The sequence below is a fragment of the Oryctolagus cuniculus genome, chromosome 7, assembly GCF_051225735.1.
Source record: "Oryctolagus cuniculus isolate XC-2025 breed Fujian yellow rabbit chromosome 7, ASM5122573v1, whole genome shotgun sequence".
In the NCBI taxonomy this organism is placed as follows: domain Eukaryota; kingdom Metazoa; phylum Chordata; class Mammalia; order Lagomorpha; family Leporidae; genus Oryctolagus; species Oryctolagus cuniculus.
The window spans coordinates 51,639,944-51,749,635 of NC_142873.1; the positions used below are offsets into that span (position 1 = coordinate 51,639,944).

A 109,692-nucleotide genomic window follows, 5' to 3' on the forward strand; every position below is an offset into this window, starting at 1 on the left:
TGGAGGCTGTTTTAGGATGAGGTTGTGAAGAGATGCAGGCTTTATACAGGTAGCCATGGAGTGCCTGTTGAACACTACAACTGCTTAGCTTTGGGGAGGATGAATGATGGATCATAACTGAGTAATCCGAACCTAGTAGTCTCCTGGAGAGCACGGGTAGTTCCACGAGCAGGAGAGAATGCCCAGATCTGCCATGATGGAGGAGATGGAGGGCACTGTGTCCCTCCTGGGGCCTGCTGTCCTGCCCTCACCTGGACATTCACATAACTTGAGGTACTCAGGTTGAATCATGGACTTTGAGTCTGAATCAAGTCCATCAGGGTTAAAGACCTACCTGACTCTTCCATGAGCAGGTTAATATTAACTGTGAGTTGCTTAAATCTGAAAACAAACCAGCCTTGGACAAAGCTAAGACAAAACGAGAGCAGTCTGCATCTTTATGCAGCCCCCAAGCCCCTCTGGGGTGGCTGCTCCATGGGCAGGACACTGTAAGGAGTGAGTCATGAGGAGCGATGGGGAGAAGGACCAGAGAGAAGCCTTTTGGAGGACTTGTTATTGGCCAGTGACTTTTGTCACGGGTTGTGTTGCTTGTCCTGTTTTTAGGGTTTGTCTGAGTCTTTACAGAAAGGTCATGTGTTCTTCTCTAGCAGAAATGGTTGAAGTTTCTGAACCTGGAGGCAAACTAGGTAGCCAGAACTGGGGCCGTGACTCTTCCCATGACCATGAAGAAAGTCAAGTGCTAGGTGCAGAGCTAGAGATCGGCATGCCAGGATCCCCTGGGTGCTGAGGTCACCAGCCACGGTTGTCCTCGTGTGAGGTGTTGTGGGGCCCACCATCAAGAGCCTGTTGACGTGAGAGTCAGCAGTGCCTCATAGATGCTTTGTAGTCTTGGAATGGTTTGTGCTGATCCAGGATCAAGCATCACTTATTTTTTTAAAAAAATAATTTTTTATTTTGAAATAGATTTAAGAAAGGTTACAAAGACAAGACAGAGTTTCCATATACCCCACACCCCCCTTTCCCTTATTATTTTTCCTAAGAAATCTTTTATTTAATGAGTACATATTTCATAAGTACAACTTTAGGTAAGCAGTGTGTCTTCCCACTATACTTGCCCTCTCACACCCACTGACACACCTCTACCTCCTCCCTCTCCCCTTCCCTGTCTCATTCTCCATTAAGATTCATTTTCAATTATCTTTATACATAGACCAACTCTATATTAAGTAAATCTTTCAACTATTTGCACACACAAGCACAAAAAGAAAATGGTTTTAGAACAAGTTTTTCAGTTAATTCTCACAGTACAACTCAGTCCTTCATGAGAAGTAAGTGCACAGTGACTCCTGTTGTTAATTTAACAATCAACACTCTTATGTATGATGTCAGTGACCACCCGAGGCTCTTGACATGAGCTGCCAAGGCAATGGAAACCTTTTGAGTCCACAGTCTCTGTCAGTATTTAGACAAGGCCGTAAGCAAAGTGGAAGTTATCTCCTCCCTTCAGAGAAAAGCACATCCTTCTTTGATGGCTTTTTTTTTTTTTTTGACAGGCAGAGTGGACAGTGAGAGAGAGAGACAGAGAGAAAGGTCTTCCTTTGCTGTTGGTTCACCCTCCAATGGCCGCCGCAGCCGGCACACCGCGCTGATCCTATAGCAGGAGCCAGGTGCTTTTCCTGGTCTCCCATGGGGTGCAGGGCCCAAGCACCTGGGCCATCCTCCACTGCACTCCCAGGCCACAGCAGAGAGCTGGCCTGGAAGAGGGGCAACCGGGACAGAATCCAGCGCCCCGACCGGGACTAGAACCCGGTGTGCCGGTGCCGCAAGGCGGAGGATTAGCCTAGTGAGCCACGGCGCCGGCTAGATGGCTCTTTCTTTCTCCTGGAGTCTCACTCACAGAAATCTTTCATGTAAGACTTTTTTTTGCCACAGTGTCTTGGCTTTCCATGCCTGAAATGTCAAGCATAACTTATATGTGAGTTAGATGGCAGGGGGTGGACAGCTGGAGCCAGAGACGCAGTTCTTTCTATTGAAGAAGCAGCAGTATGCTCCCTAAAGTCACCTAATATTGTACTACTGTATTCAGTATATACTGTATTCAGGCACTAAGGTGCTCACAGATGAGCAATGGTAAGGTGTGCAAAAGAGCCAGTGTTGTGCTAAGTACCAACAAACCCAAAGTAAATGGTGGGCGGTACCATCCTCAGTAAAAACAGGTAATAACATTTAAAGTGCATTTGCTATTTGTCAGGCATATTCTAGGAGCTTATCCCCCTTTTATAGATCAGGAAACTGAGGTGTACAAAGAATAAGTTGTCTAAGATATCATAGCTAATAAGTAGCAGAGCTGGAATCAAAAGCCAGGCACTCTGTCCTAACTATGTTTTCAAATAATACCAAGGAGAGTTGTTTATAGGACCCTGGAGGAGCGAGAGAGCATTTCTGGCTGGCATGGCTATGGAAGATGCCCAGATAAGCAGCTGATTCCCTGGCCTTTACCATAAATCAAACTCTATTGTCTACTCCCATGCCTGATCCTTCAGTCCACAGTCCTGTACCAACATGATCTGGGGTACAGGTGTTTCGCATAGGACTCAGACCTGTTGAGCTGAGGACCTACAAAGAGTGGGTAACCAGTGGCTGAGGTTGTGAGGAACACTTAGCAGCTGCCCATGTCTTCAGGAGAGGTCTAGTAGCTCACTGACTACATTATTTAATTTTATATTTCTATAATGGATACATGAGGCTGGGACAGGCATTTGGCACAATGGTTAAGACACTACTTGGAATAGCCACATTCCATATTGGAGTGCTTATGTTCAAGTACTGGCTCTAGTCCCAGTTTCAACTCCCAGCTGAGGCACACTCTGGTGGGCACAGCTGATGGTTGAAGTAATTGAAGCCTTGCCCATGTGGGAAGCCCAGATTGAATTCCCTTCTCCTAGCTCTGGCCTGGCCAATTTCCAAGATTGTAATCATTTGGGGAGTGAACCAGTGGTGGAAGATCTGTCTGCCTCTCTCTCTCTCTCTCTCTCTCTCTCTCTGCTCTTTAAACAAACAAACAAAAATTTTAAAAAGAAGATAGAGAAAAGAATAAAAACAATAACAAATGAAATACTTTAGGTTTGGTAATTTTATTAAAAAGGTTTATTTTATTTATTTGAAAGGCAGAGTGATGGAGAAGGTTGGAGAGAGACAGAGAGATAGAGAAAAAGATCTTTCCTCCACTGGTTCACTCTCCAAATGACTTCAATGACTGGGGCTGGGCCAGGCCAAAGCCAGGAGTTCCATCTGGTTCTCCCCCATGGGAGGTAAGGGCCCAAATTCCACTGTGTTCCCAGGCACATTTGCAGGGAGCTGGAGCAGAAGCAGAGCAGCCAGGACGTAAGCCAGCGCCTTGATACAGGATGCCAGTGCACCGTGCTGGGGAACTTAACCACGAAAGGAAGTTGATTTGGATTTATGGCTCTTGTTTAAGGTCAAGGGGCCATACCTGGTGATTCCCTTCTTGCTCATAGAGTCCCAAGGCATTGCAGGACATTACTTATCAAGAGCCAGGGATTGTCTATGTATGTCTTCCTGTCTGTCTTCCTTTTCTTACCCAGTGGTTGGAGCTCAGAGCTGATGATCTGATCTAAACCTAACTAGGAATCCCACCTCTAAACACTATAGTTGAATTGTTTCCACTCACTTAATATTCCATGATGGAGATTAAGTTTCAGCACACAAATCTTGGAGGTCACTCAAACCATACCAAAACCATATGATATGCTGAGTTTAGCCTCTGCTTGCATCAATATACTTCATTTTCAGGTCTCTGTGCCTTGTACCAGCTATTCTTTCTTCCTGGACTATTCTTATCACTTTACACATCCTACATATGCTTCAGGTTGAGTGGATGTGCCTTTTTGCCCATGAAGCCTTCCACGGTGCTGGGCACAGCTGGCTGTGTGTGTGAAGCCTGTCACACTGTATTTCAGTTGCTCTATTATGGTGGTGACTTTAGACACTGAGTTCCTTGAGGCTAGGAACTGTGTTTCATTCATTGTGTTTTTTTTAAAGATTATTTATTTTATTTGCAAGTCAGAGTTACACAGAGAGAAGGGAGAGAGAGAGAGAGAGAGAGAGAGAGAGAAAGAGAGAGAGAGAAAGAAGTCTTCCATCCAGTGGTTCACTCCCCAATTGGCCACAACAGCCAGAGCTTCGCCGATCCGAAGCCAGGAGCTTCTTCCATGACTCCCATGTGGGTGCAGGGCCCAGGGACTTGGGCCATCTTCTACTGCTTTCCCAGGTCGTAGCAGAGAGCTGGATCAGAAATGGAGCAGCCAGGTCTTGAACCGGTGCCCATATGGGATGTCGGCGCTTCAGGCCAGGGCGTTAACCTGCTGTGCCACAGCTCCGGCCCCTCATTCATCCTTGAATCCCACCACCCTGTGTCCCCTTATCAGCTGTTCTACTTCGGTGGGAAGTGCAGCAATCACTGATCATGCTTCAAGTCTATTTGATCCATAGGCTGCTTACTGCTTAATCCACATCCCAGAGTCATGGTTTGAGTATCGTCTTATGCATGAAGTTATAGCTGACATCATTGCCCCAAGCCCACTAAGGGGGAATGCATGGCTGTCGATCATCTAAGGCCTAAAGAACTAAAGAAGTAGAAGATAAGGCAGGAATAGAAATAGAACATAATTATGGTCTCCCAGTAGCATAAATGATTGTTAATTTCCCTTTTTAACTTGGCATATAACTTAAACACAAGAAAACAAGCCCATTTTTAATGTATAATTTGATGAGTTTTGACATTTTCATCAGTCCAGAAAATTTCCTTGTCTCTTTCCAGTCAATGCTCTCTCATATACAGGGTGATCACTATTCTGGTTTCCACCACCATAGCTTCGTTATGCCTGTTCTGAAACTTAAAATGATTGGAATCTGAAATATTTCTGTCTGGCTTCTTTCACTCAACAAAATGCTTTTGAGATTAAAAAGCATTCAGAAAATGTTTGTGGGAATAGTTCATTCTCTTTAATGCATACTACTAGTCCATTGTATAAATATAATATAACTTTGTTTATCCATTTGCCTGTTGCTGTGCATTTGGGTTATTTTCAGTTTAGGGGGTCTATTATTAATAAAACTACCATGAACATTCTTACACATATTTTCATTTCTCATGAATAAATGCCTAAAAGTAAAATCACTAACAGAGTAAGTATATTTTTTATTTTGTAAGAATAAATTCTCAACAGTCGTTGTGTTATTTTACACGCCCACTCTGCCACAGAGTACATGATCTTCAGTTATTTCATTTCACTTAGGTATTATTCTAATAGCTCATAGTCGCTAATTAGAGAGAACAGATCCCATAACCATAAAATTGTTCTTACAAACTGATTGCACGAGGTGTTCTGCCCCCAGGAGATGGTTTACATTGAACATCCTTGGCAGAAGAAGGATTTCTCCCTTGTTGGACCTTAAGCCCAGCATGCAAATTCAGGAAGGTTATTCCAGGAGCAACAAGGAAGGCAGGCAGAGCCCACCATGCAGGATCAAACCCAACAACAGTTTGATGACAGATCTTCAAGCCAGATCCCCGTCATACCTAAGAGTTACTTACCAAGTCGTTCTCCCATCCCTGAGAGTAATCAGTGAATTTATTTGCAGTCTGTTAGCTAATTGTTCCCATACTGAGTTCAGATCATACCTCAATGCCCTAAGTGACATTGAAATTTCTGGTCTCTATTATGAAACAGTTGATAAACTGCCTCACTCATATCCTGCCACTTGTGGTTAATTTAATTTTCTTAAGATTGTAGCTGATTTTGGAAGTCCATAAAAGAAAACATGAAGTAAACATCACAAGATATGATGTCAATTCTGAAAAGATAGGGACAGCACAGTCAGGAGGGACATTGCACACCAGCCGCTCAGCATTTGGTCCTTGGCCTCTGGTGATTCAAAGCCAAAGTGAGCAGGATGATTTCTCTTCCCATTCACAGGATGTGGGGGCATGAGATTCCAATGTGACAGAGTTGGGTTCAAATCCTGACTCTGCCACATGCTACCATGAGCTTGGCCAAATCTGGGTTTAACTTGCCACATCTGGATTTCCATCTTGGAGTGAAGATAATAATAGGTACCTTGCAGTGTTGTAAGAATTAAATTAGGTAATGCATATAAAGCCCATCACCATGAATGCTTGGAAATGAAAGGCTCTGTGTTGAGTAGTTTACTCAGTGGGTAGCCAACCTTTGAGGGATATGTACTACCTGCTGGGCACAGTTTATCCTGCTAATTAAGCTCACAGGGTGACAGCAACACTTTGTGGGCTACGATTTATAACCCGAGTGGCAGCCTCCCAGATGTCCCTGGGCCTCCAGTCACATGGGGCCATGCCTCTCTTCAATATTAAATGCCAATAAATGGATTCTAGCTCCCATCTCATATAGAGTGGGAAATTCCCATCCCTCCCTCCATCCCCATACATAGCTAGATTCTCAGAGGGCCTGCATTTCTTCTAGACACTCCTTAAGTTCCTGCTTCTGTTGGATTCCTGATTTAACTTTATGTCTTGCTCCCTGTGGCTGTTCTTGTTTCTCCACTTGCCACTGACCCAAATGTAAAACACATCATCCGGGGCCCAGCACTGTGTGTAGAGGGTAAAGCTGCACCCTGCAGTGCCAGCATCCCTTATGGGCACTGGTTTGAGTCCCGGCTGCTTCACTTCTGATCCAGCTCTCTGCTGTGGCCTGGGAAAGCGGTAGAAGATGGCCCAAGTCCTTGGGCCTCTGCACTCACATGGGAGACTCAGAAGAAGCTCCTGACTCCTGGCTGTGGATTGGTGCAGTCCAGCCGTTGCAGTCATCTGGGGAGTGAACCAGCGAGTGGAAGACTTCCCTCTCTGTCTTTGCCTCTACCTCTCTGTAACTCTGCCTTTCAAATAAATAGATAAATCTTAAAAAAAATGCACATAATTTCTCTTGCATGAAAGTTATTTCCTGTTACTTCTTATCACATTGAAATAATCAGGCTAGTATTATTATTTATTTGAATATAAGTTTTTATTCTAGTGTCTACAGTATTTTTTTATTTTCCTGAACTTTTTGTATAGATTAGCTTCTGATTTTCTTCTCTTTCATTCAAGCTTAATTGTTTTCTGTAGGTGCAAGCTTGTGGTTATGTGTTCTAGTCTGCTCATGTGCTCAATATGTACATATTGAAATACATTTATTTACCATATAATTCTATATTTCACCTTTCTATTACAGTGAGCATACTATATTGATTTGGGGGGCTTTTATTTTTTAGAAAGCTTATATTGATTTTTAAAGTAAAACATTAATTGATTTTAGGGTGGTACAGGAGCCATATCTAAATATATAAAAAGAAAGCATTGGGTCTGATCACACGGAGAAGCAGAGTTATAGTGTTGAGGGTGAACTGGGAAACATCTTCTCATTTCCGTGGTTTCTCTCTTTGCTGGCAACCACCCTTGCTGGAGCAGGAGGTGTCCAATGGGAGTCTGGCAGTGTGGAGCAAGGTCTGGCTGAGACCTCCCTTTTGTGAGCACCGAGCATTTGTGTGCCAGTCATTCCCCTGTCTCTACACTAGATGCCAGCAGTGGCCCAGGACACTCTCGGGTGTCTCTGTGGGAGTTCCAGCTACAGGCACACTGCAGCTCTGGAACCGGAGGGCTGCTGATAGCCTGTGCATCCTCGGGTCCCCACTCTCCTGGTTTCAGGGCAGCATGGTAAGGTTTAGGAACACAGCAACCTATCAGGTGAGATCCAGAGCATAACCAGGAGATCTTAGCTCTTGCACTCACCCACCTACTCACCCACCCACCCACAGAGTACATCTGCTGGAGGCTGACCGTAAATATTTACCTTTCATTAAACATGTCATCACTGTCATTCACTCAGTCCCAAGAGCGCCCACACAGAAGCCAAAGGCTGGAGCTCAGGCGACAAGGAAACAGTGAACCCGTGGTTTCTTCTAACTCCTGGAAAACAGCGCTTTCCAGCGCTGCCCCATCCAGAGACCCTGAGAAGCCTTGTCTGTGCTGAGGCTCTGCATCTCGGCTTCGTTAAACAGAGTTGAAACAGAACTAGCACTTTCTAGATGTAAAAATAGGTCTTCTCTGGGTTTCCGAGGATTTGACAATAATACAGAGATGCAGAAAATCACCACAAATAATATAGTACAGTGCTGCTTAATAAAACTTTAGTGAAGTTCCCAGGGAATATAAAAGCCACTAGCTGCACATGGCTACCAAAATGTGGCTAGTGTGGTTGATGAACTGAATTACAGATTTTATTTAAATGTAAATGTAATTAGCCGCAGGTGGCTGATGGTTACTCTGTTCAACAGACAAATGTAGAGTAGGAGAAAAAAAGCATCAATCAAGGTCCTCCAAGGTCAAGTGTTGGTGCTAGATGTAGATATGAGGGCATTTAAAGAGTCTGTGGAAAGAATTAAAAGCTAAATTTATTTTGGTGTAAACAGTTTTAAGTCTATGCATATGAGGGTTCTTTAAAAAGCTCATGAAAAATACAAATGGTGGAAATTTATGCATAGATTTCAAAAAAATTTTGCACCAAAATAAACATGTCTTTTGTTTTTATCTTTTTTTAAGATTTATTTTATTTATTTGACAGGCAGAGTTACAGAGAGAGGTAGAAACAGAGAGAGAGAGATCTTCCATCCACTGGTTCACTCCCCAGATGGCCGCAATGGCTGGAGTTGCACCGATCTGAAGCCAGGAGCCAGGAGCTTCTGCCAAGTCTCCCACATGGGTGCAGGGGCCCAAGGACTTGCGCTATCTTCTACTGCTTTCCCAGGCCATAGCAGAAAGCTGGATCAGAAGAGGAGTAGCCGGGACTCAAACCAGTGCCCATATGGGATGCTGGCGCTTCAGGCCAGGGCATTAACCTGCTGTGCCACAGAGCTGGCCCCTTATTTATTTCTTAAAAACTTAATTATTTATTAGAGAGGAAAAGAGAGAGAGAAAGAGAGAGATGGAGAGAGAGGACACAGAGAGAGAAAGAGATGGAGAGAGAGATATCTGCTGGTTCACTCACTAAAAGGTTGCAGTGGCTGGGGCCAGGCTAGGCTGGGGTTAGGTAGAGTCAAAGTTGGGAACCAGGAACTCAATCCGGGTCTCCCACATAGGTGAAAGAAACTACCACTTGAGGCACCACTGCTGCCTCCCCAGGTATACCTTTCAGGAAGCTGGACTCAGAAGCCAGAGCCCAGTATCAAATCCAAGCACTCCAGCGTGGGACAAGGGCGTCTTAACTGGTGCCTTAACCACTAAGCCAAACTCCTGCCCCTTCCTTGAAGGTTCATATCTCATGGGATGATTGCAGCCATTCCATTGCCAGCAGTTCTCTGCTACTCACTAGCTATGTGGCCCTCGCCAAATTACCCAAAGCCTCTGAGCCTTATGTCTTCATCTTTAATAGGAGAACAGAGGTTTGTTGAAGGATTTTGAAGACTAAGTAGGATCACGTGTGCAGGGTGTGGTGCTTGCCATGTAGCAGCCCTTCAGGCTGGCTCCCTCTTCCTGCCCTCTGCCCCAGATTTGACCCAGAGGCGCTCTTCAGCAGGACAAGGCATCATGCTTCCAATCTTTCCTAAGTGTTCTCCTTCCTCTCCTTATCAAAGCCTTTCTGAGCTGGGTCTCATCTCCTCACAGCTCTGTTCCCAGAACGGATGAAATGATCCAAGCTAGGGTGAGGTGAAATTCAACAAAAGCTTCTCCCCTGTACTACGTTACACACCCTGCTGCCGGCACTCGTGGCACTGGGGCACCAAATTCATCCCCGCCCTGTCCACTTCTTTCTTGCAAGCAGAGCTCTTTTGTTCAGAAGTCTCTCCTCTTGATGTGACCCAGTGCTTAGACAAGCCAGTCCCTTTACTCAGGGGAAAAGCTGATTGGTTTAATCCTGGGAAGCCCATTTTCCACACCAGTGCTTGGTCTAAGGTGGTCGTGTTCTTCTGTTGCAGTCAAGGAAGTTGAAGGGAGGTGTGCCTGGAGCTTCCATAGACGATTTCTCATTCTTACAAAGAGCTGCCACTGCACATGTGTAGGAAGGAGCAATCTTGTGACTGTGAGGAGAGCTGGCTCAGTCAAGAACAAACTGAGTATGGCAGAAGAAAAAATAGAGACCTGGGCCCTCTATGATGTCATTGAAGGGCTGTTAGGTGATCCTGGAGATGCTGTAAGTTGGGACTTTTTTTTAAATAAGAATTCTATTGAAGGAAATAGAGTCCTTTACATCTATTTGAGCCAGATTTTCTGTAGTGTAGCTAGATACCTCCTGGCTAATACAGGTTAGGTGTGAAACAGGTGGATATAACAGAAGATTGGTTCCCAGTGAGTATAAAATCTACTGTAAAAGATAGAGAATGCTTTTTAAAAACTCTGAGAAGGAGGTCAGTGGATTAAGCTGCCATCTGTTACACCAGCATCTCATATGAGTGTCATTTCTAGTCCCAGCTGCTCCACTTCTGACTTAGTTTTCTGCTAATGTGCCTGGGAAGGCAACGGTAGATAGCCTGAGTGCTTGGACCCTTACCACCCAAGTGGAAGACCCAGATGAGGTTCCAGGCTCCTGGCTTCAGCTTGGCCCAGCCCTGGCCATTGTGGGAGTGAAGTGGTAGATGGATGATCTCTGTGTCTCTCTCTGGGTCTCCCTCTAATGAGTCACTGTGCCTTTCAAATATATAAATAAATCTTTAAAAAAGATTTTGAGAAGTGTTGAAGTAAAAGGATGGAAAAGCAGAATGGGAGCAGACAGAGTTGAGGAGGATATAATTCAGTCACAGAAAGAACATGCAGACCCATCATCTTCCTTTCCAAAGAGAAAGCTTAGTGAACTTTCTTTTTTTTTAAGGTTTTTATTTAATGAATACAAATTTCATATGTACAGCTTTTAGGAATATAGTGTTTATTACCCCCATTCCTGTCCACCCATCCCCTCTCCTACTCCCTCTCCCATTCCATTTTTCATTAAGATTCATTTTTAATTGACTTTATATTCAGAAGACCAACTCTATATTAAGTAGAGATTTCAACAGTTTGCACACACACAGACACATAAAATATAAAATACAGTTTGAAGACAAGTTTTACTGTTAATTCTCATAGTACATACACTTCATTAAGGACAGAGCTCCAACATGGGGATTAAGTGCACAGTGACTCCTGCTGTTGATTTAACAATTAACACTCTTATTTTTGATGTCAGTGACCACCCAAGCCTCTTAACATAAGCTGCCAAGGCTATGGAAACCTTTTGAGTCCACAAACTCTGTCAGTGTTTAGACAATGCCAAAAGCAAAGTGGAAGTTATCGCCTCCCTTCAGAGAAAAGTACATCTTTCTTTGATGGCCCCTTCTTTCCACTGGGGTCTCTCTCATAGAGATCTTTCATGCAGAACAATTTTTGCTATTATGTCTTGGCTTTCCATGCCTGAAATGCTCTCATGGGATTTTCAGCCAGATCCAAATGCTTTAAGGTCAGAGTGCTGTTTAGGACATTTGTCATTCTGAATCTGCTGTGTGGACTGCTTCCCATGTTGAAACTTTATCTCCTTTGTAATTCCATCTATTGTTATTAGTAGATACTTGGTCTTATTTATGTGATCCCTTTTACTTTTGGTCCTATGTATATGATCAATTCCACACTTAATATGATCCCTTTATCACATAAGATGGGATTAGTGCCACCCAGCTTAATAGGATGTGAAGTCCCATGGCAAATTTTTAGCTTCACTCTTAGGGTTAAGTCTGTGGGAATGTGTGCCAATCTATACAGCTCCTCCCTCTCTCATTCCCACTCTTATTTTTAACTGGGATCTATTTTCAATTGAACAGCCTTTGTCTTGACTGTCGAGGAACAGTTTATTATTTCATTTCATTTTATTTTTTTTATTCTTTTTTCTACTTAATACCATTGGTTGAACTCTTCATTTATCATTGAATTAATCATAAGTGTATTAAGTCAATTGAAAATTAGTGAGCTTTCTGACAAGTGAAGCAATGGCACCGTAGTGTGGGTCATCATGCTCTGAATGTGGCATGTGGCCAGTGGTGGGGCAGTTGGAGCAGGGTAGAGGGAAGGCAGATTTTGTTCCTGCCAAGTCACTGCAAATCCATGCTCTGTTCTCCAAGCACCTACCCCCTTGGCTAAGATCTTCTCTTCCTTATTCTGTTTTCTTTTTCTTTTTTGAAGATTTATTTATTTATTTGAAAGGCAGAGTTATGGAGAGACAGAGGCACAGAGAGAGAGGGAGATAGAACTGAGACTCATGGACAGAGTGTCATAGGGATGAGAGCTTTGGGCTCTAAAACCAGTCTCAGTAGCAGATTCTGCTTCCAACTCTTAGTATGGCTGCAGTATCTTGGCTACATTATGGAAGCTCTTTGTGCTTCAGTTTCCTTGTCTGTGGAATGGTTTTTTCTTTTTTTTTTTTTTTTTTTTTTTTTTGACAGGCAGAGTGGACAGTGAGAGAGAGAGAGACAGAGAGCAAGGTCTTCCTTTTGCCATTGGTTCACCCTCCAATGGCCGCCGCGGCCAGCGTGCTGCGGCCGGCGCACCGCGCTGATCCGATGGCAGGAGCCAGGAGCCAGGTGCTTTTCCTGGTCTCCCATGGGGTGCAGGGCCCAAGCACCTGGGCCATCCTCCACTGCACCCCCTGGCCACAGCAGAGGGCTGGCCTGGAAGAGGGGCAACCAGGGCAGAATCCGGCGCCCCTACCGGGACTAGAACCCGGTGTGCCGGCGCTGCAAGGCGGAGGATTAGCCTAGTGAGCTGCGGCGCCGGCCATGGAATGGGTTTAATGATAGCAACCACCTTAAAGATTTTTATGAAGACTAAATAAATGACAAATATGTCTACAAGATTACATGAGTGACTGACACTGAATTGCAGCTTCATCAGTGTTGGTTATTGTTCCAGAAAACTGGAAACCGATAGCAGTGGAGGGAGGCTATGATTCTGTAGCATTCAAATGTCCATAGGACCAAGAATTTAACTTTTTCAATACTGAAAGCCTTCCTCGATTTTATTTTCAAAGACTTTTTCAATATTTTTAAGATAAGTAATGTCTACAATCATTGTCTCCTCTTTTTCTACTTCAATCAGGCTTTCATTTCTACACTTGTGGCTCAAAGTCACTGCCAAGACCAGGGTTTGATTCACAGATTTCTTCTGGAGTTGTCAGTAGCATCTTATATATCAGATCATTGTCTGTCTTAAATTCTTTCTGCAGCCCACCTTTAAGATGTAATTCTCCACTGGTTTTCCTCTTGCATCACCTGCTGCTCTTTCTCAGTCTCCCCTGCTGATCCATCAGCTTTTTCCAAACATTACCATGCCTCAGAACTCAACCCTGCTTGTTTCTTCAATTCATCAGATGGGAATTTTCTGTTCCCAGTCTCTCAGTCCACTTTCATCAGGCCCGTCCCAACACCCAGTGATAGCAAGAGGAGTTGACCCTGTCCTATACGTGCTCTCCAGTTGCATGGAACTTGTTTGTGGCTGTTCATCCTGATGGCACTGCACCTGGCTACAGTACTACAGGAAAAATGGTTTAGAATTATGATGGTGTATACAGAAAGAGTCAACTGAAGTCAGGAACAGTAACATCAATGTTGCCAGAGGACTGTATTTAATGACCTCTCTTCCATATCTCTTTTTACTTCTATGTTTTCTGCTTTCTATCTGTCTTGTATATGGGACTCCTGTTATATGCGTTGTGAGTTTATTGCTAGATATCTTCAATAGCCATGCTAATGACTTGAGCAGGATAGTGAGTACATAGCTGGATAACTTTTGGTAAGAGTCCATTCCTACCTAAGGAATCTCAACTGGAGTGTTTTATTTTGGTGGAAATGGCAAAAGGGGCGTTGGTAGAGTGACTGAACATAACAGCCTTCTTTCCAGAGGCATGAACACGAAGAGGGAGGGAGGCCAGAAGGCAGAGCAGACAGATGGCTTCTGCTCCCCACTCTATCTGGTTCCACATTTGTGTAAATAACACCAAAGTTCCCTGGATGTACTTTTTTAATCATGAAAAATGAGACTGAGCTTAAGATGGGTCAGGCTGTCATATACCAAGTAAACAGAAAATCACAATTAGGATTCTTGATATATGGGAGTGGTAGGAAAGAGAGCACTAGTGCTTACCTTTTGTCATTTTTTAATTACAAAAACACAAAGTCAGAAAACCCTTGCTTCTTTCTTCCCAGTGACGATCTATGAGGTTAACTCATTGGTTGCTTACTGGAGCTCTGCAATGAGAAATACTAGTTTTACAAACTAAAGCGATGTCCACAATTCCATATGAAAACAAATTCAAGTATCACCAATTTGAGATGTGGGCCCCAAGGCTGCATGGATCCCTGATGAATGAAGAGAACCACATTGCAAGGTTCTCCAGAGAGTGAGGCAAAAGTACGATCCTCTTCCTGAAATATACCAGCAAGAATGCAGGCCTTAATTAACGAAGCCCAACGTTGATTTTTCTTGCTGCCTTTTTCTCTGAAAGACAAATAATAAGAAATGAATGAGGTTGAAAGCAAATGAGAACCATATTGGGAAAGCGAAGCATAGTCAAACTTTTGGCTGAGCTGGTTGCAAAGAGCTAAAGTTCTTTAATCATCTTGCTGGAGATGTAGCCAAAAAATGCAATTTGAAACACACACACACACACACACATACATGCATACTCATGCACACACACATTTCCACACCCATACCCTCCCTCTTTTTCACTGTAGATGAATCAAGATGGTGGAGACAGGATATGATGAGAACCATTCCTGCTTTCCACCTACTTTATAAAAGGCTCTGGCAATCAGTAATCTTTGCTGCCATGGTTTGGGGGAATCCATCTATCAATTCTTATTCTTTAAATGTTCATTGTGCACAGGCTGTAAGAAGCTAATAAGCAGCTGGACTTGGTAATAGGCTGGGAATATGCTAAACGGCAACCTGTAAGATCCAGATTCTCTTAACAGATGATTTTTTGAGAAAAACGAGGACTCCATTTGAGCCTAAAAGAATATCACTACATCTCAAGGTGGGAGTGGGGTGGGAAATGACACATTTATTTGAATTAACATAGTCTCTTGTTAGTTAACAAATTGATCAAATGCAGAGGTTTCTTTTGTGTCAGGGTCAGCCTGATCAGCTTTGAACAGAGGCAGAATTGATGGCTGAACATGAAGGTGCGACTTCAGGATAGTTCCATATATACCCCCTGTCCTACTCCACCTCAAGCACTCAGGATGTAAGGCTTGACAAATTGCTATAGTCTTTGTCAATGGAGACACTGAACACTTATATATCTGGCTTTGCCCATGTGGGATAAGTGAGATGTGGATTTTTTAAAAAGAAAATTTACTTATTTATTTGAAAGGCAGTGTTACACAGAGAGACAGAGAGATCTTCCAACTACTGATTCACTCCTCAGAAGCTGCAGTGACCAGGACTGGGCCAGGCCAAAGCCAGGAGCCAGGAGCTTCATGTGGGTCTCCCAAGTGGGTCGTCTTCTGCTGCTTTTCCTAAGCTATTAGCAGGGATCTGGATCAGAAGAGGAGCAGATGGGACATGAACCGGTGCCATATGGGATGCTAGTTCACAGGTGGCGGCTTTACCTGCTGCACCACAGCACCGGCCGCTGAGATGTGGACTTTTCTAATGGAACCTAACTTAGGTTAATATTAAATCAATCTGGTATATGGTGGGAATAGTTTTATCCAACTCATGATGTTTCCTCCTGGTAGAGAGAACTCAGGGTAACTCCTGGCCTCTTACCAAGTGTAGGATGGGGCATCATACTGGGTGATCCATGTGGGCATGCTGAGCTTAGCTCCCCTATTCCTCCTCTTGGGAGTGAGTTGCCCACAGAGAGAAAACATTTTATTTTCTTCTTCTAAGCTTGGGGTGGGGTTCTTTTTTTTCTCATTGGGATCCAGTGTTGGCAGATCCACTTGGCTAATGGCCACATGCTCCACCCTGGCCTCTATCAAAAATAAAGGGTATATTTACACTCCATCTCTGAGTCCTTCGTCTGACTTGTCAATTTTTACAGAACATGGGCAAAGAAGGGAGCTAAATTTTGTGCTTCCTCAGACATCAGATTTTTAAGTGTTAAGAATATTGAATGGAGGACTTAAATATCTTGGTTCTGATCTTGACTATGTATTTCCTTAGATGTTTGAATCTTGGGGGAAGCACATAACCTTTCTTCACTTCAGTTTTTTTAAAATTAAATTAGTTCATAAAATGAATTCTAGCCCTAGTTTTATAGGCATAATTGGGCACCATACCAAGACTTATATAATACAGTGTAATGTCAAGGTTTTTTTCTAGCCAAAGAAGTTCTCAGAAAAATCTGTTGCACAAGAGTTGGCTGATTAGGTTATGATTTTCTGGGAGAAGGATATGGGTGGATTTCCTCATTTTTGAGCTCTCACAAATTTGCCTATTTCTTGGGAAGGGAAGCTCTGGCAATGGGCTATGATTTTTTTTTAACAAAAGGATTCCAGGGGCCTTCTGGAAAAACACGAGCTGAGATCTCAACCTTTGTCACAAAGATCACTTACAGTGAGCCATTGGAGGTAGAACAGGGCAGCTCTAAACCAAAGCCATGGATGGGTACATCTATAAAAGTCTGAAAATGACAGCATCTGGAGGAAAAAGGAAATCAAAGCTGATGGCCTGAGGTCAATGCAGGGCTGAGAGTCCCTGGATGAGTTAGCAATGACCATGAGAATTCCACAGAACAAAGAACCACGAGATTTCAGTGGCAAAACCTGTAAGCACTGTTTAGTTCAGGAATCTGCTGGATGACTGAGGACTGGCTGATCTATGCTGGGCTCAGCGCATGAATCTGCTGGCTTCCAGTAGGCTTGCCGAAGTATGTGTGAGCTGGTGGATGTGGGTCTGCTAGAGTTCAGCTTATCTAGATTGACCTTGGTGAGGGGGGTGGCTCAACACTGTTCCCCAAAGATGCAAAAAGCTTCATTTTTTTAAAGATTTATTTGTTTGAAAGTCAGAGTTACACAGAGAGATGAGAGGCAGAGAGAGAGAGAGAGAGAGAGAGAGAGAGGTCTTCCCTCCGATGGTTCATTCCCCAGATGGCCACAATGGCTGGAGGTGCGCCAATCTGAAGCCAGGAGCCAGGAGCTTCCTCCGGGTCTCCCATGTGGGTGCAGGGGCCCAAGGACTTGGGCCAACTTCCACTGCTTTTTCAGGCCATGGCAGAGCGTTGGATCAGAAGTGGAACAGCTGGGACATGAACTGGCGCCCATATGGGATGCCGGCACTGAAAGCGGCAGCTTTACCCACTATGCCATAATGCCAGCCCCACAAAAGGCTTTTTAAAATGCAGCCTTAGAACAGATATAATGGGACCAGTGTTGTACTGCAGCTGGCTAAACCATTGCCTGCAATGCCACCATTCCAAATAGGCACTGGTTGAATCCCAGCTGTTCCACCTCCAATCCAGCTCCCTGATGATGTGCCTGGGAAAGCAGCCAAGTGTGATCCAAGTACTTGGGCCCCTGAACCCACATAGGAGATCCTGGTTGCAGCCTATTCTAGCCTGGCCTTGTGGCAACTTGGGGAATGAATAAGCAGATGGAAGATCTTACAGTCTCTCTCTCTCTGTCTGTCTCTCTCTGCCTCTTCCTTTCTCTCTGTAACTCTGCCTTTTCAAATAAAAATACAATAAATCCTTTTTTTTTCTTTTGATAGGCAGAAAGGACAGTGAGAGAAAGAGATAGACTCACCGCGCTGATTCGAAGCCAGGAGCCAGGTGCTTCTGGTCTCCCATGTGGGTGCAGGGCCCAAACACTTGGGCCATCCTCCACTGCACTCCCAGGCCACAACAGAGAGCTGGACTGGAAGAGGAGCAACCAGGACAGAATCCAGCGCCCCGACCGGGATTAGAACCCGGGGTGCCGGCCGGCGCTGCAGCTCACTAGGCTAATCCTCCGCCTTGCGGCGCCGGCACACCAGGTTCTAGTCCCAGTCGGGGCGCCGGATTCTGTCCCGGTTGCCCCTCTTCCAGGCCAGCTCTCTGCTATGGCCAGGGAGTGCAGTGGAGGATGGCCCAGGTGCTTGGGCCCTGCACCCCATGGGAGACCAGGAGAAGTACCTGGCTCCTGCCATCGGATCAGCGCGGTGCGCAGGCCCCAGCGCGCCGGCCGCGGTGGCTATTGGAGGGTGAACCAACGGCAAAAAAGGAAAAAAAGGAAGACCTTTCTCTCTGTCTCTCTCTCTCTCACTGTCCACTCTGCCTGTGGAAAAAAAAAAAAAAAAAAAAAAAGAACCCGGGGTGCCGATGCTGCAGGTGGAGGATTAGCCTATTGAGCCGCGGCGCAGGCAAATAAATCCTTTTTTTAAACATAGCTAATATTTATTAAAAAAGAAAAAGAAACCGACACATTGTCATTTCTTCCTGTTTCTGTTGGCCAATGCAAGTCATATTGCTCATCTGAACTTAAGGGGTAAGGAAGTATACTCTGCCCCTTTAGAGAGGAAACTCCAAAGTCACATGGAAAAGGGCATGGATATACAGAGGAAAGAACTGGACTAATGATGCAGTATATGAGAGTGAGGGAGGGTAGGTCTGGGGACACACGGTATGGTGGGAGCAGCTCCAGATGCAAGTATCTAGGCCTAATTTTTGTGTTCTGGAGAATGATGGCTGTTAAGGAAATGTGAACTCAAAAGAATTATAATCTTGGGGTTCATGTTGTGTGCAGTGGCTTAAGCCATTGTTTGCAACACTGGCATAACACGTTGGAGTACCAGTTCAACTCCTGGCACTTCCAGTCCAGAGCCCTGCTAATGTGCCTGGGAAGGAAGGGGTGATGGCTCAGGTACTAGAGTTTCAGAGTTTCTGCCACTCACATGGGAGATCTGGATGGAGTTCCTTGGCTTGGCAAAGCCCTCTCTGTTGTGACAGTGGGGGAGGGAGGAGAAAAAGAGAGGAATAGGGAGAGGGAAGGAAGGAAGGAAAAAGGAAGGAAGGAAGGAAGGAAGGAAGGAAGGAAGGAAGGAAGGAGGAAGGGAGGAAGGAAACTGAAAAAACAAGTTATAATCTTTGCAAGGATGGCTATGATGAACCAGCTGAGGTCATAATAACATCATAAATCAAGAGCAGTTGTCAACTCACACAGGGCCTGCAAGGATTGTGGTGGGTGCTTGGTCCCTTCCTGGAAGTTAATTGTAAACCCTATTGCACTGTGAAAGCTCCTGGAACTCTCAGACCATCGGAGGATGTGGCTGAGATGCTGGGAAGGAGGATTCCAAAATGAGATTCTGGATGACCTTGAGAACAAAACATACATGGGATAGAATTCAATTAGAAAATTAATAGAGGTATAGTCTTACGTTCACCTTGAATTGACCACACAAATAACTTCATGTTCAATTGAAAATCACTCACCTCATTTTTGGTTGCCATTCTCTTCTTCCTCCTTCCATTCTCCTTCTTCTCTCTTTTCCTAATTTTCAAAGTTTATAATTACAGATAATGAGAAAAGGGACATCATTTTTTTTATTAAAAAATGATTTATTTATTTATTTGAAAGTCAGAGTTACACAGGGAGAGAAAAAGAAGCAAAGAGAGAGAGAGGCCTTCTATCCACCGGTTCACTCTCCAATTGGCTGTAATGGCTGGAACTGTGCTGATCTGAATCCAGGAGCCTGGAGCTTCCTTCATATATCCCACAGGGGTGCAGAGGCCCAACGACTTGAGCCATCTTCCACTGCTTTCCCAGGCCATAGTAGAGAGCTGAATAGGAAGTGGAGCGGCTGGGACTCAAACCGGTGACCATACAGGATAACAGCACTGCAGGCAGTGGCTTTACCCTGCTACGCCACAGTGCCGGCCCCTCAGGATTTCTATTTGGAAAGAGCTCAGTGTTTTGGATCACAGGGATTAGAAATATCTTTCTATTTCTTCCCTTCTTGAAAATCAGTTTTGGAATATACTTGCTCCCCTACTTCCTATGATTGGATATGAAATGAAAAATCTAACCCTCAGGGGTTTGTATAATCAGGATAAGGATGTTTTTTCTGTCTCTTGCTCAGTTGGAGAATCCCTTTCCCCTACAAGGCCATAGGGAATCTGATAAGAAACCTGTGGTACTGGCTGTGAACAAGAGAGCAGAGATCTGAAAGCAAAGGACACAACCTCCTGCTTTCAGTTTCTTTTCTGTTTTCTGTCCTATTTATGGCTAATGCCTTCTGAAACCAAGCAGTTTGCTGTCCTCATTCAATGTTCGTACATTGTTTGGATACGGCAGCTCCTAAGGGCACAAGTGACCAATGTATGTGAGGATACATGTGGAGAGCATGACCATTAATACTGCACTCTATCCAACACCCAGTTTATTATCACTATCTGTGCATCTGTTTGGTCTCTGTCCAGTAGGCAGTGCATGTCCAGAATCCTTAGAGGAGAGCTTTGGTTTAGTCTAATAAGGCAATGACTGATTAAAAGGAGCATTGGCCTTGATGCAAAATGACCTGGGCAGAGTTGAGACATTGCTTTTTCATTTCTAAGTGATTTTGAGCACTTAATCCCTTTGAAACAAGATTTTCTTATTTGGAATTAAGGAAAAAGGTCACAATAATACCTTTATCTCAAGGTTGCTACAAAAAGTAAGCCAAGTAATGTTTGTGAAAGTGATTAAACCACAGCAAAAGCCATTAAAATCTTAGGCATAGTTCCCACCCCCCACCCCCAACATAACTAATTATCTTGTTATCAGAGGTCAAGCAAATAAAATGGAAAGAGAGAATTGTTTCTGCAAACATCTTGGTAAGATGCCTCAGATGGTTATAGGATTATAGAAGCTGAAACAAAAGCTGGCAATGTTGCCCAGATAAATAGATAATTTACCAGGTAAATAGTCCTATGAATTTCCAGTGTTTAAAGCTACATCAAGTAGTATTACAATGATCATAAAACACCATGATATAGTGCATATAAAGGATCTGACACTGTTGTGAGTGCTTAACATGTATTAACTCATTTAATTTCAGGTCAAGAAATACAGTTTAACACAAACTTAGCTTTGAACTGGCATTTGGCAAAGTAGTTACATATACCTGCTGTGGGCTGAATTGTGTCCCTCTGAAATGGGTCCCTGAGTCCCATTGTGATGGCGTTTGGAGATGGACTCTTTGGGAGAGACTTTGATCTAGAGGAGGCCATGAGGGTGGGACTCAGGATGGGTTCCATGACCTGACAGGAAGAAACAGCAGTGAATTTACATTTCTCCCTGCCTTGTGATGACACAGAGAAAGTGATCAACTTACAAATCAGAGACGAGCTCTCACTGGAAAAGAGACCATGCTGGCCCTTGCTCCTGGGCTCTCGGCCTCCACAACTGTGTGAAAATACACATAGTGGTTTAGGCCACCGGTCTACTATATTGGCTGTGACAGCCCAGGGTGATGAATACAATACCCTTGCAAATCCTTCCTGTCTCCATTTGGCCTCTCTCTTCTGCCCCAGGCAAAATCTATTTATAGAGCTTTCTCTCTCTTACATGGAAAAGGCAAACAAATGTATCAACATCTGTAAACATTTTTATTCTCTTGGAAGTAAAATCTGTCAAATGCTTACCACACCTTTCCCCTTTTTTAAATCCACCTTCAACCAATTCAGTTCTTTCTAGAAAGAATTTGGGCAAGTCTCTGCCAGTTTTCTAATATGCAGGTGGAATATTTTCCTCCATATTTTTGAGAGAAATTCAGCTCAGCCAATTCTTTTCATCCTCTCTATTGAGTTTTAAATTCCTTGAAAACAGTCCCAATATAATTCCTGTTTTTGACATCCAACACACACTTGTTAAACTATGCTGAATTTTAAGAAAAGTTAGTGTAGGGAACTAAGATCAGGCTGGGTGAAGAAAAAACAGACAGATTGGGAATCTCTGTTATTGCCCCAAGGGTGCATCCTCCTGCTGACTTAGCAATTTTCATTTAGGAGGCATAAGGACTTACCATTCCTGCTACGTAAATGCCCACATAATAACAATAATGCAGATTGTTAATCTCTGTTCTAGGGATGTAGGGTGTAGGGATACAATTTTCATGATTTTTAAAAAATGTTTGCCTTCAAAAACCATATTATGACATATACCCTAAATATGACAGAATTTAGGTCACACACACACACACCCTAGAGAGCTCCAAGGAGTCTGTGGGAAAATGGAATTAAAAGCTAATGTTGATTTTCCATTTACTTTTTGAAGCCCCTTTGAAAATTTATAGAATTCTCATTATTTACTGAAGCTGAAATCGCTAAACTTCATTATATTGCAAACTATTCACATCCGTAAGTGTATGCGAAGGTCTTTATGAGTGATTTTTTAAAAGTACAGACTGCACTTTTATTAGAGACATATGCTGATTGGTTTCTTATTGCAAAGCTTAACAAAAAGCAACGGTTCAGAAGTCTATCCTGATGGCCAGAGCCCAGCAGTCATGACATATGAGCACAGCCTCTGTGGCAAGACCTGCAATTAATATTCCGATGTCCCAGCCTCACCCCAAATTCTTCTCCAAGTCCAAATCCTGTGTCCATTCCTTCAGACTAGGGCCAAGCAAGCTATGGTCCAAGAAGGAAGCATGTCTTTTACCTTCTTAAAAGGTGTTTCACACAAAAATGAGATGCAAGAAACATTAACAAAACATCTGTACCACAAACACCCGATGCAGCTTGCAAAGCTTAACATATCCCTTCTGCAGGGCCTTTTATAGACAATGCTTGCCAACCCTGCTTTAGACTGCAGGCGTCCCTGAGGAGGGCTCTGTTTCCAACCTTTCCAACCTTTGCCCCCAGAACTTTGGATCTGGAATCAGACAGGCCTGGGGTTTTCATTCCAGGCTTTCTGTTGCCTGCCATTCAGTCACTGACCAGCTGCATGAGTTGAGTTTTTGCGTAACTTCGCAGCCATCCATCAAATAGGAAATGTGCCAACCATGCAGGGTTGCTGTGAGCATGCAGGGGTGTGTGGGGAGGCCTTTAGCAGTGGCTGATTCTCTGTGCACCACCCAAGGGACAGTATCTCTCATTCACCTAGAAGGAAACAGAGCCTCCACAGCAGGGAGGGCCTGGCTCAGATGGTGCAGCCATAGAGCTGCCGTTGGAATCTCCCAGGGTTGGGGAGACCCAGAGCCTTTGCAAACCCGACCTAAATGTGCTCAGAACAGCAAAGAGGTGTCCAGGATGACTCAGGACCAGCAGGACCTGGATTCAAGTCAGGACCATAAACAAGAGGAGGGGCCTGAGGTTTTCATCTGGTTCTTCCACAGGGCCTTATGTGCCAGAGAGCCAAGCCACCTCTCTCAGAGCTCTGTACCCCAGAGCCTGTGTCTGTGGCTCAGTGCTGGGACTTGAGTCATGAGGGAGGAAAACAGGATAGCGATTCCTGGGAGTGGAGCAGGGGAGGGTGTGCTAGAGGGATGTGTCCAAACTCGAGGCTTTGAGAACAAAAGGCAGAGGAAAGCAAAGCACAAAGACCAAGGCCAAGTCTAGGGTGGGAGAAGCAGCCTGAAATCAGGAGCCATGTGAGTTCCAGAAGGAGGAGGAGAGGGCCCTGCTCCACGGGAGATTGGCTTCACCTTAAGTGGCATCCAGAACAGTAAACAAGCCTTAACCTACGTTTCATGGCAGCAGCAGCACACACATTTTAGTGTCCTGGACTTGGTCCAGGGGGTTGCAATCAGAATCCTCTGTTTCACCCATTCATGCTTCTAACTGTCCACAAAGGTCATTCCTGGGTTGCAGTGGATTATGAAGCAGGAAATATGGATTGGTTCTTGGCCCCACGAACAAATCGTTCTGCGGTTCCGGGTCCCCGAGCAAGTTGCCCCTTGACTCTGCTCTCAGTTACTCCACCTGGGAAATGGGAATAACAAACTCCCTCTTGGAAATAATGCAGATGGATTAGAAGTGGCATTGTAAAAGTGGTTTTCCAGCTAAGAAAGAGAATGCTGCATATTTCATAGATGCTCCCAGAGATGAAATCACACACGTGTAAAAGTCATCTTCTTTCCTTAGGAATTGAGAAGAAATGCAGAACTTGAACTAGGCAATTCGTTGTTCTGCCGGTTGAGGGGGTATTGCCTGTGATCTAATAAACAAAATCACCATTCACAGTTCATGTCCAGGAGAGGTTAACACTACTGGAATCAGCTGGCTTTAGAAGAAGGCGATAGAACTCCCAACGACATAAAATGGCTCACTCCACCCTAGTCTTGCTCTTGCTTAAGTCTTCACACTAAGGCTTTCAAGTCAGACGGCAAGCTTTTGGTGTGATACCCAGCACCACCCTGGGACCCTCTGCACCCAGGCACAAGCCTGTTCCTGCTGAGTGTGCAGGGAAGGCCCCACTGCAGGCTCCTGTGGTGAGTTCAGGGCTCAGCCAAACTGGAAACCCCAGGAAATGTTGTCTTCCCAAAGTGAAGCTAAGGGCCTGGGACACTGTGCCCACCTAGTGATATCTGTCAACTGAATGAATGCATGCGGTTGCCTGTAGCTCTCCTATGCTCTCTTGTGCAAAGACACAACCCTGTGCACATGAAAGAGACACTTGGTGGCCACCCAAAGCTGGAGGGGGTTACCAGTAACACTACCAATATTTATTTAGCCCTTGCTGAACATGCCAGGTATAATTAGTTGCATTTTATACCTTTTAACTTTTTAAACCTTTACAACAACCCTCTGTGACTATTATTCCCAAGTTACAGATGAAGTCAGTGAGGCCCAAAGGAGGTTTGTAACTCGCCTCACAGTTAGGATACTGGGTGAGCTGAATGCAGACAGTCTGATTCAGCATGCAACCTCCTTAACCACGCGGTTACAATGTACTTCAATGACGTAGTACTCCTACAAGGGAAGCAGGCTCCTGGAGAAGAGACTGTTCTGTGCCCTGTGTCCCTGCCTCTCTGGGAGTATAAGCTAGGCCTGGTATTTCTGTTCTCTAATGGGAACACTGAGCGTAAAGTAGTCGGGGTCTCAGTCATGGTCACTAAGCAAGGACCAAGAAGGAGATCTGCTGGCCCCTGCCATGCCAGGTGGGGATCTGCTGTTCAACCATCTGTGCCAGAGACGCTCACCCAGCCCACTGCTCAGCTCCTCCATCACCAGGCCCCTTCTTCCCCCAGGCCAACACTGGCTGCCACACCTGGCACTCAACTGATAAACACCTGCTACGTGTGAGGAAACTCAGGCACCTGAATCCAAAAGCCAGACGTCAAAGAGAGTTTAAGGAACACGTCATCCAAGTGCAGAAACGGAGGAAGCTTGCCCAAGGTCCCCAGGCGACTTGGCAGCAGTGTGGGAGCAGAAACCAGGTCCCCTGCCAAGACGTCTTCCGGGCTTTTACTTCTCCGCCCTGCTCTGCTGGGCCGTGGCCACGGGAAGTACGAACAGCCTCTTCTTACGACCTGTCTGGCCTCTCCCCAGCTGACCCTGTGCGTCTGTGTGCAGTCCACTCCCTGCCCCTTGTGTCCCACCATGTGGAGGAAACAGGCACTCCAGCTCAGGAACTCTCCCCAGGCCTGGCAGAGAAAGGATCCGCAGCAAGCCATCCATCCCCACCATCCCCCTCCCGCTCCTCGCCCAAAACTTAATTAATCATGTTTGCATCTGGATCCAGACAAGACAATAGCAGAGATGTGTTTTTGGTTAGGAACTGAAGCTGCATTCACAAAGGAATGTTGATTAGTTAGTGGTCGGTATCATTTTTCATGCCTTTTTAAGTTACAAAAAATTTTAATATCAAAGCATTTCTCCCTGCACCGCACGTATCTATTTCTCATAAGTGCATTCTGCTGGCATAATTTTCTTTTCCTTCCTGCGGGCTCTGTTTATGAGATGATCCATCAGCTTGTCTCAGCGTCTCCATGCAGCCCTTCAGCAACCGGAGGCACTCCAGGTGAGCTGCGAGTTACAGCCCACAGCCTCTCCCCACGTGGAAGTGAGCGGGGAGAGGCAGGCTTTGGCCAGGGTGTCGCCCATCGTGGATCAGGGAGACAGGAGAGAGCTCTTCCTCTGGCCTGGCCTGGCCTGGGCCTGCGTTATGCTGACTGCTACTCTTCAGAGCAGGGGCTGACCTCCAAAGGCAAGACAGTGCCCCAGAGTTCCTCCAGACCCATGAAGGTTGAGGTCAGGCCGAATGCTTCGATTCAGCCTGCACTTCTGCATCGGGAAAATGCCCTCAATCTGGGAAAATCTCCTAATGCAGGAAGCATGTCTTAATGTGTACAACATGCCCATGTGTGTAGAACATGTCAAGTCACAGATGGTAAATCATGGCAGATAAGTAATGTTGGAAATATGTGGCAGAGCCGGAAATCTGTCTGCCTGACCAACCCTCAAGCTAGATTTCCCTTTCAGACGAGGGTGATGGAGCAGTCATAGGAGGCGGGGAGGTGCCTCTTCCTCATGTTCAATGGTCCTTCCTGCTCGGTTCCAAGCCTTGGTACCAGGTGTGCGGCTGCAACAGGACTGACCAAATCTGAGGTGCTCAGATGAGAGCTGCTTTCCTTCCACCTGATGTTCACTGATTCCCTAACGCCCCCTGCTGAAGGGGGTGGGAGGGCCTGTGACAGAAAAGGATTGCAGGGGGATCTCAGGGGATTCAGTATGTGTGGGCATGCCTGAACCCCAATGCTGTCTGGATTTGCCAAGGCAAGGTTTGAAGTGGTCAGTACACGATCACCTTGATTTTTTTAAAAAATTATTTATTTATTTATTGGAAGGCAGGGTGAGAGAGAAAAAGGAAGTGACAGAGAAAGAAAGGATTTTCCTTCTGCTGGTTCACTTCCCAAATGGCTGCCCCAGCAGAAGTCAGGAAGCTGGGAGCATGTGGGTGGCAGGGGCCCAAGCACTTGGGCCATCTTTCGTTGCTTTCCCAGGTGCATTAGCAAGGAGCTGGATCACAAGAAGCGGCACTGGGACAGCGGATGATGGTGTCACAGGCCATGGCTTAACTTGCTGGGCCGCAGTGCTGGCCCTGCCCCCTTTGACTGCCGTAGTCACTCCTGAGTTGGGCAAAGAAGGTTGATTTGGGGGGATGCTGAAGCTGTTGATGGCCCTGCAGACCCAGAGTTCTCTGGGACAACTGAAGAGCTGACTCACAACCCCAGATAGCAGCCAACTCACAAAGTAGGCTTTTTAAATATTTATTATTTTCTTATTCTTTAAAAAAAAAAAGATTTATTTATTTGAAAGGCAGGGTTACAGAGAAAGAGGAAGAGACAGAGAGAGGGAGATCATCCATTCGCTGGTTCACTCCCCAAATGCCCAAAACAGCCAGGGCTGGGCCAGGCCGAAGCCAGGATCCAAGAGCCAGGAGCTTCTTCTGGGTCTCCTACATGGATAGCAAGGGCCCAAAGATTTGGGCCATCTTCTTCTGCTTTCCCAGGACCATCAGCAGGGAGCTGGATCAGAAGTGGAGCAGCTGGAACTTGAATCCAAGCTCATGAGATGCTGGCCTCTCAAGCAATGGCTTAACCCATGGCATCACAGCTCTGGGCCCCAACGTTGTTATTTATTCAGAAACTAAAGTTCCGGCTAGGCTAATCCTTTGCCTGCAGTGCCGGCACCCTGGGTGTGCTGGGGTGTGGCCTGGGAGTGCAGTGGAGGATGGCCCAAGTCCTTGGGCCCTGCACCCTCATGGGAGACCAGGAGGAAGCACCTGGCTCCTGGCTTCTGACCAGCGTGGTGCGCTGGCCGCAGCGGCCATTGGGGGGTGAATCAACGGAAAAAGGAAGACCCAATGAGGGGCCAGGCATGGCAGTAGAGTGTACCATACTGGTCCCATCTACCCCAAGGCTTTACTGTGGAGGTATTGTCCCTTTATCCCTGGGACCCCTTCTTTGGCTAGAACAAGAGCTATGGTATTTGTTAAGCCTCAGGCCTAAGGAACAATTTTACTGTGTCCATTCTTATTCTCAGATGCACAGAGTGTATAAATCCTGGGTCAACAAATGATAGATCGTGGACCAAAACTAGCCTGCCAGCTAATTTTGTGAATAAAGCTTTATTGGAATGCAGGCCCATTCATAATCTTATGGTCTCTGACTGCTTTTCAGCTGCACTGATAGAGCTGAGTGGTTGAGGCAGAGTCTGTATGGTCCACAAATACTAAAATATTTACAGTTTGACCCTTCCCAGAAAAAGTTTTCCCTGGTACGGAAGATTTTCCCATTTCCACATAGAGTAACAGTGGTCAGTACCAAGGATCCTCAGATTTCCAGACTGCTTCTCCAAAACCAAACTACGGACTGGCCTTCTTCTCTTAAGAAAGTCATTTTGTTTTGTTTTTAATATTTTTAATCTTTGCAATTCCTGACCTCTGTTGGAAAACGTCCACAATGTCTGGATGGCTTGGTGGAAAGCAATGATGGTTTAATCTCTTGAAATCTTTAGCCCAACACACTGTACTTTAGAAATCTAGGGACAATTGCTAGTTCTCAACCTTTATGGAAACTGATCTGAACCCAGAACTGTGGCCCTCCTAGGGAACTGACTTGAGGCAAAGGTCAGACTGCTAGGTAGATTTATGTCCTTTCTTCCTTCATTTCTTTTTTTTTTCCAAAGATTTATGTATTTGTTTTGAAAGGCAGAGTTACAGAGAGAGAGGGAGAGAAACAGAGAGGCCGAGGAATCCTCCATCTGCTGGTTCACTCCCCAAACGGTCATAATGGCTAGGGCTGGGCCAGGCCAAAGCCAGGAGCCAGGAGCTTCATGGGGCAGGGTCCCAAGCACTTGGGGCCGTCCTCCGCTGCCCTCCCAGGTGCATTAACAGGGAGTTGGATCGGAAGTGGAGCAACTGGGACTTGAACTGATGCCCAAATGGGATGTTGGTGCTGCAGGCAGTGGCTTAACTCTCTGTGCCACAAAATCAGTCCCTTGTGTTGTTTGATGGCCTCTGTAGAGCACACAAAAATTGGGTAACCTTTCCATTCCTTTGTTATAGAATTTAAAAGTATTTATGTGTTTATTTTTACTACAGATCTAGGCCTAGACACCATGCAGAAACAAAATCAACTTTAAGACTATTGCAATAATATAAACTTGTGCTGGGGGGTAATGGCATGAAACGTACATACTGTTTACTATCATCTGGCTGGAAACCTAGGTATTGTTGTGGTGCATCTGGACTTTCAGGTAAGCAAATTGATGAAGTAAGAAGCTCCTTACATTTTGTTACCTGCATGGGGTCGCGTCTGCCTCAGCCCAGCTGACCCAAGTCTGCCTCACTGGAAAGTCCCAGTCTTAAGCACTCTACAATCTTTCGTTCTGGGACAGCGTGGTGCCTCTGGCAAGCTGGCCCGGAGCTGGTCCTGGCATGCCCCCTGTGTTGCTGGGCTCGCAAAGACTCTCCCAGGCTGACCTCACCCACGTGTGGCCCTCAAACCACACATCACGCTGGTCCCTCACCCCATTCTGGGTCCCAGATCTTCTTTCCATTCTTACAGGGGTGCTGCTGAGTGAGGGTCTCAAGGTGTCTGTGGATTGACCAAGTGTCCTATGGCACTTCTCCTGGATCTCTGTCTTCCTGGACAGCACAGGCTGTGGTCCAGGAGGGATGGGCTGGACAAAGAGGAGGATGGTCACTGTGTTCACACAACCTACGAAAAAGTCTAGAAGAGGCACCAGCTGTATCTGGGAGAATTTCCCACTGACAGTGGGGTCTTTAATGAAGTGAACGAACAATAGCAATTCCCTCACTCCAGCCCAGCTCTTGTGGAAGGGTTTGCCATTAGACACCCAAGGAGGGGGCTTAGCATATGTAGATTGGCGCTGACTGGGAATCACTTTGCCCCCTCAAGAGCCCTCTGTGGCAGAAGCAGCCCTGTGCCCATCTTACAAAAAGTAATTCAGAAAGATGAACTGTTAAGTCTCCAAATTCACAAAGCAGGGAAGCCCACGGCTCTGAACTCCAGATGGCTCCAGTGAGCCCCAGGGGAGGTCTGGAAGGGGAAGGCAGATCCAAGAAGAACAGTTTGAGGGTGAGTCTCCCATAAAGTTGTGCAGACTGACCTCCACCTGACCCTGCATGAGGACCCCCAGCAGAGGGAGCCTGGGGGCTGAAACAGCCTGTATTCTACTCCTCATTCCATGAGCTCCCGCAAGGGACTCTGCTCCCTGGAGATGCTATTGCTTCTAGCATGCATGGAGGGCTATGGGGTTTGGTGCTGGCCTCGCTGGTGGGTGTGGTGAGAGCAGAGCCACGTCCTCCCTGGGTGATGCAGACAGAGCTATGGCCTGATCTTGCTTCACATGGCGGCTTCTCTTGTTGTTTTGTGTATTTTTTTTAAAGATTTTATTTATTTATTTTGCAGGTAGAGTTACAGACAGTGGCGGGGGGGAGACAGAGTGAAAGGTCTTCCTTCCATTGGTTTACTCCCCAGATGGCCGTGACGGCTGGAGCTGCGCTGATCTGAAGCCAGGAGTCAGGTGCTTCTTCCCGGTCTCCCATGAGGGTGCAGGGCCCAAGAAGTTGGGCCATCTTCCACTGCTATCCCAGGCCACAGCAGAGAGCTGGACTGGAAGAGGAGCAACCAGGACTAGAACCAGCACCCATATGGGATGCTGGCGCTGCGGGCAGAGGATTAACTTAGTGCGCCATGGCGCTGGCCCCTGTTTTGTGTATTTTCTTTACCTGATTCAGTAATTCCTCTTCATCCAATACTTAAATGAAGTTCTCCAGCAGAATATTTATCTACGAAGTATCTTTTTCAAGACCAGGACTGGAGATGAAAATGAGAAACAAGAGTCAAGCATATTGTCAATTGAGACATTTTTAAAAATATTGCAAACAACATGTTTGCATTAGCAAGTATCACAGAGGAACAGGGTTCTAGCAAAGAAAAAAAAAGCACAAGCATATCTTGAGCATGTGGGTCTAGTGCTAAGCTGGTCCTCTCGGCAGGAACAGAACGATTACTGATAAAAGCTCTGGAATTCATCGAAATCATAACACCTTTTCACCAACTTGGGGTACACATACAGTTTAATCTTTTTAGCACCTACCCAAGGGTCCTCTTCTTTGCCCCCAACCCTACTCTTGATTGTCTGAGAAAGCTGAGGATGTAAAGTTTAAACATAAAGGACCGGAAGCCTGATGGGTTGACCACTGCCTTTCATCTTGCTCCTTGATGAGTTTTTGAACGCTGGTTTTGTGCACCTCAGACTTGGTTTTGGCTGGAGGAATATCCTTGTTGGTGTTGTGCCATGTGTCTGTCCTGCTTCTAGAGATCGTAGGTCATATTGCCATGCTTAGTCATCCTCCCCACAAATGCAACCCCTGTGCCAAAGAAAGTGGTTCCAGGAAAGCCAACACCATCCACTACACCAGGCACATTCTTCGGTTCTTTTGGCTTTCATATTAACCTGGGATTACGAGCTAAATCTATTTCTGTGGCCTAATTGTCCCTCTCTGTCTCAGGATCTTGGTTGGAAGCACCCCAGTGATCCTTTCAAGTCTTCCTGTTTTCAAATCTTGGGAAGCAGGAGTTGGAAACCTTAGCATCTTTACTTCCAGAAAATCCTGGGCTCTTTTTACAGACTGTTACATGTCCTTCTCAGAGATTGCCTTTGCTGCCAAAGACCTGCAACTTGCCCCACTTCTGAAGGTTCTCTTATGTTCCAAGGTCAGGACTTGGCAGGCATCCTTGTTCACATAACCAAGAAGGACCTTCAAATTACTTGTTTTTTTGTTTTTTTTTGTTTTTTTTTTTTTTTTCTTTCAGAAAAAGTTAATCTTTCCAGGAGACTTAGAGTCTTAACTTCTAGACATAAGAAAAAGCAGATTTTTTTAATCTCTGCCTTAACAGAAACCCTGACACATATATTGAGGCAATAAGAAAACAGGACCACACCTGGTAAATAATTGGGAATTGTGTGGCACAAAAATATGGACTTTCACAAAAAAGATTTTACAGGAAAGCTGGTTAACAACTCTGCTTTTTTGAATAGTGTATTGGTAAGTTTTTCAAGCTGAGGCAATTAACTTCATGAAGAGAAAAGATTTATTTATTTAAATTACAGTTTGCACTCAAGTTCAAGATCAGGTGGCCCTACTGGTTTGCCCATTGGTGCTGGAAATGACTGAGCCACATGGGGAAGGGATCACATAGTGACCCAGGAAGCAAGAAGAGAGAGAGAGACAGAGAGACAGAGAGACAGAGAGAGAGAGAGAGAGAGAGAGATCGGGTGCAAATCAGGGTTTTATAACAGTCCTTTCATGAGCACTGCTTTCTAAGGGCGCATGCCCAGTGACCCAAGCACCTCCACAAGGCATAGCCAGAGGTTTCAGCACGGCCCTCCCAACAGCACCATCAGGACCAAGACTTTGACACATGGGCCTTTGGGAGACATTCAACATCCAAACTAATATTCAGCCACAGCAGATAGGGACAAACACTTTCTACAGGAGACCTTTAAACGTCTCGCCAGTGCCTAGCACAAAGAGTGAAATCCAAACTGTGGGCTCCCAGCCTCATCTCCACTCCTGCTGTGGTTTGAATGTGTCCCCAAAACACATGCGTTGGAAACCTAGTCCTCGATGAAGTGGCGTTGGAAGGGAGGGCCGATCGGGAGGTGTTTGGGTCACAGGATGAATGGACTAGTGCAGACCATAGAAAGGCTTGAGGCTGGAGTTCAGTCTCCTGCTCACTCACCCTCCCCCACCCCGTTCTCCCTTCTGCATTCTACGGGGGTGGGGGTGGGGGTGGGAGCACACAGCGAGAAGCTTCGCTCCAGATGCTGGCCCCTGGGGCTTGGACTTCCCAGTCTCCAGAGCCATGAGCAATGCATTTCTGCTCAGTATCATTGATTACGCAATGTCCGGTCCTCTGTCACAGCCCCCCACCAACGGACTGAGACGCCCCATTGTCCTCATCTTTCAGCTGTGCTCAAACTTCATGCCCTAAATTAGCCATAAACCTATCCACTCCGGTGTTTACCATACACCGGGCTATATTAAGGCCGTTCCCATTTCATGGATGAGGAAGAGAGGCAGAGGAAGGAAGGAACTCCCCCAGAATCCCCAGGTGCTAGGTCCAGAATTCCCACCATGGTGGTCTCATCCCAGGCTCTGAGCACTTAGCTCCTGCCCTGCAGTGTCTCCCGGGGTGGGGTCGGGGGGGGGGGTGGATGGGATGTGAGAGCCACTCCCAGCAGTCAAGAGGAGAGTGCTCTGAAGCTCCCGCCAGCCCCCAGCCGAGCGCTGGGCTCTGATGGGCCTGTGCACAGGGTCCCTGTCCTCAGGGCACAGTCCTCTCAAAGCCTGGCCTGGGGCGGCTGGGACACCCTCAGCCCTGCTCAGGCTGCCAGCCACGGAAGAGGGAAGCCCAGAGAGGATCCCCCGCGAGAAATATATCGCCTGCTGACACTTTTATGACCCGGGCCCGCTTACAAAACACAGGCCAGTGCACAGCCTGGCTTTCCCCTGCCCGGCTTGACATCACATGCTCGCCCCGGGGCTGCCACTTGGAGTCAGGAAAACCCATATATTTCCCTCCTCAGATAGGCCTAGTGGTTCTCGTCAGGTGCGGAAAGCCAATAAATCACCAGCGAAGTCTCCGTGTATCTATCAGTCAGGAGGCTTGTCATCCTCCCGGCCTTGATCCACATGAAAGCCGAGCGCGAGGGGCGGGGCCCGCTGGGGGCGGGGCGCGGCGCGGGGCCGCCGACACCTGCAGCGGGGCCGGGCGGGGGCCGTGCAAGTGTTCGCAGCTCTGAGCGGCGGCTGGGAAAATTTACACCTCCTCCCCCTCCTACGCGCGCCGCCTTTCGCTTTGAAGTTCTGTGGCTCCCGCCTGGGCTTAGGGGCCGCAAGTCTTCTAGTCTGGGCCGTTTGATATTCACATCACGTCTGCTCTGCAGCTACTTTTGAGAGGAATGGAAGCTGTAAAGTTGGGGCTACCTCCCTGCCCACAGCACGGCGGAGCGGGCTGTGGTTTCAGATCGCTCTGCAATCTGGGATCTTCGTGCCTGATCCAGCCCTGTGGTTGAGTAGGAGTGGACACGCGGCTGCCCCCGCCAGGCAGAGCGGCTCTCTGGGGTACGGCCATCTCCACTCCTCCTGTAGACCCCCGTGCAAATCCCACCTCGGCGACTGTTAACTTTTGGACTTTGGTAGATTTACTCATGCGCTTTACCTTCACGTTCCTTAGGTGTGAAAGGAAATCCAAACACCTGCCTCCCAGGGTTTGAGGGGATGAAATGAGGCAGTAGGAGTGGGTTGTTTAGGATTGTACATAGATAGTGAAATCGTGAAAGCATTATTTTTTTTGTTTTTATTATGTTCCTCATCTATAAAAATGTTGCTTTAGGAGTAAAGGCACTCGAAGGCCATTCTAGCTATAGGCAGTGCACCTGAGCCAATAGTGCACTGGGTCCTACCTCTGCTGGACAGGTCCCTGGACCTGCAGCTCTTGAACCATGACCATCCTGAGATCCACAGGGCTGGGAAGTCTCACTGTGCTCAGGGTGAATGACTTCCTTTGGAAGCTCCTTGTGTGTTCTGTCTCACCTGTGTGTATTGGACAGGAGGCCCTGTGTCTCCCGGTGAGCCTGCAAGGTACAGCTGTGCACATAGCAATGACTTTTCCCCTCCCATTGTTGGATAACAACATTGCTTTATTCCTGGACTCCCAGAGGAGTTGTGGGGGGGGAAGATTCTTACAGATTGAAATTAGGGCTGAGGGTTGCATGTTCAGCTCCTGCTCACGTTCCTGGTTTGTCAGTGGTGCTCATGATCTCCCCTTGATTGGTCGGTGTTGCTGTGCTCTTTAGGGAATTTATGATGGCCAGGTGGGATTCAGCAGGCCTGGGGTCGGGGAAGTCACCAGGAGGTATAGTTACCTTCTGGTCCAAACCTGGAAATTCCCTACTTATACCTGGAATTCCCTTAAACAAAGCCCTCCTGATAATACTGGCCAATAGGGTATTATCTATTGGAGAAGCAATGATTTCTGGAGCCTAGTGACTAGAACCTTGTGGGGCAGGTGTATCAATGCCTCAATTCAGTGAATTCCTTTTGATAAAGGAAATGCAAGGACCCCTGGGACTAAGGGAGACAGACAAGTGGCTGATTCCTGCCTTTACATTAAAGGGGTGAAGAGTTAAAATTGTATATGTGCAGGTGTAAAAAGTTAAGCTTAAGCTTACAGGTTTAAACCTTCCTGGTACAGCTGTAAAAATAAGACAGAGTGAAGTAGCACCTTGACAGTAGGGACTCCATTTTGGAGCACTTGAGACTCCATTCTGGGAAAGCACCCCCCCCCCCCACCATGAGACTCTGGTCCGAAACTATGATCTCAAATAGTCAGACAATAGCAGTGCACTACATCACCCTTGGCAACACACAAAAACCCCCTAGCATGATTGCTCAAGCTTAAAAGTAGAAAGGTTACACCTGGGTTACCTGGGCTAATAATGAAGATGTGATTTGTCTATGTCTTAAGATCATAATTGCTGATTGTAAGACTTTAGCAACCACTTAACAACCGTGTATTCTCTTCCCCTTCCTGGTTTTGCGGTTTTTGCCTTTATAAACCCTAACCTTTGGTTATTCGGGGCTGCTCTGCTTTTGTATGATCAGGCAGCCCCAGCATGCTGGATAATCAATAAATCTTTAACCCTTTGCTGGTTGCATGAGAGAAAAGTCTCTTGGAGTCGTTCCTCGGGCAGTGGGCTTTTTCAGACTCTAACAGGGGTTCTGCCTCACCATTGACATACTGACATATTCTGGTACCGTATTTACCATTTAGAAGAGTGAGAGCAGAAAATTCCCTTAGTAGGCTTTTAGCTAATAACATGATAACACAGACTGGGTAAGCTAGGAAGAAAGAGGTGTATTTGGCTTCATGATTCTGGAAAATTCAGAGCATGCTGACAGTGCCTGGCTGTGTCACCAACATAGCAAAGAAATAGACTGGGAAGTAGGCAAAAGACACCAAGTACTTGGTTGTCCCATGGTGGGTTAACTGATCCTGTCCCACAGGATGAGCTTAATCCAATCAGAGGGTTGGTGTGGCCAGGATCCAAAACACCTCTCAATAACAGGCTATTGCAGCCCGTACTTCCAGCACAGGAACCTCTGGGGGTCAAACCATGTTTGAACCATCGCAAAGCTCCATTTCTCTTTTCAACATGTCCTGTCAACCTCTATGGGCCTCAGTTGCTTTCATTGTGAGAGGAGGCCTTAGGAGGAGAAGTGCTTTTCAATAGGTAGTTATTGGGGTCTAAGGCCAGGACTGTCCTACACACTGGAGATTGTTTAGTCTTGGGATCTCAGTATTAAATGCCAGTGGAACCCCAGGCCATGTGACAATCCAAACACTCTCACATTTCCAAACATCCTGAGTTGAGAGCCACTACATGAGTCCTAATGTGTATCAGTTCAAGAGTCCTGGTTCATTTGCTAACCAATCTGCTCCTGCCATGACTCTGGCCAAGCTGGTTCATGCTCTTTCTAACAAATCTGTGCCATTGTGTGGGGTACAAGGATGTTGGTGGGTCCCCAACTGGGTTTATTGCAGTTTCTTGTCTTCATGTGAGAGAAGAATTCAAAGCGAAGACAGAGTGCCAAAACAAGATTTATTTTAAAAGATTAAAAGGATAGTACTCATTCAGAGGTGAATGTGGGCAACCTCAAGAAGGAGAGTCATCCCCACCCCAGATAGGCTGCCCCTCCTTTTTTTTTTATTTTGACTGGTAGAGTTATAGACAGTGAGAGAGAGAGAGACAGAGAAAGGTCTTCCTTCCATTGGTTCACTCTCCAAATGGCTGCTATGGCTGGTGCTGTGCCGGCCTGAAGCCAGGAGCCAGGTGCTTCCTCCTGGTCTCCCACACGGGTGCAGGGCCCAAGCACTTGGGCCATCCTCCACTGCCCTCCCGGGCCACAGCAGAGAATTGGAAGAGGAGCAACCGGGACTAGAACCCAGTGTCCATATGGGATGCCAGTGCCGCAGGTGGAAGATTAGCCAAGTGAGCCATGGCGCCAGTCTGCTCCCCTTTTGAAGTAGGTGCTGCCCTAGTTGAATATACAAATGACCTGGAGTTTGGGTGAAATTCAGTGTGTGGTGATTTCTGGGAAGGTATCATGGTGTCTGAGGAGCTCAGCATACCCGTGTTCATCATGGTGTCCCCTGCATGACAGGTGCACCATGGGAAAGTGGGCATGCCAAATCTGCATGGAAGGGAATGGGGTGTCAGTAGTGCAGGGCTCCGGCAATGGGACAGCTGGCAGCCTGTTACCTCCTTTGTTCATTAACTAGCTCCCCACCCATCCTATGTCACTATGAGACAATTCAACTTGTCTCATATTGTCTATGTCAAAGAGCTATTGTGAAGATTATGATGAAACAATGAGGGTGTGAGAATACTAAACTGGTGTCTGAAGGCGGGGTACAATTATTATTATATTACCATGTAAAAATAATAACGGTTGTATGTTACTGTAGGCTGTATGTATTCCCATGTACCAGCTCCCATTCAGTTCTACAAAGATTCTCTGAGGTAGGTTTGACCCCTCGGTTTACATAGAAGAAATAGGCTAAATGGGAATAGATTATAAGGGTCAAAGATTTGCCCAAGTTAATGCAGTTAGAATTGAACCCAGGCAGGCCCCAAAACCCATGCACAAAATGAAGTGCTCTACTTTCTGTTCAAAGGGGTCAGAAAGGACTTGTCCCTAGAACAGTGCATTCCCTGACTGTGGGCAAGTTACCTGGAGGTTGACTGCTAGATTATTGCTGACAGAGGTGGAACCAGAACATTCCATGAAGAAAAGCCAGTCACCCCATGGAGGGCTCTTTAAGGTCTTTATAATCTTGTGTATCCCATGAGTTCTCCCAAGCTATCTGATACTATCTGCTGTACACACACACACACACACACACACATCCCATAATTAGGGTGGCCAGATTTATCAAGTAAAAATTCAGAAGCCCAGTTAAATTTGAATTTCATAAAAAATAATTTTTAGTTTAAGTTTATCCCAAATATTGCCTGGGACACACTTGTGTCAAAAATTCTCCTTTTCTCTCAGAAGTGCAAATTTAATTGGGTGGCTGGTATGTCATGTTGCAGTGCTAACAAGAACTCATCACATTCCAATCTTCCCCATCCTTCAAGCCCCCCCGGTGGATGGAGAAGCAGAGAGGAGCAGGGCTCTGAGCAAGACAAGGCTAAGAGAGCACAGCACAGAAGCCCTTGTGTTAAAGGCGTTCTCATTCCAGCAGAGAGCAGCGACCACAGGCAGCAACTGCTGAGTCTCCTAGCAGCATCCTCCAGGAGATGTGCTTCCTTTCCCAGCACAGCCTCCCAATGGACAATCAAATCCAACAAGAGTGAGTAGTCCAGGCCCCTGTGACCTGACCCGACCTACCTTTTCTGACTGCCTTGCACAGTATAGCTCACACCCTGGACTCCAGCCACACAACTGTCTTACAGCTCCCTAAATAACAAGCCGGGCTTCCTGCCCACGCCTCTATAGTGCTTTTCTTTTTTCTTTCTGGGAGTGGTTTCTACTACTCACGAGGGAATCCCTATTGTACTTCAGAACCCACTTCCAATGTCAAGTCTCTCAACGTCACTTCCCAAAAAAGACTGAGAAAGAATCTCCTTGGTATTACTATAGTCATCCATAGACAGTCCTTGTAAATGCCTTTCTTGTGGATTTAACAAAATGTGTTGCAATTTAATTTTACACGTATATTCTCCCATCTATATTGAGATGAGGTGGGGGCCAAGCACCTCTGAAGTATAGTAATATGCATCACACGATTAGGAGCTCAATAAAATACTTGTTAATCTTTAAATGACATAGTTAACAGAGCCATGTAACCCCCTACTACATGCTTTATGTACCCGATTGATAGCCTCATACTAATTATTTCACTAATTTCATGCTGATTGAAATGCTATTACTTAACACTTGCCAAACCAACTACCTTATAAATATTTGTGATCCTCATCATGGGAAATGGGCATCAATGTTTGTTGAAAGACTGAATTATCTTCCCCCAGACCTGCTAGAGGATGCAGTATACAGAGAATGGTTAGAGGTCCCAGGCTGAGATTCAGGGCCTGTGTTCCAGTCTCTGCACTTACACTTTCCAGCAGTGTAAGTTACCATGGCTCTCTGGGTCTTAGTTTCCTTGCCTATCACGTGGGGGGTGGGTCCCGGTGGGCTCATAGGTCCTCTCCATCTTTAAGGGGCAATGAGTTTATCAGTAATCTTACCATCTATGACTTGCTGGTAAGTCATGCCTCCTCTGTGTGAGGTGGGTAAAAGGAAATAGCATTTGCTGAGTACCTGGTATGTGCTGATCATCCCTGTCTTAGGAGCTTTGCGTGTTTCCCCGTGTAATGCATGAGGAGAGGATGACGTGGCACAGGTGAAAGGAGCCATTCAGTTCATGGTCCTCTGTGTTCCCTTCCTCTCCAGTCTGTTGAATACAGAATATAGACTCACAAACCTCAAGAATCCACCTGACTCAGTAGACAGAGTAAAGCGCATTGGACTCTGTAAGGTGGGTACTTCTCCAATCAGCTGAAGGCCTAACTAGAACAAAAAGGCTGAGCCTCCCACCAGTAAGACAGAATCCCCGCTGGACGACAGCTCCCGCTGGATGCTGCTCTTTTCCTGGGTCCCAAGCCTCCTGGCCTTCAGACGGCAGCCACTGGCTCCTTTGCAGATTGTGGATCGAGTCAGCCTCCGTGCTTGCACGAGCCAATGACTTCCAATAAATCTCTTTATATGTTACATATACATCCTGTTGGTTCTGTTTCTATGGAGAACCCTGATTAATACAACCTGTCAGGCCGTGATCAGCCAGCCAGATGTTAGGGGCCCTTGCCAAGCTTAATAGCCTGGAAGAAGAATTCAAAGCCTGCCCTGTTCCACCCCGCTTCCGCTCCATCCATCTCCTTGGATGACCCCAGCAGGGCCAGCCTTGGACATGGTTTTGAAGTCTCCCTCCAGTTCCCCCGTCATCTACTCAAGTAGATATTTTATTCTGCTGACTGTTCAATGTCCTTAGATCATCACTTAGAAGCTTCTTGCAGAACAGGGCACTGCTGCAGGTTTCCTCCTTATCACAGATTATAAGCGCCCAATACTGTTAGTGACGATAGCTCACATTCGTGAAGTATAAATTGAATGGTCTCGTTTGATTTCCCAACAATTCTGGGCAATAACTACCATCAGCCTTTCCTTATAGATGATAAAATTAGAATTCCGGGAGTTAAATCCTTCCCCTAAGATTCACCAGCGAACGGCAGAGCTGAGCATGAACAAAGTACATCTTGGCTCTCAATCCTGTTCCGCTGCTGGGGATTTCAGAGGTTACATGAACACGGCTGTGTGGAAGGAGCGTGGGTTCAGAAGCCACGAAACGTGAACAGGAGCCCTTGCTCCACGGCAAGCCTCTGTGAGAACCTGCACGCCTTAAACTCCGCCAGTCTCAGGGTTCTTGTCCCTAAAATGGTGACCGTTGCCATCCTGTCTGCCTCTCCTAACCTGTGGCACTGCTCGGAGGATCCCAAGAACAAGAGTACGTGAGAGTTCTTTGTGAATTGGAAAGAGCCCTGCAAATATGAGTTATTATTACTTCCAGCTGGGGTTGTCTGGGACCACTTCAATGAGGGCATTATAAATGATTGATAAGACTTTATGTGGTATTTCTGCTTTATGGGGATAAGTCTTAAGTCAAATGACTAAAACTCTGGTATGGAATGTTGGTTGCAGTGCCCTAGACAGAGAGGTTTGGGCAAGTGAATGGAGATTGGGCCCAAATCCAAAATAGCAATCAGTTTAACTTAGATTTTGGGGTTAGGAATTGTTATTAAGTGTTGATTACTACTTATTTACTGAATACAGCAAAGAAAATAATATTAGCAAATACTTATTTGAATGCTTACCTTGTATCATGTATTGTCCTAAGTATTTGATATGCATGTATTATTTAATCCTGTCACAATGCAGTGGGATGATCATTTCCGTGGGGAATACGATTATCCTCATTTTCCACATGAGGAAGATAAGACTCAGAGCAGCTGGGACACTTTTCTCGGGTCACATGGCTAATATATGAGAGATCGTGGATTTGAACCCAGCCATCCTGACCCCAGAACCAGAGGGAACAAGGAAGGGCTGGAAGAAAGGAGGGGAAAATTAAGGCAGGAGGAAGGAAGGGTATATACCAAACATTCCCCCGGTAGCTTATTTTGAGACCTAGGGAAGGGAACCGCATGGAGATCCAGGAGCAAATAACCTGCAAATGAAACATGCCCTGAGCAAGCCAAAGAGGGGTCTTGAACCTCTAGTTGCCCATCAGGTTGAACGTGTTCAATGCGCACATCCGTGAGCACAATGGAGCAACTACCTCTATGATGGAAATTTAAACTGGATGCTGTGGAAATGCAGAGCAAGAGTGAAGGTGAGGGTTGGGCAAGATGATGTCCAGGAGAATCTCAGAGAATTACCATGATCCAGCCAGGCACAGAGTCGGGAAGGAGATGTGAACCTGCACGGCACAGGTGGAGCTGTGTGTAATTAGGTAGTGTTACACGCAAAAGGCACAGTGGGAGATGAGCTGAGGCTGAAAGTGCAAGTAGGGTCTAGGTCAAGTATACCAGGGAACCTCTGTGAGATGCCAGCAAGCCCATCTTTAGTTTGTAGGCCCAGAGAGCTGTAAACTGTGTCAAGCATGCTCAGATTTGTAGGTGAGATAATCTCAGATTATAGTGGTAGGGGGTTTGATGGGGGAAGATGGGGCTAGAGAAAAGAGCGATCAAGACTCAATTCCACTTCTGCAGGCAAGTCACTCCAGAGCTGGTGGAGGGGAATTTTTGGAAGCATTTTTATAATTGGATGGGAGTAGAGTAGATTGCCCTGGGAGACATCTGGGTTGATGATTGCTTGGACTGGGGAGGCTGTGGCACACGAATGGAGGTACGGAATACTGGAAGAGGCGTGTTTCTGAGAAAGGGATTTGGCCATGGCAGATGGAACTATAAATACAAAACTGTGGGAGGCAGTCAGGACTGGAGAGATTCATTTTATTTGTTAAAAAATAATTTACTGGGGAAAGCATTTGGGGCAGTGGTTAGGCTGCTGCTTGGGATGTCCACGTCCCATATCAGAGTGCCTGGGTTCAACTCCCGGCTCTGCTCTCCCTTTCAGCTTCCTGCTAATGCACACCCTGGGAGGCAGCAGATGATAGCTGGAGTAGTTGAGTCCCTACCACCCACTTGGGAGACCCAAACTGAGTTCTTGGCTCCTAGCTTTGTCCTGGCATGGCCTTGACTATAGCCGCCATTTGGGGAGTGAATCAGCAGATGATTCTCTGCTGTCAGATGATCTCTGTTTGTCCCTCTGTCTTGCTGCCTTTCAAATGAAAAAAAAAAAAAAAGTTTTATTGGGGTGGGTGTTTGGTCCAGCAGTTCAGATCTCTATATCTCACATCAGAATGCCTGGGTTTGATTCCTGGCTCCAGCTCCTGACTCCAGCTTCCTGCTAATGAAGACCCTGACAGGCAATGGTGATGGCTCACGTAGTGGCTCCCTGTCACATTGGTGGGAGGCCTGGATTGAGTTCCTGCTTCCTAGCTGTGGCCAGGCCCAGCCTCTGCCATTGCAGGCATTGCAGGGAAATGAGCCACCAGATGAGCACTCTCTTTTTTCTGTCTCTTAAATAAATAAATAAAGCACTAACATAAATAAGGAAACCAAAAACCTTTTAAAAATGTAGTAAGTGCTGCATATTAGTCTAACCTTGAAAGTCAGAATAAGACAGGTCATGCTGCAATAGCAGACAATCCCTAAATCTCAAAGGCTTAAGGTTAAAAAATGTTTATTTCTCACTCATGCATATGGCACCAAACATGCATTGTCTGTCTCTGCTGCACATCATCACTTTGGGACACCAGGCGACAAGGCTGCCTCATCCTGTACCTTCAGCAGCTGGGACAGGAGTCCTTCTCAGATAAGAATCATGCATGAAGCACATTACCCCATCAGCCTGGAGATGGCACATGTGATGTCTGCTCTCATTTTATTGGCAGAACTGATTTTATGGCCTCGCCTGGCTACAGGGGCCTGGAGCTATAGAGGTGCAGATGTTATTTATGTTGAGCATTACCGACAACCTCTGCTGCATGTCCTCAGCCTAGTGCAGGCAGTGAAGTCCAGGAGAGAAAGGATGGATCCAAGGCAGAGCCCATAGTCAAAAGTGACCGGCGAAGGATAAAACCCAGCATTACAAGTTAAAAGGTGAAGCAGGAGAGGAGCCCAAGGATGAAACAGACGTGACTGTAAAAGACAAGAGGGGCCGGCATTGTGGGACAGAAGGTTAAGCCACTGCCTGTGTGTGATGTCTGCACCCCATATGGACACCAGTTTATGTCCCGGCTGCTCAACTTCCAATCCATCTCCCTGCTAATGCACCTGGAAAAACAGTGGAAGACCTGATGAAGCTCTTGCTCCTGGCTTTGGCCTCCACTGATGATCGAGCCCTCATCATTGAGGTCCTTGGGGGAGTCAATCAGCGGTTGGAATATCTCTGTCTCCAACTCTGTCTTTCAAATAAATAAATACATCTGAGAGAGAGAGAGAGAGAAAGAGAGAGAGAGAGATAAGAACTAGGAGCCACTAGCTCACCCAAGACAAAGAAGTAGATAAAGAGGAACAACGTAGTGAAGGCAGCTACTGCGGTTTGTACACAGTTTGAGTGCATCCCCCAGTAGTTCATGTGTTGGAAATTTAGTCCCCAGTGTGCCAATGCTGGGAGGTGTGGACCTCTGAGACATGGAGCCTAGTCGGAGGTCAATGTCCTCAGAAGCATTGTAGTTCTCAAGGGACCCTGACCTAATTCTCATGAGAGGGTTGTTATAAAACAGCAAGAGCAGCCCTTTCTTGTCCTGTCTCCAACTTCCTGTCCTGCCACGTGATCTTGCCTTTGCTTACCGGAGCAGGTGTTGTGCTGCTTGGGCTTTAAATCTCCCCAGCTCTGAGTTCAATCAACCTCTTTTCTTTGTAAAGTCCCCAGCCTCTGGTATTTCACTATCCTCATATAAAAACAGACTAATACAGCAGCCTAGGGAGACAGTAGGATGAAGAGCAATGTCTCTGTTGCATGGGGCAGAGAGATGCCTGCAGAATGCTGCAATAGAAATGTTTCCTTGGGGCGAATATTTAACAAAGTTTTTGTTTTAGAAAAATGCTCTTTCTGGAGCTATACAGTAAAGGGCTGTGTTCCTGAGGCCACAGTCCCTGGAAATCTTCTGGAAGTAATGGTGAAAATTCAGTTACGCAGTCCATCTCTACCTCACAGTATTACAAATACTGTTTAGTAAATTTGCAATTGATGATTAGCTAATTGGGTGTGATAATATGTAAAAGTAGAGACCATGATCATTGAAATGGACCTTGTGTTACATAAGCAAAGGGTGGAATGAAAGAGACGTTTACCCAATAGCACAAACATTCTTGGCGTTTGCTAACGTCATTAACTTGGGAAGTTTATCATAAGTGAAGTAATCGCCAACGACTAGCGTCTCTTGGGTTGACTCGGTGGCTCGTATTTGTGGTTTCTTCACTGGGAGAACAGGATGTCACTGTTTCCTTTTCCGCGTGTTCCCTTGAGAAAACCGGCCTAAGGGGGAAAATGTCTGGCCGAGGCGACGCTATTTTGACCGTGTATCTGCTGAGCAGAGGGACATGCCAGAGGCATTTGTCCGGGACCTATTGCATGCCAGGCAATTCCTGTCCAGCATTTTACTTAATCTTCACAACCTCTTTTATCCTCGTTTTATAAGACAAAGTGGCAAAACTGCATAGCAGGTCCCAGTTTGCCAGCCCCGGGGGCTCTGATCCGCCTGCTATCAGCTTAGCAGACTCCGCGCGTGAGCCCCGATGCCTGCTTCTCCCAGGATGGCTCGGCCTCTTCCCGCTTCCCGTCAGTGGAGAGCCGTGAGCACGCAGATGAAAGGCATCGCAGGTCTGTGCAGGACCGCTCTGCCTTCAGGCGCGCGGACGCTCAGCTTTCAGCCACATGCATGAAAAGGGCCGTTTCCATCTGTCGACCTGTCAGGCTGCCTCTCTCGCAGGATTCTTTCCTCCCTCCTTGGAGTTTCTTCAATAAAACATTTCACTTCCTTGAAAAGCGTCTCCCCTGAGCGGCGTGGGGAGGGCCCAATATGGTTCCATTTAGCTCTCTGGGGATGAAGAGGAGGCACCCTCCCTTCACATAACTTTCCCAGCAAGTGGCATCTCGGTTTCCTCTCCCAACAAAACGGTGAAAAACTGAATCCTGGTGATTCTCTCAAGTTATGAGTTCTGTTCCCCACGATTTCTGCTTGGGGCCGCGTTTCCCACGCCAGGCGCCTTGTCTTTCTGTTCTGAGACTCTGGGTTCCCGGGAAGACTGACGGCAGATGAGTGTGGCGCCACCTTGTGGCCACACGCTGCAACGTCCGCTTTCTTAGCCGCCCTGCCTCATTATCCTGCCCAAGACCACTAGAAGCAGAACCCACTCTCTCCAAGCTCCCTGGAGTGAATGGACACAATCGCCAAGCCTGCGTGTGGGGAGAATCAGAGCAGACAGAAGCGAAGTTTGTCTTCCGGCCAAGCTCCCCTTCCAGCATCTTCTCTTCGGCCTCTCCCCAGCACTTCAGACTAGCTCCTCTCCCTGTAACCACTTCGCTCTGCCATGGTTTTCATTAACCTCAACAGTACTGACCAGAATCACGTGCAAGCCTTGAGAAAAGATTGCCAGCCACCCCACTCCGCCCCCGGAGTTTATGATTTGCATTTCTTTGATGAAAATTTGCATTGCCCAGCACTGCCTTTGATTTCCAGCCCCGAATCAGCATTTTGTTGGTTTGTTTATGAAATACAGTGTGTGTGTGTGTGCCCCAGACCAGCTAGCACATTGGTTGTTTCCAAAACCATCTCCAGGACAGCAGTCATGCTGGGTACCTGTGCATAACCATATTCGAGTGCTTCAGAAAGGCTACGGAAAATCGAGTGAAAAGATAAGTTTATTTTGGTGCAAAAGATTTTGAAATCCATATATATGAGGGTCTTTAAAAAGTTCATGGAAAATGCACATTTTTTTTAAACATTTATTTATTTGAAAGTCAGAGTTACACAGAGAGAGAAGAGGCAGAGAGAGAGGTCTTCCATCTGATGGTTCACTCCCCGATTGGCTGCAACGGCCGGAACTGCGCCGATCTGAAGCCAGGAACCAGGAGTTTCTTCCAGGTCTCCCATGCAGGTGCAGGGGCCCAAGGGTTTGGGCCATCTTCTACTGCTTTCCCAGGCAATAACAGAGAGCTAGATCAGAAGTGGAGCAGCCGGGACTCGAACCGGCGCCCATATGGGATGCCGGTGCTTCAGGCCAGGGCGTCAACCCACTGTGCCACAGCGCCAGCCCCGAAAAATGCATTTTGTTAAACCTTTGCACGGACTTCAAAATTTTGCACTGAAACAAACTTATCTTTTTATTCCACTTTCCATGAACTTTTTGAAGTACCTTTGTATTCATTTAAAAATTATTTATTTATTGTCATCTTATGTGAAGGGGAGAGAGAGAGGAGTATATTCCACCCACTGGTTCACTTCCTAGATGCCCACAGTATCCAGGGCTGGGACAGGCTGGAGTAGGAGCAGAACTCCATCCAGGTCTCCTACAAGGGTGGCAGGGACCCAGTTCTTGAGCTATCATCATCCGCTGCTCCCAAGGTGTACAATAGCAGGAAGCAGGAACCTGAAGCTGGGACTGACATAGGCAGGCAGATAGGATTAAATTGATTAGATTTGTGGACTGGAGACCACGCCTTCACTCTGTTCCCTTTCATGATCTCACGCCCCTATCTGACCTTACCTGTACACCCACCTGCCAATCAGACTACCTAACCACTCCCCTTTGGAAGTGAATAGAAGGCCTGAAGCACGGTGGGCCCTTCCCTTGTTGTCCATGCCTCTGGGCACGCGGCCTTTTGGTCACTGCTCTGCCTCTGCTTTCCTGCCTGCGCTGTGCTACCTGTAGCTGCCTCTAAACCACACACTTGCTCTGGTGGCTCCCGGTCTGTTCTCTGCCTGCTATGGACCTAACTTAGTTTCTAGACTTCTTTCTCCCCTAAATAAAGCCCTCACTTTCCTGCATATTTCCTTCCCTGAATAAATGCTAAAAACTGTACCAAGTTGCCTGAGTCATTTATAAGCAAGAACCCTCGAAATGTTGAGTAAAGGTCCCTGACTTCAGGACTCCAACCAGGCACTCTGATATGGGGTGTAGGTGTCTCAAACAGTAGTTTAACTGCTGTGCCAACCCCCTGGACCAATACTTTCATATTCAGACGAGGTCTTTACCACCCAGAGGTATTTGGATCTGCATAGCCGATATGAGAGACTTCCCCTTCTAAACCTTCAAGATACTAAGAAACATGTTTCTAAAATTAAAATTTCAAGCACATGTGCAGAGTCGGAGAGGGTAGATATTTTATTTAAAAATGTCAACCCTCCTGGTGACCCTTATTACACTGCTTACTTGAGCTGCCAGAATAATGGAATGAAAACATGCATGGAATTCTGTAAGCAGAGTTAAAGTCTAGCTCCACCCCTTACTACAACTCCGTTTTCACATTTGTGATATGGGGACAATAACTGCACTTAGCATATAAAGTTATTATGAAGAATAAAAGAAATACTCTGGACCCGCACATGTAGAATTCAATGAAAGACAACTGGCTTGTTTTCATTACTGTTCTCTCACCATGACTCTTCTAACTCTTTGGAGCGGCCATGGGCAGCTAGTGCATCCTTATCCTGATTGCACACTTCAGGGCATCTTCTCTGAGAGTTGTTGAAAGGCAGACGTGGCACCTGAAAGCCTTCTAAATTCTAGTTTCACTTTGTTACTGGCCTGTGATTCCCCTAGAGCAGCATCCTCGCCAGAATGGTCCCCACAATCCCCCGGCTTTGCCTGTGTAAACCTGGCCTACTTGCCATCTGCTCAGCTTGTTCAAGACCTGGGAGTCACGCTCCACTCTTGTCTCTTGCTCCCTGCCTCCCATGCCACCAGAAAACAGAACCAACAAAAGACAGTCACTCAACAAGTCCTGTCTATTCTTCTGATTCATAAATAACAACCTTTGCTTGCCCCATCTGCACATGCCCTCATCCAGGCTCTCATGTGTGGATTATTTTAATAGTCTCTTACTGTCTCTATCTACAATTCTTAATTTGCTCTCTCCTGTACCATGTTCCCACCAGGGAGAAACAAATGTCATTGCATTTTTTTCCCTGCTTAAAACTGTGGGGCCGGCACTGTGGCATGGTGGGTTAAGCCGTTGCCTGCAGTGCCGGCATCCCTTATGGGCTCTGGTTCGATTCCCAGCTGCTCTGCTTCCAATCCAGCTCTCTTCTATGGCCTGGATAAAGCAATGGAAGATGGCCCAAGTCCTTGGGCCCCTGAACCCGTGTGGGAGACCTGGAAAAAGCTGCTGGTTCCTGGCTTTGGATCGGCACAGCTCCAGCCATTGCGGCCAATTGGGGAGTGAACCAGCAGATGGAAGACCTCGCGCTCTCTCTCTCTCTCTGCCTCTCCTTCTCTCTCTGTGTAACTCTGACTTTCAAATAAATAAATGAATCTTTTTTTAAAAAAAACCTCTTCAGTAGTTTTCTATCATCTGGGTTTGCAAACACAGACACCTGTGGGAACAGGCAGGCAACATCAACTCATGGCGTTGACTGTTGGTAAAGCAATACTCACTTGCACTCTGACCTGTCTGGGTACGCGGCTTTTTAAAACTGTGCAACCCAAACCAAACATCTCTCAGACCTGAAGACCTCAGGCCACCAGTGTGAATCACCCCTGGCCTACCACATCAATTCTAATTCCTTTGGTATGTGGGTCTTGTTACTCAGCCAGCCCCACCCCAATGCATCTCGCCTTGCACTTTACACATAAGTAATCCTGAATTACGCAGAGTTCCTTGAATAAGTCCTATGTTCCTGCACTCTCATGATGTTGTTCATGCTGTGCCCTCTACATAGAATGCCATGCCCTTCTTCCTTTTGATACCCTGGCCAAGTCTAGTCTGTATTTGACACTGCAGTTCAGAGGCTAGCTATGTGAACTGCCTTCAAAATGTGTGTGGAAGAATGAGTACAAGATAAACTTATTTTGGTGCAAATGATTTGTCAGTCCAGGCATACTAGGGGTCTTCGAGCACTTCATGAAAATGTAGATTGTGAAAAATTATGCATGGGTTTAAAATTTTTTTCAGTAAAATAAATTTATCTTTTAACACCATTTTCTGTGAACATTTTGACATGCCTTGTACTTAGGTTGCTCCTAAAAGACCCTTAAAGTGTCTGTAAGAGTAGGAATTGAGCATCTTGTATACTCTTACATGACCTATGATTATTTCAATACTATTATACAAAACTATTTCTTTTATTCCCTATGAGGTAGTAATATTCTTGAGAGCAGGCACTGCAGTTTTTATCTAAGAATTCTTAACACCCAACATCCTGCCTGGCACATAGCGACCTGTGTAAATGTTAGATAAATGGTCAAGTGAAAGTTGTAGTAGATCTTAAACAAAAAATTGGGAAGCTCTGAAATCATGGCAGATTCAGTAACTTCTCTGAGTTTTTCTTGCAAAAATGTGCTGGATACCTTGAGTACATGGCTCACGTATTATTGACTATAACCACGTGCTGGATATGAGATAGGAGGAAAAAGATAAAAAAAAAAAAAAGATGGTGTAGAGGACAATGATATAAAATGAAGCAAGGAAAGTGATAAACAGAGGAATGAGGAAATAAAATCTGAGCTGTTACTATATGATTTGAAGGTACATCTTCAATGTGTTTCATGGGCTCTCTTAGAAGATAACCCTGCATTTAAGCTGCGTGATCAGCAGATGTCAGTAGAGTAATGATGTGCCTTGAGAAGGAGTTCGGACTCGGGCTTTGTGCTCAGTCTCCTGTAGAGTTACATGATCATCTAGTTCCATTGTTACACTGATGGAAAACAAACTTTACTAGAACAGATAACATTAAAGACATAAAGGCAGAGTCAAAACATACCACTTTTCAAGGAAAATAGAAAATTATCCAAATTCTACAAATGTCTAAATGTCTTTCTTGACTATTGTATCATAGCTAAAATTCCATATTCAAATTTCAACGGTTATAGTGCTTGCAACAATTTCTGTTTAAAATGAGAGATGTTCAATTTGGTCAATCCCCTTATTCGCACTGTTACCCACACCAGTTTTTTCATTTGTCCTATCTGTGTCCCCTCTGCCTCTTACATACACTTAGCCACTGTTAAGGATTTGCAGTAAACCCCTCCGTGCGGGACACAGTTAGTGCTTACGTCCGTAGCTGAGTCTCACACAGTTCATTGAATGAATCTCTTTCAAGCAGCTCTAACGTTCACCTTCTTACACAGGAAAAGAAGCCAATTGAGGTGACATTCCCCAACTTCATTGCCCAACCCTCTGATCAGTCACGTTAGGTTTCCTCCCCATCCTACACCCCTCAACCATTACGCTACATTAACATCTTCATATTTTACTTTTTTTTTTTAAGCTGAGTTATACAATGCTGAATGTTACTTGTCAGCCCTTGTTCAAGAATTGGCTTTAGCAATCCCCTTGCAACTGACAATGAAGCAATAGCTAAGACCTCACCTCTGAACCAGACAAAACTGAATTTGAATCCTGCTTCAACTTCTTCTTTCATTTTATCTTAGGGAAAGGTTAAATATGCCACTCAGTGGCTTAAAACTACAGTATACTTATTTATTTTTTTAAAGATTTATTTACTTATTTGAAAGTCAGAGTTATAGAGAGAGAGAGAGAGAGAGAGAGGAGAGGGAGATGTCTTCCATTCAGTGGTTCATTTCCCAAATGACTGTAATGGCTGGAGCTGGGCTGATCCAAAGCCAGGAGCCAGGAGCTTCCTCCAGGTCTTCCAAGTAGGTGCAGGGGCCCAAGGACTTGGACTGTCTTCCACTGCTTTCCCAGGCCATAGCAGAGATTTGGATCAGAAGTGGAGCAGCCAGGACTTGAAATGACACCCACATGGGATGCGGGAGCTGCAGGCGGTGGCTTTACCTGCTACGCCACAGTACCAGCCCTTACAGTATATTTTCTTACTTGACCTGCCTGCATGTTCAAATCAGATTGGCAGAAATTCTACCCATTATAGTCACTCAGGAAAGCAGGTTGATGGAGGCTCTTTCTTTGAGTGGGATCTTAAAGTAATCCATAGTTATTGCAGTTGGTAACAGCAGAGGCAGAAGGTCTTGCATTGCCATTTAAATGCACTAGCCCATAACAGTTCTGCCCACAACAAATTGGCCAGAGCTGATTATATGGCCATATCCAACTTTAAGAGTGTGGAAAAATGCAGTTCTCTAAAGGAGGGGGCACTGAGTATTTATGAACAATAGAAATATCCACTGTAATATTCTGTCTGTCTCCAAACATTCAGAGTTGCCTTCTTAATATACACAGAACCTATACTTTGTTGTGTTTGTCCACATGGAGACAACCTAAATATTCCAGCAAGCTGGACCACTGACTTAAAACTCCTGGGTCTCTGAAGTACAGTAATTCCCTCATCACGGTGTCTTCCACTGTAATTTCTACATCAAGTCTTACACTGTGGCATGTCTTAATTTTAAGAGCTTATGAATTAAAAAGACAAATGATCTACTTCTGCCCCCCAACTTGCCCCTGCCATCACCCCACTCATAGGAACAGGATAGCAATGTGATAGTCATGATCATATTCCTCTCCAGGAATAGAAAAATGGCAGATGTGCAGTAAATTCTGGCCTGTAGAAGGTCTGGGTGCTCCTGGACTAACTTTCGCAGTCCCTTCCGTGCTGTAGAAAGGTTCTTTGATTCATTTCTGGTTCTTCAGGTTGAAGGAGTGTCCCATACACTTTCCTCCATCAGTATCATGTCTACCTGGAGGGAGGTTCTTCCTTTTCCTTTGTCCCTCTTGACTACATCTAACATGGGCATTGGGGAATGTGACTTCTGAGGAGTTTGAACATCTATCCTAGTTCACCTCCTGCCCTCAATAAGTAGTGGTGAAGGTCTCAATAGCCACGGCTTCTTTCAGCCAAGGCCCACAGTTCTTTTGGCTGTGTAACACTCCCCAAGCTCAGTAGCCTGAGTTTCCCTATTTAATACATTTCAGCCATCTTTATGTGTCACTAAATGTACTCTCAATCCTTGCTCAAAGGTGCTTCTCCAATTTGCTGTTTCTTTTCTTCCATGCCTCCATATCTATCTCTAGACTTAATTCAAGTGCATGCCATATGTTTATTTTTTTCCTGAAATATTTTTTGTCTGATTAAAAGATGCACCAGGCACTCTGAACTTCTTGAATATTTACTTTAAGACACAGAACTCCATTCAGAGATTTTAACAACCCTGTGCAATGACTAGCCTTCACCTGACCCTTCCCCACAAGGTGGAATTTTCACTAGCCTTTGTTGTTGATAGCCTTCTTCTTTCTTTTCTTATTTTTTGAACTTCAGAACGGAGTAGCAATTGACTTTGCAATCCCACTAGTCTCAGAATTTTTATTTGTGATTCCTGCTTGTAATTGCTGCTTGTAAATGAGCTAATTGTCTTCTGAGTGCACAGCTTTCTTATATGTCCTTGCCAAACATTTCAAACAGAAACCAGGTACACTACAACATTACATTCTATTTTCCAACCATTTCTTGTAGAAATCAACATTAATTATGTACAGGGTATGCCTTCAGAAAGGTTGAGAGTGAGTGGTTTATCAAACGACTTGCCATTAAACAACATTGATTGCCAATTTCTAGCCACTGATAGTTTTCTTACCACCTGCCATCTGGTCTATAAGTCATTTTCATATATTTTGAAATTGGACTTTTTGGGGAGATTCAATTGCATTTTTGTAGCTCTACATTTTGTAATTGTTATAATAGCACCCTTCATCCAGACCTAATGTCTATATCAGTAAAATGGTCTGGGAGTTTCTGGTTTGAAGAGCAAATATTTCCTAGGTACTTACACCGAATGCTCAACAAAGATTGTCAGGAAACCCATTCATTGTAATCACACAGGAACCTCGGTGATGGAGGCTCTGTCACCATATTCCCAACAAGAAAAGATCTCAGTGCCAATTACATTCTTCAGCCTGGAAGGAAGGAACATCACTTCCTTCCTTCCCAAACTCATTGGTAGAACTAGACATATGTCATACTACCTTCAGAGGGTCACATTTTTAATCCATTGAGTTATTTCTGCTTTCTACTTTCTTATTTTCATAGCAGGCCGCTAGTAAGAAGGTCTGCCTCATTACATAGCTTCTCCACACACTTCCATTTATTCATTTGTGCAAATGAACCAGATGATACACTCTGATTTGTGTTGTGGAGAGATTGCCACAGATTTCAATAAAGAGAGGGGTTGTGGGCCTAAGAGGGGGAAGGGCCCACAGAAGGAGGTGAGGTCTTAATGAGGAAGCTCTCTCAGTGGTTCAGATGAGAGATGCTAACGGACACGAGCCCGCAGATTTGAGCTTATAAAGATCGGTCAAGATTAAGGTAGTGAATAGGACAGGAATAGCTCCAACTCGTAAACACAAATCCAACTGTGAGTTGATGGGGAAAATTATCTTTTTCAGCAATGGTAAGGATATCCTACCCTGAATGAAATTCAGGCTAACACAAAACCACTAACCCACAAATCTCTGCAGCCAAAGTGTGACTAAACATGAGGGAGAACAGCCAACAACTAAATTCCATTGTCAACTGCTACTCCAATGAACTCGCTAATTGAGCTCTCATTTAAACAGTAGCTTGTGACTCAAACCTTGCAGCCACTTATGGCTGCGATTTTTATTCTGTAGAAACAGATGCTGTGACAGATTTTCTATCTTTCCATCTTTTCATTGCAGTTCTTTCATTTTCTTCTCTGTTTGGGATCAGTGAACATTGTTTTGGGGAAGAAGGCTGTTTCCATTTTCCTACCCAAATCCCTTCTCTGCCAATTTCCTGGGTTCCCTGGGAAAGAGTTATTGCCACAGAATCATCAGACTTCATTATTAGGCTTGGTTTTGGTTAATGTCTGTTAATGATGTGGAGAGAGGCGATAACTGCATATTAATGAAATTCACAAAGGACCCAAATTGAAAGCTGTTGCAAACCCTAGTGGTGACAGCCATAAACTAGAACTCTGGGGAGAGCTGACTAGCAATCAGGAAGCAACAAAATGTGGTGAAACCTCCACATGTCTTTCTGATACTGTAGGGGAAAGAAGCAGAAGTTTAGGGCTTTTTTTATTTTTAAAAGGAAAGAGCAATGCAGTCATTGGAAGAGTCTTAAGGATACAACGAAAAGACAAATGTTGAGAATGCAAAAGCTAGTCACCACAACAGGAAGTTGGCTGACTTCAGTTCTGCTGACTTCCATCTTCACTGTCCAACTTACATTTCCTGTTCTCCAGGGATGGTCAAATGACACAGATCTTTAAAGGTAAGGTATCCCAATCTCATGAGCACAGGATTTGGTTATGGTATAGACATATAACCTGATGAGTCAAATGAGACTTGTTTCAGGTTTGTTTGCTTTCTCTAGAGTAAGTGGAAAAGTAAGAATTGCAAGTTACACAAGGAGTATAAAACTGGGGCTATCAGAGAGTGACTGCTAATGATGAAGCCTTGGCTGTGACTACAACCAACGTGAAAAGCAGAGCTGGAAGTAGAGAGGGTGGTGGGGAGAGAGAATGAGAATGAGATCTCTGGAACCAGCCATGCCTGAAGCCATAATCCTTGAATTGTTCAGTTATTTGCATTAATTAATTTCTTTTTTGGACATAAACCATTTTCTATTGGCTTTCTTCATTTGAAGTGACAAAGCATGAATTCAGGATATGTTTCCAAACATACTGTCCTCTTTTCCTCTATACCTTTTACTTTCTAGCCATATTGAATGAATCCAAAGTCCAGAGGATTTTGGAAAAATTCTTCTTCTGAGGAATTGCTCAAGCAGTTTCCTTCTCTTGTAATGCAATAGCACTCATCCTGCCATATTCATTTGTTGAAAAATCTCTCTTTCTCCCAGGGATGTCCCACCCCTGCTTGGACATCCCTCTGAGCTCTCAGTGGAATGTGACCTCTCCATTCTTTGTCATTCAATATGAATTGGCTAGAATAGATGTTAAAATTCTGAAAAAGAAAACAATGTTGGATAATTAAAGCTATCTGATTCAGACTTGCTGTAAAGCAATAGTGATTGTGTCTGTCAGAGGTCCCTAGAGAAAGGGGACCAGTAGGAAGCTGAAGGATTGGACCTCTACATCCTGGTATTCCATATCTGTGGGTTCAATCAGCCATGCATCAAAAATACTCAGGGAAAACTCCCTGTGTACTGAATATGTGCACGTATCTTTTTCATGTCATTTCTAAACAAAACAAGTATTTACATAATATTTATATTACACTAGGTATTATGAATAATCTAGTGAGGACATAAGTATACAGGAAGAAGAGAGTAGGATATATGTGAACACTGCACTGTTACATATAGGGACCTGCATCTGCAGATTTGAGGAGTTTCAGAACCAGTCCCCTTATAGATTCTTAGGGATTACTGTATAGATGGTGCTTCAAAAAAAGTTTATGGAAATTGGAATTAAAAAATAAATTTATTTTGGTGCAAACTTTTTTTGAAATCCTTGCATATGAGGTCTTCAAAAAGTTCATAGGAAAATGTATAAAACTATGCATGGATTGCACCAAAACAAACTCATCATTTAATTCATTTTTCACCCACTTTTTGAAGTACCCTCATACACACACACACACCAGTTAGCTCAAATGATTATGGGGACTGGCTTGGAAACTCAGGCAGGAGTTTATATTACACTCTCGTGGCAGAATTTCTTCTCCGGGAAACCTCAGTTTGTAAGGCCTCTGAAATGGTTGGGTGAGAACCACCAACATTATTGAGGGTAATCTCCTTTATTTAATGTCAACAAATTATAAGTATTGATCATACCTACAAAATGCCTGCACCAAAAATCTACACACTATCTTCACAGCAACACCTAGATCAGCATTTGAAAATACAACTGGGTTTACAAATAGCTAAGCTTGCATATAAAATTAACCATCACAATAAATATGTGATGTTTGCATAAAGACAAATAGACTGAAGGGACAGGATTGAGAGTCTACATTAGGGGCAGGTACTTGGTGTGGTGATTAAGTTGCCATGTGGGATGCCTGCATCCCATGTTGAAGAACCTGGTACAAGCCCTGGTTCCTCAGCTTTCAATCCCATTTATTGCTTATCAGCAGGTTATTCCTGGCTGTTGCAGGCATCTGGGGAGTGAACCAGCAAATGGAAAGTCTCTATCTGTTTGCTTTTCAAATAAAATGAAACTAACTAACTAAATAAATAAAAATGTAAAACAATAAGTATTTGCATATGGGTGACTGATCTCAACTGAAAGTTTAATGATGGTGGGTGGTAAAAAAAAAGTCTTTATACACTAACTGGGTTTCGACATGCAAGAAATGAACTTTGAGCCATATCTCTTGTCATATACAGAAATTATCTCAAAATAGATCATAGACATATAGGGAAATCCTAAAACTTCTCTAAAATTTCTAGGAGAAATAGGGTGAAACCTTATTATCTTGAGTTAGGCAAAAAGACATTTTAGATAATATATCAAAAACACAGTCCCTAAGAGAATAGACTTATAAATTGGACCAAATAAATTTTTTAAAGTTTTATATTTATCTGGAAGGTAGGAAGCCAAGAGAGAGAGAAAGAGAGAGAAATTTTCCATCCACTGGTTCATTTTTCCAAATGCCCACAATAACTGTTGCTGCATCAATTGAAACCAGGACCCCAGAACTCAGTCCAAGTCTCCCAAATGGGTACTCACAGAGCTCTAGTACTTGAGCCTCCACATGCTGCATCCCTCCCCACCCCTGCTCCACCTGCCCAGAGTGTTCAATAGCAGGAAGATTGAACTGAAAGCAGAGCCAGGAATCTAACACATGCACTCTGATATGGGATGTGGGCATTGTACGCAGCGTCTTAACTGCTGTGCCAAATGCTTGCCCCTAAGTGAAATTAAAAAAAAAAAAAGTTTAAGAGAATGAACAGACAAGACTAAGATTGTGAATAAATATTTGAAAGCATATGTCTGGTAAATGACTCGTCCTCAAAATTTAGAAAGAACTCTAAAAGCTCAACCATAAGAAAATGAACAACTTAATTAAAAAACATGCTAAAGATGTTAACAGACACTTTGCCAAAGAGATACAGACAACAACAACAACAAAAATAAAAAAAAAAAAGCTAGCACATTGGCACATGAAAAGTTGCTCAACACTCTAAGTCATTAAGGAAATGTGAACTAAGGAAATGCACAATGAGATATAACTGGGTGTGATTATATTGCTTAAATAAAAACTCTGCTTACAGCCAGATTGGTCAGGACTGGGGAGGAACTTATAAGACTGCTTGTGGAGATGTAATGTAGTTCAACCTCTTTGAAGTAAAATTGGAGAGTTTTGATAAGCAATTCACATATACTTAATATGCAATTCAGGGGCCTGTGGCACTGTGGCACAGCAGGTTAATCCTCCACCTGTGGCACTGGCATCCCATATGGCGCCGGTTCTAGTCCTGGCTGCTCCTCTTCCAATCCAGCTCTCTGCTGTGGCCTGGGAAAGCAGTAGAAGATGGCCCAAGTGCTTGGGCTGGGCCCCTGCACCAGTATGGGAGACCAGGAAGAAGCTCCTGCTCCTGGCTTCGGATAGGTGCAGCTCCAGCAGTTGCAGCCATTTGGGGAGTGAACCAATGGAAGGAAGACCTTTCTCTCTGTCTCTCCCTCTCACTGTCTGCAACTTTTCCTCTCAAACGAATAAATAAAATCTTTTAAAAAAAAATGCAATGCAAGCATTTCACTCCCATACATCAACTTAGAAGTAATGAAGACCTTTGTTTGTATCAAGATTTGCACATGAGTGTTCATAGGTGCTTAATTTGTGTTAGCCAAAAACTGAAAGAAAAAAAAAAAAACAAATGTCAATCAGCCAAGAGATGAGTGTATTAAAATAAATCATGGTATAGACATAGAACGGGATGCTAATCTATGATAAAAAGGAATGAGCCATTGATACGATATTGAATCTCATGCTGAGGGAGAGAAGCCAAACAAACAAAAAATGGTACATATAGTATGATCCATCAAAGAAAAAGATTCTGGGAAATGCAGCCTAATGCCCAGCGACAGAAAGCAGACCAGTGGTTGCCTGGGGATGGTGGGGATGAGCAAGAAGGCAAGGTTACAAAAAGGCTCATGGAAACTCTTCTAGGGGGATGGATGCGTTCATTATCTCAATTACGTTACTGATTACATGTGTATATACATATGTCAAAACCTGTCAAGTTGTGTACTTTAAATATGTGCAATTTATTGTACATCAATTATACTTCAATAAAGATGGTAAAAAGTAAATGCAGGCTAATGACGGGAATTTCAAACAAAGCAACTGCAGAGCCCTAGGGGACTACAGTTGCATGTTTTCCAGCCTGGGACTCCTTCTGCGGAGTCTGGAAGCTCAAGTTCTGGCTCTGCCACTTCTAGCCTCTCTAAGTACCATAGTTATCATTTGTAAATGGTAGTAATAACTGTCTTTACCCAGCTACCTATCTCAAGGGGCTTATTGCGAGGACCCAAAGCGATAATGCATGGGAAAGTGCTTTGCACACTGCAGCGCACTGCACAAATGTTAGCTATTCGTTTAGTTGTTAGAAGCCATCTGCATACTATTCTGGCCCAATATATGTGCTTCATGCCAGCTCAAGCCCTAATAGTCCGTATATAAAATGTAATTAATTGTACAAGTTACTGGAACAGCACCAAAACCCAGTATTCAGGGCATGACACATCCTAAATACAGAACAGATTTTGGAATAAATCAGTTTCAGCCCAAACCAGAACGCAGGAAACAGGCAGATGCCTTCACACATACGCCAAGCGAGTGAGACCCACCCAAAAGAGGATGGAGTCCAGGGCGACGGAATGCGGCCAGGGCCAGGCTTTTTGTGTTTCCTGCTGGAGGCTGTTGCGGGGGAATTGACTGCGTGACCCGGCCAGCCCCACCGTGCTAAGAGCTCTCTACTTTCCAACTGCTTTTTTCATGGCCTCTCGCAAGAGGCTGCCATAGTAATGAGTCCACAGGTCACGGGCATTTAGCTGAAGACGACAGACAGGGAAAGAGGGAAATAGGCTCAGTGTCACCTGCCTTCTGTTCTCACCCTTGGCATTGCTGTTTATCCCTAAATCATAGCTGGGACTCTCCCCTTAACTTGCGTTCATTCCAATTTATTGGAACTACCCCTCTTCCCCTTCCCCGTCGCCTCCACAGGCTGTCCAGGGAGAGCTCAGGGGACCCATGGTTTGAACCTGGCTGTCCCTGCTGACTTAGGAAGGAGCAACCCCACAGGGCTGAGCTGTGCTGGCCAGGGTTGCATGTGAGGCCCTGTAGAAGCTGGGTTCTCTCCTTGGATGAGCTGTGCCTGAAATGAGCATTTGGAAAATAAAGCAGGAAGCTTGTGAGGCACTTTTGGAAGGAATGGTGCAGGGGTGTGTGTGTGTGTGTGTGTGTGTAGGAGGAGCAGAATTAGAGAAACAAGGGGGAAGAAGTCAGAGAATACAATGACCTCCAAAGCCAAACAGCCAGCAATCAATCAAGGAACAGCCACAAGAGGTGTCTTATAAACAAACGGCTGATGAGGCTGGGCCCTCTTCTTTGTGTCCTCACACATCTCACGAGTTAGGGTTGGTTTTCTGAGAGACTGAGTGCGTCAGGCCCAGCGTGTGGTGGAATGAGAAGGCCATGCCAAGATGGCGCTGGCAAGCAAGCAAGCATCAGTTACTCAGGAATGGCTTTGGAACCCACCTGACAAAGGAGCCTGCCTGGCAACAGGGTGTGATTGGTTTGGGCATAAACCACCCCTTGACCGGATTGGCTGCCTTGGCTATATAAGGTGCTGTACCAACTGAAATAAACGAGTCTGCAGGCTGCTCACCAATAGCCCGCCTTCACCCAACTCCCGGTGTCTGTATGGTGACTCCGCACCTCTTGCCCACACCGCGCTTCTCCTCTCAGAACGAATCCACAGCAACACCAGCGGATCCCAGAGGCCAGGCAGCAGAGCCAGCTCTGGCTGGGGATGGCTGCATCCAGCGCTCAGGCTGCCAGGTTCAGGCTGGTAGTTTGTGGAAATTCACTGGCAGCTTTAAAACCTCTTGATGGAGGTGTTGCAGAAATTATTGCTTCTTGAAGGAAGAGAGCTTGGTCTAAGGAATTCCTTCTGTGACGTGGAGTTCATTTCTCCCTCTTCCAAAGTTAATGCTGGCCTCAGTGATGTGGCAGCTTGGGATGCCTGAGCCACACCCTAAGCTGTTTGTTCTCAGGCACTCCTTGGGCCCCGCTGAGGGCTTCCTGGAAGTCCCACCCCTGGAAACTCTCTATAAAGGGAGTGAAGATGTGCAAGGCGCTGGGAAGCTTCACTGCAAAACAAAGCAAAACAAAACAAGATGCCTTCTGTAGACGCCTGAGAGTTTCCCATTCAAGATTTATTACTGTTAAGTTTGTCACCTTTCATTTCTTTTTCTTCTTAAAATGCATTTTATTTTGCTAAGACCTATAATAGGATGTTGTAGAAGACATAGAGGTGGTAAAAATGTTGCTATAGTGAAGCAAATGAATATACCCATTACCTCACATAGTTACCCTTTTTGTTTTTTTGCATGAGCAGCTAGAATTGACTGGTGTAGCATGAGTTCCATATGCGCTGTGATTTTATTATCTATGCTCCTCATAATATACATTACATCTCCAGACTTGCTCACTCATTATTTTGCTGCTTTGTATCCTGTGACTCCAATTTCATTTCCAAACTCCCGGCTGCCTGCCCCAGTAACTGTTATTTTGCTCTTTGTATTTTTTTTTTTTTTTTTGGACAGGCAGAGTTAGACAGTGAGAGAAAGAGACAGACAGAAAGGTCTTCCTTCCGTTGGTTCATCCCCCAAATGGCTGCTATGGCCAGCACACTGCAATGATCTGAAGCCAGGAGCCAAGTGCTTATCCTGGTCTCCCGTGGGGTGCAGGGCCCAAGCACTTGGGCCATCCTCCACTGCCTTCCCGGGCCACAGCAGAGAGCTGGCCTGGAAGAGGAGCAACCGGGACAGAATCAGGCGCCCCGACTGGGACCAGAATCTGGGGTACTGGTGCCGCAGGTGGAGGATTAGCCTAGTGAGCTGCAGCACCGGCTTGGCTCTTTGTATTTTTGAATACAATTTTATATTGCACAGTTAAGGGAGCTCATGGGATATTTGTCTTTCTTTCCAGTTCATTTCTTTAAGCATAATATCTTCCAGGTCCATCTGTGTTTTGGCCAATTGCAGGATCTAGTTCTTTCATTTCAGAGTGGAATAATATTCCATTGTGTACATACGTATCTCACAACCACCACCTTGTAAAGATATCTGTGCTCCCATGCTCATTGCAACATTATTCACAAGATATGTAATCAGCCTAAGCACTTGTTGATGAGTGAATAGATAAAAGTTTGCCAACTTTTTGAATTTTCTTCTGGGATATTTCACCAACGGCTAAGCCACATACTTGGTGTACATTCCATGATCAGTTTTCCTCTGTGGTCAGAAGGCTGACCACAAGTCTGGGCGGTAGAGGAGGAGGTGCTCCCATGGAGGCAAAGAACAGAAAGTAAAGATGACAAGGGAATAACCGGAAAGGGCTAAAGACCAATCTCACTTTTGTCACCTTTCTGTTCAGGATCAGGAGCCTGGTGTCTGCCTTCATTAATTTGCATATTGTTACTCTTTGCTAAATGTGACTAAGGAGCACAAACAAGAACATTTGAAGCCATGTGAGGGACTCATGGTGTGGTCACTGTGAAAGGGACAGATCCCAGGCCTGGCTTCTTATCTAGATGTGGTCCCACTTGTCTATTTTGGCTTCATTGCCTATGCTTCTGGGGTCTTTTCCAAGGAGCCTTTACCTATGCCAGCATCTTGCATAGTTTCTCTGATGTTGGTGGTATCAGGTTATAGATTTATATCCTTGATCCATTTTGTGTGGATTTTTGCCTAAGGTATAACGTAGTCTTGTTTCACACTTCTGCATATGTAGATCCATTTTCCCCAGCACCATTTGTTGAAGAGACTGTCCTTTCTCTAGGGATTGATTCTGGCTCTTTTGTAGATTAGTTGGTTGTAGCTGCATGGACTAATTTCTGGGATTTCCATTCTGTTCTGTTGGTCTATATGTCAATTTTTGTGCCAGTGCAGGACTCTTAATTATAACTGCCCTGTAGTATATCTTGGAATCTGGTATTGTGATGCCTCTGGCTTTGTTTTTGCTATTTAAGATTGCTTTAGCTGTTCAAGTTCTCTTGTCTTTCCATATGAATTTTAGCATTATTTTTCCTAGATCTAAGAAAAATGTCCTTGATATTTTTACTGGGATCACATTAAATATGAAATTACTTAGGTAGTATGCACATTTTGATCATATTAATTCTTCCAGTCCACAAACATGGAAGATTTTTCCATTTTTTTGTCTTCTTATATTTATTTCTTTAATTTTTTTTTTGCCTTGAGAACCAAAGGAGGACTTTATTCCACAAAATGTTCTTTCTTTTTTTTTAACTTCTATTTAATGAATATAAATTACAAAGTACAGTGTGGGGAGCAACTGGGAGCAACTCGGACTAGACTAAGTTACTGGAATTAAGACTTATTCTATGCATCTGCTTTCCCACAATATGGCGCTGAGAAGGGAAACAGCTTCTACACAGCTGCCTCCAGTGCAACCAATAAACTGTGGGACCTGCTCCTGATTGGAGGAGAGCAGCGTACTCGGCATGTGGGTAGCAGAGTTGGGATTGGTGGAAGAGGACTATAAAGGAGAAGAGAGACAACATGCACCAGGAACATCCAAGGGGAACACCTGTGCAGCCCCCGAGAGAGCTGGCCGGCGGTGTGCCGCTCCCCCGCGGAAGTGGGGAACGTGGCAGGGGGAACTGCCCTTCCACGGAGGTGGAAGGGACGGTAGCCAACCCGGGAAGAACCAGCAGCAAACCCGGGGAGGGCCGAGCAGATGAAAGAACAGCGCAGGGTCCTGTGTCGTTCCTCCACGAAGAGGGGGAGCGACATAATGGTGCCGTGACTCGGATATGAAGCCTAGGCAGGGTTTAGTGTCGTTCCTCCATGAAGAGGGGGAGCGACAGTACAGCTTATGGATTACAATGGCTTCCCCCCACCCGTAACTTTCCTCCCACCCACAACCCTCCCCTTTCCCTCTCCCTCCCCCCTTCCATTCACATTGATTCATTTTCGATTCTCTTTATATACAGAAGATCAGTTTAGCATATATTAAGTAAAGATTTCAACAGTTTGCACCCACATAGAAACACAAAGTGAAAAATACTGTTTGAGTACTAGTTATAGCATTAAATCACAATGTACAGCACATTAAGGACAGAGATCCTACATGAGGAGTAAGTGCACAGTGACTCCTGTTGTTGACTTAACAAATTGACACTCTTGTTTATGGCATCAGTAATCACCCTAGGCTCTTGTCATGAGTTGCCAAGGCTATGGAAGCCTTTTGAGTTCACCAACTCTGATCATATTTAGACAAGGTTGTAGTCAAAGTGAAAGTTTTCTCCTCCCTTCAGAGAAAGGTACCTCCTTCTTTGATGACCTGTTCTTTCCACTGGAATCTCACTCACGGAGATCTTTCATTTAGGTCTTTTTTTTCCAGAGTGTCTTGGCTTTCCATGCCTGAAATACTCTCATGGGCTTTTCAGCCAGATCCGCGTGCCTTAAGGGCTGATTCTGAGGCCAGAGTGCTGTTTAGGACATCTGCCATTCTATGGGTCTGCTCTGTCTCTCTCTCTAATGTTTTGCAATTTTCATTGTATAGATCTTTCACATCCTTGGTTAAATTTATTGCAAGGTATCTAAGTTTTTTTGTTGCTATTGTGAATGGGACTGTTCTTACAAGTTCTTTCTCAACCATGGCATTGTCTGTGTATATAAAAGCTTTGATGTGTGTGTGTTGATTTTATATCTTGCAACTTTACCAAATTTTCTTATGAGTTCCAATAGTCTCTTAGTGGAGTCTTTTGGTTCCTGTATGTATAGAATTCTGTCATCTGCAAACAAGGATAATTTGACTTCCTCCCTTCCAACTTGTATCCTTTTGTTTTCTTTTCCTTGCCTAATAGCTCAGGCTGAAACCTTTAGAACTATGTTGAATAGCAATGGAGAAAGTAGTTGTCTAGTTCCAGATCTTAGTGGTAATGCTTCCAACTTTTCCCCACTCAATATAATGCTGGCTCTGGGGTTGACACATATTGCCTTGATTGTGTTGAGGAATGTTCTTTCTATACCATATTTGTTTCAGGTTTTTATCATGGAAGGGTGTCGTATTTTATCAAATGCTTTCTCTGCATCTATTGAGATAATCATATGTTTTTTTTTTTATTTTTGACAGGCAGAGTGGACAGTGAGAGAGAGAGAGAGAGAGAAAGGTCTTCCTTTGCCATTGGTTCACCCCACAATGGCCGCCGTGGCCGGCGCACTGCAGCCGGTGCACCGTGCTGATCCGATGGCAGGAGCCAGGTACTTATCCTGGTCTCCCATGGGGTGCAGGGCCCAAGGACTTGGGCCATCCTCCACTGCACTCCCTGGCCACAGCAGAGAGCTGGCCTGGAAGAGGGGCAACCGGGACAGAATCCGGCGCCCCAACCGGGACTAGAACCCGGTGTGCTGGCGCTGCAAGGCAGAGGATTAGCCTAGTGAGCTGCGGCACTGGCCCATATGGTTTTTATTCCTTAATTTGTTAATGTGATGTATCACATTTATTAATTTGCGATGTTGAACTATGCCTGCATACCAGGGCTAAATCCTTCTTGGTGCAGGTAAATTATCTTCCTGATGTGTTGTTGGATTCGATTAGGTAGAATTTTGTTGAGGAGTTTTGCATCTATATTCATCAGAGATATTGGTCTATGGTTCTCTTTCTTTGTTGTATCTTTTTCTGATTTTGGAATTAAGGTTATGTTGGCCTCATAGAAGGAGTCTAGGAGGAATGTATTTCTTTAATTTCATGACTTTGCTGAGGTGGTCTCAGAGTCCTGTGATGTGATAGCTCTTGCTGCACACACCTAGCCCTGAATTTTCACTTAACCTTATTCAGCAATGTGCCCTGAGAGGGTTAGAGCCTACTCTCATTATATTTGGCCTGAAGGGACTCTTCCCACAGAGTCTCAGGAGCTAAGAAGAAGCGTTTATATTCCCTGGTGGGAGGGACTGCCAACACTGTTGCTGATTTGCTACTGAATGGTTCATTCTATTCGAGGGAGAATTCCAAGTGTTGTGTCATGTCAAGCTTATATAATTTGAGTGGCTCTATTGGAAAAAAAAGAATTTGAAAATAAATAACATATCTTTAAAAATTTACCCAAAAAATGATATGAAGAACACATTGCTGGATTCTCTCAAGGCCTTGGAATGGGCCTGCAGAATTGAGGAGTGTCAAACCTAAACCTGGATAGTAATCTCTCTCTGCTCCACTCTTGAATATATTTGTATGGTTGTTTATAAGTTGTAGGGGTCACTAGTGGTAGGTCATTTTCTCTCTCACATGTAGCAATCTATATTTTTCTAAGCTGCATCTTATTTTATAGATTCCTAACCAAATTTTCCAGTTGCTTTGGGTCTGTAGCTATTTCTTCTTTCTGGTACTGCTTTGGAGCAACTCCTCAGATGTTCAGTGGCATTCAAATAGTGTGCTTGGTCCAAGAGCATGGAATTTCCTGAAAGGTAGCTGGAATCTCTGGTTGGTTGTTGGGACAGATTTCTAAACAAGAGATGAGGAGTCAAGGAGGAGTCTCTCAGAGGCAGCTCATGCAGAAGCAATCAATCGTGGTCCCACTGTCATCAAGCCAGGGAATCAGAGTTCCCATGGCTAGGAAGGGAGGTGTCATATGCCCCAAACCACGCCAAAGTGTTGAGGGGGAGTCTCACACCCAAAAGATACTCTGTTCTCCCGTCCACCTACATAAAAAAGTGGCTATGGAAGAATTTGCTGGATTTGTTATACTCACACGTAGTGACACCTCAGTCAAGATGACACTGATCACAAGTCAGTTTTCATGCACATAGTCCAATAAGCCTCCTGTTGCATTTATGATAATTTCACAATTTTAAACATGAGTGCCCACCTATTATTTTCCTCTTACTCCTCACTTCAGGATCAGGCTACAATAAAGTTGTGTCCACTCCTTAAAAATGCCCCACCTTCTTTCTTTCTTGCCTTCACACATGTCCTTGCCTCTCTCTGGAACATTTTTTTTAAAGATTTATTTATTTATTTTAAAGTCAGACTTACACAGAGAGAGGAGAGGCAGAGAGAAAGAGAGAGGTCTTCCATCTGATGGTTCACTCCCCAATTGGCCGCAACGGCCGGAGCTGCACTGATCCGAAGCCAGGAGCCAGGAGCTTCTTCTGGGTCTCCCACGCAGGTGCAGAGGCCCAAGGATTTGACCCATCTTTCACTACTTTCCCAGGCCATGGCAGACAGCTGGATCAGAAGTGGAGCAACCAGGACTTGAACCTGCACACATATGGGATGCTGGCGCTTCAGGCCAGGGCGTTAATCTGCTGTGCCATACACAGCACCAGCCCCTGGAACATTTTTATCCTCTGCAATTTGTTAGCTCCTACACTAAATTCTCAATGTGGAGACAGATGCTGTACTCCCAGAACAGTCTGGACACTCCACATTTTTACTATTGCTTTGTGCCTAATGACTACCCATTGTACTAACCTAGAAGCTGTATTTTTTAGTTATCTACTCTGGTGTTGTAACAAGCATCCCAAAATATAGTGACTTAAACAACTGATTTTATTAACTCCCATCATTCTGCAGGATGACTGGGCTCAGCTTGGTAACTCTTCAGCTCCACCTAATGTCTTTGGGAACTTCAGTCATTTAGGAGATGGACTATGCTGATGTGTTGAAGACAGCTTATTCATGCAGCTGATAGTAAGTGGAGGCTGTTTTCTGGAATGTTTCTGTTTTTATTCATGTGGCTTGGACTTCTCTGAGTATAGTTGCTGGATTCCAAGAGGAATAAAGTGGAAATGTGGCCTGGGCTCTTGAGTCTCAAGATTTCACTTCTTCTGTATTCTCTTGGTCTAAGCTGTCAAAGATTTGTGGGAAGGAGAAACAGGCTCTACTCATCAATAGGAGAGTACTATGAACAGATAGGGAAGGGAAAATGGTGATAGCTAGTTTTGGAAATTATCCAGCCCACCCAGAGCAGTGACTGGTTCAGTCTTGTTTCTTAGCACCTGGCTCCATGCCTAGCCACAAAAAGTTGGTGCTGTCCATTTGACAAAAATCTGTCTCTTACTAATTTTTTTTTGCAAATGCATAGGTTTGTTCTTTGTGTTTGATGTATGCCCTACTCTCCAGACCATGTTCATTGACTTTTCCTCTTTGTAGTCTGCCAGAAATAAAGTAGGAACTCCAACAATCTTACTTGAATAAAGGATTTATTACTCATAACCAAAAGAGTACTAGATCCAACAGGAGTACTACAGGCATGAACTTAAATCAAGGCTAAGCTGCTGTTCAATGGATTGCCAGGGCCTCTGGGAACAACGCCTCACACCCCCGTTTATGTCACTCTTACCTCTGACAACCAGCATGTAGCCAAGAATAAGGAATCGAAACTAGGGTTTTATTATCAGGTCACATACACTGGGAATCTGGCTATTCTATCTGGCTTCTTTGGCCAAACTTTATGGTTTCTGGAGAACTTGGAGGGTGATCAGTAATGGTTCCTGGTTGTAAGATGCTCCTCTAATTATTAGGAAGGCAGGTGGGAGTGGTGAAGTCAACTCTAGGTGAAACAGTGGGCGACACGTTAGTTTGAGGTGGGCTGCCACCATTACAGCCCTTGTTGGTGCCACAGGTGGCACAAGAGAACAGGGAATTAAAGTCACTCATACCATTTGGGAACAGAGTGCCTGGGTGAATAAGACTGTGTTCCTCGTCAACCTTTAGCTACAAGATTAACCAGTCTTACACTTCCACGCTCTCTCTCACCAACCTCAAGACCTAGAAATGAAGGCATCACGTCCCTCAGTTGAAAGTACCCTCTCAGGTCAAGGCAGACTATACAATTTTAGGTTTAGAGTTCCTTCTCCCTTTTCACAATTTTAAGCCATTAATTACCTGCTTTGCAATATATAATATATAAAGATCCAATAACTAATACATTGGGAAGATGGACACAGATATTCTGTAATTCAAAGTTGTAATTGTTGAATTTTTCTGAATGTATGGACACATTATATGGTAGCTTTTAAGATAGGTAGATGGGGCTGGCAGTGTGGTGCAGGTTAATCCTCCACCTGTGGTACCAGCATCCCATATGGGCACTGGTTCTAGTCCTGGCTGCTCCTCTTCCAAACCAGCTCTCTTCTATGGCCTCAGAAAGCAGTAGAAGATGGCCCAACTGCCTTTGCACCTGCAACCACATGGGAGACTGGAAAAAGCTCCTGGCTCATGGTTTAGGATTGGCGAAGCTCTGGTCATTGCGGCCATTTGGGGAGTGAACCAGCAGAAGGAAGACCTTTCTCTCCCTCCCTCCCTGTCTGTAACTCTACCTCTCAAATGAATAAATAAAATCTTTTTAAAAAAGATAGGTAGACTACTGCAGCTACTCGATAAACATTTGTGAGTGAATGAATGAATAAATGAGCTCATTGCCTAGCAGAGTAAACTCTAGGTAGCTGTTATCATCAACAGAAGTGTCCCAGAAGGGGAGGAAGGCATGAAAGACTACCTTTCCTCTTGAGTAGCTCTTTGTCTAGTTGAAACAGGTAAGTAAACTTTCAGTGTTTATCACATCAAAATATATATTTGAAATACTCATTCTGAGCTATCAAAGAAGAGGAGTTATAAACTCCCTGAGAAGAAACCCTAGAGCAAACAGAGATAGTTCTGAGGATGGGATAGGCCAGGATTTAGGGAAATGGAAAAAGAGCATTCAAGTCGAAGTACAAAGCTTAAGCATAGGCACACGGTTGAGATGAGGACTAGAGAGGATCCGAGGAAAAGAAGAGGAAGAGTGAGAACTTACCTTCAGAAGGGAAGTGGAAGCTGCCTTCATTAGCTTCATCTGCATGCACCGCGGTGAGCAGGTTTATAGATGTGGAGACTGGGCTGAGAATAGTGAAGAGTGTCACTAGCATCACCTGGATGTGAGAGGTGGAGCCAGTGCTTAGCCCAGGTCTTCAGGCCTCTGCTAAGAGCAATGGAAACCAAAATGCAATAAAACCTCATCTCCAACAGATTGGGAGGTGGGGGAAGGAACACTCATGAAGAAAAGGGCTCTTGAAATTCAAATGGCCAACAGACACATGAAAAAAATGCTCGGGATCACTAGCTATCAGGGAAATGCAAATCAAAACCACAATGAGGGGCCTGTGCTGTGGCGTAGCAGGTAAAGCTGCTACCTGCAGTGCCGGCATCCCATGTGGGTGCCGGTTCAAGTCCTGGCCACTCCACTTCCTATCCAGCTCTCTGCTAAGGCCTGGGAAAGAAGTGGAGGGTGGCCCAAGCCCTTGGGCCTCTGCACCTGCATGGGAGACCCAGAGGAGGCTCCTGGCTTTGGAGCCATCTGTGGATTGAACCAGTGGATGGAATACCTCTCTCTCTCTCTCTGCTTCTCCTTCTCTCTCTGTGTTAACTCTGAATTCCTAATAAGTAAATAAATCTTAAAAAAAAAAAAACACACAATGAGGTTTCACCTGTCTCCCATTAGAATGGCTCTCATACAGAAATCAACAAACAACAAATGCTGGTGAGGATGTGGGGAAAAGATACTCCAATCCACTGTTGGTGGGGATGCAAACTGGTAAAGCCACACTATAGAACACAGTATGGAGATACCTCAAAAGCTGAATATAGACCTACCAGATGACCCAGCCATCTCCTGGGAGTTTACCCAAGGGAAATGAATTCAGCATAGCAAAGAGTTATCTGTATCCCCACGTTTATTTCAACTCAGTTCACAATAGCTAAGATATGGAATCAACCCAAATGTCTATCAACTGATGACCTGGATAAAGAAATTATGGTATATATACATTATGGAATACTACACATCAGTAAAAAAAAATCCTGAAATTTGCATCAAAATTGATGTAATTGGAAACCATTATACTTAGTGAAATAAAAAGTCCCAAAAAGACAAATACCATGTTTTCCCTGATTTGTGGTAAATAATAGAGTACCTAAAAGGTAATGTATAGGAGTGAAATTGATATTTTGAGATTCGATGATTTTTAAGAGCCCTTATCTTTACTGTTGAGGAACAATGTTTTTTTTCTTCATACAACTTGTTAAACTCTTTACTTAGTGTAGGGTTAGTCTTATTGGTATAAAGTTAACTGAAAGTATATCTTTGTAAAAATTAAGAATGGGAATAGGAGAGGGAGGAGGATGGGAGCATGGATGGAAGGAGAGTAGGGTGGAAAGTATCACTATGTTCCTGGATTTGTATATAGGAAATCCATGAAAGCTGTATACCTTAAATAAAATTTTTATAAAAAGAAAAGGGCTCTTGTTATTGAGTTCAGGGGCAATGATAAAGCAGGGCCATCTGTCTTTCTTTCCATAGAAAGGAGCAAGACTTCAAAGAACCAACAGCTGGGAAGAGAGGCTCAGTCCTGATACTTAGAGACAAGAGAAGGAGTTTTGGGGACTGGCACTGTGACACAGCAGGTTAAAGCCCCAGCCTGCCATTCCAGCATCCCATATGGGTGCCTGTTCGAGTCCCCACTTTTGATCCAACTCCCTGCTACTGTGCCTGGGAAAGCAGCAGAGGATGGCCCAAGTCCTTGGGCCCCTGCATTCACATGGGAGACCCAGAAGCTCCTGGCTCCTGGCATAGGATTGACTCAGTTCTGACCACTGCAGCTCTTTGGGAAGTGAACCAGTGGATGGAAGACCTCTCTCTCTCTCTCTCTCTCTCTCTCTCTTTGTCTCTGTCTCTGTCTCTGTCTCTCTCTCTCCCTCTCTCTGAAACTCCAGGTTTCAAATAAATAAAATAAATCTTAAACAAAACAGGGGGAGGAGCTTTTGAGGAAAGAGTCACATGTTCTACTCTTCAGTGGGGCTAGATGGAGACTTTGATAAGACCCACACATTGGGGGCCAGCACTGTGGCACAGTGGGTTAATCTTCCACCTGCAGGGCTGGCATCCCCTATGGGCGCCGGTTCTAGTTCCGGCTGCTACACTTCTGATCCAGCTCTCTGCTATGGACTGGGAAAGCAGTAGAAGATGGCCCAGGTCCTTGGGCCCCTGCACCCGTGTGGGAGACTGAAGGAAGCTCCTGGCTCCTGGCTCCTGGCTTCGGATCAGCACAGCTCCGGCTGTTGTGGCCGTTTGGGGAGTGAACCAGCAGACGGAAGACCTTTCTCTCTGTCTCTCCTTCTCACTGTCTGTAACTCTGACTTTCAAATAAATAAATAAAATCTTTAAATAAAAGACCCATGCATTGAAAAATAGATCATCTTCTCCTCAAGTGATGGAAAACACAATTAAGAAGATATGAAATAATAATAAGGTAGCCCAACAGAGTTCTTCTCTTTGTCTTTCTGGATACTGATTTTATTTAGTTTTAATTTAAGGACCACACCCTCATTTTGCAGGCAAGGTGAGTTCATTCTTGGGGAAACCAATCAGGTGATTTTGCCTGGGTTGTTCATCTGGACTGGGGAGTGAGCAGTCCATCTCCAATGATGAAAGTCTTAACACTTTTCCGTGGTAGCCTGAAATTAAGCTGTGTTGTGAATCACGTTCTTTTGGGACATGAGTGTGGTGTGTACAGCTTTAAGTACTTGTTTTACAAACAGGAGATAATTTATGGCTAAAAATTCCCTCTGGAGAGGCTATTTGGAGTTTGCATTCGGGGTCTTCTAGTAGCACTTGCAAACCAGTTGCATTCCTGGCTCATCCTCCTTGGTCAAAGGAGGACCCAAAGGCTGCCGTCAGCTGGGGTTGCAGATGTCATTCCCAAGGGAGTAGGGGCTCTCTCCACTGAAAATGATGTGTTTTAAATGTGTTTTTCATACCTGCATGAAGCTCCAAAATGTGACATATGCAAGGCATCTGAACTCAGATGTCAGGATCAGGACTTTTGGGGCAAAAAAGCAAGTTTGCAGAGAGGCCAGTAATGCAAAGCAGTAGAGAGCAAGGAAAGATACTTCCACTCCACTGTCCTGATCTGATGAATTTCCTGATGTGTCTGAAAGGAGCTAGGGCCCTCTGCTGTTTCCAGCAAAGTGAACCTGTTCATAGGCAGGTTAAAGCGGAGCAGTTACCCTGACCTCAGGGAACAGAACATCAGGTCTAAGGGAAGGCAACACGTGGCTGGCATCACAGCCTGCTGCACCACACATCAAAGGGAAGGAAGTGGATGCTTTGATCCTCTTAGTCACTGCTTTCCACAGAATCTCTTAGCAATAGGCGGAGGGAGCTGGGGCTGTGGGTGAGGGTGGGGTGGCGGGACTTTGGTCTTCCTTTCGGCCACTAATGCTGTTCTTCAGGTTCTGGAGAACACAATTGGCAGGTGAACAGGTGGGCGGGTGGGGAGGGTGTGGTAGGCAGGCCTTGAGTGATTCTCCTCGTGTGATTTCCATGGGCTGAGGTCTCCGTCTATATTCCCCAGATCCCTCCCCTGCCTGCACTGAATCCTCTGCCTTGTGGCGCCGGCACACCGGGTTCTAGTCCCGGTCGGGGCGCCAGATTCTGTCCTGGTTGCCCTTCTTCCAGGCCAGCTCTCTGCTGTGGCCTGGGAGGGCAGTGGAGGATGGCCCAAGTACTTGGGCCCTGCACCCCATGGGAGACCAGGAGAAGCACCTGGCTCCTACCTTTGGATCAGCACGGTGCGCCGGCCGCAGCACACCGGCTGTGGCAGCCATTGGAGGGTGAACCAACGGCAAAAGGAAGACCTTTCTCTCTGTCTCTCTCTCTCACTGTCCACTCTACCTGTCAAAAAAAAAAAAAAAAAAAACTGCAGTGAATCCTGAATTCTAACACTAAAGTTTATTCCTTTGCTTCAGTCTTAATTTTTAATAGCATGTAAACCCCTCCTAGGGGAGGCCATAACTAAGGCCATATCATCCCACATTGCAGTACAAGTGTCATTTTTTGAAATGCATTTTAAATCTTGCCTGGTTTGCTAAAATTATTTTGGCCCCTGGTGACCACAGGGTGATGTCTTGAATGCCCTAATGTGGAACTCACTTTCTCTCGATGGCCCTGCTCTGGCTAGCCCCTGGATCACCTGTCTTCCCTTCCTTGTTTTCTCTGCCTGACACCCATATCTGTCCAATTCCTCACCTGAGCCTTGGGGAGGGGGCATCATCTGCGGGTTGAACTGCAGCCCAAGTTCATGTGGCAACCTGGTGCCTGGCAAAGAGGAAGCCATGAGAATGAATGAATATTTATCATGTGAATGAATGAATAAAAAAAATTACATCATGTTGTATCTGCTGTCTTTCTACTGTGTAGGTTTTTTTTTTAAATTTTTTGACAGGCTGAGTGGACAGTGAGAGAGAGAAAGGTCTTCCTTTCCCGTTGGTTCACCCCTCAATGGCCGCTGCGGCCGGCGCACCGCACTGATCCGAAGCCAGAAGCCAGGTGCTTCTCCTGTTCTCCCATGCGGGTGCAGGGTCCAAGGACTTGGGCCATCCTCCACTGTACTCCTGGGCCACAGCAGAGAGCTGGCCTGGAAGAGGAGCAACCGGGACAGAATCCAGCGCCCCGACTGGGACTAGAACCTGGGGTGCTGGCGCTGCAGGCAAAGGATTAGCCTATTGAGCCATGGCACCAGCCTGCTGTGTAGGTTTTTAAGGAAGAAGGGAGAGTGTGAGGCATTGGGAAGCCTGAGCAAGACAGAAGAGAGGGGCTTGGAGCTCCCGATGGGGGGTTGGGGCTAGAAGAGGGAATTCGTCATTTTGTTCAGCACTTTTCACTGATGTTGGCCTAATTCAGGATGGTGACAACCATGAGGTCGCAGCAAAGGTGACTCCTTACTGATGTTCTGACATTCTGAGGTGCAGGGAAAGGCGAGGCACCCTTTCTTGGGGGTCGAGAGGGAGGGGGAGGTGGCAGGAGACACAGCAAAAGTTAGGAATCAGGGCCAGCACTGTGGTGCAGCAATGAAGCCACCACCTGCAGCACCAGCATCCCATATGGGTTCCAGTTGAGTCCCAGCTGCTCCACTTCTGATCCAGCTCCCTGCTAATGCCCCTGGGAATGCAGAAGAAGATGACTCAAGTGCTTGGGCCTCTGCACCCATGTGGGAGACCCAGATGAAGCTCCTGGCTACTGGCTTTGGCTTGGCCCAGCACTGGCCATTGCAGCCATTTGGAAGAGTGAACCAACAGAAGATTCTCTCTCTCTCTCTCTCTCTCTCTCTCTCTCCTCACTCTCCCTCTGTAACTCTGCTTTTCAAATAAATAAAATAAATCTTTGGTGGAAAAACAGCTTGGAATTCCCTGTTTGGGGAGGCAGAAGGGTAAGGGACAGTCACTACCCTACTTGCAGTGGGACCAAAGGCACAAATCAGTTGCCTATGAACATATTCAGGTCCAAAATGCTGGCTATGTTCCCCTCAGCAATTAAAATATGAGGAAGTAATTGCTAAAAAGCAGACAGGACAGATGAAACTTAAGGGGGTGGTAGATTCATGACGGTGAACATGTTGGGGATTGGTGGTATATATGGGGTACAGAGAAATCACTTGGGTGCGAGTAGCCCAGCCTCCTCTGTTTGTTCCCCCTGCGGTTTGTGGGATCCATTGGAGAAGGAAACGCTTGCTCTGTCACTTTGAAGCCTATGGCGCCTGCTGCCTGGGAGACAGTGGTGCAAGGCCATTTTCACTGGCTCTAATTGAGGTCTGCAGAACCAAAGGCAGCACTCAGCACCTCTTAAAATTGAAGGTGTTTCACGGCTAGAGCTGTGGCATAGCAGGTTAAGCCACCGCCTGCAGTGCCAGCATCCCATATGGGTGCCAGTTCGAGTCTCGGCTGTTCCACTTCCAATCCAGCTCTATGTTATAGCCTGGGAAAGCAGTGGAAGATGGTCCAAGTCCTTGGGCCCCTGCACCCATGTGGGAGACCTGGAAGAAGCTCCTGTCTCCTGGCTTCAGATTGGCATAGCTCTGCCCATTGTGGCCATCTGGGAGTGAACTATCTGATGGAAGACCTCTTTCTCTCTCTCTCTCTCTCTCTCTCTCTGCCTGTCCTCTCTCTGTGTAACTGACTTTCAAATAAATAAACAAATTTTTTAAAATGAAGGCGTTTCTGCTAGAGGTGAAACACTCTTCTTGGGCAAGAGGTGTGGTTATGTGTACGAAGCAAAAAACTACATAGTGACTCCTGGTGGCAAACCTAAGGAAGCCAGGGTTGTCTGGAGAAAGGTAACTCACGCCATGGCAATGGTGGCATGGTTCCTGCGAGCTTCTTGCTGAGGTCCTGGGACACAGAATCTGTGTGATATTGTACCCCTCAAGGATTTCAACTATCAAAAAGTAAGTCAATAGAAATGGATTTGTTCTTTCTCTTGTATTTTTGCTTAAAAAAGAAGAAGGAAATTCTCCTCTCAGTTGCCCCCTTCCCACCAGACTGAGGTGTGCTGAGGCCACAGCAGATGTCAGGGGCACATAGGAGTGGACACACCCAGACCGGGAACCCGAGGGCAGTAGGGGAGTTCTCCTTGGATTCTTCTTTCCTCCAGCGTGTGCCCTTAGCACCATTGTTATCCTGGTGGCACCTGCATTCCTTACCAGCAGAGTGGCGGCCGCCTATCATGATGACTGAAACAGGTGAGGAAGAGTGTTGTTCTGTGTAGTGGCAGAAAGCAAAAATTGTGTGATCAGGTGAACTTGGCTTTGCTTCTTCAGTATGCCTTGTGACTGTGAATGTTACCTCAGCAATCTGAGCATTGATTTCTCACCTGGAAAATGGAAAAACCATAACATCCACTTCTTGGAGCAATGTAAAAAATAATTAAGTAGAATATAAATCACATAGAATAACACCTGGCCCGAGTATATGCTTAATGTATTTTAGGTGAGGAAACTATAACATCTTTCAAGGCATTGAGGGCCTTTGTGTGGAGACTGTGGAATCTGGCTTATTTTCCTTACCCAGAGCAATAAAGACTGAATACAGATTTTTACCATTAAAAAGTATGCAGAAGAATACTTGTATATCCAATGTATCAAAGTCCCATCTCTTCTAAGACAAAGGCATTCCGAAAAGCTGTCTAATTGTAGCTTTTCTTACTCAGCATTAGGGTCTCCATTAAACAGAGGATCAGGACCATGATTTCATCCCATGGAAACCTCAGTCAGGCTCATTGAAACTTATGTATTCAAAGATCTTTCACAGGTAACCGTCTTCCTTCTTGGCTAGGGATGAAGCAACAGCATTGTGAATGTATGTGTGTTCTCCTTGGAAGCCACAGCTCTAGGGAGAAAACGATTCACCACCAGAAAGAAAATACAAAGACAGAAACATGCAGAGAAAGGAAGGCAGGAAGGCAAGAGGGAAGGCAGGTAAAGGTAGGAAGGTAGGAAGGTAGGAAGGTAGGAAGGTAGGAAGGAAGGAAGGAAGGAAGGAAGGAAGGAAGGAAGGAAGGGAGGGGAGTTTTGGCACAGTGGTTAAGACCCCTGCAGCCCATACTGCAATCCCTGGGTTTGGGTCCCAGCTCTGTTTCTGAGTCAGCTTCCTGCTAATGTGCACTCTGAGAGCAGCAGGTAAATGCCTCAAGTACTTGGTCCCTGCCACCCATTTTGGAGACCAAGATTGAGCTCTAGGCTCCTGGCTTCAGCCTGACCTAGCCCCAGCTATGACTTGAGTCATCGCCTACTGCCTGCCATGGTGCACATTAGCAGGAAGCTGGATTGGAAGTGCAGCTGGGATTCAAAGCCAGGGACTCTGATATGAGATGCAAGTATTTCAAGTGGCATCTAACTGCTGTGCTAAACATCTGCTCCAAGGTGTCATATCATTGAACAAGTCATTCTGATAAATAGCCATAGGTGGTTGAATGTGGCTGTACAGTAAACTTGGCCTTAGAACAGACCATCAAAGAGGGAAATGGAGGGGGAATTTATCTGCTGGCATCCTCCCATCCTCTGCCTCCAATTGGCTCAAGGTTTGCCTGTAGGAAGTAATTCCCCAGGTGTCCTGGGTCCTGTTACCTGACCGCAGGGACATCTTCCAGGGAAGCCAGGTTGCATGCTTTATGTTATGGTGCTCCATGGCGCTGAGCTGGCCACCCTGACAGTAGCTTAGGGCCTGGCAGGCCAGGTGAGACCAAGAGACTCTGGAGAGACACTTAAGACGGGTCTGATCCAGAAAGTTAATTTCTTAGATAGAAATGGGTCCATTCTAATCCATAATTTCATTAACACTGAACCTGTTCCTCTTGCTTCTGGAAAATCTGACATTGAAGAAGACTCTGACTCAGCTATAGCCAAACTCGAGCCGATTCAGGCCTACCAGCTTCTTAACAGTGTATTCAGAGGAATGGATAAAATAACATGGGGAACTGAATCCTCAATTAGGACACTGGCATCAAAATTACCATTGGTTCTCTTTTAAACTTTAGGTTTTCAAGCATTGTCTTAGGTATTTTTAGTGTCATGTTTGTTGTAGTGGTTCTAAATGAGAAGGGTGGTTTTAGTATTAGACGTTTTGCTGGAGAATGGGGTCTTAACATGTTTTGTGTCTTCTCACCTTGCTTTTCCCTGTGGGCTGGAAAACTGGCTCTTAATTTTTAAAGATCTGCAGTACTCTCAGAGTTATGGAAGGACGCATTGAAGGAATGCAAAGCCATGAAACCACACTGTTTAGACCATGATCTGAACCTCAATGCAGTGGTCAGTGTCCTCTTGTAACTCTTAGCACACTCTCTCCCTTCAGTTCTGCCTGGCTGTTTGAGGAGAACCAGTTGCTACCCCAACTTTGGCTTCTCTCACCCACTCCCAGTATTCCTGGCAAAGCTACCCTCCTGGCTCTCGCTCCCGGTAACCTCTTCCCACCAGACTGCATGACCTGCTCTCTTCTGTTTTCTGGGAGATGGCTTTGCAGCAACAGCCTTCCGTATGTAGTAGAGACTCCAGACGTCAGTAAGCATTTGCAGTGGCTATCTGTACTTCCCCAGTGTGCTGTGACACACAGTTGAAAACACCAGATTTAAACATTGGACCAGATCTCTTCTAGGTCTAACATCTTTCCCAACTGATTTATTGAGGTACAGTTGATGGAGAAAGACTGCACATATTGTTGAGTTTGGACATATGCAAGCAAACTAGTCCTAGAGATCTGCTGTATAACACAGCGCCTTTAGTTAACAACTCTATACAAGAGGGCTTCAACCAGTTCACGGAATAAAAGAATGATGCATGGTTTGCAACATTTTATTGCACCAAAATAAACTTAGCTTTGAATCCCATTTTTCATTACCTTTTTGAAGTACCCTCGTTCTGTGCGCTTAAAATTTTGTTAAAGGAGTGGATAGATGTTCTTCCTGCAAAAGCAAACCCCCCATTTCCCAAACACCTAAAACGCAGAGCCACAGAGAAACCTTTGGAGGTGCTAGGTGTGTAACCTTGATTTCAGGAGTGCGTGCGTATGTCTAACATCTATTTTATAATCACAAGAGACGATGAAGAGAATGACGAAGTAGCTGAACACAGCTCAGTCCTGAAGCCAAGCGACCTCCTGGTGAAGCTTTAAGCTGCAGAAGCCCCTGTTCCCTACTTGAGAGGCACACGTGTAGGTTCCCTCACCTTTGGTTGTCTGACAGGCACATCATTCGACGTTATTACCCATTCCTGCTGTCCCCAGGGTGTCTCTTCCAGGAGAAACAGCCGGGATGACTAGGAGACTGCTGTTCCGTTTGGGTTGTGCCCAGCCGCCTCTGCTAGCAACTAGCTATGCCACTCTGAGCAACTTACTCAAGTTCTCTCGCCTTCAGCCAGGAGACAGAGGCAGGTACTCATGCTTCCCCACTGGCGCACTCTGAAACCACTGTTCCGCACTGTCATGTTCATGCCTCAGCCCTCATCATCTCACATTGGTTAATTCTGTTTCCCCACTCCAATTAATCCCTGTGCCACGTTTGTCCTTGAATCAGCCTCCTACATCTGCAACCACAGTATCTTTCCAAACATAGATCCAGTAATGACCCTGACTATAAGAATTTTATGCTAACACTCCTTCAATGGCTTCTAGGTGCTCAAAAAATAAAGATTAAACTGCTTAGTTTGGTCTCCAAATGCCTGAATTTTACCCCTGTCATCACTCTGACTTTACCCACTGTCCTCTGCATGCCTTAGCAGTCTTTCAGTTTCTCTGCCTCAGGACCTTTGTGCCTGCTGTTCCTGCCTACTTCCTCTGCCTGTCACCAACTTCGTCTCCTTTGCACCTCAGCTGAAAAGTTCCTCCCTCCAGGAAAGTGTTCCCTGAACGCCCTTTGCCCAACCTGATCAGGCTCCTTGCTACATTCTTCATCGACTTCTACACTTAATTTCTTGGAAGCTGCTGCCATTTATAAGTACATATTTAGATGATTTTATTGACTAATGTCTGTTTTCCTCTCCACTAGAATGCATGTTGCATAAAATCAAGGACCATATATGTTTTACTCTGCATTTTCTTTCCAGGGTATAGTCCAGTGCTAACTGCCCAGTAACCATTTGTTGCTAGAATCCAGAGGAAGGTGAATGGATGACAGTTGGATGATAAGTGGAATATGTGATCTTACCCAACCTGGCCCAGTCCATACCTCCAAATCCATTTCTGGCACTCTCTGCTCTTACTCTTCATGGTCCTCCAGGACTCTTGCGTTTTGTTCACCTGAACTGTTCACCGTTATTAGGATGATGCTGTGTTTACTATTCTGCCATTTGGCTAGGATAAAAGTCCCTGACTGTGTTACATAAGTAAGACGATTCTAGTGTCACAATAAAAATGTATAGTGTGTTTCAGGGAACAAACAAATAAGGAAGAACTGTTGGTTTAGAAAACCAAAGGCATTCAGGATACAGGGCATTTCTAAGTACTTGAAGGACTATCATGAAGATTATTTATTGTACTCATACCCAACAATTTCAGGGAGTGAAAACAAAACATGGAAGTTACAGGGAAGCAAATTTTGGGTTCAATATAAAGAAAGAGCTTTATGAAGAAATACATGGTTGGTGGGGCCAGCGCTTGGTGCAGCGGGTTAAAGCCCTGGCCTGAAGCGCTGGCATCCTCTATGGGCACTGGTTCTATTCTCAGCTGCTCCTCTTCTGATCCAGCCCTCTGCTATGGCCTGGGAAAACAGTGGAAGATGACCCAAGTCCTTGGGCCCCTGCACCCACGTGGGAGACCTGGAAGAAGCTCCTGGCTCCTGGCTTCGGATCGGCGCAGCTCCGGCTGTTGCAGCCCTCTGGGGAGTGAATGAGTGGATAGTGGATGGAAGACCTCTTTCTCTCTGTTTCTACATCTCTCTGTAACTTTTTCAAATAAATAAAATAAATCTTTTAAAAAAATGCATGGTTGGGAAAGAAGTGGGTTTCCTCACCTCAGTGGCAGTGTTTAGCCACAGTTAGAAGTCACTTTGAAATGGTTGTGCCTCACATTTTCTTCCTGTAGGGAATGTCTTTGTTAAACCAGCATCTGAATGGAACTGCAGGGACTCCAGAGGTAAAGATCAATCAGTAGCTTCAATACTGAAGACTTTGACTTTTAAACCTCATCAAGTGTCTAGGTAGAATTGAGATGTGGTCTCTGGGTAGGTGGAAACCAGTTCAGACACATGACTTCCCAGAATATCTCCTCTTCTTCCTTTCTAACCCACACAGGAACCCAGTTCTCTTGCAAAGGGTGCTCCTGGTCCAGAGACCGCAGCACTGTTCCTTTGTTAAGATCATGGCTCCCCCTAGGGGTGTACTTTGCTGTTTTGCACACAGTGGGTGCAGGGTTGGGGCTAGAGTTGGGGGTGGGGTCTTTTGTTGCTGGAATAGGGTTCTGTGCTCCTTGACTTGACTCCCCTTTCGAGTATTGCTTTGTTGACTGACAGCCAGTTGAGTTGATGATGGCACCATGTTGTGTCTTGAAGAGGTTTGACCACCTAGTGCCCATATGAAGCCACATTGGCAAGGAAGGCACTTTAAAGGCCATTCATTCTATTTCCTGCTCCTCAAAGTATGTTTTGTGCAGCCTACAGGGTTCAGATGTGTTTTGGAAGTCCCTTCAGGGTGTGAAATAAGAGAGGCTGAGCTGTTAGTAATCTCTGCCACGCTCCTATCTCTACCCTCTTGCATATTCTTCAACACTGTATCGACACTACTTTTCTTCTTTTGTGTGCTGGGTCTCCTCCCAAGATTTTGTGTTAAAAAAAATCAATGCTGTTAAAATTAATCTGAAAGGAGTAGATGTTGTGTTTTATGGTTAAGTTGTCACTTGGGATGCTTATATCCATGTTGGAGTCCCAAGATTTGAGTTCCAACTTTGCTTCTGAGTCGGCTTGCTGCTAATGCACACCCTGGGAGGCATCAGGTTATGGCTCAAGTATCTTGGTCCTTGCCACTTATGTGGGAGATGTGGATAGAGTTCTGGGGTCCTAACTTCTGCCTGGTCCAGTCGCAACTGTTGTGATCATCTACGGAGTGAGCCAATAGGTAGAAGAGCTCTCTTTTTCTCTCCCTCTGTCTCTCTGACACTCTGCTTTTCAAATAAATAAGAATAAAAAGAAAGGAAGAAAGAATGGAAGAAAGAAATCTTTAACATTCTTCATGTTAAAGATTGATTTCTTCCATTTTCCTTCATTTTGTAATGAATAAAGACTAGATAGTTCATTGAATTACCCAAGTTTAGGGTTACTCTGCTACTACCATAACTCAAGCTCCCTGATGGTCACACTATGTGTGGAGGAATATAATTGCAATGATTTCACAAGTTATATTTTGTATTGATGCTTCATTCTTACAGGACAGTTAGTTGGTTTTTGTTTTTTGTTTATTTGTTTGTTTGTGAGGTAGAGTTACAGAGAGAGAAAGAGACAGAGAGAAAGGTCTTCCATCCACTGGTTCACTCCCCAAATGGCTGCAATTGCTGGAGCTGAGCTGATCTGAAGCCAGGAGCCAAGAGCTTTTTCTGGGTTTCCCACATGGGTACAGGGGCCCAAGCATTTGGCCATCTTTTTTTTTTTAAATTTTTTTATTTGACAGGTAGAGTTATAGACAGTGAGAGAGAGACAGAGAGAAAGGTCTTCCTTCCGTTGGTTCACTCCTCTAATGGCCGCCATGGCCGGCGCTGCTCTGATCCGAAGCCAGGAGCCAGGAGCTTCCTCCCGGTCTCCCATGCGGGTTCAGGGACCCGAACATCTGGGCCATCCTCCGCTGCCCTCCCGGGCCACAGCAGAGAGCTGGAGTGGAAGAGGAGCAACAGGAACTAGTACCCGGCGCCCCAACTGGAACTAGAACCCGGGGTGCTGGTGCCACAGGTGGAGGATTAGCCAAATGAGTTACAGCGCCAACCTGCATTTGGCCATCTTCTACTGCTTTCCCAGGCCGCATCAAAGAGCTAGATTGGAAGAGGAGCAGCTGGGACAGGAACAGGCACTCAGAATGCTGGTGCTGCAGGAAGAGGCTTAGCTACTGTGCCACATTGCCGGCCTCAGGACAGTTAGTTTTATAAATAAGACACCTGACTACTGTTGAAAACAAATGTCTTAGTTCAGGCTTCTATAACAATACTGTAGACTGGGTGCCTTGAACAATAAACACTAATTTCTCATAGTTCTAGAGGATTGGAAGTCCAGGATCAACAAGGTGCCAGCAGATTTGGTGTTTGAAGAGAGTCCTCTTTCTGGTTTGCAGTCAATGGCTTTTTTTGCTGTATCTTCACACAGTAGTGAGAAATATATCGTCTCTCTTACATCTCTTATTATAAGGGCACACTAATCATATTTATGAAAGTTCCACCCTGGTAACGTAATTATCTCCTGAAGCTGCACTTGCAAATACTATCACATGTGAATTGGGATGGGGAGAGATACAGAAACACTCAGTCCACAGCAGCAAAGGATTTTTTAAAAAGTACATGATTCGTGTATCTGTAACCAACAGAAAAAACACTAGCCTTTTCTCCCCCCCCATCCTCTATGCTAAGTTCAGGGCTCTGCGCTTAAGAGAGTAGTGTTACAGGAACACATGGAGAGCAAACACTTGAAGGGAAAAAAAAGCATTTGGCCATTGTTCGGCACCTGAAGCTTAAAGATTCTTTGGAAGTCTGACTCAATAATAGCAAGGACAGCTATTAATGTAACTATTTTAATGAAATGATTGGGTATTTGTTTGATTGATGTCTCCATAAGACTGTAAGCACAGGGCCGCAGCGTGCTGGCCACAGCAGCCATTGGGGGGTGAACCAACGGAAAAAGGAAGACTTTTCTCTCTGTCTCTCTCTCTCTCACTGTCCAATCTGCCTGTCCAAAAAAAAAAAAAAAAAAAAAAAAAAAAAGAGAGAGAGAGAGGTCTTCCATCTGCTGGTTCACTCCCGGAGCTGTGTGGATCCAAAGCCAGGAGCCAGGAGCTTCTTCTGGGTCTCCCACATGGGTGCAGGGGCCCAAGGACTTGGTCCATCTTCCTCTGCCTTCCCAGGCCATAGCAGAGCTGGATCGGAAGTGGAGCAGCCGGAACCAGAACTGGCACCCATGTGGGATACTGGCACCACAGGCAGAGGCTTTACCTGCCACATCACAGCACCAGTCCCATGTCTTGTATATTTTTAAGAACTCTCCATACTGTTTTTCACAGTGGCTGCATTATTTGCATTCCCACCAACAGTGTATAAATGTCTCCCTTTCTCTACTTCTTCACAAGCATTTGTTACTCTCTGTCTTTTGGATTTTAGTCATTCTGACAGGAGTGGGGTGATATCTTATTGTGGGTTTTTTAAAGATTTATTAATTTATTTGAAAGGCTGAGAGAGAGAGAGATCTTCTACCCACTGATTAACTCCCCAAATTGCTGCAATGGCCAAGGTTGGGCTAGGATAAAGCCAGGTGACAGAAGGTTCTTCCAGGTCTCCTTCATGGATGCAGGATCCTAAGGAATTGTGCTATCTTCTGCTGCTTTCCCAGGCGCATTAGCAGGGAGCTGGATCAGAAGTGGAGCAGCCAGGACTCTAACCAGTGCCCATGTAGGATGAAGGCACTGCAGATGGCAGTTTAATCCACTGTGCCATAGTGCTAATTCCAATGTATGTCTTCTTTTGAGAACTGTCTATTGAAGTCCTTTGCCCATTTCTAAACCAGATTGGTTGTTTTTGAGTTTTTTTAAATTGCTGATATTTTCTGGATATGAATACTTTTTTTTTTTTGGATAGGTAGCTAACAAATATTTTTCCCATACTGTTGGATGTCTCTTCTCTATTGATTTTTGCTGTGAAGAAGCTTCTGAGTTTGACAGAATCCCATTTGTTTAGTTTTGCATTTGTTCCAAAAAGCAGAACTTTGAGGGTTTTATCCAAGAAGTTGTCACTTACACCAATGTCTTGGAGTGTAAGCAATTCTGTTATGTAAATCATAGGATAGCCTACCAATGTGGAATTCTCACTATATAATCAGCATTCTATTGGCTTTGAGAGTAAAATGCATTTTTCTTTAATCATTCATAATAACCAAATCTCAGTGTCCTTATCTGTAACACAAAAATTATAGTATCTTTCTTTTAGGGATCGTAGGCAAATTGAACTACAACAGGCATGTGAACTATGAAGTAATCTTTGAATATTGCATGATCTACAATATGTCTTCAAATATATTCTGTCTTTGTGAAGATCTACAGTATGGATGGAAAATAGTTTCAACTTGATGTTAACTTCAGTAGTTCAGAATGGCTGTCTGAGCACAGTGCTGAAAAGTGTTTTGGTGACAAATCTTTGTACCATAGAAACAAGCTCTGTGATCAATTAGCAATATATGTAGTGGGCATGGGATGGGTGAGTGGCAACACGTGTACCATGTATTTCCTATCCACAACTTAAATGGATGATTAAATGTCTAATGTAAAATTTTAACCCTACTGGAACTGAATCTTTCATTTTACATTAAGCACACACACACACACACACACACAGATTTATACAATCCTGGAATTCTTTTTTCAGTGGGTCTAAGATCATAATGATCATAACTATCCCAAACATAATTCTATAGAGATCCTGAAGTGAATATTTCAACATGAACTGTATATAATACTTTCTCTTGAACCCATACTGAACTTTCTAATATCTTCCCTTTAGTAGTATTTTACTTATGGTGCTAATCATTAGTTGATCATAGTTCTAAGCACATATTTGGTGAGTGTATGTCAAGGTTAACATAATCCAAGTGCTAGCCAATGTTTATGATAGATTTACTTTCTCTCCCATATTACAGTGCTAGGAAATATTCTCAGTCAACTACTTTCTCCTCTTTGTAACTCTCTGAAATTCCCCCGCTTCTCTGGAGCAAAGCGCCATGAGTGAAAGTCCTATGAGATTATTCCCATCAGAATGGTAAACTGTGGCTCCAATGGACAGACTCTCAGGAAAGGGAGTTCCAAGTGCTGAACAAGACAGCAACATCCGTGATTTACAAGGACTGGGTAAGCTATACCCAACATGGACTCCACTGGTGGTAGCAATAAATTGAGGAGAGCACTGAATCTGTAGGTGGCAGTGCAGATGTCTTTCATTGTAGCTTATGAAGATAGAATGCTTTTTCTGCTTAACATTTTGCACGTTTGCTATTTTAGCCTTCTGCTCATGTTATTTCACTATCATCACAATCAATACTTCTGGTAATTTGTGTACAATTATCACCATGAGTATTTGTGATGCATCTGTTTCTATTCAGCTAGGCTTACTGCCAAGTCAATTCATGGTGAGGTTTCCATATTAGCAGGACCCTACCACACAGCAACAAAACCATTAGAAGCTATTTAAAAATTAATACAGTTCCATCACTGGAAGCTTTGCATAGATAAAAATCTCTGCTGGAATACACCTCTTCTGAGATGCTCACCCTAAGACCTTGCTTCACCAAAAGTACATTACTTTGTACTTCTTGAATTCTGTCTCTTTAATACTTAACTTATCCTACTCTGAGCGCATTAGGAGACATGTCACATAATACCTAATAAGGCATGGAACATTCAATAAGTTTTGACAAATTAGAAATCAAATGAACAACATCTGTCAAGAAAAATGTGTTGCACAAGACTTAGGCACTATGCAGAGAATTGGGGCATAAAAATGAACCTCCCCTCAGCAAGCATACAGTCTGACGAGGAAAACAGCCTAAGGATCCAAGAGGCAGTTGCTCTTACATGATGTATATGATGATGTGATAGAACGACTATAGAAAAAGTCATGCAGAAAGCCCTGCCAAGTCTCTAAGGATTCAACATTAAATGTCTCTTTCTCAATTTACAGCAAGGGTGGCAAACTCAAATGGTTGCAAGGGCAGGCGGTTACTATCAAGTATGACAACAGGGGAGAAGGGTGGGGACTGTTGTGACCTGGAGAGTCCAGGGTTTCCCTTTAGGACACAGGAAGTACTCAGCTTTAAGCAATCATACTATGTAGGCCAGAATCAGCATTGTCAGATCTAGTTTTTCCCTAGGAAGCAAGCAATTTGGATCTATATTTGAAATCTCCTAGTTTTTGAATGTTGGCAACTAATCTTCTATTTTGGTGGCTCAGATCTGGTCTGAAAGCTGCCAGTTCACTGCCCCTCTGAGGAGCCCCTTACCAGCAAGGCTATGTGTTGTGCCTCCCCTGACTGAACCCTAGAGCCCGACTACCATCCCCCCACCTCTCCCCTTCTCCCATTCATGCCCTTGTCCAGTAAGTATCAAGGACCCTCAATCAAAATTGCTGGGGAAGAATTGATGCCTGCAGCTTATGGGAAATTGGGTTACCTTATGGGAGAAGTCAGAGGTGCCGGGCCCCTGGGAGGTGGGGATGGGAGTGAGTTGAAGAGCCTTGTGAGGACCCCTCTTGAATTTTGCCCGATGGGCTTTCCTTTACAAAACATTAACCAAGGTCAGATGAACAGGTCACCACCGAAACTGTATCCAAACAAGTCTCCCAAATTGTGGGGAGAAAGCAGAGACGCAGGCAGAGGAAAAAATCCAGAGGACAAAATGGACTCCAAAGCCTGCCCCCCTCCACCCACTGGCAGGTTCAGGGCATATTTGATAAGGTGAAGGGAAATTGCAAAATTAGAACTGGCAACTTCTACAGAGAGGCCCAGTGCAAGGCTGTGGGCCTGAGGCGGGCTGAGAAGGTTGAGGAATTGTGGGGGAAAGGGGATTTGGCAGCCTGACTTCCTGTGGCTGTATCCAAGGCTAATTAGTTTGCAGTGTTCTGTGTGTGCCTGAATGGAAATGATCCCAGGTCTGAGAGGCACGGGGGTGAGGAAATCAAAACCACATGCACGCAAAGAGGAGGGGAAGGGATTGGGAGGCGAGGAAGGCGAGGGGGTGGGGACCTGTCCTTTGGCTACATTTTCTTTTTTCAGAGAAGGCTCTCATCATTCCATTTCATGACCAGTAAATCACCACCACGGCCCCGTCCATCCCATCTCACATCTGCTGCAGAACTCATTAAACATCAAAAGGCCGGCCCATCAGTTCTGCTTAGTTAGAAGTCTGACTTACTAGAGGTCCAACCAGGGAGGAGCTTGCATGTTTTTAATAATAGCTTAAGGAACTTCTTAGCACCCCATAAATTACTTAACGCAACAAACTCTTCCTGTAGTCCAGCCGGCAAGTCAAAGTTGCTGAACCAGCCCAGACCTGCCCCTATGGCGAAGACCTTTTGGTGGTCACATTCCAGAAGACCACAGGGTGTGTGTTAATGCTTTAATTCATAATTCTGAGCTTGTTATTTAAAAAAAACGAGTTGCTTTGTTGTGTATATCTTCCTGGATTGTGCAACTCAGAATTCCTTTGTCTTTTCCCTTCTGACTCACTCTCTTAACAAGTAACCTGCTAGGCCTGCTACATACACGTGAGATAGAGGCCTGTTGCCAGGGACCTCAGACCAAGAAGATCCGGTGTGGCTGAGAGACAGATTGAACTCCAGGGGCAATTAAATAAGAAATCGGTAAAATCAGACGTCCCAATTCTTGACAGATATATTAAACAATAAATACTTACTGTGTGCCTTCAGTAGGCTGGATACAGAGCACATAAAAATGAATTCTGACATTTTTCACTCCTCTTAAAAAGTCCACAATATTCTGGACACACATAAACATTCCCAAGTTTAGGAAAAACAAAAATGAGAGGATGGCATTTTCTCCATTAGCACCTTGTAGAAGATCCTGGGTTATTGGGTGTATCCTGCTGTCAGTATCCCGCGACACCCAAGCTTCACCTGTGAAGGACAGTCTGGGAAGAAGCCTCAAGATGAGCTTCAAAACCAGAAAACTCTGGGAATCATGGCTTCTCTAAGAAAATTCAGTGTTCAAATCTCTACCCATGCCTCCTGACTCCATTTTAATTGCTAACCACTTGGTAAGGCCACAGAAGAAATTCCAAGCATTTGTCTAAATATTAAACCTCCTCACAACAGTCTATCTGGCATGAGGCTAATACTGAGACAGAAATCAATGGAGATGAATATTGTGCTATTTATTTATCATTTATGGCATGAATTATTACAAGAACTGAGCCACACTGACAAAGATTGTTGCAACACAATCCTTCGATCTCACGTTGAGAGACAAATGCCACCATGGTAAGAGAAATGAACAGAGTATGTAGAAGGTTCCCTGGGAAGGTACTCAGCTCAGCCAGAGATGACTGTCTTGGCAAGGACAGTGTGCATGCTGAGGTTAAAGAAGCAGTTAGTCAGAGAGAGAAGATGGGAAGGTTTCTGGGCAAACTGATGGTTGTCTGTTTGCAATTATCTGTCTCCCAAAGCCTCATATGATCTCATTGTCATTGTCTTCACTAGGTAATTAATGAGCAATTACTATATGTAAAAAACTCTGTGAGGTGTTATAGATTCAAAGATGAGCTGTACCTTAAATGACACAAAATTTAGAAGCATTTAGATACATGGATGGATAGACAGATGACAGATGGATAGACATGCAGATAAATGATATAGATGGAGAGAGAGAGAGAGAGAGAGAGAGAGAGAGAATGAGAAGGATGGTAACACCTGGCTTGTAGTTGACTTTTTTGTGACCATACCATGCTAAAGGGGCTTCATGTGGTGCTTCACTTCACCCTCGCTGTCCTGACAGGGGTGGGGGGGGAGGGGGTAGGAAGGAAGATGTTCCTTAATTCACTCATATGGTCATGAGTAGAGTAGACTATTGGTGCGCATGACTGACTACTTGGAAGAAGGTCATGGGAGGCAAAATGTGAGTCAAGGGGTGGAGGAACAGGTCAGGGGGTGATGTTTCCAAGGAAGCAGATGAATTGGTCAAATCGAGATAGACAGAGAAAGCCATTGTTCTCTGCGGCGTCCTAGCAGCAAACTCTCACCTCTGGCTAAGGCAGTATCTCCATGAAAGCTTGAAACCTTGGGTGAAGGGGTCAGGGACATGCCATTAACATACAAGTTGAAAGGCGGGTGGGAATACTCACTGTACAGTAGAATGATTGTGAGGCTCCACTCCAGGTTGCCCCTTTCCTATTGCACTTGACAGTCGGAGCTCCAGCTTCATAGGAACCAGCCTGGTGTTGGGACCAAGATCAGCACAATAATGACTTGTCTTCCTCCCCTTCTCTCCACCCCAAGATGCTACATCCCACAGAGTTTACCCTTACACTCTGCTGAAGTCCTTTGCCCTCCGGCAATCCCTCCTTAATTCCACAAACTATGTTTAAGGACCCATCTGAACTAATGTTGCATACTTGCCGCAGGGTATTGAACCTCTTGAGGTCTCTGTCTCTACCACTGGTCTGTGGACCTCTTGAGGGCAAGGACCACATTCTTACAGTCCTACCATTTAGTACAAAGACTAGCAGATAGTAAGTATTTAATGAAGTTTGTTAAATGACTAAATGAATGGGTTTGTGCATATAAGAATATCACTAGATTCTCTGAACAATGACGTTTGAGCTTTTGACATAGACATTCAATTTCTGGGACCTACTGAAATTAAAAAAGATCTAAAAGCTCCTCTGTTCAGAAACAGCCTACTTTTTTTTCCAAAACACTATTCGTGATGGTCGATGGTCGTGGTCGTTTTTTTTTTTTTTTTTTTTTTTTTTTTTTTTTTTTTTTTTTTTTTTTTTTTGACAGACAGAGTGGACAGTGAGAGAGGGAGAGACACAGAGAAAGGCCTTCTGGTGCGCTGCGGCTGGCGCACTGCGCTGATCCGAAGCCAGGAGCCAGGTGCTTCTCCTGGTCTCCTATGCGGGTGCAGGGCCTAAGGACCTGGGCCATCCTCCACTGCACTCCTGGGCCACAGCAGAGAGCTGGACTGGAAGAGGAGCAACCGGGACAGAATCCAGTACTCTGACTAGGACTAGAACCCAGTGTGCTGGTGCCACAGTCAGAGGATTAGCCTATTGAGCCGCGGTGCCAGCCTATTTGTGATGGTCTTTTGAATGTGCCAGCTCACTGAGGCTACAGTCCCATTTTTCAATCAACCATGAATCCAGATGTTGCTGTGAAGGTTTGTAAATGTAACTGAAGTCCACAGTTCAGTAAGGAAGGGTTGCCTCAATAATCCAGGTGGGATTGATTCAATCAACTGAAAGGTCTTAAAAGATGGGGGTAGGGGATGTAGGTGATGCTTCCTTGAAGAAGTGTCTTCAAGTACCCAAGAGTTCTAGCCTGTCCTCAGACTTGCCTAGCCAGCTACCACCATCATGTAAGCCATTTGGTTGCAATACATCTCTAAATGTTATGTTTTAGTTGTTCTGCATCTCTGATTGGATCCTGATTGGTGTACTATAAACTCAAAGTGTCTGAGAGGTTGAGTCTGCAATTTCCTGGTGCATTTTCATAAGTAAGAGGATGTCAGACTTCCACAACCTTTTTAAAATAAAACACATTTATTTATTTGAAAGTCACTTACAGAGAGAGAGGAAGAGATCATCTATTTACTGATTCACTCCCCAGATGACCGCAACAGCCAGAGCTGAGCCAGGCAGAAGCCAGGAGCTTCACTTGGGTCTCCCACATGGGTGGCAGGGGTCCAAGTACATGAGCCATTTTTTGCTGCTTTTCCCAAGCCATTAGCATGCAGCTGGACCAGAAGTGGAGCAGCTTGGATGTGACTGGGGTCCATATGGGCTGCTGGTGTTGCAGGTAGTGACTCTGCCTACTATGCCTCAATGCTGGCCCCAAAATTCCACAGACTTACATAAAGCTTTCTCTTCTCATTCTCACTGATATATTCTACCAAGTATCTCCTCCTAACACAGGCCAGTTTGACCTGTCTTAAATCTGTTGATTTAACCCATCTTGCCAAGCATTTGTGCAGGTGTGGTGGAGAAGAGGTCTTCTCAGCAGTTACGGTTAGTGTCAGATCAGGCTGCCTTGCTGTCTTGCAGCAGGACAGATTTGAGAGTCCTGATTTGGCTTTTTTTTTTTTTAATTTATGTATTTATTTGAAAGTCAGAGTTACAGAGAGGCAGAGGCAGAGAGAGAGAAAGAGAGAGAGAGAGAGAGGGAGAGAGAGAGAGTTCTTCCATCTGCTGGTTCAGTCCCCAGATGTCTGCAACAGCCAGAGCTATGCCGATCTGAGCCAGAAGCTTCTATCAGGTCTCCCATGGATACAGGAGCCCAAAGACCTGGGCCATCTTCTACTGCTTTCCCAGGCCATAACAGAGAGCTGGATTGGAAGTGGAGCAGCTGGGTCTCGAACTAGAGCCCATAAGGGATGCTGGCACTTCAGGCGGCAGGCCTACCCACTACACCACAGCGCTGGCCCCCTGATTTGGCTTTAATAGGGTAGAATTATCCACAACTTACTGCAGAAGTTTAAATAGTAGAACTTCTTCCATATTTAATTTCAAATTCCAGAACCACTTCCAGACTTCTCCAGAGTTAAAAACAGTTTAATTGACGCCGTTTGACTTTGGTTGGCTGCATAATGAGAGAAAAGAAAGTTCTTGTAAGGTTGGTGGCTAAGATAAGGTGTGAGGGGTTGGTGATGTGGTATAGTGGGTTAAGTTGCCACCTGCGACGCTGGCATCCCATGTCAGAGTGCTGGTTTGAATCCCGGCTTTCTGCTTCCCTTGTAGCAGCGTGTTGATGTGCCTGGAAAAGAAGCAGAAGATGGTCTAAAACTTGGGAAGCAGACAACCATGTGGGAGACCCGAATGGAGTTGTAGGTTCCTGGCTTTAGCCTGGCCCAGTGCTGTCTGTTGTAGCCATTTGGGGTATAAACTAGTGGATGGAAAAACCTTTCTCTCTCCATGTCTCTACTTTACAAATAAATAAAATAAATCTTTTTTAAAAATAAAAATAAATAAAAGCTTGCACCAAGAATTATAATTCTTCAGCCATTTCATCCATCTTTGCATCTCTTGCTTATTGCTGTCATGCATAGTCACATTTTCTCCAGGATTCATTATCAACTTTGCCCTTTGGGATTGTTTCTATTTTCTAAAAATTAATTCCACATGCACATGCAATTTTCCATTTATTTTCTCACAACCTTCTGCTTGTAAAACTTATCTCTACTTTCATTTTGTCATAAAAAGAGTGTAGCTCTTTTTATCAGTAAAACTCTTAATATTTTTACTGCCCTTGTCTTTCTCAGATATGTGGAGTCTAAAATGTTCATGAAACATTTCAAAACCATGTACAAACAGAGCAAATACACCAAAGATTAGAAGCCGAGATTGGCTCGGGTCTAAATGGCAGGGCATTAGCCAATAGCGCCATCTGTCGGTTGTGGGTAGAATTGGCTTCCGTTCTTTGTGCTTCCTGTGACAGTTCCCAGGGAAGGGAAATTTTGTCATAATTTCACAGATCCTCAAAGTACCCCCCTTCTGTGAATGGTAAAGCCTTTAGTGTCAAGGACCACAGCAGTCACCGAGTGACCAGATCAAAGCAGTGAGTTTTGGAAGACCAGGAGAGGCCACAAAGAGAGATTTGCATGGGTTCCTCTTTGTCCCCATTCTGGTCTCATGGCTATTTTCAAGTGACCTCATAGCCACCAGGGTAAGAGCCATGACCTGACACAGAGAGTCTATTCTGGCTGCAAATAAGAACCACTGGGGTGAGGCACAGGCTTTGGTACTTTTTCAAAGCTCTCCAATTGATTCTGATAGATAGCCAGGACTGAAAAACATTCCCTCAATGGCATAAGAGACAAATACAACAGAAGAGTTAATAGTCCACCTATCTGTCAAGAGTTCTATCTTCTTCACCCCAGCATACACCCATTTCAGCCCTAGCATTTCTTACTAAATATACTCCTCGGAGATATTGGAGACAAACAGGTCATAGTTTTCCCCACAACAACCAATATTTCTGTGACAGATTTGTGTCTACAACTTGGACCCCGGGGTCATAACCTACCAGAATTGTGAGGAGAACACCATCATGTCCCTGTGTCTTCCATATTTCTTGAGATTTTAACATCAGCCCTCAATAGATCATTATTCTGCCCCTGTCTTGGACACTTTAGCCATGACCTTGGCCAGTGCAGCAAGTAGCTGTGTCTGCAAGCCAGAGGTGGCATATAGTTGACCTTGCAGCTCTATAGCAAGCCCTGTCCTAGGTCTTGTGAAGATGTTGAGCTGGATTCTGATCCCACAGATTTCCATTAGGTAACTAGTCCTCCTAGACACACAGGAATGCTGGCTGGTCCGCCTTAATCCTCACACTCTTCTAGTAGCTGGAAAGGAAATCTTACAATCTTCAACTCAGGAGTGATGACAGTTTCAACTAATAATAATATGAATGCCAGACTGTTTAAATGCAGATTTAATGTTACCAAGCAGGAACATATCTTTAAAAAAGTAACAGTGATGTAAATGAGTGGAGAGCTAAGAACACTGGGAATGCACACACCATTGATGTGACTAGAGATGCAACTGCTCAAGTCCTGAAAAAAGAGAGGGCAAAATCTTCCCCTTACAAGTGCATTGCCAATGTATACTTGACTAACAAGACATGTTCACTCCCCAAGGTCTCCTTGGTGCCTCATTGCCAGCTTTGTCCCATCCCCATGACTCTCCTTTCCTTTGCTCTTCTGCTCTCCCCAGTACTTCCTGCTTTCTATGCCAAGAAACTGAGAGGTCGCCAAATATCCCTCACGCACACTATGACCCCTCCTTTAATCACAAGTGCCCTCTTGTTCACCTGAATACTTTCAAAACCCCGCACATGGCAGGTTGCCAATGAAGATAGGCATGTCTTTACTCTCATCATGGTGGTTTAAGAAAATCAAAGTAGTACAAAGTGGACATAGACAATATATAAGTGAAAAGGCAAAGCTGTGTTCTAATAAAGTTTTATTTACAAAACGAGGCTGGGGAACAGTTTTGACCATGCCCTGTAGTTTGTAATTCCTGGTCTATGACCTCCAAAATTTTCCCCTAGGGGTAAGAGGTGAAGTTTGCTCCATGGAACCACATAGATCCTCCAAAGAAGCAGAGACCACTGAAAGGGGAACGTGAGCATGGATGCCAGGAGGATGACCACTAAATAGGTCATGTGCTGTTTTAGGATGACATGACCTTCAATGTGCACAAACTGCATGGACAGTGGGGATCGGTAAGACTAATAGAGCTGAGAAATTTCCATCACCTTGTGACATCACAGCCATCATGTCATAGGACAAAAGTTTATTCACATATTTGTGGTTAACACTGTATAAATAAACCTGCTGTGATGCCTGTTATATACAACTATAGCAACAGAATTACGTATAGTACATAATAGTTGATAACAGTATTAAATGACTATGGTACTAGTTTACTTACTATACTTTGATTTATTTGAGGGTCAGAGAGACAGATAGAGCTGCCATCTACTGGTTCCTTCCCCAAACACACACAATGACTATGATTGGGCCTAGCTGAAGCTGGGAGCCAGGAACTCAACCCAGCTCTCCCATTTGGGTGGCAGGAACCCAACCACTTGAGCCATCTCCACTGCCTCCTAGGGTCTGCATTAGCAGGAAGCTGGACTCAAGGTAGAGCTGGGTATCAAACCCACTGGCATCTTAAGCACCAGGCTAAATGCCCCCTTACTATATTTTATGTCTATTTTAATCATTATTTTAGAGTGTACTACTTTTATTTATTGAAATAAAAGGCTACTATAAAACAGTACAGTGTGTCACACTTATTGAAATAAAAGGCTACTATGTATCTCATGTTTACTGTATCTTTTGATTGCATCATTTTCTCTTGTGCTTGATTTGATCTCATTGTCTGGTTCATCATGGCCCCTAAGCATAAAAAAATCCACTGCAAATGTTGGCTTGTTGAGTAACAAGCTGGAAATGAAATTAAAAGTGATTTTGGGAGGCATTGTGGCTCAGTGGTTTGAACTGCCACTTGCCACATCAGCATCTCATATTATAGAGTGTTGGTTCAAGTCCCAACAGCTTGGCTTCTGACCCAGCTTCCTGCTACTGTGTCTGGGAAGGGAGTAGAGAATGGTCCAAGAACTTGAGCCTGGGCACCCATGTGGGTGATCCAGATGGAGTTCAGGGCTCCAGGCTCTGGCCTGGCTAAGTCCTGGATGTTGCAGTTATTTGGGGAGTGAACCAGCAGATGCAAGATCTCTCTTTCTCTTTCTTCTCTCTCTTTCAAATCTCTCTCTCTCTCTCTCTCTCTCTCTCCTTTTTTTTTAAAAGTGATTAGGAACTATGGGGGTGAAAAATCAGTTCTTATTCACAAGTCAGGCACGTTCCACTCCACTAGAGTTGTGATTTTTGAAGCATCAGAACAAAGTGGCAAAAGCTTTTAAAGCAACTTCTTCAATGAAGGCAACAAAGCCAGCAGAAAATCAAGAAGAGCCTTTATGAGACGTGGAGCAACTTCTAATTACCCAGGTTGAAGACCAGGCACAGAGGCAGATCTCTCTCAGCACCATGACAGGCACCATGAGAGCAGAAAGCTTGATTGTGATGTTAAAGGAAAGGGTGTCCCTGGCCACAACGTTGAGTGTGCTGCTAGCTCTGGGCGGTTTATCTGGTTCAGGAAGCATTACGCAATGTGAAAGTGCGGCTCTGTCAGTGCTGATGTGAAGGTAGCTGAAGGATTTTTAGAGGCCACAGATAAGCTGATTGGGGAGGAAAGTTGTTGTCAGATCAAATCTTCAATATGAACGAAACCTTCCTTCCTATTCTGGTAATGGAGGCCTGAAAGGACTCCATGCACAAGTGTCAGGTTTCAAGGCTTTTAAGGGCAGGATAACAGCTTTGTCTGGGACAGTGCTGCAGGCTATGAACTGAAACCCTCTGTGATCTGGCCCAATAAGATCCCAGCGCCTCAAGCTCATCAATACACTGTCAGTGCTCCTATAGGAGCAGTAAGATATCATGGATGAGATGGCTTCTCTTGCAAGAAGCCCTCCTAAGTTGCTATACCAATGACATTGACACGTACTGTTTGGAGAATAATAGATCTTTCAAGACTTTGCTTACTGTTGGTAATGTTCCACAAACCTCGTTTATTGGTGATTACTCCAATACCAAAGTGGTATTTCTCCCTCCAAAAACCACTTCTTTCATCCAATGAATGGACCAAGGAGCTACAGCAGCTTTTAAGGTGTATCACTGGAGGATGACCTCTGTGTAAGCTATTGCTGCATGTGAAGGAGACGCTGAAAAGACGCTGGTGCAGTTCTGGAAGGATTGCAACATGTGTGACTATGGCAGGAACCTTGCTTGGGCTTGGGGTGAGGCCCCTGAGAAATGCAAGAAAGACGTCTGGAAGAAGACAATCAAGAGACTTGCTCTTTTTTGTTTTGTTTTGTTTTGTTTTGTTTTGTTTTGACAGGCAGAGTTCCCAAGGCACAAATTATTAGGAAGCTGGAACTGGGAATGGAGCCAGGACTTGGGAAACCAGGTACTCAGATATGGGGTATGTGTCACAAGTGGGGTCTAAACTGCTATGCCAAGTGCCCACCCTTATATTGCTTACAATCTACAAGGATTAAGTATTAGTATTTTTAATGATTTATTTATTTATTTGAAAGTCAGAGTTATACAAAGAGAGAAGGAGAGGCAGAGAGAGGTCTCCCATCTGCTGGTGCACTCCCTAATTGGCTGCAATGGCCGGAGCTGTACCGATCTGAAGCCAGGAGCTTCTTCTGGGTCTCCCATGCGGCTGCAGAGGCCCAAGGACTTGGGCCATCTTCTACTGCTTTCCCAGGCCATAGCAGAGCTGGATTGGAATTGGATCAGCCAGGACTCAAACTGGCACCCATATGAGATGCCGGCACTGCAGGTGGTGGCTTTACCTGCTATACCCCAGCCCCAGTCCCCTATTATTTCTATAATCAGGAAAAAAATCCTAGTTAAAAGGAAAACAACTCAACCAAAAATTTGTTATAAAATATAAGCAAAATGCAGAATAAAGATGGAAAAACTCAAGGAGAAAGGAGTGAATGAAGAAGACTGTGATAACTGACCATGATCAATTCTACTTTCCAAATCTTGTATTATCTTTGGAACCAAACACAGGTGTTTTCTTTTATTTACTGACCATTTATCCTGCTGAAAGAATGCTTTATATTCAACCCAGCTCCCTCCAATCTGACACTCAGGATATAACACTTCCTAAAACAACAAATCAGAGCCAATCTTTGGCGAGCAGACCTGCAGGAAAGTACTTGTCCACGCAGGAAGAAGGACAGGGAGTTGTCACATTGTTTGATGTTAAATATGGTCTCTTTTATTTGCTGCAGATTTATGAACATAGAAATTAGCCTATGAAGAAGTAACTGTAGCCTCATCTATAATATGGATGGCTTTGACCTGTATTTTCTTTTCCTTGAAGGATAAAACCAGCATTTGTGAAATCCATTTTCCTTTTGGAGAAAGGAGGAACCAGGAATGGCTTTTTGGACAACTTTCCACTGTCTCACCTTGGCCACAGCTTCCTGCAACCCAAAGATGAGATAGAAGAAGTTGAATGCAAATCGTCTTGTCCTTAGTTAGGAATTTCCTTAAGGGCTGTTAGCATGAGATGTTTGTTTAAACTTGAAGGATATTTCAGTACATGGTGCAACAAGGAAGCCACAGAGCTTCACTCGGATCTACCAAATATTCCTGTGCCAGCAGGTCATTGTCTACGCTTACGGATTCACCATCTCTCGACACATTCCTTTAGACTTCTATGAACATTAGATGGAACTAGTATTGGATCCAGCTCAGAAGTTCCTTAGAGTAGGAAAACAGCCAGCACAGTTAAGCAGCCGAGGTGAGTGACTTAATCTTTCAGAATCTAGGTCTTTTTTTGTGAGAAATGGAGCTGTTGTGATCAGCAAATAATGGGTACAGGAAAGAGCCCTGTAACTATAATTCGCAAAAAAGTCGAGTGGGATATTATGAGCACTGTTCCTCACTCTCCAAACAGAAACCTTCCTCCTAACCAAGACCCCTCTCTGTCTCTTGTAGGTGAGCAGGATGTGTTCATCCCTACCCTAACCCAGAGTGTCCCTCTGGCCAAATGCCTACTATTCTCTGCCTTTAAGTCTGCCATTATTCAAGACCCAAATCAATTTCTACCAAATCTATGAAAACATGTTCTCATCAGACAAGTTGTCAGTGACTTCTCTCTAGAATTTACAACTGATGCCAAAGAATATATAAATTCAGACAATTTACCACATTTCCTACTCTTGTGTTCTGTCTAGCTTATCTCCATAATCCATTGTTTAAAATGTGTACTTTTATAGAGGCAAAACATATACATAGAAGAATGCCCCTGTAGCACCAAATACCTCATGCAACTATCACCTGTATAACTCACAGATCCATTTCAGGAAATAGATCTAACCGTGCCAGCATCTGTAGTGCCCACCCTGGGCACTCTTCCAGTCACTGACCCCACTCTCCTGACTTCTAATACCGTGATTCAGCTTCACTTTTTTTGGAATTTTCTACAAATTTGGATTCCTCAACATTATGAATGTAGTAATCACCCAGGTTTATGTGGCAATACTGTCTTCATTTTCATTGCTGTATATTTCCCACTGTATGGAAATACCACGATTATTTCTTCAGTTACTGTTTGAGAACATTTGCATCTGTTTCCTGATTTGACTATCTTAGATAATACTGTTATAGGGATTCTTGTGTTTAGCTCTCTGTAAACAATGTATACATCTCCTTAGAGTATATGTCTAGTTGTGGAACTAGTAGATAGATCGTAGGGTGTACATATATTCAACTTTGATAATACTGACAGTGTCAGCAGCTGCACCAACTTACTCTACTGAGAGCAACATACATATTTCATTGCTCTATGGTCTTACCAGTTTTTATTATCAGTCTTTTAAATGGTGGCCACATATATGAGGGTACTTCAAAAAGTTAATGGAAAATGGAATTTAAAGATAAAATTTATTTTGGGTACAAAAATTGGAATCCATGCATAGTTTTTTCACAATATGTGTTTTCCACAAATGTTTTGAAAATCTCTCAAAGGATGTTGTTATATAATATATTTCATTGTAATTTAAATTTACAACTTTAAAGGCCTGCCCAGTGTTGTAATAGTCTGAGTCTCCACCTGTAGTGCTGGCATCCCATATGGGCACCGGTTGGAGTCCTGGCTGCTCGATTTCCAATCAATCTCCCTGCTGATGGTCCTGGAAAGCAATAGAAGATGGCTCAAGTTTTTGAGCCCCGGCACCCACATGGGAGACCCAGAAGACGCTCCTGGCTCCTGGCTTTTGATCGGCTCAGCTCCAGCCATTGCAGCCATTTGGGGAGTGAACCAACAAATGGAAGATTTTCCTCTCTGTCTCTCCTTCTCCCCATCTGTAATTCTACCTCTCAAATAAATGAGTAAATCTTTAAAAAATAATAAATTTACAACTTCCCCATAGCTAATGAGGTTTTGTTTTTCCCTCCAGAGTTTACAATTGTTTTCCACAGGAAGATTGATCTAATACAAGCTACTCTAAAATTCTTGGAAGCAGAATGTAGTGGAAGGCTTCACATTATGCAATATGTTTCATTATTAGGTGTAAGGCTATTCAAATTTCCTATTTTTCTTTGCCTCAGATTTAGTAAATTGTGTTGTTTAAAAGATTTGACTTTATCATCTAAAACTCCAAATTTATTGACATAGAGTTGTTTATAATATCCACATTATATACTTCTTATACTAAGTAATTTGAATTTATATGGAACTAAGTAGGAAACTAGAAAAAATTACAGAACACTGTACAAATTTAAATATAAAAAATCTTTTAAAATATTCAGTATAATATTTATACATATTTAATATTCAAACAGTGGTTGAGAAATTTATCTGTAGTTTATCATCTGTTAGACTTCAACTTTTTAAAATTTAAATGACAAGAGTTTGAAAATTAAAAGATTTTTAAATTGCAAAATCTTTACCTACTTAAAAGTTAGTAATTCTTCCAGCTGTTTTCATCCATAAGTTAAAGTAGATTTGAATTGCCTCTCTTCATAAAAATTGCCTAAGCATTTTACTTTTTTTCTTCATTAGCAGAAAAAATGCCTCTGAAAGTAGCACTACAGTTAAATTATAAATGAACTAGTGTACATTGCCTAAAAAGTAGATTTCTTGGGAAATCTAGATTTAGGCTTTAAAATAAGATTTTGAAAGGCTGGTTCTATTAATTTTAATTCGTAAGTTATGGAACATGGTAACTTCATCTCAAGTAAACTTCATCTGATACTCAATAGGAGAAGGTTTTTGTGCACTTCTCAAGTATCCTTTGTTCATTTCCCTGTCATAACCTGTAATTCAGTTATCATAATGCATCCTTACTTCATTATTTGAAATTTATACTTAATTTTCTACACTTAGAATAACCTCATGTTTTCTTTTAATATCAATTTCACCATTCCTGTTTTCTATCAAAAGGTGGGGTCAAATAGGAAAAATGAGGTTAGATTTGTGTCTTCTTCAGTCCAGTGAAAAAACTGATTTACTTTGTGCCTGAAGACATTCTTTTTTTTCCTATTTTTTTAAAGTCAGGTTTATTGAAGAATATTTTGTGTTAAAGCCACTCTTTGTAGGTGCAACGCATTTCAACAAAACATAAAATCCAGTAGTCACCATCACGGTCAAGGTATGGAATATTTCACTCAACCCGAAAGTTCCTACACTCCTCTTCATTGTCAAATCCCTCCCTAAACTCCCAGCCCATAAACGACCACTAGTCTGTCTTTTGACCCTCCAAGTTTGCCTTTTCCAGAATTCATATCAAAGTAAAAAACATGTAGTGTTTGTGCTTTTGAGCTTGACTTTTAAAACTTATCGTAACACGTTGGAGATTTATTCATGTTGTCCCATGCATTAGTAGTTCACTCTGTTTCACTGGTGAGCAATATTCCACTGGATGGATGAACCACCATGCTTTCTGTATCCACTCACTAGTTGCTGGTCATTTGAAATATTTTCAGTTTATGGCAATTATGGAGAAAGCTACTACAAACATCTGTGCGTGTGCTTTTGAGTGAACATATGTTTTCACTTCTGGGGTGATTATCTAGGAGTGGGGTCGCTGAGTCATATGGTATTTGCACATTTAATTTTATAAGAAACTGCCAAACTGCTTTCCAGTGTGGTTGGATTCATACTCACATTCCCACCAGCAGTGTATGGGGGTTCTAATTGCTCTTCATTACTGTTAGTGGCTTTTCTAATAGATGAGATCTTGCTTTACTTTGGCTTTCTCTAATTATTACTGAGCACACTGAGCACCTTTTCATGGACTTTTCGTTGTCTGTCTATTGTCGTTGATGAAGTATTTGTTCAAATGTTTTACCCAGTTTTTAAATTAGGTTGTTTGTTTTCTTATAATTGAGTTGTGAAGATTTCTCACCTATTTTGGATACAGGTCCTTTTCCAGAAAATATTGTCCTTGAGTCTGTGTCTGGTATCTTCATTTTCTTAGAAGTGTCATTGAACTTTACAGTTCTAATTTTGGTGAAATCCTATTTATCAATGTTTTCATTTGTGAATTATTCTTTTTGTATCCCACCTGATAAGTATTACCTAACTTAAGATCAAAAAGATTTTATTCTGTGTTTTCTTTCAGAATTTTTAAACTTTTAGTTTTTCCACTTAGGTCTGTGGCCCATTTCCAGTTGATTTGTAGTGCAATTTAATGTGTAGGACAAGATACATTCTGTTGCATATGAATGTTCAGTTGTTCAATACAAATTGTTGCAGAGATTATCCTTTTACCATTTAAATGCCTTGACCTATTTCTGGATTCTCCTCTGATTTCTGTAACTTGAGAGGGGGAGGGAGACTGACAGGGAGAGGGAGTAGGGGAGGACTCCCATCCTCTGCTTCACCCCCTAGCTGGCTGTGGCTGGGCTGGGACTGAAGCTGGGAACTGGAAACTCAATCTAGGTCTTCCATATGGGTTTCAGGAACCCCACTACTTGAGCTATCACTTGCTGTCTCCCAGGGCCTGCATTAACAGGAAGCTGGAATCAGGAGCCCCAGTCAGGTATTGAACCCAGGCACACTGATAAGGAATGTGAGCATCTTGTCTGCCAGTCCAAACACCTGCCCTTGCATTGACCTTTATAGTTCTTATTTTGCTAATATTCTGCCATTTTGATTCATGTAGTTTTCTAAACAGATAATATAACTTCTCTAAATTTATTCTTTTTTAAAAACTGCTTTGGCTATTTTATTTCCTCTGAGGTACCTTATAAATTTCATCCTTAGCTAGTAGACTTCTTCAGAAAGCCTGTTAGCATTTTGATGGGCCTTATGTTGAATCTGTAGATTAATCTGGGGAAAACTGACACCTGAACCATATTGAGTCTCCAGTGTGAGCATAATAGATATTTCTATTTGTTTTAGATATTTTTCTCTCATAAATTTTTTAGATTTTCAGTGTGAGTTTTGTACATATTTTGTTAGTTTTATTCTGATTTCACATGCACATATCTCACAGGCAATCATGTCTTCTGTGAGAAGACACGGTTTTATTTATTCCTTTCTGATCTCTATACCTTTTATTTCTGTTTATTGACTTATTGCACTGACAAGGGCTTTCAGTTTGATGTTGAGTTGGAGTGGCACAAATAGAAATATTTACCTTGTTTCTGATGTTAAGGGAAAGTGCCCAGTTTTTCACTACTAAGTATGATGTTAGCTGCAGGTTTTTCACAGATGCCCCTTATCTAGTTAAGGAGCTCTCAATCTGGTTATTCCCAGTTTGCTTAGAGTTTGCATCATAAATAGTTGCTGAATTTTGTCAAACAATCTTTCCATCTATAATGAGATTATCATATTTTTATTTTAATCTGTCAATACGGTAAATGATATTGATTGATTTTCAAATGTTGAACACTTGGTCATGATATATTATCATTTTGATATATTCCTAGACTTAATTTTGCTATTAGCTCTAGATTTTTTAAAAAAATTTTATTTTTAATTGATGCATTTCAGTACATATTTATTGGGCATGGTGTGATATTTTGATACATGAATATAATGTGTAATTATCAAATTAGGGTGACTAATATTGTCATCACCTCAAATATTTGTTATTACTTTCAGTTGGGAGTATTCAAAGTATTTTATGGTTTTTTTTAAAAAAATCTGTATCCTTGAGAGATACTAGTTTGTAGTTTTATAATGTCTGGTTTGGGTATGAGAATAAAATAGGCCTCAGAAAGTGAATTGGAAAGTTGCTCCCACTATTTTTTTCCCTCTTGTAGAGATGATCTGATATATTCCTTAAATGTATGTTAAAATTCACCAGTGAAGAATATGGCACTGTGGCATAGAGGGCAAAGCTGTCTCCTGCAGTGCTGGCATTCTGTATGAGCACTGGTTCAAGTTCTGGCATTCTGTATGAGCACTGGTTCAAGTTCTGGTTGCTTCATTTTTTTTTTTTTTTTTTTTTACTTTTAACAGGCAGAGTGGACAGTGAGAGAGACAGACAGAGAGAAAGGTCTTCCTTTTCCGTTGGTTTACCCCCTAATGGCCGCTGTGGTCGGTGCGCTGCGGCCAGCGCAACGCGCTGATCCGAAGCCAGGAGCCAGGTGCTTCTCCTGGTCTCCCATGCGGGTGTAGGGCCCAAGGACCTGGGCCATCCTCCACTGCACTCCCAGGCCACAGCAGAGAGCTGGACTGGAAGAGGAGTGAACTGGACAGAATCCAGCGCCCCAACAGGGACTAGAACCTGCTGTGCTGGCGCCGCAGGTGGAGGATTAGCCTGTTGAGCCACGGCGCCGGCCTGGTTGCCTCACTTTCGATCCAGTTCCCTGCTAAGGTACCTGGGAGAGCAGCGGAGGATGGCCCTAGTCCTTGGGTCCCCGCACCCACTTGGGAGACCCAAAGGAAGCCCCTGGCTCCTGGCTTTGGGGATCCCACCCCTGGCCTTTGTGGCCATTTGGAAAGTGAACCAGAGGAAGGAAGATCTCTGTCTTTCCCTCTAGAGTTGCAACTTTACCTTTCAAATAAAAAAAATATTTTAAAAATGTATTATCTTTCATGTGTATATGTAACTTTTAAAATGTGGATTGATTTGACGAGATGCTCAGATGTTATTAGAGAAAGAAACTCCACTCTTTTTTGTTTTTTAATCACTGCCAATTAAGTCCCAAAATCATCAAATGTGTTCCACAGAAAACATAATCCTTTCATAAAGGACAATCGTTGCAAGGGAAATCTTCACCAGAGTTTGTAAGTCTCAGGTAAATCACCCCAGTAAGTTCAGCTTGCTGCATTTTCCTGAGTAAGCTTGCAATTGTCGGCACTGAGTAATTGCCCAGGAGTCCCTCTTCCTGACTTGAATGGGGTACAAAGTTTGAGTCATCCCTTCACTGTACTTATACATCATGCCTTCACAAGATATAGTACAGGAATAGCTTAAGTGAGGTGGCAACTTTTTTGGGGGGAGAAAAACTTCTGCCCCAAGTCCTGCCTCCTGTCCTATTCTGCTGAGCTAAGCTGGGAAATCCACAAGAGGATCTGAGGATCCCTTTAGTCACTATCCCTTAGCCCAGAGGACAGCAAAGGCTGTGCTGTTGCAGCTTGGTTTTCTCCTCTACATCCTGGCTCTGTTTGTCTTCCAGGCCACCAATAGGCCCAGCACCTCCACCACACTTGGATTTTTGTAAGTATCTCCTAGATGAAAGAAGGGGGAGCTAACTGAGAAACAAATTGACTAAAATCCTTTCTCTAGGGTTGGGCTTTGCCCGACTTCTAATAACAGCCTAGTCTACCTTCATCAATAAATAAAATGCTTATTCATGCAAAGACACCTTTAAAAATTATTTGGGGGCCAGAGAGAACTTCCATTCTCTGTTTCATTCCCCAAATGCCCATCAGGAGCCGAGAACTCAATCCACGTGTCCCACGTATTACTGCAGTCATCGCTGCTGCCTCTCAGAGTCTGCATTAGCAGAAAGTTGCAATCAGGAGCCAGAGGCAGGTGTCTAACCCAGGCCCTCCAATATGGGATGCATGTGTCTTACCAGGCTAAACACTCACTCCATGCACAGACATTGTGATAAGCAAAAGAGAGTCACTCTTAACTGACATGGTCCTTGCCTGCAAGGTGTCTTTTGTATTTAGCCATGTAACAGCATCGTGTTACAGGCTTGGTGCCAGAGCTGTGGGCAGTGCTGGGATTCACAAAGGAATGATCAGTTCTGTTTTGGCTGTTCAGTGTGACATTATGTGTAAATATTGGGCAGGTGCACAGAGATGAGGCGGGAACTGGCCATGGAGGTGTGGAGATCACAGGCCTGAACCCACCTGGTGCTCTCGGGAAACTGCAGGGACCTCAGCAGATCTGGAACATGGGGAATGGGGTATGATAGGAGAGGAGGCTGGAGAGGTAGCGAAGAGTTCCAATGCGGAGGACCTTGTTATGTGATGAAAGGTTTGGACTTCATTTTGCAGAGTACAGTAAGCCATGAATATGTCAGAATATATATCAGAATAGCATGGTCACCCGTATGTTTTAGGAAAATTCTTGTGTTCATTCCTGCATGTTCTTTTTTTAAAAAAAAAAATTATTTATTTATTTAAAAGTCAGAGTTACACAGAGAGAGGAAAACCAGAGAGAGAGAGAGGAGAGGCCCTCCATCTGCTGCTTCACTTCCCAATTGGCCGCAAAGGCCGAAGCTGTGCCAATCCAAAGCCAGGAGCCAGGAGCTTCTTCTGGGTCTCCCATGCAGGTGCAGGGGCCCAAGCACTTGGGCCATCTTCTGCTGTTTTCCCAGGCGCATTTAACAGGATGGGAAGTGGGGCAGCCAGGTCTCTAACCGGCGCCCATATGGTATGCCGGCACTGCAGGCATCAGCTACACCCGCCATGCCACAGTGCCGGTCCCTCCTGCATGTTCTTGATTCCTGTCAGAGTGGCTCCTGGAGAACAGGTCTGATGGGGGTAAGAAGTGAGGTGAACAAGGAGGAGCATGGTTCTCAGAACCATCTGGACTAAAATTAGACTACAGTCATCTATTGTGTGCTACACTGAGCCTCTTTTCATGCCAGCTACGGTCTGGGGACCAGACCTGTTTGGACATGGCTTGGGTGAGAAACTGGTGGCATTTTCCAAAGACTATTTGGATTTCAAGAAAAAAAATCACAGAGTCAGAGTTCCAAGCAAAGGGGGCATTGTAGGCCAGCCCGACTGGGCAAAACTTAATGCTACAAAAGAAACAGAATTAAATCTACCTGGGAGCAAAACTGGGAAGGGAATTGGAGGCATGGGTAGCTGGAAATAGACATTAGGTGGTGTTATCAAATACTGTCCCTATTTGGAAATCAGAAAGAAAAGACTGGAGATGAATTCAATTGTTTTACAGAAGCAGGACAGGTGTGTTCCTTAGGGTTCTAAAATGAGAAAAATAACAGAAATCAGGGCACCGGATGTAAATGGAAAAGGAGAAATATATTTCCCCACAAGCCTACCTTTTCTTTTCAGGTGCCCAAACAGAGCTGGCACAGCTTCTGAAACAGTATTCTTGGGAGAGTTAGGCAGGTGTTCTCAAACTGAAATCTGTGGATCCCTGATCCCTGGACCAGCCTGATGCAGTAATGACATTTGTAATGACATAGCATCTACCCGAACTGTTTGGATAAAATTAACTATAACATGAGTGTTAGTTAAACCTGTGTCTTTGCTATTTTCTTTTCAGAAGCTCATTCACCTCTCTTTGTTCTCTTCAGGTTTCCTACATCAACAAAGGAAGGCGTGGGTGTGATGGGAAGTGCGACCCAGGACATTCAGCTCCAAGTCCTGTACCTACCACTCACTAGCTTGAAATTGAATCTCACATTCTTTAACTACAAGAGAACTTCAAAATGTTTGTGGAAAATGGATTTAATAAGTTTGTCTTGGTTCAAAACCATTTCGGGATCCAAGGAGTGGCTGTTTAGACTAGCAGTTGAAATGTCCATGTTCCACTTTGGAGTACCCAGATTCAACTCTTGTTCTGGCTCCTAACTCGAACTTCCTGCCAATGCAGACTCTGGAAGACATTGGTGATGCCTCAAGAAATTACATTCCCCACACCTGTGTGTGAGACCTGGCTTGTATTCCTGGCTCCTGGCTTCAACCCTGCCCAGCCACAGCTGTCATGGACATTTGGGAGGTGAACCAAATGGGAGCTTTCTCTCTTTCTGTTTCTGTCTCTCAAATAAATAAATGATAAAAAATTAAAAGAATTTTTAAATCCATACATATGAGAGATCTTCAAAATTTTTTTTAAAAACTCATGTTATGGCTGGCGCTGCGGCTCACTAGGCTAATCCTCCACCTTGCAGCGCCGGCACACCGGGTTCTAGTCACAGTCGGGGCGCTGGATTCTGTCCCGGTTGCCCCTCTTCCAGGCCAGCTCTCTGCTCTGGCCAGGGAGTGCAGTGGAGGATGGCCCAAGTCCTTGGGCCCTGCACCCCATGGGAGACCAGAAGAAGCACCTGGCGTCCTTGGGCCCTGCACCCCATGGGAGACCAGAAGAAGCACCTGGCTCCTGCCATCGGATCAGCGCGGTGCGCTGGCTGCAGCGCGCTGGCCGTGGCGGCCATTGGAGAGTGAACCAACGGCAAAGGAAGACCTTTCTCTCTCTCTCTCTCTCTCTCACTGTCCACTCTGTCAAAAAAAACAAAACAAAACAAACAAACAAAACAACAACAACAACAACAAAAAACCAAAAAACCCTCATGTTATGAAAAACCAACTCATGGGTTTAACATTTTTTTGTATTTAACAAATTTATATTTTAATTCCATTTACCCATGAACTTTTTGAAGTACCCTTATATAAAGTGGAGGTGGACACAAGTAATTGTGTCCCTGCCACCAGGGAGGGGAGGAAACGTGGATTGAATTCCTGGCTCCCAGCTGCAGCTCTGGCCCAGCCCTGCCCCAGCCCTGCCCTTTTAGTGCATTTGGGGAGCTAGCCTGTGCATGGAAGCACTCTTTCTCTGTCTCTCTGTTTCTCTCTTGGTCACTCAATTTAATAAAATTTTTTTAAAAGTTGAAAATAAAATAAAGGGTGAAAACTTGTCAATATGACCATCAGTAATGAACCAACGAGAGCAAATAATTTTTGTTGAGGGTTTAGATTTTAAACAATATAATATTGACCAATGGAAGTGAAAAGTAAGTAGGGATGTGCTATTGGATACAGTGATCACTAGCCACAAGTGGCTACTTGCAGTGTTCTAATCTGAATGGAGACAGGCTGCTAGGACTGATGTCAAAAAGAGTGGAACACAGCTTGTTGATAATGACTATATAACCTTTGTGTTAAATTATAATATTTTAGGTATATTGGACAAAAACATTATTAAAAATTCATCTTTTCCTTTTCACTTGTTTTAATGTGATTTGTAGAAAATTTAAAAGTATGTATGTGGCTGACATTTGGGACTTGTGATATATTTCTTTTTTAAAAAATATTTTATGTATTTATTTGAAAAGCAGAATGACAGAGTAAGAGAGAGTACAAATGAGAGTGAGAGTGAGAGTGAGAGTGAGAGTGAGAGTGAGAGTGAGAGTGAATGAGAGTAAGAGAGATCTCTGATCTGCTGGTTCACTCCCCAAATGGCTAGAACAGCTAAGGCCAAAGCCAGGACCCAAAAACTCTGTCCTGATCTCCCCCACGGGTGGCAGGGGCCCAAGCACTTGGGCCATCTTCCATTGCTTTCCCAGGCACATTAGCAGGTTGCTGAATTGGAAGGGGAGCAGGACTCAAACCAGCACCCCGA

At 44.5% G+C, this 109,692-nt stretch overlaps 1 long non-coding RNA gene and 1 pseudogene across 1 annotated transcript; one reads left to right on the top strand and one right to left on the bottom strand.

Moving 5' to 3' along the window:
* The first annotated feature begins 33,690 nt into the window (after positions 1-33,690).
* LOC149125559 (large ribosomal subunit protein eL33 pseudogene) lies at positions 33,691-75,828 on the top strand (annotated as a pseudogene).
* A 16,465-nt stretch (positions 75,829-92,293) lies between these two features.
* Positions 92,294-94,154, bottom strand: LOC149125560 (uncharacterized). The gene is made up of 3 exons (XR_016211434.1): positions 93,847-94,154; positions 92,498-92,577; positions 92,294-92,403 (listed from the first exon to the last, which is right to left on the bottom strand). It is a non-coding gene; the product is annotated as an uncharacterized LOC149125560 (long non-coding RNA).
* Between the last annotated feature and the right edge of the window lie 15,538 nt (positions 94,155-109,692).